Source organism: Rattus norvegicus, chromosome 5 (genome assembly GCF_021556685.1).
Source record: "Rattus norvegicus strain SHRSP/BbbUtx chromosome 5, alternate assembly SHRSP_T2T, whole genome shotgun sequence".
NCBI lineage: Eukaryota > Metazoa > Chordata > Mammalia > Rodentia > Muridae > Rattus > Rattus norvegicus.
Window position 1 is genome coordinate 138,204,045 of NC_141538.1, and position 144,179 is coordinate 138,348,223.

The 144,179-nt window shown below is 43.5% G+C and overlaps 9 protein-coding genes across 11 annotated transcripts; 3 read left to right on the forward strand and 6 right to left on the reverse strand.

Moving 5' to 3' along the window:
* Positions 1–6,703: 6,703 nt before the first annotated feature.
* Or13p9 (olfactory receptor family 13 subfamily P member 9) lies at positions 6,704–7,642 on the reverse strand. Its single transcript, NM_001000515.1, is given in 1 exon segment — positions 6,704–7,642. A coding segment is annotated over 1 exon segment (939 nt).
* A 12,011-nt stretch (positions 7,643–19,653) lies between these two features.
* On the reverse strand, positions 19,654–20,603 carry Or13p4 (olfactory receptor family 13 subfamily P member 4). The gene is given in 2 exon segments (NM_001000583.1): positions 19,654–19,676; positions 19,679–20,603. Coding segments are annotated over 2 exon segments (948 nt in total).
* Positions 20,604–25,629: 5,026 nt separating this feature from the next.
* Positions 25,630–57,031, forward strand: Or13p8b (olfactory receptor family 13 subfamily P member 8B). 2 transcript variants are annotated; one of them, XM_087551541.1, is made up of 2 exons: positions 25,630–25,842; positions 55,320–57,031. In XM_087551541.1, the coding sequence occupies exon 2, from the start codon at positions 55,330–55,332 to the stop codon at positions 56,275–56,277; it is 948 nt and encodes a 315-aa protein (XP_087407667.1). In that variant the 5' UTR covers positions 25,630–25,842; positions 55,320–55,329; the 3' UTR covers positions 56,278–57,031. The 2 variants fall into 2 exon arrangements, with proteins under 2 accessions (XP_087407667.1, XP_087407668.1); XM_087551542.1 differs by having other exon boundaries at positions 25,657–25,855; positions 55,320–57,024.
* Positions 39,309–40,247, forward strand: Or13p3 (olfactory receptor family 13 subfamily P member 3). The gene has a single exon (NM_001000584.1). It carries the CDS (start codon positions 39,309–39,311, stop codon positions 40,245–40,247), a length of 939 nt encoding a protein of 312 aa, NP_001000584.1.
* A 6,949-nt stretch (positions 57,032–63,980) lies between the features above and the next one.
* On the forward strand, positions 63,981–67,613 carry Or13p5 (olfactory receptor family 13 subfamily P member 5). Of its 2 annotated transcripts, XM_087550218.1 has the most exons (2): positions 63,981–63,995; positions 66,687–67,613. In XM_087550218.1, exons 1-2 carry the CDS (start codon positions 63,981–63,983, stop codon positions 67,611–67,613), a joined length of 942 nt encoding a protein of 313 aa, XP_087406344.1.
* Positions 67,614–74,070: 6,457 nt separating this feature from the next.
* Positions 74,071–75,018, reverse strand: Or10ak14b (olfactory receptor family 10 subfamily AK member 14B). Its single transcript, NM_001000822.1, is given in 1 exon segment — positions 74,071–75,018. A coding segment is annotated over 1 exon segment (948 nt).
* Positions 75,019–96,109: 21,091 nt separating this feature from the next.
* LOC120093079 (olfactory receptor 2A12-like) lies at positions 96,110–97,105 on the reverse strand. Its single transcript, XM_087551774.1, has one exon. It carries the CDS (start codon positions 97,103–97,105, stop codon positions 96,110–96,112), a length of 996 nt encoding a protein of 331 aa, XP_087407900.1.
* A 17,464-nt stretch (positions 97,106–114,569) lies between these two features.
* On the reverse strand, positions 114,570–115,511 carry Or10ak14 (olfactory receptor family 10 subfamily AK member 14). Its single transcript, NM_001001071.1, has one exon. The coding sequence runs from the start codon at positions 115,509–115,511 to the stop codon at positions 114,570–114,572; it is 942 nt and encodes a 313-aa protein (NP_001001071.1).
* A 12,881-nt stretch (positions 115,512–128,392) lies between these two features.
* On the reverse strand, positions 128,393–129,400 carry Olfr1330-ps1 (olfactory receptor 1330, pseudogene 1). Its single transcript, XM_087551775.1, has one exon. It carries the CDS (start codon positions 129,398–129,400, stop codon positions 128,393–128,395), a length of 1,008 nt encoding a protein of 335 aa, XP_087407901.1.
* Positions 129,401–144,179: the final 14,779 nt, after the last annotated feature.

Genomic DNA, 144,179 nt, shown 5'->3' on the forward strand with positions numbered 1-144,179 from the left:
GTTTTGTTGATTCTTTATATAGTTCTTTTGTTTCTACTTGGTTGCTTTCAGCCCTGAGTTTGATTATTTCCTGCCCTCTACTCCTCTTGGGTGTGTTTGCTTTTTGTTCTACAGCTTTTATGTGTCTGTCAAGCTGCTGATGTTTGCTCTCTCCTGTTTCATTTTGGAGGCACTCGGAGCTATGAGATTTCCTCTTAGCACGGCTTTCATTGCGTCCCATAAGTTTGGGTATATTGTGCCTTCATTTTCATTAAATTCTAAAATTTAAAAAAGTCTTTAATTTCTTTCTTTATTTCTTCCTTGACTAAGTTATCATTGAGTAGAGCATTGTTCAACTTCCATGTATATGTGGGCTTTCTGTAACTTTTTTTTTGGTTATTGAAGACCAGCCTTAATCCGTGATGGTCTGATAAGATGTATGGGATTATTTCTATCTTCTTGTATCTGTTGAGGCCTGTTTTGTGACTGATTATACGGTCAATTTTGGAGAAGGTACCATGAGGTGCTGAGAAGAAGGTATATTCTTTTGTTTTAGAATGAAATGTTTTGTAAACATCTATTAAGTTCATTTGGTTCATGTTTTCTGTTAGTTTCCTATGTCTCCGTTTAATTTCTGTTTCTATGACCTATCCATTGATGAGAGTGGCATTTGGAAATCTCCTACCATTATTGTGTGAGGTGCAATGTGTGCTTTGAGCTTTAGTAAGGTTTCTTTTATGAATGTAAGTGCCCTTGCATTTGGAGCATAGATATTTAGGATTGAGAGTTCATCTTGGTGGATTTTTCCTTTGATGAATATGAAGTGTCCTTCCTTATCTTTTTTGATAACTTTTGGTTGAAAGTCAATTTTATTCAATATTAGAATGCCAACTCCAGCTTGCTTCTTCAGACCATTTGCTTGGAAAGTTGTTTTCCAGCCTTTTATTCTGAGGTAGTGTCTGTCTTTGTCTCTGAGGTGTGTTTCCTGCATGCAGCAAAATGCTGGGTCCTATTTACATATCTAGTCTGTTGGTCTATGTCTTTTTATCTGGGAATGAGTACATTGATGTTTAGAGATATTAAGGAATAGTGATTCCAGACAAACTAAAACTATTTTAAAGCCAAAAAAAAAAAAAGGAAAAAAAGTCAATTTTTTTTCATAATGACCTAAAATATTTGGCAACTTGAGTTTATAATAAACCTATCTTCCAGCAAAAAAAAAAAAAGGAATAGTGATTCATGCTTCTTGTTATTTTTGTTGTTAGAGGTGGAGTTATGTTTGTGTGTGTCTCTTCTTTTGGTTTCGTTGCAAGGAGATTACTTTCCTGCTTTTTCTAGGGTATAGTTTTCCTCCTTGTACTGGAGTTTTCCATCTATTATCCTTTGTAGGGCTGGATTTATAGAAAGATATTGTGTAAATTTGGTTTTGTCATGGAATATCTTGGTTTCTGTATCTATTAGAAATGGCAGGAACGGCAGTCTCCCTTGAGGTCTCAGGATTATCCGCACTTCTGGGAGTTCAGCTCTCTCCCCCACCAGATTTGGATGCAGGGAACTGTGGGATCAGTTCAGTTCAGTTCTGTGTACCTGTACCCCATTTTAATAGGGTTATTTGATTCTCTGGAGTCTAACTTCTTGAGTTCTTTGTCTATATTGGGTATTAGCTCTCTATCTGATGTAGGATTGGTAAAGATCTTTTCCCAATCTGTTTGTTGCCATTTTGTCCTAATGATAGTGTCCTTTGCCTTACAGAAGCTTTGCAATTTTATGAAGTTCCATTTGTTGATTCTTGATCTTAGAGCATAAGCCATTGGTGTTATGTTCAGGAAAATTTCCCCAGTGCCCATGTGACTGAGGTTCTTCCCCACTTTTTTTCTAATAGTTTGAATGTATCTGGTTTGATGTGGAGGTCCTTGATCCACTTGGACTTGAACTTTGTACATGACGATAAAATGGATTGATCTGCATTCTTCTGCATGCTGACTACCAATTGAACCAGCAGCATTTATTAAAAATGCTATCTTTTTTCCATCGGATGGTTTTAGCTTTTTTGTCAAAAATCAAGTGACCATAAGTGTGTGGGTTTATTCTGGGTCTTCCATTCTGTTCCATTGATCTCCCTGCTTGTCTCTGTAACAATACCATACAGTTTTTTTTTAAAATCACTATATATCTATAATAGAGCTTGAGGCCAGGGATGGTGATTCCCCCAGAAGTTCTTTTATTGTTGAGGATAGTTTTGGCTATCCTGGTATTTTTGTTATTCCAAGTGAATTTGCAAATTGCTCTAACTCTATGAAGAGTTGAGTTGGAATTCCTTATTTTCTTCTATGGTGCTGATTTATTGTTTGATCCCATCATGGTTAGAGAAGTTACCTTGGATGATTATAATTATTCTAAATTTTTCATGACTACTCCATGCCATGTTGTATCTTGGCAAATAGTTTCATTTATTCTAGGATTAACATATGATTAATTAATTAAAAATTAGTTTTGACTTTTTATGGTCTGAGGGATCATGATAAATTTTATGCTAATGTGTGTTATGATCTGAACTGTGTCTGTCCACACTAACACCACCCCAAATTCATATGTAGGAGTACCCATTCCCACTCTCTTTGAATGTAAGCTCATTCATAGACAATGTATCTTTTTAGACAAACTTCCCCCATGTAGTTGGAAATTACCTTTAACTTCTGATTCTCTTGCCTTTGTCACCTGAATACTGGAATCACAAGGCATGTTCCACTGTGCCTGGTTTTGTGGAGCACGGGGATTCATGCATGCTGGGCACCATGCCCTACTAACTGAGCTACATCTCCAACCATTCTGTGGACTTTAAAACAGGACCTCATATAGTCCAGGCTAGCCTCAAACTTGTTCGTGTAGGCTCCCTTTGAGCTCTTTTTTTTTTTTCACCTTTATTAACTTGAGTATTTCTTATTTACATTTCAATTGTTATTCCCCTTCCTGGTTTCCGGGCCAACATCCCCCTAACCCCTTCCCCTCCCCTTCTCTATGGTTGTTCCCCTCCCCATCCTCCCCCCATTACCACCCTCCCCCCAACAATCACGTTCACTGGGGGTTCAGTCTTAGCAGGACCAAGGGCTTCCCCTTCCACTGGTGCTCTTACTAGGATATTCATTGCTACCTATGAGGTTGGAGCCCAGGGTCAGTCCATGTATAGTCTTTGGATAGTGGCTTAGTCCCTGGAAGCTCTGGTTGGTTGGCATTGTTGTTCATATGGGGTCTCAAGCCCCTTCAAGCTCTTTCAGTCCTTTTTAAGATTTCTTCATACCCTGGCGTTGGGGATTTAGCTCAGTGGTAGAGCACTTGCCTAGCAAGCGCAAGGCCCTGGTTTCGGTCCCCAGCCTCGAAAAAAAAAGAAAAAAAAAAAGATTTCTTCAACGGTGGTCCCGTTCTCAGTTCAGTGGTTTAATGATGGCATTCACCTATGTATTTGCTGTATTCTGGCTGTGTCTCTCAGGAGAGATCTACATCTGGTTCCTGTCAGCCTGCACTTCTTTGCTTCATCCATCTTATCTAGTTTGGTGGCTGTATTTGAGCCCTTGATCTTACCTCTACATTCTTGGTGCTGGGATCAGAGGTGTGTGCCACCGTGCCTGACACATCCTGTTTCTCCCACACACCCCCACCCCGGCTCTAATTACATACTTGTAAGACCATTTTGATATTATCTCACGTCTCTTGAATGTCATTGCTTTAGTTACTTTTCTTACATCTGTGACCTGATTACTGAGAAGAAGCAACCTAGGGAAGAAGGGTTTGTTTAGGCTCACAGAGCACCATCCATTGTGTTGGGAGGGTGTGGCTGATTTGAATCAAGGCGGTGGCTGCAGCAGTGGGAGGTGGCTTGTTCACATCTCTGACACCAGGGACCATGCTCTGCAGACTGGAGCCTGGCCAGGCTACACTCATCAAGACCCGCCCTTCACTAACTCATTCCCTCCAAATAGACCCCACTTCCTAAATGTTCTACTATTTATTCCCTCAAATAGCACCACCAGTTGGGGACCAAATGTTCAAACACATTATCCTGTGGGGTCTTTTTTACACCTGGACCCTAACAGCCATGCCCTTTTCCCTAGTCTTCTCTCTGTCTATTGTTTCAGTGGGTGATTCCTGTTGATGGAACTTGGAGGTCATTCATTATTTCCTCTGTTGTATTCTTTTGCTAATAAGGCAATGGACTAAATTAGCCAGTTCTAGCATCTTGACTTCTGTGTCTAGCGCTTCCATTTAAATCTTTCAAATTAATTCTCAGATTTAGAGCAGCTTTAGGTTAAAAAAACAAACAAACCCTGTGTCATGAGAGTTTTATATATCTCTCCATCTCCTGCATCATTAGCATCTTGATGCTAATTAATGTTTACAGGAAAGAGAGACATGCTGGTGGAGAAGGGCTGACTCAGTGGCCCTCTTCAGCTGTAATAAGTCTTACTGCATAATTTCAGACTTGAAATGTATTAGTAGCTGTTGATGGTGTAATCCCGACCTGTTTATTAGCTGTTTCTTGCTTTTCGTTTGCTGAGCAGCGTGTGTTTTCGTTACAGAATAACAACCAAGTGAGAGTTGACGGCCACGGAAGATAGTTATGAGCCTGCACCACAGACTGTTGCTGTGGCTACATATTACGGAGGTCTTTTCAACTCTTTCCAAGCTTTCCCTGTTCTGATTCCCATTGTGGAAAGACTGCTGTTGCGTTTCCTGTTCTTCTGATACCCACTTTCTGAGGTGTCCTAAGAATGGAATAACGGGGCTGAAGGTCATGGACACAGGTTAATGTTCCTGATACACGATGGTTGATCATCTTACAAAAGAGCAATTTATATTCACAATGGCACTCCGAAAGAAAGCCCGTGTTCTGTTGTATTTTAAAGCGTGAGACCTGGGGCTGGACCAGGGTAGTGCTCATCTGTTAATAGCACTAGCTCCTCTTGGAGAGGACCTGGGATTGGTTCCTAGTGCTCACATGGTGGTTCACAGTTATCTGTAACTTCACTTCCAGGGGATGCAATGCCCTCTAAAGGTACTAGGCACACAAGTGGTGCACAGGCATTCAAGCTGGAGAAACACTCATATACATAAAGTTAAATAAAAACAAAATTTAAAAAAAGAATGAGCCTGTACTCAAAATATCAATCAATAAATATCTGATACAAATTTTCTGAAGTGTTCATTTTTTTAAAAATTTTATTTTATTCCACTCATTTTACACACACACACACACACACACACACACACACACGTAGGGGTCAGAAGACAACTTGTAGGGGTCAGTTCTTTCTTGCACCAAGTGGGCTCTAGGACTAGAGTTCAAGTCTCAGAGTTTCTGCTCAGGAATTTCGCCCTCTTTTTCTTTAATTCTTTCCAGCCACTTTCAGAGCCCAAGAGTATCCTTCTCACTGATGCATGACGGGACATTGTTCAATAGTGAATATAAACATTATTTCTAAGGGGCTGGGGAGGTGGCTCAGTGGTTAAGAGCCCTGGCTGCTCTTGTAAAGGGCTTGGGTTTAATTCCCAGCACCTACATGGTGCCTCTCAAACATCTGTAACTCCAGTTTCAGGGGTGATCTGATATCGTCTCCTGGTCTCCATGGGCACTGTATTCATGTGATACACAGACATATATGCAGGCAAAACATCCCAACATGAATAAAATAAGTATTTAAAAAAGAAGTGTTTAACAATGCCAAGTAACCAGAGCTTCCAGGGACTAAGCCACTACCTAAAGACTATACATGGACTGACCCTGGACTCTGACCTCATAGGTAGCAATGCATATCCTAGTAAGAGCACCAGTGGAAGGGGAAGCCCTTGGTCCTGCTAAGACTGAACCCCCAGTGAACTAGACTGTTGGGGGGAGGGCGGCAATGGGGGGAGGGGAACACCCATAAGGAAGGGGAGGGGGGAGGGGGATGTTTGCCTGGAAACTGGGAAAGGGAATAACACTCGAAATGTATATAAGAAATACTCAAGTTAATAAAAAAAAAAAAAAGAAGTATTTAGGACTGGAGAGATGGCTCAGTGGTTAAGAGCACTGACTGCTCTTCCAGAGGTCCTGATTTCAATTCCCAGCAACCACATGGTGGCTCACAACCATCTTTAATGGGATCTGATACTCTCTTCTGGTGTGTCTGAAGACAGTGACAGTGTACTCACATACATGAAATAAGTAAGTAAGTAAGTAAATGCATAAATCTTTAAAAAAAGAAGCATTTAAAAAACAACACTTGCTAAAAGAAACTAAAATATGTCAGGTTCTGTAGTAGGTATTTTTATATATGATCTCATGTAATCATCGCACCTTTCCTGTGAGGAAGAGAAAACTCACAGTAGTTAAGTGACTTGGAAAACTCACGTACTTAATAACTGGTAAAACATTATTAATCACTTTTCTTATTACTGTGACCAAATATTTGACAAGCGGCAACAAAGTGTCTAAATACATAGCCTATGAGGGACAGTTCACATTCAAACTGTCTGGCAGTAAATTCCAGGTTCTGGACCTCTGAACCCTTCCTTTGCAACTGCCTCAGACGGTGTCACTCAACGTTTGAGCTCCCTCTTTTTCCTAACCTGGGAAGTCTAAAATGCTTGTGTCTACAGATTCTGGATCTTGCACATCTCACGGAAGAGGCCCTGGGAAGACTGACTGTGAGTCCGACTTACAGATCCCCAAGTATTTAGCTTTAAAGCTTCACTTTGAAGCCCCGCTCCTTCCCACCAATTTAAGGAAAGCGTTTTTCACATCCTTGTTCCTTAGACTGTAGATGACAGGGTTAAGGAAGGCTGTGGCAATGTTATAGAAGAGAGCCATTTTCTTGCCGCTGTTTGATAAGGAGCCAGAGCCAGGACTCATATACATGATGATGCATGGGATGGCGAACATGGTGACCACAGTGATGTGGGAGGTGCAGGTGGAGAAGGCCTTGATCCTCCCCTGGGTTGAGCGGATCTTCATGATGGTGCTGAAGATGTTGGCGTAGACAATGGCAACGAGGGAGAGAGGGACCACAATGACGTTGAAGCCTGTGATGAAGTCCACCAAGTCATTGAGGGATGTGTCTGCACAGGCCAACTTCAGAACAGCAGGGACCTCGCAGAAGTAATGATCAATTTCATTAGGACCACAATAGGGCAGTCGCATAGCAAAGAAGGTGTAGCACAGGCCACCTACCACACCGTAGGCGGCACAGATACCCACCATTAGGAGACACATCCCACGACTCATGATGACCTTGTACCTTAGCGGGTGGCAGATAGCAACGTACCTGTCCACAGACATGATGGAGAAAAGCCAGGACTCAGTGACCCCGAAGAGGAGGAAGATGTACATCTGGGCCACGCATCTTGTAAAAGAGATGGCTCTCTTCCTGCTGAGGATGTGCACCAGCATCTGGGGCACGGTGGTGGTGGTATAGCACACGTCCAACATGGAGAGGACGCCAATGAAAAAGTACATGGGTGTGTGAAGTCGCGAGTCCTGGTAGATGAGCGTGAGGAGGAGGCTGTTGCTCAGGAGGATCAGCAGGTAAAAGACCAAGAAGAAAGCGAAGAGCAGAGGATTGGTCCTGGGGTCGGGGGCGAAGCCCAGTAAGATGAATTCTGTCACGGCGGTCCGGTTGAGTTTCTGCATGGTGATCTCTCCTGTTTGAAGAGGTTTCAGAGATGTGATTCTCAGAGTGTATCAGGGGTGTGCAGGGCGTTTGTGTACTCATTGTCCGTTTACACTGAGAGCCTCAGGAGGCTCTGGATTGGCCAGTGGGGGTCCTGGGGAGCAGTTCTCATTTGATACTGAGATTTGGTCAGGGCTTTACTGGTACAAATGGCAGGGGCAGTCCAAGGTAACCCAGAATGTGCTTTCCATTCTGCTCTGTACCTAGGCTCTATCCACTTCTCCTCCCAACACAGCCCTGTGTCCCCCCCCCCCTCCTCTCCCCACTTTCTGTTTTATCTGGGAACTACGGAAGTTGCTAGGGATAAAGAGTAGGATCGGGATTGGGACTTTCTGTGATTTGAGTTCAAGGTGTTCTGTTTTGTTTTTAAAAATTGCTGTTAGGATTTAAAAGGTGTGTGTGTGTGTGTGTGTGTGTGTGTGTGTGTGTGTGTGTGTGTGTGTGTGTGTGGAGACGTGGAAGTGCACACAGAAGCCAGAAGAAGGCAGCATATTTCTTGGAGCTAACGTCACAGGGAGTTATGAACCATCCCATGTGTCCTCTGCAAACGCTACAAGTGCTCTTAACCCCTGACCAACACCTGGTGTTTTAATGTAAGTCGTGAAGCTCGAGGTCATCATACCTGCATGGCAATCATGTAACCAGCCGAGCCGTCCCCTTAACCCCTCCACACCCAGTTTTAACTGGCATCATGAGACACCCTGGTTTCCTAGATCCTTTTCCAACTTTCTGTTTTGTGAACCATCACAGAGACATTTTGCAGTCCCTCCAGAAACCATCTGGACTTTACTTTAAAAATTTAAACCAGGAAGTGTCGTGACTTGTGCTGAGATTTCACAGCAAAGGCTGTTTAATGGGAGCCTGCAGGCCAAATAGAAGCTACAGACATACGTGGTCTGCATTGCCCTCTCTTTTCTTTTTCTTTGGCTTTTAAATTAGCTGCTAACATTTTAAAACAGTTGAGCTGATGCACACAGAACTGGAACTTTAGGATCACAAATTAGACTTGAGCCTGGTCAGCCCTAGTTTCTGTACTCAGAAGTGGCCTAATGACAAGGGAGTGGCCCTGGCTCTTGCTCTCCTCCTGAATAGAGTAGGAACTTCTTACTCTTGACTCCTTTTTAAAAACAGACTGTGTTCATGTATTTACATTGCCTGCTTTGCCCCTATAGCATCTGGATTTATGGCCCCTGTTCTAGTGGTGTGAATTATGTGCTGCTGTGATCATTTTTAAATGATCTTCAGAGATTTTTATTTTGTTTACCTTTTTTGGGAAACAGAGTCTCTGTTGAGCCCTGGCTGTCCTGGGATTCACTCTGTAGACCAGGCTGGCTTTGAACTCAGAGATCTGCCTGCCTCTGCTGGGATGAAGATATGCTTATCTTCAGAAAATTCGTGCCAAGGAAAAGGTGGGTAAGAGAGGGGATGATCAGAGGACTAGGGTCAGTCAGCTTGGAGAAGACTGGGGCTGGCTGGGTTCCTCTGGTTCTCTGGTGACCCTCCACAGACCTTTATGAACATCTAACATTCTCTGTTTATACCTCAGGTTGGAGCTGGGCAGTCGAGGCAAGAGTCACAGGAGACCAAGCTCGTGCCTCATGTGGAATGGCCCAGTGCTCTTTAAGAAGTCACTAAAAGCTGAAACAGGCACAGAGGTGTGGGACGGAGGTGACTCTCATTTCTAGACTAGCTCCATCCTGACAACACAACTGGGAATACCTACTGGTGGGGTGGGGGCGGGATTTGCTGTGAGGTTTAATTAAAGTCTTTAATTTCAACATTATACATTGTTAATTCATTGTAAATCTGGAACATTTTTGTCTAGGGCAAACTTATGAGCTATGAAGCCATCACACCTGCTCTCCCCCAGACAAGCATGGCCCCACGTCCGTCTACTACCTATTGTCATTTACACCCATTAAAGCTTGATTTGACAGCCACTAATGCAAGTTCTTCATTTTTACCGAAGCTCAGAGAGGAGGAGTAATTGGCTGTATAGAACCAGCAAGTAGGAGGAGCATCAAGAAGAATGTCCTCAAGCCCAGAAAGGAAAGATGCAAGTGACAGGGCTGGGACAGTTCCTTCCTGCCTGCCACCCCCATGATGCACTTGCCCTCTTCTGACTTGGATTGGCTTCTATGCTAGCTTTCTTTGGCTGGTTTGCTCTGAATCTTAGGGCCAGTTGATTGGCCTCTCTGAGCCTCAGATTTTGACTCTGTCACATCTAGGTTTGTTGATAATCATCTGACAGTAAAAAGACAGAGAGGTGAATTGTGTGGCTGCAAAGTCTTGGTGGACGGTGACTCTCTAGGCCAGAGCCAACTAGTGCCTAGGTCTTGGTCCCTTGTCAGGATGAATGGAAATCAGAATATTGTTTGTGTGCTGACTGTGAATCCCTGTTTTTGTCTCTAGCTCCTCGCTTGCAGAATAGGCTGGGATGAGACATTTAAGGCTGTGGACTGCCATTTCTAGCTCTCATTCTCAGTCAGCTATTAACTCTTATCTACAGAGAGAATGCTGACTTCCATAATGTCTGTTTTCTCTCCCTTTCTCTGTTACCAGCCCTCCCTCGTCTGTCTGTCTGTCTCTGTCTCTGTCTCTGTCACACACACACACACACACACACACACACACACACACACACACACACACACCTTCCATATCAGCACAGACCTTTAAGGGTAAGAATAATCCAGAGGTTGGAAAAGCAGAGAGAAGATAGGAAAAACTGACAAGGTACTAAAGGAAGACAGATAAACCAGGCAGAGGAAGACACACAGAGCCAGAGGCTGTGTGCTGTGGCGGGGCTCTGAGTGAGGAAAGTACAGTGCATAGAAGTGGGGAGAGAGGGCTGAGCCCTCAGAAGGAGGGAGAAGGCTCATTCTTTTCTATTTCCAAAGAGGGGCAGAGGCTGGACAGTCCAGAGTTAAGGAGTTTCATGAGGGGTAAAGAGATCTTGCTACTCTTCCAGAGGACCCAAGTTCAGTTCCCAGCACCCATTTCAGGTGTCCCACACCTTCTGCCTATAATTCCAGCTCCAGGGGATCTGACACACTCTTCTGGCTTCTATGGGTACTCAGCACAGATGATGCAGGCGCACACTGCACACACACACACACACACACACACACACACACACACACACACACACACTTCAAAAAAGAAAAACAGGCATTTTTAAAAAAGAGAGACAAGGGCTAAAGGAGGCACGATGACACTGGAACTTTAGAAGAGACTGTTGTTTGGACCAAAGGAGGCACACAAACCAAAGGAGAGAGGAAAAAGGGTGGAGAAGGAGGAAAGAATGTCAAGGTATTGCACAGGCAGGGTATGAGAGCAGTGAGACCACACAGTGTGGAGGAGAGAGACTCAGAGACAATGAGCTGAAAGTTGCAGATGGATATTTATAAATGGAAATCAAAGCAGAGACTAGGAAAAGAGATGCCTTGGAATGTAGAAAGAGGAGAAAGAGGAGGAAAGAGTGGGGGTAGGCAGAAGAATACAGGAGCAGACAGGCAGGGACTACGGGCATAGGAGAGCTGGGCAGAGATGGAGTCATGGAGGAGGATGCAGAGGACCAGGCTCTAGGAGGAGACTCACAAGGAGGAAACCTTGTCAGAGAGGATGCCGGAAGAAGAGAGATGGCTGGGAGTTAGGAAGGAGAGGACTGTCCTACAGCAAAGCTAGCAACAGCGAGAGCCCAAGGGAGACGTTAAAAGAGAAAGAGAGGCAGAAAAGAATAGACTCAAGATCCAGGCAGAGAGCCTCGGTGGGCAGGAGGGAGAGATGGGACATACAGGCACAGCATCAGAAGCAGGTGGCAGAGAACAATGGACACAGAGTGAATGCTGGTAATGCTGGACACATGCCCAGGGACAGAGAGGGCAACAGACAGAAGAGGAGGCAATGACAGGTGACCACATACACTCACAGATAGGAAAAGGACAGAGTCCCACACACACAGGGTGGGAGAGTCAGCTGACCAACAGAAACTGCATGTCCTGGGCTCCTACCTGGGGCTCTCAGCCAGCGCAGCTAGAGATGAAACAGCTGCTAACTCTCCAGAATCAGGAACACACCCGTCCTGAGAATATTGTCTTGCAGAAAAGTGGGCAATGCCGCTTCAGACTCTCGAGGCTACTCCTGAGTGGCACTTGACTCCAGGGATCCAAACAGGACAGTTCCAGCAGCCATCTCTGGAGAGACGCTGTGGCGCTGAGGTATCTCAGTCCCTAGGGATACCCAGGCTACTCTTTCTTCTTGGTTTTAAGATGGGTTGAGACGCAGCTGGGACAGGGATGTGGATACTGGGGACATTGATGCTATGCTCAGACAAGAATCAAGGTCAGGGCTGACTCAGTTGCTCCTCCTTCAGGAAAAAAGCATGAAGTACTCTGGGAGGTATGACTGCACAAGAGGCCACGGAATTGCCCTTCCTCCTTGCCAGGAGATGTCCTTAGGGCGTTTTCAACCCGTTAGGATGGTAGGCAAATTGTCTAGAGTCCTGGAGTCTTGATCTACAGACATATTGTAAACTAAATAGTCAAGGTTATGGGCTCAAAAGTAGGGACCATGCAAAGCAAGCATTACTAATATACAAATGGTTATTAGTACCACAATGAGCTACAGTTCTTCAAACACTTGCAGAGTCACCCAGAAAGTGATCACATTTAGACTTCATTTAGGATGGAACCTTGGATGTGGTATATCTTAATCTCTATCTTATAATGCAGGAAGTCTGTGAGGATCTTAAACCACCCAGTGGGCTCTCAGGTCTCGGCCCTTTGTATCCTGGCATTTCAGGCCACTGGGTGAAAAACTTTTCTCTTCCCTGTGGGAAGCACAATGGGGGAGATGGGGCCAGGTACTGGGGCACAGGTTGAAGACAGACACTGGAAAGACTTTTTCATCTTGGAACCGAGTCAGAGGGAGTGAGCCAGAAGGGAGGGCCTTGGAATGCTCACCCGAGGCCTTCTGACAAAGCAGGGGAAGAAGTTGTTTCTTGTTGGGTAGCAGTCAAAATGGCAAACTCGTAGCTGTGAATCAGAGACATTGAAGGCTTCTATTGACACCATATCTCCCCAAAAGAAATAGTTCAGACAGGAAGCTATGAAAGAGGTACCCTAAAACTGTGGTAAAGACACTAAAGTGTAGCTCTTCACCGTTGATAGTTTCTAGCGAGGGTGCAGCTAGGAAAGAACTCTGCTTTCTTTGAGGGGCTGGCTACTGGGAGTTTGTCCATGCTCCACTTGAGTGTATGGGCAGCACAAATTGAACTTAGTGGGTTTTGTTTCTTGGTGGTGGTGGTGGTGGGGTGTCACAAGGGTGGGAGAGTGGACCTGGGAAGAGAGTGTGATCGGGACACATTGTATAAAATTCCCAAATAAGTAATAAAAATATTATGTTGGGAAAAAAAACTTGAGTAAAATTAAGTTTTTTTTTTTTTTTTTTTTTTGGTTCTTTTTTTCGGAGCTGGGGACCGAACCCAGGGCCTTGCGCTTCCTAGGCAAGCGCTCTACCACTGAGCTAAATTTTCAACCCCTAAAATTAAGTTTTTAATGAGGAAAAAAATGTCAGACTCCATCCTTCTGACCATAAGAGACTCACTGGCTCCCAGAAGCCCAGGGACCCTCTGTGAGGACCAGAGTTAAAGTTAGGACATGGCCTAATATGTCATTCCAAGAGCAAGGCTGGACATTTAGCTAGATGTCTGAAACCACATACAGGTTCTGGGGAGCTACTAAAGTGAGCTCAGCCCAGAGGCTAAGATCTACGACCTCCTTAAGCTGGGCTGCCTGTGTTCTGAGAGACAGCTTGGTGGGAAGCAAGTGCTGGGAACCCCGAGCCCTGCTGCCTCCTCTCTCTCTCTCTCTTTCTCTCTCTCTCTCTCTCTCTCTCTCTCTCTCTCTCTCTCTCTCTCTCTCTCTCGTTCTTTCCCAAGTACTATAAAAGCTAAACATGCTCCTCACTGGTAGCTTTCTCCTGCTCCCAAACCTTGTCAATTCCTCTAGCGGAAGGGAGCTTAGAAATTTGGTGGTGCCTGACTCTGGCTATATATAACTTGGGCATCCTGTGATGTCCTTAGGGTGGGAAACCTTATGGTAGCCCCACCACCACCTCAAAAATCTCTCACTCTAGAAGTCTTCCGATACCTCAAGAGAATTCCTTTCCCAGCATTTTCCTGGTTCAGTATGGATTTCCTTTCTCCCTGCCTAAGCATCCCCTGAGCAGCCAGGAGACTGTAGGTCCCATATCTTCTCAGCAGCAGGGTCTACATTCCTCATAAAGCTCCATGGGCCATCAGTGTCCACACATCTGTGTCAGCTATCTTTCTACTACATACCTGCATTTGTTTCCCCCGTGATGAGAAACCTTACATGTGCAGAAAATAATGTCTGCTCTGTGATTGGCCGGAGCCCTTCCTGGGCATATTCCTGTCTAGCTCTCCAGTGGCACCACTTGGCATAGTTCTTTGATTGACACTTCACTATGGGCAGCCAGAACCACCTGTATTTGCCCCAACTTCTCTTGCCCCCCATCCCCATCTCTGGCTACCCTGTCATAGCATGTAGCCTGTAAAACACCTGTGCACATCTCCAAAACCAGCTCAAGTGTGCTCTGGTCTTTGAAGGCTTCCCTTGCAAGCAGGTGGCCTCTTTCTTTTTTTGCATCTAACCTCACATCCTGTGCAGCTCCTCCATGGTATTGACTCCGTGCTTACTAGCCCCTCCTGAGGACCTTGCAGTCTCACTTATGTTCCTCTCTGTGCTGTGGTTTCACTGGCCACTTGGTTGACCCTAGAAACATTCATGCACACCAATGGTAGGTCAGCATTAGAGACCAAAGATTATCAAAGCTTGGCTCCTGGCTCTGCTCATGATGAGCTTGAGGACTGGCTGGGGAATGGAGAGGGATCCCATTGGGCTTGGGGAAGCACACACACAGGTTCCTGTGATGACACAGATGGTCCCATTGACCCCCTCCCCACACAGACAAGGGAGTTCATCAAAGAGGCAGTATTTGAGCTGAGCCTGGGAAAATGAACAGGAATTTGATCTGTGGAGAAGGAGAAGGACAGCCTGAGTCTGGGGAAACAGGGTGTGTGAAGATTCAGAGGAATGCAAAATGGCCATGTATTCCCTCCTCGGGACAGTGTTTGACATCAATCAAACAGATCATATAACTGAACTTAGGGTGCATTACGAGGGCAGAAGGAAGCTCCATGCGAACAGAACATGATGGGAATTATCCCTGATGCAAACCATTGTGGGAAGGAAAGGATTCAAAGGGGAATAAGAATAGAATTTTGGCTATGTCAGGGACTCTCGGGTATGCTTGCAGGCCCTGAAGCTCCCTAGAGCTCTGCAGGCCCTTCTTGGGGTGGTGGCTACTGGCTCAGGTCCATAATATTCTCAACTTCACAACTTGTTCCCCAGGGTCTGTATCCTCCAACACCTGTAAAGGTGGCACGGATAAATTCTCAGCCAAAGGAACAGATACATAGATGGATTTTTTTCTTTTCCTGATCAGAAAATTAGGTTACAGAGAAATCTCAATTTCTCTCTGAAGTATAAAAAACCAAACTAACCATATAAACAACCCCTAACCCCACCCCAAATATAGTAAATGGTTTATAAAAATAAAGGGTTGAATTCTGTCTCCTGTGTGTGTAACTAAACTACTTTGATCTTCCTTAAAGACAACCTGAAAAAACGAAGACATGATTTCTGGTCATAAGGCGACAGGGAACCTACTTCAGTTCCATGTCTGCAATGTGCCCTTGATGTGAATCTTCTCATTAGACAGCCTCAGTCCTGAAGGGGAGGAGTTACGTTATACCGGTAAATACGGCTGGAGATGGAGCTTTAGTGTCTCTAGTGGTCTTGGCAAATGTCAGCCTTTGGAAGACTTGGAGAGCCCAAGCCAGACTGCAAAGGGGTGGACACGAGCTTTGGGAAGCTTTTGCCCGGTGGCTGGCAGTGGGGCAGAAAAGTTTGTCTCCTTGCCTGCTTTATTTAGATAATGAAGGCATTTTAGCCTATCAGCAGGGGCTGTTGTGCAAAACCGAGAAGGAACGGACACGTGCTCATCAAGTATTACGTACCACTCAGCTCAAACGTGCTAGCTCCTCCGCCTTGTCCAGAGAAGACACATTGCAAGTCTCCCATCGGATGCCTGAACTAGCAGGGTAGCACAAACTATACGTACTGGTGGATGTATGTACAGTGCAGACGCTCTTGGACACAGGGATGATTCAAACCCTGCTTGAGGCAGAGCAGGACAGAGTTCCTCACACTCGCAGTTTAAAACCTAAGAGTGGCTTATTTCTTAAAATTTCCATTTAACACACACACAAGTGACTGTGGAACAGAAACTTCAGATAAAGGGGAGGGGATAGGCTCCATGATGGCCAGCTCCCTCCTGCGCTAGAGGTGACCTGAGCCAGATGCTCCACCTCAGTTGACCAGACTTCCAGACTCTGAGAACTGTGCTTCAAGCCACCATACTTCAGAGTAACTTTTAAATACAGTGATGTGATAGCAGTTCATTGCTTGGTGTCTCTGGCGCATTCATTTGTGTGACCCTTTCTGAGTGTCAGGCACTACAGTGGGATTTTAGGCATTCTGTTTTGAACAAGATGACACTAGAAATTTACTGTTAAGACTAACAGGGTACATGTAATGTAAAGTGAAGTTTGTGAGCACTGTCTAGTTCTAGTCACCTAGAAATAAGATTGACTTGTGTTTTCTATACTACATCATGCTAATTAAGGTGGAAGTCCACCGTAGACCAGACAGCCTCTGGGCTCAGAGTGTAATGGGAGGCTCTCTCCATTCACAGAGCTTCTTCTTTGCTCTTGTCTGGGGAGTCCAACCCCCACCCACCAAGCCTCTATCTGAGGAAAGTCACTTAGCCTCAGTTAGATTACAGGATCCATTTCCTGTCTCCTACTAAGAGCCCATTCAGCCAGCACCTGAGACTCTGGAAATGCTTTCCCATGCTAATGAGGATTTCAGAACCTTAAGACCCTCAGACAATGACATTGACCCACCCTGGATGTTCCTAACCTCAGTACCCCAAAACCTTATAAGCCTTGAATTACTGGGAGTAAAGTTGACCTGCCTCCCTGTGGTTGGTCCCAGTGTACCCCACTCCCCACCCCCACCCCGTTTGTCCTTGTTTCTGCTTCGTTTGCCTGAATGGACCTTGTTAGCTGATCCACAAGGGCAGGGAGAACCACACTGCATGGTGAAGTCCAAAATTTCCTTTTTTTTTTTTTTAAAGATTTATTTATTTATTATATATAAGTACACTGTAGCTGTTCAGACACACCAGAAGAGGGCATCAGATCTCATTACAGATGGTTGTAAGCCACCATGTGGTTGCTGGGATTTGAACTCAGGACCTTTGGAAAAGCAGTCAGTGCTCTTAACCGCTGAGCCATCTCTCCAGCCCCAAAATTTCCTTTTTTAAAGTGAAATAGCCAGATGCAGTGGTGCACACCTTTAATCCCAGGCACTTGGAAGGAAAGGCAGGTGGATCTTGGTGAGTTCTAGGCCAGCCTGATCTACACAATGAGTTCTAGGCCAGCCAGGGCTACATAATTAGACCTTGGCTCAAAAACAAACAAACAAACAAAACAAAAACTCAATAAAATAAAATACATACGTTGAATATAAGTCAGTCAAAACTGAGTACATTTTGCCAATATTTCAATACATTTCGAAGTTTCTTTCTATTTACTACTATTTCATGACTTCAAAAGTTGATAATCCAATGGGATGGGAGGAATTGTAAGACTAAAGAATATTTGAGCAGCTTGCTTATCCATTTCATACTGAAGGGGGCAGGAACTCATAAAGTCCCTGAGGGTCACTTGGCTCTTAAGGGCATGGTTTCTTTAGTGGTGTAGCCTTGAGTAAATTGTCTTCATTTCAGTACATTTCATACATTTTTAGCACATACTAGAATAAATCACTCTTAAATTTAATTGAATCCAAACAAAAGTTTAACAGAAGATTGAATAGACCAGTTTAAAGATAGCTTAAAGAAAACTGCTCAAAGCCAGTTTAACTTTATTTCTTATTGTCTAATCCTCTTTAACAGGATTTGTTTTTTTTTTTTTTTTTTTAGAGGGCATAAGCACCAATTTATTTATTTTTTAAATGTAAGAGGGCAATAATGAACAGAAAGTAAAACAACAAAAAAGCCAGAAAAATTGCAGTTATCAGTGTATGCATGAGGCTTCTAGACAGCCCCTGACATTTAACTTTTTATTTATTTATTTATTTATTTATTTATTTATTTATTTATTTATTTATTTTTTAACTTGAGTATTTCTTATTTACATTTCGAGTGTTATTCCCTTTCCCGGTTTCCGGGCCAACATCCCCCTAATCCCTCCCCCTCCCCTTCTTTATGGGTGTTCCCCTCCCCATCCTCCCCCCATTGCCACCCTCCCCCCAACAATCACGTTCAGTCTTAGCAGGACCCAGGGCTTCCCCTTCCACTGGTGCTCTTACTAGGATATTCATTGCTACCTATGAGGTCAGAGTCCAGGGTCAGTCCATGTATAGTCTTTAGGTAGTGGCTTAGTCCCTGGAAGCTCTGGTTGCTTGGCATTGTTGTGTTGTACATATGGGGTCTCGAGCCCCTTCAAGCTCTTCCAGTTCTTTCTCTGATTCCTTCAACGGGGGTCCTGTTCTCAGTTCAGTGGTTTGCTGCTGGCATTCGCCTCTAACAGGATTTGTTTAATTTTATGTGGCTGGGTGTTTTGCCTGCATGTACGCCTATATCCCACGCATACAGTACACCATGCAGAGGCAGAAGGGGGCTTCAGATGCCCTGAAATAGGAGTTCCAGACAGTTGTGAACTGCCATGTGGATGCTGGGAACTGAACCCAAATCTTCTGCAGGAGCCATCTCTCCAGCCTTGTCTGATTTTATTTCTTAAAGGAACAAAAAGTAAGATTGGACAAAGCATCACAAAAGATTAATGTGTCTGCCTCTGTCTCTCTCAGGTGCATGTCTATAGATAAGTACTTACATACACAGATAGTTAGATTATAAATATAGATATAGTATACCTTTATTTTTTATTTTATGATATACATATATATTTATTTTGTCAAAATTGAGATTTAAAATATAAATTTTAAATGGACCAAGTAAGAGGCTAGAAAGATGGCTCAAGGGTTAAGAGCATGTATTGATCTTCTAAAGGACCTGAGTTTGTTCCCAGAAGCCATATAAGATGGCGTACAAACACTTGTAAGTCTGATTCCTAGGGAATATGACACCTCTGGCCACACACACACACACACACACACACACACACACACACACACACGCACGCACACACACGCACCTTGTCCTCCACAGATACCTAAAATCACATCACATCATACACATGCACACGCGCTCACCTGACCCAAGAAAAAGTCATTTTCTCAGACTGAGCTCAGGATAGATCAATCGCTAGTCACAGTTTGACAGACAGATGTAAAGCCACCGTCGCTTAGACATCATAGCATCTAGTACAAAAATCAATGCCAAGTATTAGCAGCCAAGTGTTCCCCAAACAGCAGCCCAAAGCTGTGTGGTCACCTAGGCTATCTCATGTCATTTTCAAGTCTAAATTCCTATGTACTGTGGAAAAGCCTGTGCTCCTGTTAAGTGTTCAGCTGCACTCATGCTGAACTGACATGAACTTCTAGAAGTAAGGGGCGAGCCCATGGCAAGCAACAATGTCTACAAACTCTAAGGGCAGCCTTTTAAAAATAATCCTTTGCCTCAGTACTTGACTGAGTCTTCATTAGAAGCTGAAAATGCAACAAGCAACAGTGCGACTTTCTGTTTAGGGGTGGCCACAACCTCTCCTGGCTGCTTAGAGCTCCAGGAAAACTCGAGTTATTCAGAACTGATGTCTTTAGTAAGCCAAAAGAGCTCCATCCAGTCATACAGTTCTGGCTCACTGGGCTGTCCCTCTGCCTCCTCGAGTACTTTCATAAAAGCGCCCTTCACATCCTTATTCCGGAGGCTGTAGATGATGGGGTTGAGGAAAGCAGAGACAACGTTGTAGAACAGAGCCAGCTTCTTGTCCCGCTCTGGGTCATACCAAGAACCAGGCCTCATGTACATGACCATGGCTGGCCCATAGAACATGGTGACCACAGTGATGTGGGAGGCACATGTGGAGAAGGACTTGAGTCTCCCCTGGGATGAGCGGATTCTTAAGATGGAGACAAAGATGCAGGCATAAGAGGCCAGGATGAGGGAGAGAGGGACCAAAAGTAAGACGAAACCCAGGATGAAGTCCAAGCGGTCATTGAAGGATGTGTCTGCACAGGCCAACTTCAGGACAGCGGGGACCTCACAGAAGAAGTGGTTGATCTTGTAGGGACCACAGTAGGGCAGACGCATGGTGAAGACAGTGTAGATCAGAGCGCCCGTGACGCTGATGGAGGAGCATATTGTAACCATCTTGGCACACACAAGACGGCTCATGAGTACAGAATAGTGAAGGGGGAAGCAGATGGCGATGTACCTGTCATAGGCCATGATGGCGTAGAGAACACACTCGGCAATACCCAGGACCAGGAAGATGAACATCTGGGCTACACAAGCACCCCAGGAGATGGTCCTTTTTGGACACACCATGTTAACCAGCATCTGGGGCACAGTGGTAGTGACGTAGCTCATGTCTACCAAAGAGAGGATGCTGAGAAAGAAGTACATGGGCGTGTGGAGGCGAGAGTCTAGGTAAATCAGAGCGACGATGAGTCCGTTGCCCAGGAGGGTGACCATGTAGAGAAGAAGAAAAAAGATAAACAGGGCCATTCTGATCTGGGATTCGCTGGAGAAGCCCAGGAGGATGAACTCGGACACTGAGCTGCAGTTTTCCTTTCTAAGGGTCTGCATGGTGAGCTGCCTGTTACGGAGAGGCGAGCCGCTCTGTCTGTGGCTGCAGGGGAGAAAGAGCAGCTGAGGCACTCACACAGTGTACACAGTTGCTTCCAGCCACTCGGTCAAACCTGTATTGAGTTGAAGGAAAAGAAAATCAAAGTCAGGATAGCTGTGACATTGGGCAAGGAGTTGAGAGATCTGACTGCTCACAGGATCGTCCCTGGAAGCCACCTTCCTCCCCAGAAGACAAGGTGACTGTTTTTGCAGTAGGGAATTCAGCCAATCCACAGCCACTGCCAGTTCATCCAACCAGGGGTGCACACTTGTCCCTATGGTAGTCAGACCCTTCTGCTGAAGATGAAAACGATAAATCTGAAAGTCTGGGTTAGCAGGCTGTGGGTGCTTAGGGCACTGCCAAGCCAGGGCTGTGCAGTAGCCACTGAAGTCACAGCCGAGCTGTAACCATGGAGGAGACGAGTGGAGACCTTAAAAAGCTGATAGAAAAAGATGGGAGAGGAAAGGCTTTAGGTTGTAGCCAAATCCAGGTAAAGAATGTTAACTTAGAAACTAGGTTGTAGGTGACCTTATCAATAGGTTTTATAAAAAAATTCTAGGCAAATTATCTTGAGACAAAATTACTAGAGTTTGTAAACGTTTTACAGCATCTTAGAAATACCCAATTTAATAAAGATGGAGAAAAAAAAAAAGAAATACATTCAGGGGCTGGGTCTGCAGTTCATTTGGGAGAATGCCTCTAATGTGCACTAGGCTCAATAGAACCCATAAACCTGGCATTGTGACACATACCTGTAATTCCAGAATCAGGAGATAGAGACAGAAGGACCAGAAGTTTAAGGTTATCCTCGGTGACTTAGTGAATCAAAGGCCAGCCTGGGCTACATGGGAGCCTGTCTCAAAAAAATCCGAAGATGTTATACTATGAGTTTGGTATGGCAATGTTGTAGTTGTAGTTGTTTAATAAACATTAAGGCTGAAAACAGAAAAAAAAAAAACCAAGTAGCACAGGACAGGGCCTCACAGCCTGGCACTGAGGCAGAGACCCCCAGTTCTAGCTTGGTGCTTTCAGTCCCTGAGGACTATGCAGGCTTTGTTTCCTGAACTTAGATACGTGAGGTTTTCTGTTTCCTTTCCATGACTAAGTACTTAATCAGATTCTCCTGAGTGACCTATGGTGGTCACTTACCCAGATGTATGACCTTGAGCAAACTCCTCTGCTGGTCTCGCCCTCCCTAGCTGGTAAACAGAGATGAAGTGTTTGTGGTTCAGAGTTATAGCGAGGTGCATGCAAGATACAGGGTCGAGACTTTTTTTGCAGAATATAAACCAAGAGATGAATAGCAGAAGCTAGTTGTAAGCAAAACACGCCCAGAAGTCAGAAGAGTTTGGCTGCTCCTGGCTTTGCCCCTATGTGCTGAGTGATCTTGAATGAGTCCACAACCCTCTCTGAGCTTCACAGACCCACTTTTTAAACTGAACCTTTAGGATTTGATGTTCCTATAGCACCCTTCAGCCTAATTGTCTTTGATATCAAGCTAGAGACCTGTAAACATTCCAATGCCCTGAGCATCAGAGAAGGGCCGAGATGGGCAGAACTGTGTGGGTGGGGTTTGTTCCGGAAATTTGATAAGTGAGCCCAGAGCATTTGTGGGTAGGTACATAGCATGTGAACTTGGAGTCAACAGACTTGAATCTGGTTGCCTCTGGAAAAGCAGTCATGCTAATTACTGTACCAGAGAGACCTCTGCAGACCGGATATTGCCTTCTGAGTCACAGAACTGTCAGAGGCCTTTGTTTTTCATCTATAAAGTGATATCTCTTCCACAGGGGAGACAGTGTGGGATGCATCTGCTTCACAGAAAGTGATCAACACATTTTGACAACTTAGATAGCCGGGCATTGGGTAGACTGGATCAGGGAGAGGAGAAATAGAAGACCTCATTCCTGAATATCAGGTTCTGAGGGGCAGGTCTGAACGCACAGTGGGAAGGACTGGAGGCCATGAGATGAGGGTAGGAGTGGAAGGCAGGTGTAGTCAACTGAACAGGTAAAAGACACACAAGACGTGTGCTCAGAGATTCAAAGAGTGTGAGGAGTTGGATAAAGGAGCAAAATGTCCCGGATAAAAGTGTGAGGGTAAGAGGTGGCGTAGCCCAGCTCAGGGCACTGAAAGGGGAAACTTTCAGGAAACAGGAACTGGTCCACAGGGCAAATAACCACCCCTGACATCCAGAGGAGGGCAGAGAATGAGAAGATGCCCATATTCCCCTTCCGGTTGGGCTACACTCCAGCCCCTCCATCACAGAGGCCTCCCACTGGCCTTGTCACCCACACAGCAGCAGGCATACTCTCACTTAGCCAGGTTGGTCCTTCTTGGTTTTTGCTTCGTTTGGTTATTTTTGTTTTGTTTTGTGTTTCCAGACAGGGTTTCTCTCTGTAGCCCTGGCTGTCCTGGAATTCTCTCCCAGGCTGGCCTTGAACTCAGAGATCCACCTGCCTCTGCTTCCCTAGTGCTATGATTAAGAGTATGTACCAATCCCCCCACCCCACAGTTTGCATGCCACATCTTGTGTCTCCCTGATGGAGCTCAAGGCCTTGCCCAGTGGCTCTGACTTTTCAAGTTGGTATGATTGTCCAGTTGCTAGGGGAGACTCAGGAGACTCATCTTAACGTTAATCGACTCATCCTAGCAAGATGACCAGCATTGGGATCCTGTCTGGGCAGCCCGAGGCCCCTCCTCCCGGAGATGCAGGACCTCCTAACAGCTGGCTTTCTTGGTACTTTCCCAACTGCAGTTTGATTGGCACCTCCCCAGGTCCTTTGTGTCCCCCCAAGCCCTGCACCTTCACAGCCCCACTTGGGGTCCTCTGATCCTTATTTGGATGGTCCAGCCTTGTTTATTTCATGTGTGTATTGTCTTTCTAACCAGGCCGTGGGTTGACGCTGTCTCATTTTGATCATCCCACAGCTTCTAGCAAAAAAAAAAAAAAAAAAAAAAAAAAAAAAAAAAAAAAAAAGGAGACGCTTGTTAAAGGCTTAGAAACCATGTGTTCAAGAGTGAATCCACTTGAGGAAAGATATGCAGGAGTTAGTGCCCTGCTGGGCAGTGGTAAGGACAGTTAGACAGCCCTATATCAGCATTACGTTTCTCTGTGTAAATCGAGTTCTGCTCTGTCTTCTACCAAAGTAATGAGTGCCAGTATGCCAGCACCGGGGCTGGGACTAATACCAGGGCCTTGATGGCCTACCACTATGCTTTTCTGCCTCTTGCAAAGGGATAAGGGAGCAATTACTTCAAGCCCTCTCATTAGGAAAGCACCCTGTTCATATCCACTCTCCACCTGCTGGTGTCCCCTCCTCCTTCCCAGGCTCTAGGCTTCTCCTAGAGAGGAAGACTGTGCTTCATCAAGCACAAGTCTAGAAAAGGCCACGAACAGAGCTGTAGAGCAACCTCTGCCCCAGAAGCACAAGCTTCTTTCCCTCCATCCCAGTGAGTGGTCCGGAGAGACAGAGGCCCTTTTGCTCGTTCTTGGATATGCCCAGCGCTGTGCTACCCCCACCACCCAGCCTTCAGTCACCTTCAAGTGGCCAGCCTGTTCTGCCTGAGCAGCTTCCTCCGCCCCTGTGGCAGCATCCACCTGTTTTCTCTTGGTTTTGTGGGTCACAACAGGAAGCATTCCATTCTCTGCTGCTTACACTGTGGGTCTGCAGGAGAGGTCCGCTGTTCTCTTAAGTCGTGCAGGATAGGTCTCCAGTGGGCAGACCCAAGGGTGCTCTTGTGTCAGGTGAGGTTGGAGAGTAGGGTTCCAGTCCATGAAGCCCTGGGGATTACTTGCTCACCCTGTGAATACAACGTAGAGCCTCTGGGTTGGATGAAAGATGCTGCCAGGAAGTCTAATGCCCTCTAAGACATTTCAGGCTGGAACCGGAAAGCTGGGCATCCTTTACAAGTTTCCATTAGGGACTGAAATTTCTCCCTGCTGACACTTAAAGTGTCTACGAGGCTGTGAGCCTGGAAACCAAGTGGTCAAAAGGCTGGACAGATGGATAGCCCTGTTCTGACCCACCCTGATGACTCCCAAGTGTCTGCTTGAGTCCTACTGGAATTCCGAGGAGGGAATACCAGTCTTCTGGCTTTATTTACTGTTGTAGAATAATGATCACCACACAGGAACCTGCCTTGTGGATGAGAGGTGTGGGTCAACTGTTAGCTACAGTGCCATCTAACAGGCTGGTCTCTGCTAATAACCTAAGACTTCCTAAATCATAAATCAGTTAAAATCATAAAGCATGAACCTCATACCATCAGAGAATGAAGGCGAGAGCAATCACACCCTGAAAATAGTATGTGTTTAAGAAATGGAGGAGACTCTCCTCTTCTCTCCCCCTTTTTCTCTCTTCTTCTTTTCTCTTCCCTTCCTTTTCATCTCCCCTCCTCTGCCTCTACTCCCCCCCCTCATCCTCTTTTCCCTTCTCCTCTTCCTTCTCCTCCTCCTGCTCTTCCTCTTTCTGCTCCCATCTCTCTGAGGTCACCCAGTTCAGCAAATGGAGCAGATGAGCCCGGAGCCTCGAATCATAGCCCCCTGAAGCTTGACGCCATCTGTCCCAGCGCACTTGTCTGTCTCTCAACACTTTCTTTTATCTAACAGTTATGGTGGGTTAACGTCTACCTATGTGCACTATGATTGAATTTGTGAAGATTCTGTTAAGAATTTCTCCGTGTGTTTATAAGGAATATGAGCCTATAACTCTCTTTATTGGTAATATAGTTTCTTAATTTTTTTTTTGTAGTGCACCGGTGCTATGTTGGTATAATGTTTTTGTGCACTGTGTAAAGTTTACTCTTGCATTTTTATTCAAATGCTGGTTTCTCTGCCCTCATATCCTGTTTCAATCCAGGCATGTCATTGTAACGCTAAGGCCAAGAATCTCCTGTCTCAAGTTTGTGCGAACAATTCTTACCATTTGTTCTCTGCCTTGTCAATAAATGCTGATCACCCAATGGCTGGGCAGAAGAAAGGATAAGGCAGAAGCTTCCACAAGCCAGGGCGAAGAGGTGTGTGTGTGTGTGTGTGTGTGTGTGTGCGTGTTTACACGTGTGAGTATGTGTGCCAGTGATCGTGTGCATGTGTGTATATTGGGTGGAGATTCAGATCAGCATGAGAAGGAGAGAGTATGAGAAGGCACCACGAGGAAAAGAAAAAACACCTGAAGCCCACAGAGCCAGATGACGAAGGTATCATGGGATGGTGCTGGGAGGGGGCCAGATCAGCACAGGGGTTTTTATAGATCATTTAACTGCTATGGAGGTCCAGATTGAAATAATAAATGGTTTTTCTATGTGGTTATTGGGGACTGGCAAAGGTTAAAGAAATATAGCTGCCTGATTAATTCACCTTACTTGTTTATATTAAAATTAATTCATTTTACAATACTAGGCTGACAGAAGGACTATTTATTCTTAAATTTCCTAGGAGAGTTTGTACAGACTTTGCATAATCTTATTTCTTATCTGATTGGCAGAGGTCACATTGTAGAAATGTTTTAATTATATATTTAAATTTAAATACATAAAATATATTGGGTGTGCTGACACAGGCTATTAAATCCAGGACTCAGGGGGTAGGGGTAGGTGGGCCTCTGCGAGGGGGAGGCCAACAGGGTTCGCATAGTGAGTTCTGGCCAGCCAGTACTGTGTAGAAAACCCTGTCTCAAAACAAACAAAGAAAGAAACAAAACGTATTTGTGACTAGCCAGGTGAGCTAACGTTTAAAAATCAATCTCAGTATTTAATGTCTGTCCACTTTACGTAAGCTTTAGTTTGCTAGAATAAAGTTGCTCATAACGTTCTCCTTTTTATTTTAAATCTGTGGAATCGACTGTGATGCTCTCTCCTCATTCCTGACACTGGATGTTAATATCGTCTACCTTTATTTCTTACCTGTCTATCTCCTCAAAATAAAAACACCAGGGGCTGGAGAGACAGCTCAGTGGGTAAGAGCACTGGCTGCTCTTCCAGAAAGCCTGGGTTCAATCCCCAGCACCCGCATAGCAGTTCACAAATATCTACAATTCCAGTCCCAGGGGATCGGATAGCCTCTTCTGGCCTCTGTTGGCACTAGGAATGCAAATGGTGCACAGACATACATGTGTGCAGACAAAACACCCGAATACATAAAGTAAGACTTAAAAACAACTAAAAATAACTTTATAATGCTTTTCCTAACATTGCCTATTGCTGTTTTGTCTTAGTGATTTTTCTTATCTTTGGTATTTTTTCCTTCTCTTTGTATCTAACTTGTTCATCTTTATCTAGTTCTCCCGGCAAAAGCAGGGGTCATTGATAGGTAGGTGGCCTTTTCCTTTTCTAAGGTAAGAATCTTAGTGCTAGGGATCTTTTACTAATGACTGTTTTCATCACAGCGCTCAATTTTTGATATATTTTCACTTGTTGCAAAATGCTAATTTTCTTTGATTCATAGAGCTTTATAACCTCTCTCAGTTGTGTGGTTTTTTTGCTTCTAGATACTTGGAGCAAAGTATGTGTCTTAGTTACTGTTTAGATATATGTCTTAGTTACTATTCTATTGCCATGAGGAGACACCATGACTAAATATTTGTAGAAGAAAGTGCCTATTGGGGCGCTTGCTTACAGTTTCAGTGGTGAGTCCATGACCATCATGGTGGGAAGTGGACAGGCACGGTGCTGGAGAGGCTGAGTCCACGATTATCATGGCTTAGAGCATGCAACGCACAGCAGGCACGTCTGATTTGCAGACAGCAAACAGAGCAAGACCCTAGGCTTGGCATTGGCTTTTGAAACCTCAGTGTGGTGGCTGTGGTAGCTCTTCTTATGGTTTCTCCATGTGTAATTTTTTCCTTTTTATGTTTTCATGAATTCTTTGAGAATTTCATACACTGTATTTTGCTCACCCCTTCCTCTGATGACAGTTGGGTTAGGCACCAATCTATCAGTATGGAGGAATGTCACCATTAGGTGTCATTTCATTGACATTTTTTTGCCAGTTGTGTTTGGTTCTGTGGTAGGTCGGAGAGGTTGCATTCAGTGACCAATGGAACAGATCACAGATGCAGAGACTACAGCCAAACATTAAGTGGAGATCAGGGAATTCTGCTGAAAAGGGGAAGGGAGGATTGTAGGAGTCAAGCAGTCAAGGGTCAAGGGTCAAGGACACAACGAGAAAAGCCACAGAATCAACAAACCTAGACTCATATGGGCACACTGAGACTGAAATGACAACCAGGGAGCCTGAATTGGTCTGACCTAGGTCCTCTGTGTATATGTTATAACTGTACAGCTTGGTGGTTTTTGGGATACCTAACAGAGGTAGTGGGGGCTGTTTCTGGTGCTTTTGTATGCTTAGGGCCTTTGTCTTCCTACTGGGTTGCCTTGTTTAGCCTTCATATCAGGGGAGGTGCCTAATCTTACTGCAATCTGATATGCCATGTTTGGTTAATACCTCCAGGAGACCTGCTCTTTCCTGAAGGGAAATGGAGGAGGAATGGATGGAGAGGGAGAAGGTGGGAGGGGTGGGGATGGAGGAGGTTGGGAGTGGAGGGAGGGAGGGAAACTATGGTCGGGATATAATACACAGAGAACAAATTAATAAAAAGATGTATTAATAATTATAAAATAGTTAATAAAAAGTTGAAGAAAAAAATCCCCTCTTCTAATCTCTTCCAAGATATGCTCCCCCATTTCCTATCCTCCCAACTTCGTGTCATTTTTGAAGACCACTGAGTCCTGTCACTGCTGCTTCTGTTCTCTCAGTTGTGTGGGTAGCCCCTGGAGCATCTTATACATAAATATAATGAAAGAAACCAAAGACTTACACAATGAAAACGTTAAGAGACTTCAGTGTGGAGACAATTTTGGAATTTTGGTTTCTTAAAAAACAACACAAAATATTATATAAATGTGTTTTTGTCTTAATCCCAGGCATGGAATATGGGGCTGCTTTAGATTGTCCCCAGAGTTGACTATGATTTGCCTCATGATCTGACAGAGGCATGATTTTGCCAGCAGGAAATAGTTTCTGCAACTGTGTGATGATTAGAATCCTGAGGACTTTAAGAGGGTATATAAATGCTGGGGTCCCCAGAGGTAGGGTTGGGTGTTAGTTGTTTGTTGTTTGTTGTTGTTGGTTGTTGGTTGTTGTTGGTTATTGGTTGTTGTTGGTTGTTAGTTGTTGTTGGTTGTTGGTTGTTGTTGGTTATTGTTGGTTGTTGTTGGTTATTGTTGGTTGTTGTTGGTTGTTGGTTGTTGTTGGTTGTTGTTGGTTGTTGGTTGTTAGTTGTTGTTGGTTGTTGTTGGTTATTGGTTGTTGTTGGTTATTGTTGGTTATTGTTGGTTGTTGTTGGTTGTTGGTTGTTGTTGGTTGTTGGTTGTTGTTGGTTGTTGGTTGTTGTTGGTTATTGGTTGTTGGTTGTTGGTTGTTGTTGGTTATTGGTTGTTGTTGGTTATTGTTGGTTGTTGTTGGTTATTGTTGGTTGGTTGGTTGTTGGTTGTTGTTGGTTGCGGTTTGTTAATAGTCTGCACAAAGAAGAAACAACACTAACTGACAAATGGGACCTCGTGAAACTGCAAAGCTTTTGTAAGGCAAAGAACACTGTCAGTAGGACAAAACAGCAACCTACAGATTGGGAAAAGATCTTCTCTAACCCTACAACTGACAGAGGGCTAATATCCATAATATACAAAGAATTCAAGAAGTCAGACTCCACAAAACCAAACAACTCAATTAAAAATGGGGTTCAGAGTTAAACAGAGAATTCTCAATAGAGGAGTCTCAAACAACGGAGAAGCACTTAAAGAAATGTTCCTTGGTTATCAGGGAAATGCAAATCAAAACAACCCTGAGATTCCACCTCACACCAGTCAGAATGGCTAAGATCAAAAACTCAGGTGACAGCACATGCTAGTGAGGATGTGGAGAAAGAGGAACACTCCTCCATTGTTGGTGGGATTGCAAATTGGTTCAACTACTCTGGAGATCAATCTGGAGGTTCCTCAGAAAATTGAAAATAGTTCTACCTGAAGACCCAGCTATACCACTCCTGGGCATATATCCAAAAGATGCCCTATCATACCATAGGGGCACTATGTTCATGGCAGCCTTATTCATACTAACCAGAAGCTAGAAACAACCCAGATGCCCCTCAACTGAAGAATGGATACGAAAAATGTGGTTCATTTACACAAAGGAATGCTATTCAGCTCTTAAAAATGAGAACATCATGAATTTTGCAGGCAAATGAATGGAACCAGAAAATATCATCCCAAGTGAGGTAACCCAGATCCAAAAGGGCATGCATGGTATGTACTCACTGATATGTGGATATTATCCAACAAGAACAGAATACTCATGATAAAATCCACAGAACTCAAGAAGGTTAACAAAAAGGAAGGCCCAAGTAAGGATGCTTCAATCCCATTTAGAAAGAGGCAAAAAATAATCATGGGAGGCAGGGGAGGGAGGAACCTGGGTGGGGAAGAGGAGGGGGAGGGAAAAAGGGAAAAAGGGGGGCAGGATCAGGTATGGGAGGGAGACAAGAGAGAAGCCCAGAGGGCCAAGAGAGTGAATGGAAATATGCAGCTGTGGAGGTTGAGGGTGTGTGTGGGGGAACCTCTAGAAAGTCCCAGAGATTTAGGATGTAGGAGGATCCCAGGTCTCAATGGGGATGGCCTTGGCTGAAATGCTCAACAGTGGGGAGACGGAACCTGGAGAGACCACCTCCAGTAGATACACAGACCTGGCCCAGTAGAGGGATGGGACCACTCACCTACCTTAAAAAAGTTGACCCAGAATTGTTCCTGCCTAAAAGAAATGCAGGGACAAAAATGGAGCAGAGACTGAAGGAAAGGTCACACAGTGACCACTGGCCCAACTTGGGATCCATCCCATGGGCAGGCACCAAACCCTGTCACTATTACTGATTCTATGAGGTGTTTGCAGACAGGAGTTAAACATGGCTGCCCTCTGAGAAGCTCTACCAGCAGCTGAGTGACACAGATGTAGATACTCACAGCCAAGCATGGGACTGAGGTCAGGGACCCCTATGGAAGAGTTGGGGGAAGATTGAAAGAGCTGAAGGGGATGGTAACCCCATAGGAAGAACAACAGTATCAACTATCTCAGACCTGTCCGACCTCCCAGAGACTAAGCTACCAACCAAAGAGAAACATAGGCTGGTCTATGCCCCCTGGCACATCTGTAGCAGAGACCTGCCTTGTCTGGCCTCAGTGGGAGAGAATGCACCTAATCCTGTAGAGACTTGATGCCCCAGGGAAAGGGGATGCTGGGGGGTGAAGTGAGGTGGAATATTCTTTTCTTTGACACTTGAGTGTTTTGTGTTTGGCTTTTTGTTAGGTGACACCAGAGCCTCGGTGAGTCTGGCTGGTGGGTGCAGGATCTGTTGCTAGTCCAGTGTGGGTTCTGGAAGTTGTTTTCCTTGAGTCTTCCCCCTGAGACCCCGTGATCACTGGTTTTCTCTGTCTTCAGATAGTCTCTTTACTTACATATACTGACCAACACTCTGTGAGCATGTAGAATGGAGCCCTCTGCAGATTGCTGGATCTCTTCTTGACGGCATCTCCTCTCCTGTGAATTTCAGGTGCTGTGGTCTCCCAGTATATCTCCCAACCTAGAAGACCCCCCACTTCCTCTTCTCTCAGTCCCCACAGCACACTTTAGCATGTGACAACCTGGAAGAATTGCAGAGCTCAACTCCCTGCTTTCTTGTCTGGCTTAGATGCTTTTGTTGTTGCTAGGCAAATTCTCTATTTTAAAAATGTTTGTAATTTAAACAGGATCACATCACTTCCTCCTCATGACCTGACATCCAGTGTCTTAGAGAACTGATCTCACCTGTTTTGTTCAGGGTTTGGGTTATTCATGGGTTGGGTGGGGGGGTGTGATTCTGCTTCCTGTCACTTCATCTTACAAACAAATTCTACAGCTGGTATCTTTATACTTCAGAACTCCAACTCATCTCAGTAAGGGTTTTGTACAGAAAATCTTGCAATGCTACAGTGGTGTCCAGTTTAGTATTACTATAATAGGAAAACTGAGATCAAAACTACAGACTAATAGGTGACCAGGTGTTTGAAAATAATGGTTATAAATAATATATAAGTAGACGGTAAATTACTTCTTGTGTATCTTGTCTTTAAAAGGGCTGGGAAGATGGCTTAGTAACGTACTTGCTGCACAAGCATGTGGACCTGAGCTTGATTCCCACCACCTGTATGAAAATGTGTGCCTAGCAGTATGGGCCCGTGATAACAGTTCTGGGAGGCAGAGACATGGGGGTCCTAGGGTTTGTTGGCTGACCAGTCTAGCCGACTGGTGAGTTCTAGGCTCAGCACGGAACCCTTTCTCAAAAATTTAGTAGGAGGGTTATAGAAGAAGACACCTGATATCAACCTAATGGCCTCTTTATGTGCACACATAGGAAGTCTGCACACACACACACACACATACACACACACACACACATATCATATACATACACAAATAAATAAATAAATACTAAACAAAAGGCTCAATATATACATTAGAATTTGCCCACAAAAATAAACATAAAACCTCAATGAACAGTGGTTTAGACATGCGCACAAATTATGTTTTCATACAGTGAGAGGCTTTGTGTAACCAGCTATTTATACTGGTTCATGTGGATAATGTTAGTGAGAAAGATATTGTTGACTTTTGAGCCATGTCCGTATGGACTCAAGATGGTTTGCTGGACTCCAGTGACTACATCTGTAGATGAGAAAAGGGGGGAAGGGAGTCTTGAGGAATAGAGTTGGGTCACGGTCACCCTATTTCTTTCATTAGGAAACCAATTCTTTTCTTAAAACTCATCAGTAGAGGCCCATCAGGTGAAAGCACTTGCTACCGAGCATGATGCCCTGAGTCTGATCCCTGAAACTCACATGATGAAAGGAGAAAACCAACTCTAACAAGTTGTCTTATGACCTCTACATGTATGTCGTGGCATGTACACACCCATATACACATAAACATGCACCACACACAATTATATAAACAACAAATAAATGCTAAAAAATTAAAGCACATAGGTGGAATACCCCATTAAGTCTTATGGGACCAGACCAAGTACCATTATCTGCCATATTACAAGAGACTCTGGAAGAGGGAAGAATAGGGTTGCCACTCTGGTTTGGACTGTTCATGATGTGTTGACTAGCCCCCAAAATTGTCACCATACACATGTTGGTTTTGGCAAAGAAAAGGTAGATGGGTAGTCTTCTAATTAGAATCAGTTACAATACTGTTGAAAGTAAAATGTGATAGAGAAGCCCAGATAGAGAAGACCCGCTGTCATTTAGTCAGAGAAAAGAGCCAGTGAGAGCATCAGTAAGTCTCAATTGGACCTTTCCTTGCTTTATGGAACTGCAGGGTAGTGCTTTAGCCCTTCTGCCTTTCGTATCTGTTAATTTCCTTTATGAGTGTGGATTCATATCTGGAATTCAAGAACAGGGAAGAATCTAGCAGAGGTCGATCTGGACATGGAGGTATCCATAGTGGAATGACCCTAGGATCCTGACTTGTCTCTAACACTTGTGCCTGGAGTTGAGACCTTGAAAGCACCTCATGATTCCTCAGAAGGGTGGGAGGGCTCCGGCTTGGGTAAGCCATGCTGCAGGTGAGCTAGGCACCAGAAAAGCTTTGAGCAGACTACCTGACCAGTCTATACACTCTGGTGGTCCTGGCTTCTCTTCCCAGCCCACAGATCTCTCCAGAGGCATCAGACAATCAAGTTTGGATGGCATTTCATCAACCTCAGACACTGGATCTTGGATGGGTCCTCTTACCACTTTGCTCAGTGGTGTTCCACCTCTAGAGAACACTGGTTGTATTTCTCTTTTCCTTTGGGTCCCTAGGAAAGTATGTTTTTAGCAGAAGCCCCAGAAGTTCCCGGCTACCCCCAGCTGCTACTTTTGACTCTAGAGTCCACTAGTCAACTGCCTTCAGTCCTACATCGTTCCACATGTGATCCTATTCTGTGTGAATAAGAGTCTCTATTCTGGCTTGTGCTGGATCATGGCCTGGGATTGAGTACCCTTCAGGAACACAGCCTGTGTGGTCCCACAAAAGTGTTAACCAAATTCCTGGATGACCATGGGCCACTTCAGGCTCTGTGATTCCATTTCCATGCCTTTAAAAGGGGGTGGTGATACTGCAGAGATTCATAGTGTGTCAAATATTAGGCCACGAAGACCACTGGGAAAGCATGAATGTGGCCATGAGATGGGGAGCATAATTCTAATTTGTGGAGGAAACTGGGGCTCTGGGAAGCTACATGGCTTACACAGGTCACAGTGACCAAGTCTGTATGACTACAAACCACAGGCTCCTTGGTTACAGCAGCCATTTCCCCAGAGGTTGTTGTAGGGAACTCTTAGCCATGGAGCGGAAGGGAGGGGTGATCCCGGTGGCTGCCAGAAGAGTCTGTTGGGGTTGCTGTCTGGCATTAGAGCTGTTGGGAGGAAGCCAAGATCCAGTTTGGAAATTATAGGCAGGATCAGGGCAAGGAGGACTTATCAAGGGGAGATTGAAATAGCACCACACAACATCCTAAAGAAAGGTAAGGGCAGGTGAGAGTGGTAAGATTGCAGTGCAGATGGGAGAACCTGGAGGAGAGGAAAGGGCATGGTTGGGGGTGGGAAGGAAAAATATAGGAGAGTGGGATGCTTTAGGGAGCTCATTATTGAGGTCATAGGGGGCCAGTGCCTGCTCTCAGCTCAGTACAAGTTTTATGAGGAATGATCATAGCCACCAAAGCTACCTCAAGAAAGAGTGAGACTTCCATCTCTGGGAGGTAAGGGAGCATGTTTTCATAGTGAGGCTTCAGAGAACACAGATGCTCTTATAACGGTGAGGTGCTGAAGATCACCTTTGTCTCTGGAAGCTGGTGAGTCTCTGAAGCTGCCCAGAGCAGTTTGGGATGGGTATCAGTGGAAAGGTGACTGTCTGAGAGGAACGCTGAGAGCCTGCAGGACCTGAACTCACTCTAGACACCTCAGACCCCACTCATTCCCATACATGGATGTGTGAGGGGCTGGGTCTGCCTCTCAGGCAAGACCAGAGCTGGGGGCTGGGCTGGATTTTACTCCGAAGGCAGCTCCTGCTTTTGGTGTTCAGACAGGCTGTGATTTTTGAGCAGACAGACAAGGAGTGCTCCTGTGCAAGGGGCATGAGTTGGTGGCAGCTGCTATAGTCCAGTCATTTGACTTCTACGGGGTCAACTATGAACCCTGGCTTCTAGTTTCCAGCCCCTTTTAGTCCGTGGACCGTCTCTCCCTAACTGCAGTTTTTTGCTTTCTGTTCCTCTGTGGACCACGGTGCTTGCTGAACTTTGCCTCCATGTCTCCGATCTGTCCAGGCTGAATTTTTGACCTGTACCCTGGCTGATTTTTGCTCTCTTTAAGTCGGGGTCTTTTCTGTTTCCTTTAGTTCTTTTTCATTTATCACCACGCTGGATTCTCCATCCAGATAACACGAGACTTCCATCCCATCTATCTATGGGTACCACACACCCCAGTCCCTTGAAGGGCACCCCTGTTTACCTTCGTACCCCTGAGTCCAGACATTTTCTTTCTTCCAGATGGGACTGTGAACTCCTACCTGGATGCAGAGGTAGAGAGCATATAGGCCCCTGGTCTCTTATCAGAATGCCTCTTCCTTGTGAGTTGACTGGGAGGAAGAAGAATATACAGGGCATGGGACAGAAGTGGAAATAGAGTCATGTGGCCACCCCCTTCTGTGCCCTGACAGCCCCAGTAGCCTAGGAACAAGCCTTGTACCATTCCCTCCCTCTATCTGCTCATCCTGACCTGCTACTGCTATAGTTTTACTAGATCTACTTGGGGGACACAACTTCAGCCCCTCTTGCCCACTTTCATTCTGCTTCCACTCAGGAGGAGGCAAGGGTGACACAGCAAGTGAGCAATAAAAAGAAGTGGGGAGAGGGAACCTGATTCCAGGCAGGTCAGCCATATACTCTTTCTGTGAATGCAATTTCGTGGTTGTGAACAAAGGCTCTGCCGGAGCTCTACCCGTGACTGTAGGGAAGGCGTACCATCTCCGTTCCCCATCTATCAAGGAGACACAGTCATAAGGACAGGCTCACATGCAGGCATGCTGGGATGTCTTTGTCTGCTTTGTGCGGTAGGCGATGGTTCTGATTGGAGATGCCTGTGTTGATCTTTAGATTTTTGTCAACTATTATTTCTTTAAACTATTTTAAATAAAGCTATGGATGAAAAACAGAGGTTGTGGTACTGGGCACATGGACAGCTGCCATTATTAGGAATATTATTCTTGGCTTGGGTAGGAGTTGAGAGTAATGGTAGAAAGACCATGGCATTAGCATCAACTACTCCAACCCTCTTTCCATGAACTTGGGCCCTGGTTTCTTCTCAGAGGTGCAGGTAGGGCGTTTTATTTTGAAGGGGGAGGTGTTTGTTTGTATTTTCTCAACTGCTGGGGATTAGGAGGGGAAAGTATAAAGTAGAAGTGGATGTAATCATCCCTTTATCTTTTGCTCTGGCTTCCAGTACATAGATCACACCATTAGCTTTTCCTCATCCCTATTCAATGAGGAGACACGGAGGAAAACCAAGTTATGCTCAGTGGAGCCACACTTCTCAGTGGGGCAGACTCTGTGCTGCAGAATTTCCAAGCTGACTGAGCTTGTTTTGAGCTAAGACAGGTCCCAAGAGTGGACCTGCTGGCAGCCGGATCTCTGGGTTCCTGTCCCAACTCTGCTCCAAACTCCATCATGCTCAAGGATGTCTCCAACCACAGTGTGGTCCCACAGTTCCTCTCTCATGGCTTCCTGGACTTGCAGGGACATTTTCTGTGCACGCTGTTATAGCTGCTCACCTCTAAGAGAAAGAACACACAAACTGGCCCGGGAAATGGGACCAAAACCAAGCAGGGTATTCCTGTAAGTCTTTTAGTCTTTTCCTTGTAGACAAGAAACTGAAATTCAGATTTTTATTTTAGCAGGAGTGTGCACAGTGAATGACCTGGGGAATGTCTGACTGGGATGAGAGAAGGAGGAGGTGAGAAAGAGAGAGAAAGGGGCAGAAATAGATGCATGTCTTAGGTGGACATCGGCAGGGGTGTTGTAGGGGAACAGATGGGTGGAAGAGGTGTTCTGCTGGCAGCGACAATGAAACCTGGGGACCAGTGTTGGGGATGCAGCTATAGCTGAGGGGTTTCTCTGAGTTTCTGAGTGGTTTTAATGGATTGTTCTTACAGATGCCATCAGCTCCTGTGTATTTGTGATGTGTATAAGTATCTTCACGTGTGTATATGTCCGTGTGTGTGTGTGTGTGTGTGTGTCCGTGTGTCCGTGTGTCCATGTGTGTGTGTGTGTGTGTGTGTGTGTGTAAGCATGTGTATGTATACAGATAAATACACTAAAACCAACAGAAGTTTCTTTGCCTTCATGATTTGCCCTTTTCCCCCTAAAAACCAAGGGCAGAATGCATTTCACTAAGCCGAGAACCTACCCTGAGTTCCTGTCAGCCATCGTTTTGCTATAGACAGGAAACTCCTTGTGATGGGCCCCGATGTTGGTCCTTGTCACTTTTCATGTGGGATGCTCACTTCCCAAGGCCTAAGAGTCAGGGAGCTTTTCCTAAGAACTTTGCTCACCTTTAGGAGAGCTATGGGTATGATCCACGGCCTCAGAAGCCGGAGTCTCTGACCCTAAGTCTTGACTGTACAACGGGACTTTTCTTGTGTTGCTCGTGTACAGATGGCTATCTCTGCTCACAGACTGCGCTCACAGGTCAGCCAGGTGTAGCACTCCCAAACACCAGCTACTTGAGGCAAATCTCACTCTCTAGCTTTTGTGTAAAAGTGACAAGTGGGGGATGGAAGCATATTTTCCAGCTCTGGGCCCCAAGTAAGATATTCTAACATCCATTGGCTGCTTCTCAGTGGGAGGGATGTGGGTTGCAAATGCGATAATTTTATCCCTTTTTTACAGCCAGGAAAACTGAGTCCTGGAGAGGTTACTAATAGTCAAAGTCATGTAGAAGTAAAGTCAGAGCCGGGATTCAAGCAAACCGAAAAGCTGTCTGAGACACACCCTTCTTACTCCTCACATGACTTTTCCCTTTAAGGCCCACATGACTGAAGCAGGCACCATTATCCTTTGAGATGAGAAGGAAGCAGCAGATCACCCTTGGGAGGTAGTGTGGCCTTCAGAGCCTCTTTAATGAAAAGGGGGTTTTAATTAATAAAATGTCTGCTTCTAGCTACTTGACAGTATTGGGTAAAGTCTATAAAAGTCCTGGGAAAGTACCTGGCATGTAGGGAGGCCAAGCTGTGTGTCATCCATCCTGAGTGTCAAGGCTAAGAAATCATCTAGGGGACTGGGTATAGGCACAGGATTCTTACGAAGACTTAGCTGAGACGCCCCAAGAGCAAGCAGGCTGAAGACAGACACGTCGGTGGCAGAAGTGACACAGATAGAATCAACACTGCTCCGTTCTCAGCAATGCAGATGATACTCCTTTGTAGAAGTGTCCTTTCCTTGTTCACATGAGGCTCAAGGGTGTTAGGCTCTGAAACAGCTGAGTCAGCAGGTCGGCTTTTGGAAGGAGAAGATACAGGGTTAGACGTCTGGGAGAGTGGCAGTTGACTGTGGACATTCTGGGAAGCAGGATGACTTCATAGGATACTTGCACGGCTTAAAAGAGCCAAATGTGTGCCAAACCCTTCAGAAATGCAGCTAACATGTACTGAGCATACGCTATAGGTTAGACCTCCTTCAGGGTGATTTTCACGCTAACATCTCAGTTTTCCTCTTAGGTGTAACAAGGATGTGTTTATTCCCATTTTATATTTTTAGAAGCTGTCTCAAAGCTCTGGGGAAAGAGCAAATGGCTCACTCAAGCATCTACTCCAATGCGACTTGTGATATAAGCAGTTAGAGCCATCCTGGTCTGTGGACCCACTGAGGGGATAATTGAAGTGGAAGAAGAAATTAATGTCATTGAAGGGTCTAAATGCAATCTCTCTGTGTCTCAGGCATTTGAGTTGCAAATTTGCATAGAATTTAAAAAATATTTTATTTCTACTCTTTATGTATTAGTGTTTTGCCTCCATGTATGTATGTACATCGTGTGTGTGCCTGCTACTCACAGAGGCCAGAAGAGTTCCTAAAGTAGAATTACAGACAGTTATAAGCCACCATATGGGTGCTGGGGGCCCATCCCTCTAAAAGAGCATTGAGTACCCCGAACTCTTGCTCTGTCTCCCAGATTCTTCATGGAGCTTTTACACCAATACTTACTTTTTACCTGGCTGTCTTAAGGAAACTTAGATTCCTTAAGAGGAGAAAGACTCTGGTGAGGAGCATTAGGCATCATCTTGTCTGTTTCATAGTAGGGGAAACTGATCTGAGACGGTATCTTCTATTGCTTTAGAGGCAGAACCAGCACTGTACATGGTTCTCTGTTCTCTATAAACTTCCTGGGAATGGTTCCAGAGAACAGCAGCAGACAAAGCGGGCAGTCCTGTTGAGAAGGGTATAATGGAGTTTCATAAAATTTGGACACTGACCACTACCCATCCTCAACTTGGGACATGACTTAGCTAATTCCCTGTTCTCTTTCATTAAGAGTAGAGTGTAATGCAAGGTTCCAACCAGACCTTTGTGACAGAATTCATCCTTCTGGGCTTCTCCCTTAGCCCCAGGACCACACCTCTACTCTTCTCGGCCTTTCTGACACTTTACATGTTGATCCTTCTGGGCAATGGCTTGATCTTCATCCTCATCTGCTTGGACTCACGCCTCCATACCCCCATGTATTTCTTCATTGGCGTTCTTTCCATGTTGGACTTAGGCTACACCACCACAACTGTGCCCCAGATGTTGGCACATCTGGCCAGCCAGAAGAAGACAATCTCTTACTCCAATTGTGTGACTCAAATGTTCATTTTCTTGGTGCTGGGTGTCACAGAGTCTTGGCTTTTTGCCATCATGTCCATAGACAGGTATGTAGCAATCTGTCACCCACTCAGGTACAAGGTCATCATGAGCCCATGTCTATGTGGGGTAATGGCCATTTTCTGTGGACTCTGTGGTGTCACTGCTGCTCTCGTCTACACTATCTTTGCTATGCGCCTCCCCTACTGTGGCCCCAACAAGATCAACCACTTCTTCTGTGAAGTCCCTGCAGTCTTAAAGCTGGCTTGTGCAGACACCTCAGTCAACGACCATGTAGACTTCATCCTTGGGTTTAGTGTCATACTGATCCCCCTGTCCCTTATCCTTGTCATCTATGTGAACATCTTCACTTCCATCCTGAAGATCCGTTCAGCACAGGGGCGACTGAAAGCCTTCTCCACCTGTGCATCCCACATCACTGTGGTCACCATGTTCTGTGTGCCGGCCATGGTCATGTACATGAAGCCTGGTTCTAAAGCCTCCCCAGAAGAGGACAAGAAGCTTGCCCTATTCTACAATGTCATCTCTGCTTTTCTCAACCCTGTCATCTATAGTCTCCGGAACAAGGATGTGAAGAGGGCTTTCCTTAAAGTAACAGGCTGGGGTAGATCCCCAGAATGAGTCCCTAGAAGGACACAAAGTGACTCATGCTAGATTATCTTTGTCCAAGAACTGATTCACATGATAGTAGAAACCATGCAATGACCCCCCAATCTATCTCCAATTTTAGCTCTTTACAGGTCCTTTGGGGGACCATCCCTTACTTGGCTGGTAGAACAGGGCACTGTGAAGTGTCTCTCAGGCACATCAGTCTTCTTCTCCTTTGTTCTTTAGGGCCTATAAAACAGGCCCCAACAAGACCAACCACTTCTGTGGAGTCCCTGTGGTCTTCCTGTTTCATAAAACAGGAGATGTCCAAGCCATTAAAATCTTTTACTAAAATAAAGGGAATGTTCTTGGGAGGATGCTGCCTTATGATAGCATATTGAAAAAGGTTTCACTGCCATGTGAAACCACACTCATATTACATGTGAGCTGGATTCAGGGCAGGGACATGGATTTTGGAGAATTCCTGGCCCAAGAGGAGGCATGAGCTAAAACTCATTCTCTGCAAGCTGGTGAAAAGTGAGGATGGCTTGAGGCCAAGTGCAATCTGATCCCACAGACCTACACAGACTCATCTCAGGCCACCTTCTCCCCCTCCTTCATGCCACATAAGCTTGACTCTGCCATTGATTTTGTTATAGATTGAATATAAAATGCCCCCCACAAGTTCACGTACAACTAACAGATAGGCTTTGGGACTCTGATATAATTAATGGATTAACCACTTGATGGATTTATGATATGCTGGTGTTGCTGGGAGGTAAGAAAATGTGGAGGTGAAAGTAGGCCACGGGGACATGTCCTTGAAAACTGTCATCATGCTATGGGCTCTTTTTCGAGTCTCTTTTTTCTGCTCCCTGCCTGTAACAAGTTGGACAGACTTTTCATTAGTGCCAGAGAGCTGATCATGAGCCTTACAACCATACTGTATTTTCCTCCCACGAGAAACACAGGCTTGGTGGCACATGCCTTTAATCTCAGCACCCAGGAGGCAGATGTTGAAGTTATGTACCGGTTCTTCCTCCCATCTCCATGCTTCCAGAAATAAGACTCAGACTCAAAAACTATTTACAAATACCTAGGCCATTATATCTAGGCTCTACTCTGACTAGAATCATAACTTAATATATCCCATTTATTTTAATCCTCATTCTGCCATGTGGCTGGTTACCTGTGTTCAGGTACCACGTGTCTGTCTCCTCACATATTCCCAGGCTGATTTCCTGTCTGGTTCTCTCCCAGAATCCTTTCTGCCTCCCAGATATTCCACCTGTATTTCCTGCCTAAGCCAGAGGCCACAGGCTTTTTAATTGACAGGCGTTACATCCATACAACACACAAGATTGTATGGATGCATCCCTACAGGCAGTCAGGGCTATACAGAAAAACCTGGTCTCAAAAACAAACAAACAAACAAGCAAACAAACAAACAAACAAATAACAACAACAACAAAAACCCAAACAGCAGCAGCAGCAACAACAAAAGCATCATCTTAGCTCTCAACTGGGTATCAAGTTCCACAAAGCAGGGACCATGGTAGTCTGGGTTACTGCTGCATCCTTAGGATCTAGTATCATGCTTCATGCTTCTTGCCATCAAGGAAGATGTTGTGGGTCCAAGAATGAATATCCCACAGTGGAAAGTTGATGAATTAGAAGTAACAAATTTTGTGAATCGCTTTGAAAGATTGCTATGCATATTAATTTAATAAATTATAGATCAGTGGAAAACATGTAAAAATATTTATAGTGGACCTTTACAATGTTCATAAACTTGGGTTTTGTCATTTTACCTGTAGGACTCGTTCTACAGGAAAAATGGTAAATGCGTACCAGGTTTTATATACAAGATATTTATTGTGTAATAGCCACCAAAATGACATCCCAACCTAATGAAATACTGTGCAAACAGTATTGTGTACTGTGTCTGAGGTAGTGTTAAACAACACCAGAGTGTGGGTCTGGAGAGATGGCTTGGCATCTCAGAGCACTTCCTGTTCTTGCAGAGGATCTACGTTCAGTTTCCACCCACCTGGTGGCTCACAACAGTCCAGTTCCAAGGGATCTGAGCCCTCCTTTGGTTTCCATGGGCACCAGGCCAATGCCCTTACATTCACATAGGCAAAAAACTCATACATATAAAAAAGGAATGTCTCCAGAATGCTTATGTGTTACAACTGATTTTCCTCCTGATGAAGTTGGGGGGAACTAACTGGATCATGAAAGGTCTGAATTCACAACTCATCAGGCTTCTGAGAGGTGGTGGATACTGTGGAACGTGGAGCCTGATTGGAGGATGTGGGTGCTAAGGCACGTCTTTGAAGGGTGTATCTTGCCCTGGCCCATCCCTGTCTTCCTCTCTCTGCTTCCTGGTTGCCCCAAGGTGGGACGTTTTGCTCCAACATACACTGTCTGCCATGATGTTCAGCTTCATCTGAGGACCAAGTGACCATGGACTAAAACCTTTAAAACTGTGAGCCAAGCTAAATCCTCCTTTCTCTTTTTGCTTTCCTCGGGTAGTTGATGCCCCAATGGAGCATGTCTTAGAGCACACACATAGCCCGTGGGAGGAGGATGCAAATGATGATTGCCAGTGATGTCATCCATGGTTTCCTGGAAAAAAGCCAAACCTGAATCGAAGGGTGGAGTAGAGTGGGCTGGGTCCCCAGAAATGCCTCGGCTCAAAGAAACTCTGAACAAGAAAAGCTCTGACATCACAGCTCCTTGAGGAAAGTTTAAAAAGTGGCCAAGTTGGTGTACAGAATTGAATGGAATTGAATGATGCAGAATCAACTGCAAACTAGAGTCAGCCCCTGGTCAGTTTCTCTCTCTCTCTCTCTCTCTCTCTCTCTCTCTCTCTCTCTCTCTCTCTTTACTTCATAATAACATTTCCATTAAAAATTTCTCTCTCCTTGATTGAAAGCAGCAGGATTAGGAAATGATCCCCCCCTGAGGTTGGAAAAGCATTGACAGCTGTTTTCTTGTCATCTAGGTTTGCTAGAGAGACACCAATTCCAGTCTTAGGACAAGTCAGTTTTATGCGACCTTTTTCTCTTTTCTTTTTTCTTTTTATTTATTCACTGTGTCCTGAGTACTGCCTGCCCTCCCTGTTCCCCTCTCATAATCCCTTCCACCCATTCCTTTCTCCTCTGAGAAGATAGAGTCCCTTCTGGGTATCCCCACCACCCTGGCACAAGTCTCTGTGGGGTTGTGTGCCTCCTGTCCCACTGAGACCAGACAAGGCAGCCCAGCTAGAACATACTCCATGGACAGGCAACAGCTTCAGGGGTAGCCCCCACTCCCATTAAAGACCCAATGAAGACCAAGATGTACATATGCCACATATATGCAGGAAGGTCTAGGTCCAGCCCATGTATGCTCTTTGGTTGGTGGTTCAGTCTCTGACAGCCCCAATGGTCCAGGTTAATTGATGTGGTTGGTCTTCCTGTGGAGTTTCTACTCCCTTTGTGGCCCTCAATCCTTCCCCCAACTCTTCCATAAGAGTCCCCAAACTCCTGATGACTCAGATAGACGCAGACACCCACACCCCTGTTAGTTTCAATCCATTTCTTGATCTGGAAGTGATTCCCATGCTCTCATAGGTCTCTTCCTTTAAATGGAGCCACCATGCTCCTACGGTTTCAGCTCTATACAAACACCACAAGAAGAGAGAAGACCAAGTCATGTGAAGAGGCACAGCGGGCAGACTTCAGTCTGCTGAACCAGAAAAGGGGCATGCTTGCTAAGACCAAGCAAAGTTATCCTAACCTTCACCAGGGCCTCTTACTGGGGCCCTCAGTGGAAGAGCCTCAGCTCTCAGGCAGAAAGACTACCATCTTTACCCTTTCCAAGATCCAGGTCAACCCTACTTTCTACCAGACCTTCCAAAATCTCACACTTTGGTTTCTCAAAATCCCATAGAGAAGGAGGGTTTACCTGTGGGAGCAGAGCCAAGGCAATGAGTTTTTCTGATTATTCAAGATGAAGAATGGACACATTTCCTCAGGAATGGAAAGTTTGAAGACTGTGGTGAAAACAGCACAGAACTGTCTCTGGGTTTTTCTCTCATGCCACATCCACTCCAGTAGAGTCTGCGTGACATGAAGCTCTTGTACTTTGTTTCTATCCAGAACAGAGGCCTGTGCCTGGAATGGCTTGGGCTCCTGGAGGTCCCTGGCAGTCTCCCTACAAATAGATGATGACTGGGGTCTATGCTTGCGGTGGAGGTGCCTTCTGTGTTCTAGCCTTGGTGATCTCGGCAGCTTTAAGCCTGTCAACAATATCTGATTTTAGGAATATAGCCGTGTGGGAAGATGGTCATGTACCTTTAGATGTCTCAGGAACTGAAAGTTCAGAGAAGGAAACGTCTCACACAATCATGATTCTGATGAACTCAATGGCTGCAATGAATTCAACTGCTGCACCCATTAGTTCCCAGTAAATAGGAGAGAAATTAATTGCAGTTACTAACAACATGACTGTTTCAGAAAAGGCTTTCCCCCCTTTTGGAAAAGTTTTGTTTAGCATGATTCAAAATAGTAATGATTCTTTTAGAAAGATCATAGACAAGTTCCAACAAGTTGAACAAACTTATCAAGAGTTAACTATGGTTCCAAAAGTTTCCTTATTATTCTGAGGGGCCATAAATACAGAGTTTAAACTTCATTATGACAAAGATAAATGATGAATACATACCGGGTGCAGTATAACTGCAGTTTTTGAAACTACTGTTTGCAGTTGAGAACTGTTTCCTAGACTGTATGTTTAGCTTTCCTTTCTGCAAGGGACATTTGGTGGGGTGATGAATAAGAGCTGGATGATTGCCAATTATGATGTACCTGTTCTAACTGCTTAAATATGTGCCAAGAAGTAAAGCTTTTTGCAGCAGCACACACCTAGAGTTTGTGTCTGTCTGTCGCGCCGAATCCATTTTCTATCTGAAATCCAAGCCTTGGTCCCTCTGCTGACACACTCCCCTGGGTGGTCTGTGGCACTCTCAGGTGTGGTGTCCTCAGCCATGAAGGGGAGTACAGCAGCAGCTGTTTTCTTTGGCTGGACTTTTCTGGAGGCATTGCTGGAGTCAAGTGGTTTAACAGTGATGAAAGTACCTTGTTCTTCTGAAAACCGTGACCTCTGTGATGAGCATGGTATGAAAAGTTATAACCTGATTTACAAAACCTAGATTCATTTTGTTTTAAAAAAAATAGAAACTCTCTTTTACACAAGCCGGAATAGCCTTGGTATGTAGGGATGCTGTTAGGACCATGTTGACATATGAAACTATTTTTCTTCTGTTTATAATAAAGTTAGCATATAGTTTTAGATTATTTAAAAATAAAGTATGGCTTTGTAGTTGAAGTGGTAAGAAGGGCAGGTAAGCTGCAGAAATCCTTCCAACATGTATGTTTTCTGAACATGGAATGGAGCTTACAACTCTAACAACATACTGGTCATGGCCTATAATTCTTGCCTTGTGCATGTAAGCAAAATCAACAAGGTAAGATAATGTCAGGCAGTATCCAGTCTCCCTCGGACAACAGTTGTAGCAACCTTTGCATGCAAGAGTGGCTAAACACAGGAAAACCCTTTCTTTAGATGATCCTGTGAAAACTGAGTAGCCCAAGGATTCTTGCTTCTCGAGGGAAAGTCTTTTGAACAAATTTGTCTTTCTAGTCTTGAGCCTGTATGAGTGGAATTTAACCAATTCCTAAAATACTCTTTAAAGAATTTTCCCTTTTTGTTCCTATGTTAATTATTTGGATAATTTTTTAATAGCAGAAATTGAACTTGTCTTAGCCCAAATGTTTTTCTTTTGTGTTTCAAAGACTTCTGTGTAAATTTCTTTAAAAAAAACCACAACAGAAAAAAATGCTAATTTTATAACAGAACATAATGAGTTTTCAAACTTCCATTTTTATATCATAGCAGATAAGCCAATAAGAATGACAATTGAACCCATCATTTATCTTTTGAACAATGAGTTTCCCTTAATTTTTATCTTGTACCCTGAGAGGAGAAGAACAAAACGTATATCTCTATATACTTGTAGAAATATCTTCTTCATATATAGGCAACAATTAAATCAAAATCTTCAGTATTGCCCTGTCAACAATAGTGGCCATGAATCCCTGGTACAAATAGTACATGAAAAATCATTTCATCTTTATGATAGTTTTACAGTTTACTCAGCTGCTTAAACAATTTACAAAGCTCAATAACTTTCTGGTTCCACGAAACAGTTAATGATTTTGTGGACTTGGTGAATATAGGAGCTGAGCTCTCCTTTTTGGTAGCTATAACAAGCTAGAGAGACATAGTATACCTCAAAGTGTCTGAAGGGCTGACTATACCTCAGAATAAACAGACACCAAGTAGATCAACTCTGGTACGGAGAGTTCAAAGATTCCTGTGCCTTTCCTTGGCCACCATGAAATCCCGGATGCAGCACTTGTGACTTGTCTTGTTTCTACATCTTTTCCATGCTTCATGCCCATCACAGCACTCAGGACCTCATCCTGGTCACCATGCCTGGCACCAGCTGGACTTATTTCCTTCAGCTCTGCTTAGTTTTGGAATTCATGCAGAATGAACTTCTGGTGTTTCTCTCAACAAACTCAACACACTTTCTGAAAAGCTGTTTGCTCCCACGCCTGTGAAATGCTGCATGTCCCCGTGTCTATGAAAATCTTCTGTGAGCAATCTTCTACTCATCTTCTTGCATGGTCTTCCCTGGTCCCACTGTCTTCTGTCTTCTTGAACCATTTGCTGCTCTTGTGATGAAGATTATGCTGGTAGGCCTGTTGGCATACTCTTAGTCTGCCATCTACATGATGTTTATTCTCTCTTCTCAAATGGCTTTATCATGTCTGCTTGACTTCCTAGAAGTCTGTCCTGACCACACAGTCTGTCTGAACCACTGCAGTTTTCTTCTCTTTTATAAAAAATTTTGGAAATAGATTCTTCTCTTATAAAATAAATCTGAATCACAGTTTTCTCTGCCTTCCCTCCTCCTAGATCCCTTCACCTTTCCGATCTCCCAAACCCACTCCCTTTTTGTTAACTCTTCAGGCCTCCAAGAGATGACATCTAAATAGGACAAAATAAGATACAATGACACAAGGCAAAAGCCGTGTTATCAAGGCTGGACAAGGCTACTCAATAGGAGGAAAAGAGTCTCAAGAGCAGGCAAAAGAGTCAGAGACACTCACTCTGCTGTTAACACACACACACACACACACACACACACACACACACACATGCACACTCATACACTCACAGAGAGAGAGAGAGACAGAGACAGAGACAGAGACAGAGACAGAGAGCTTTTTTTTTAATCTTTATTAACTTGAGTATTTCTTATTTACATTTCGGTTGTTATTCCCCTTCCCGGTTTCCAGACCAACATCCCCCAACTCCTCCCCCTCCCCTTCTATATGGGCTTCCCCTCCCCATCCTCCCCCCAATTACTGCCCTCCTCCCAACAATCACGTTCACAGGGGGTTCAGTCTTGGCAGGACCAAGGGCTTCCCCTTCCACTGGTGCTCTTACTAGGCTATTATTCATTGCTACCTATGAGGTTGGAGCCCAGAATCAGTCCATGTATAGTCTTTGGGTAGTGGCTTAGTCCCTGGAAGCTCTGGTTGGTTGGCATTGTTGTACATATGGGGTCTCGAGTCCCTTCAAGCTCTTCCAGTCCTTTCTCGCATTCTTTCAACGGGGGTCCCGTTCTCAGTTCAGTGGTTTGCTGCTGGCATTCGCCTATGTATTTGCTGTATTCTGGCTGTGTCTCTCAGGAGAGATCTACATCCAGTTCCTGTTGGCCTGTACTTCTTTGCTTCATCTGTCTTGTCAAATTGGGTGGCTGTATAAGTATGGGCCACATGTGGGGCAGGCTCTGAATGGGTGTTCCTTCTGCCTCTGTTTTAGACTTTGCCTCCCTATTCCCTGCCAAGGGTATTCTTGTTCCCCTTTTAAAGAAGAAGTGAAGCATTCGCATTTTGGTTATCCTTCTTGAGTTTCATGTGTTCTGTGCAGCTAGGGTAATTCAAGAATTTGGGCGAATAACCACTTATCAATGAGTGCATAACATGTGTGTTTTACTGTGATTGAGTTACCTCACTCAGGATGATATTTTCCAGTTCCATCCATTTGCCTATGAATTTCATAAAGTCATTGTTTTTGATAGCTGAGTAATATTCCACTGTGTAGATGTACCACATTTTCTGTATCCATTCCTCTGTTGAAGGGCAGACAGAGAGCTTTTTGCTCCAAATTCTCACTGGAAACCTAGCTAAAAGGAGCTAGCGACAGCCATACTACAGATGAATACTAAGCTTCCTTATGTATTATCTCTACCAGATTTCTCTCACTTTTAAGTTCAACTTTATACAAAAACAAAGGAACAGACAAAACAGACAAATTCATTGCTAGAATGTAGTATTCATTAATTCAACTTTCAACACAATTCTTCCCATTTGAAGTTTTGCAGTCCTGGACTTCACTGACCCCATTTCTTTGGAATTCTGTTCCTCCAAAACACCACCAGAAACATCCACTAGGTTGTCTTCACTGTTATAATGTCTCTTTAGCCCATATCTCCAAACTTCCAAACTCTACCATAAACTAGTGCTGAGGACAAGTAAACTGTGAATCAAGTTTGGTCATAGAAAATTACCTCTCTTCCTCCTCCTCTTCCTCCTCCTTCTTCTCCTCCTCCTCTTTTCCTTCTTTATCCTCCTCTTCCTCCTCCTCCTCCTCCTCTTCCTCCTTCTTCCTTTTTTTCTTCTTCTCTCCTTTTGAGGTAGAGTCTCTTTGTAGTCCTGAAACTCACTATGTAGATTAGGCTGGCCTTGAACTCACAGAGATCCACTTGCCTAGGATTAAAGGCATATACCACTAACCTTGATTTCACTTGTTTTACACCAACTTTTGCAAAGTTATGACCAAATGCCTGAGACAGCAATTTTCAAAAAGATTTATTTTGTCCCATATTTTTGAAGAGCGTGGTCATTTATTTGGTTCCATGAGCCTGGGCACATCATGGCAGTGGGATGTATTATAAGAAAGGTTCTTCACTTTGTTCAAGACACAAAGCAGAGAAAAAAGAAGGAATAAAGAATAGGTATAGCTTTCCCTTGTAGCTTACTGCCTCCACCTAGGCTCCCCTTCTAAAGTTCCCACAACCTCCTAAAACAGTACTACAATCTAGGAAGTACGCATTCAGCATGTGAGTCTTTGGGAGGCGTTTAATATTCAAGCTATAATAGTTATATATAATGACCAAGAATGAGTTCATCTATAAGAATAAAATTAAGTTTTGAACACCAAATTTTATAAAACGAATATAATCACAGGTAGAAATAGAAATAGGCTATAGTATCCTATAGTATGACAAATATCCAGTTATCTATTCTTATTAATGGATATATCACCAGGATAAAAAATTAGCAAGAAAGCAGAACTAAACTATACTGTAGATCAAATAGACTTAACAATCATAGACAAACTTTTCTGTTCAAAGGTCTTAAAACCCACACTGAACTTTCTCCACAATAGATAAAATCCTAGACTACAAAGCAAGTGTTAACATTAAAAAAATGAAATTCTCTTCTGGATATTTTATAATCACAATGGAATGAAACTAGAAGTTAACTGTTGTAAGAGGAAATCTGTTGAGGTTTCACCTTTTGCTGTGCATTGTAATGCTAAGTGCAGGAGGGTCCCTTAGCACTGTGTCTGAATGTAGACACAAGTGATTCTATGTGCCCTTTCCCCTCAAGTATTTCTGGTTGCTAAATAAAGATGCTGACAGCCAATAGCTAGACAGAAGAGACATAGGTAGGGTTTAGGATTCCTGGGATTGGGGTTGGAGGAGAACCGTGAGGGGAAAAAGAAGATGGAGGAGGAAGAGAAAGTCACCATGCGTTAGGTGAGTCATGGAAACGTGGCCCCGAAGGCTGGCCAATGGGAGTTAAGAGAAGCCCATTGAAACATGGTAAGTAATAACTTGGGATTATTGATAGGAAAGTAGATTCTAATAACAAAGAGGGTAGATATCTGCCCAATCCTTGTGCTGTTTAAGGCTTATTGTAAATATAAAGGTTGTATGTTTCCTTTTTATCTGTAAACTGAATGAGTAAGGCAAGGTAGAAACTCCGGATTGGGACTAGAAATTTCTACAACAGAACTCTAGAGAACATGCAAATTCATGAAGATTGCACATCTTTGATTTGCAACATATTTGAGTGAACAGTGAGCACTGTGGAAGTCAGAATGGAACTTTAAAAATCTCCTTGTTATAAATGAAAATGGAAACAAGGCAAACAGAACCTTTTCTGTTACGACAAAGACAGTGTTAAGAAAGTTTGTGGCACCAAGCACCTACTTCAAGTAAACAGATTTCAAATAAACAGCCTAATTATGCATATCAAAGTCGCAGAAAATAAAAAACAAACCAACCTCAAAATTAGCAAATATAAGTGAGAAGCATCAGGGCAAGGCTGGTAACCATCTGAGCCCACAGTAGGGAACACCAATATTGGGAGTAGTTATATCATGATATCAGGATGCCTGACTCCTAGTTCTCATTCTGTTTGTGCTATGTTTCTGCAATTCTTTCTGGAAACCGATCCTTAGTTTTCCCACTTCTAAGACTGATTCTGCAAAGCAATATCTAACTCCAACATTACCCCCAGCCCCCACCATAGAGGACCTAAAGGGAATGTAAGAGTAACTGAGAATTGGGTCCTGATGTCTCTCTTGCTGTCCTTACCTCCAGGTGCCAAAATAGAGAGTTGAGTTCAAGAATCAGTTTCTACATCCTTTCAGGAATATTCGTCTCCCCTCCAACCTTGGGTTTCCTTTGGGATGCATTTATCCCTTCTCTGCATGATGATTGTACCTCTGTAGAACGTTTTTCTAAGTAATAGGATCCCACAGGACTGAAAGACCCTTTGAGGTAACACCGGGTCTATCTAGCACGGCTGCAGCCACAGGGACTCTTTGATCACCAATACTCATGAGCCTCATTAATACACCAGTCAGGAAGCTGCTGAGACTCAGTAGCTCTGGAGAGTGGCTGAAATAGGGCCCTCTTATAGCCTAGTACCTGTAGTCTGGAACTGCCTAAGGCGGTTGCGAGACATGAATATGAAGCAGAAGAGTGCCTCTCACTTGGAGTCAGGAAGGGAAGATAGGTAAGGAGCTTGAAGGATAAGTCCTTGAGAAGGCAATTCCCATCAGTTCACTGTGATCCATCAGTCTAACGCTATGATGTATCGGGATGGAATAGCAGAGTCCATGAAAGGAAGGTCTTTGATGATGACAGAGGTGGATTGTGTCTCTCAGTAGCTGTGCACCATCAGGCAAGTAACTCTGTCTCAATTCCCTTTTCTAAGCATTCAGAATAAAAAACCCTCATAATTATAAACTAATACAAAAGTAAAAAATACTACTTTGAGCACTCAGATGCAGGCATCACATTAAACAAATTTCCATGTAGCACGTTAGTTAATTATTATCAACACCCTTTGAGATGGGTTCTAATTTCTAGACGAAGATGGAGAGACAAGAAGTTTAAATAATTTGCCCCAGGCTACTCTGCTCATTATCAATGGAGTTAGGATAACACCCAGCTTTTATTCGTGTGTTCATGCTCTTGATGGTATCCTGCCTTTGATGGAAGGTAACTTGGTCATGCTTGGAGAAAAGTTGCCTCTGCCTTAATTACATCTCACTAATATTGTAGAAGCTCATTTGAGAAAGAAAGAAAAAACTGTCAACATGTTCTTAATAAATTTCTTCCAATTTCCACAAAAAATTTGTTCATATTCGTTAACAATTAGCCAAGAATGGGAATCTAGTTGTGGTGAACATTGATAAACTGGTAGAGATCCTCCCATTGCTGAGACAAACACTGGACTAGATATTCATTCTTATAGATAACTCACTATCATACCATGGGCATAATTTCATAGCCATCTATCTAAGGTCTATTATCCCTGCCCATGCTATGTGCTTAGAATCAGAGACAGGGTTAAGGCATTGAGGTTTTTCTTATACAAGGAACTCTCCAGATAAATGTGTGTATCAACGTGGCTACAAACAAGAATAGAAACACCTTCAAAGGTCCAACCAGAGACCCAAGGAAGAAGCAGGGTTGAAATCATGAAGTACTTTCATGATTAGAATTTTACAAAGAGGAAGAAGCAAGAAAAACATTTTGAAAAAGATAAGTAACTAAGCAACAGCAGTACTAGGAATTGATGTTTAATGCTATGGCGTCACATACATTCAAAAATGCAGTAAGCATTCAGGAGACCTCAAAGCGTGTGTTGTTCTAGTTTTATCGGTGCAGGGTCAGAGGCTGCTGACTTTCTCTAGTTTGTGCTGCTGATAAATCGTAGACTCTAACTCAAATATAAGTTTCTTGGACTTCAGAGGCTCTCCTACTTTTGTGATACACACTGTTTCACAGCTTTGTGAAGCAGGCCCAAGTGGGAGGTCAGCAAATGAGGTGGTCTTCATGAGTGGCAGCCAGAAAAACTTCCCTGTGTTTAAATTGCAGGTACATGAATTATAGACATTTCTGGGCAATCAGGAGGTGCTGCTTAATGGATGGACCTGTTTCCTCAATTTTAGGATGTGTGTAGTGGTAGATAGACTTGGTGATAGAGTGGGATGATTATGGAGATAGCCAGTCTCCATCTGGAAATCCATTGAGAGCTGTAGAAATGTCAGAGAAAGCACCCGAGGGTCAACTTTCTATCTGGTACCACGGGAATCAGGACCAAGGACAACACCATCGTGCCTAGGAGAGCTAGTGCCCAGCTCAGATTAATTCATTTATTTAACACACACATTCCTACCATGTGCCAGGCATTGTCCTAGAATCTGCGAATACTATGGTATACAATGAACTAAGAAAAACAAAGCTCTCATATTCTTGCAAGGGAAATTTAAATAACACTTTCCACATGATTTAGAAAGTGCTCTGAAGAGATGTAGAACAGGAGATAGGAGTAGAGAGTATGAGATGATCCCATTTTGAACAGGGTGTTAGGAAGAACTTCTCTGAGAAGTCAACACTTGAGTAACCATTTGAAGGAGGTGAGAGTATGACTCAGAAAGATAATTTCCAGTAGTGGAAACAGAATTCTAAAAAGGTACTGAAACAGCAGTATTCTTTGAGTGAGGTGCAGCGAAGGGGTGTGTGGAAACAGAGAGGTAAGCATATGGAGAGGTGAGGGGTAGGGAGTGTTGAGTGATCTTAAAGCCCTCAAAGAACTTTGGCTTTTCTTGGTGACTAAGAAACCACTATAGGGCCAGCAAGATGGTTCATCAGTAAAAAGGATTGCTGCTAAGTTTGATCTTGGGAAAAGAGAGCTAACTCCTCTAAGTTTTCTTTTGACCTTCACAGGGGTGGTGTGGTGCATGTGTGACCATACATAAATGTGTGTGTACATGTGCTCACACACACACAGAAAGGGAGAGAGAGAGAGAGAGAGAGAGAGAGAGAGAGAGAGAGAGAGAGAGAGAGAGAGAGAGAGAGAGAGCCACCACAGTGGCGGTGGTTGCTGCTTTGAATCAGCATCTTGTTCTATATCCCAAGTTGGTTGGTTTCATATGTAAAAAAAAGGACCCTTCACTTTATAATGTGAAATATGTGTTTTCTGTCTTCTAAACTGACTAGGCAGGCCAGATTTCTTACACAGTGACATCTGACAGGAACATGCATTCTATTTGGAACCTTTGCTAAACTGTTGGTGAAACTGATGGCGTGGGAGACAAATGACAATTTCACATGGCGAGATCATAGGACTTGGAGTTTGGGTCCTGGCTCTACCATGTACTAACTTTCAAATTTGAATCTTCAATTCTCTAAAGGAAAAAAAAAGTGGTTCTGACCTCAGTGGGTTGTGGTGACAAGCTGATCATGCTTAGTGAAGCACTCTTTACAGTGTGCTTGATAAGTGGCCATTTCCTTTTTCAGAGCCTAGAAAAGATGGAACGACCCCGTGGTAGCATCCTGTAGCAGACATGTAAGAGCTGCCAAGGGGATAGAGAGTGAGAGTCTGGTGAGGGACATCCTCTGTTTTGAGGCTGCCAATCTCTCATTGAGGACTGAGTCCACATTAAAGTGAAGATCCACCTATGCCCACCCCTCACCTCTCCTGTGAGAGGCAGAACTGTGGAGGACTTCCCCCTGCTGCTTAAGAACAGTGTCCAGACACACAGCAGTTCCTTTCCCAAGTCCACGACCCTCATCATTTTGAGAAATATTAGAAGATAGAACCCTTCTCTGGCTCTCAAAATTAGAGACCTGGTGGTTATCGCTGTATGTTAATTTGTTTTGCTGTATCATTGAAGGAAGGGTTAGGAGGGTAGGATGAGGCAACAGAGCTTCTAAAGCAACAAAAGTTGGGGGGTTGTTTGTTTTGTTTAATTTGAAAAGTGTCAGGAAAACCTTATTCAAAAGCAACTTGATGAGTATACAGATTAGAAATAAATACACTGTCACTCTTGATAGAGGGCCACACTTGAGGGTAGTCAAGGTCACAAAGTGATTTTTTCCTTGAAAATGTGGGTTCTGTACAGAATCAGGGGAAGAAGAAAGAAGGATAAACTGGGTGCTATGGTTTTTTTCTTAGTTTTATAGGTTTTCTCAAAAAAAAAAAACTTGTCTGTTTTACATTGCCTCTTCTAGTACCTACTTGTCTTGAAATAGTGGCATCCAGAAACAGTAGGCATGACTTTCCTCCTCATTTTGACTTGTTCGTGGTGTGTGTGTGTGTGTGTGTGTGTGTGTGTGTGTGTGTGTGTGTGTTTCTTTGAAATAAGACTTCTGTCCTTTACAGCTTTTCACAGGAACCTTGGTGTTTACTGGAGTAGTTAGTTGGGTAAGTGCTCAGTGGAATTTTTTACTAAGTACCTAAAACTTGGCAAGGCCAATTTGGATAGATTGCTTCTAGGGCATGGAAGTAAGTATTTCACTTTCAACTCTCCATCTGTGAGTTTTACAGAGAATTCCATCATGAATATTGCAATTTCTAGCACGCAAGACAGTCATATGTCCTCTTCTCTCTTCAGAAGGAAGGCCATGCACAGTGGAGGCTGGAGAAATCACAGCTTCGTAACAGAATTTATCCTCTTGGGCTTCTCCAGAAACCCCAGGACCAACTGGATCCTTTTCTTCCTCTTCCTCTTCCTCTACTTATTTACAGTCCTGGGTAATGGACTCATCGTTACCCTGATTAGAATAGATGCTCGTCTCCACACGCCCATGTACTTCTTCCTCAGCATCCTCTCCCTCCTGGATCTGAGTTATGCCACCACAACAGTGCCCCAGATGTTGGCTCATCTAGTAAGCAAGAATAAGGCCATCTCTTACACTGGATGTGTGGTCCAGATGTACATTTTCTTGACACTAGGTATCACTGAGACCTGGATTTTTGCAGCTATGGCCTATGACAGATATGTCGCTATATGTTATCCACTCCACTATGGAGTCAAGATGAGTCAAACTTTATGCATAGCCCTGGTGACCAGCTCTGCCCTTTGTGGCCTCATCTGTGCCCTTGTCTACACAGTCTTTGCAATGACTCTTCCCTACTGTGGTCCCAATGAGATCAATCATTTCTTTTGTGAAATTCCCGCTGTCTTGAAGTTAGCCTGTGCAGACACATCCCTCAATGACCAAGTGGACTTCATCCTGGGCTTCATCTTGCTTCTGATCCCATTATCTCTCATCCTGGCCTCATATGTTCGGATCTTTATAGCCATTCTAAGGATTCGCTCCACCCAAGGACGGATGAAGGCCTTCTCCACCTGTGCTTCACACATCACTGTGGTCACTATGTTCTGTGTTCCGTGCATGGTCATGTACATGAGACCTGGCTCTGAAGCCTCCCCAGAAGATGACAAGAAGTTGGCCTTGTTCTATAATGTCATTTCTGCCTTCCTTAACCCCATTATTTACAGTCTCCGGAACAAGGATGTGAAGAGGGCTTTTCTCAAGTTAATTGGAAGGGGTGAGGACACCCAGTAGGAGGAGTAAGGCTGTCTGGAGTGTCTCTTGTCTCTTGGGTGTGCACCTACAATTTCACTGAGGTTCTTGGAGGGAATGAGAGAAGATTCTCAGGATGAGGGAGACACAAGAAAAAGAATGTTTTACGTGAATTTGCTAATGGATACATTAGGAAAGGACTCAAAGAATTGTGCTCAAGAATTAGCCATGTCATTGACCTTCTATGGTTTTGAAAAAGTCACACTGGTTTGGACCACTCACCTCACTTCTTGGGGGAGTAATTCCCAGTTGTCAAATGTGTTTTGTGATTTTCATTATGCCCAAATGATAATAACTAAGGTTGCATTTGTATAGCCGTCACTCAGTGATTTACATGGCCTTTTTTTCCCTCCTTCTTTTCCTGGTGTGGTGGTTCTCATTTTCAGTTTCCTTTCCTCCTCTTCCTTTTCCTTCTTTTCCTCTTCTTGAGCTCTCTCTCTCTCTCTCTCTCTCTCTCTCTCTCTCTCTCTCTCTCTCTCTCTCTCCGTGTGTGTGTGTGTGTGTGTGTGTGTGTGTGTGTGTGTGCATGCCTGTGTGTGTGTGTACATGCATGGGGTCTCACTATATTGTCTAGGCTGGTTTTGAGCTTCAATAATCAACCTCCTAGATATCTGAAAATACAGATGTATCTCCCCTTTCTGATGCCTGACTGATATGTATTTATTGCTTTAATCCACATGTTAACTCTAGAGATGTGCAATATCTCCTTCATAAAAATAAAGACACTGCAACACAAAAAGATTAATTTTCTAAGTGTCATCAAGCTGAAAGCAACACGGCAGAGGTTGGAACCCAGGGCCTAGTTCTAAGGCCCAGTCTCTGATATGTTACACCACATTGCTCTGAAAGATCCCAGAGAGAATTTTGAGGTTTAGCTGAGACAATGAAAAGCTACAACTAAGGAAGGCTAAAAAGAACTCTAGCTGGGGTGGTGATGGTACACACGTTTGATCCCAGCACTCGGGAGGTGAAGGAAGGTGGAGCTCCATGAATTTGAGGGCAAACCTGGTCTACAGAGAGTTCAGGGACAGCCAGAGTTATATGATGAAACCCTGTCTCAAAAAAGAAAAGGGTTCTTATTCTAAGGTCATAAATGCAGGGCCTGGAGTCTGGAGCTCGGTTGAGAAGTCAGCCCTTCCAGCCCTTCCACAGTAGCATTCTGCATCCTGAGCAAATAGACCATGTATGATCCAAAACAACATCTCAGTACATTTTCGGTGGGAGAGTTCCTTCCTAGTTCCATTCACTGAGGTTCTTGGAGGGAATGAGAGGGGATTCTCAGGATGAGGGAGACACAAGAAAAAGAACATTCCACATGAATTTACTAATGGGTACATTAGGAAAGAACTCAAAGAATTGTGCCCAAGAATTAGCCATGTCATTGACCTTTTATGGCACTGGAAAAGTCACATTGGTTTGGAGCATTCACCTCACTTCTTGGGGGAGTAATTCCCGGTTGTCAAATGGGTTTTGTGGTATTCATTATCCCCAAATGATAATAACTAAGGTGGTGGTTTTTGTTTTCAGTTTTCTTTCCTCCTCTTCTTTCTCCTCCTCCTCTTCCTCTTTCTCCTTTTCCTCCCCCTTCTCCTCGTCTTGAGGTGTGAGTTGTTTTGGTGAGCTCTGCTCTCAGCTCTTTGCTGACATGGGCTCCTCTCCTGTTTGTATTGCATCTGCTTCAGTTGTGGCTTCTGATTTCATCAGCTGATTTCCCCGTGATATCCTCTACTGCCAGAGAGACGTGAGACAGGCAGAGGAACCCTGGACTTTGATCTTGGCTTAATTTGTTGAGATCTTAAGAAAAACCAATTGCACCCTCCAGAATCCAGTCCTCTTCGAACTCAAATGGGGGTGGAAACCATGTTCTATTGGCTGTGCTATAAATTATTTTAAACTTCAAATGAGAGTTGGGCTTAAAATTTAAACAACGAGAATCATTCAACCTATTAACAGAAGCTTGTGTTTCTCAGCCTCAGATATGAAAGTCAAATTCATTGTCTGGTCAGGCAGTATGGGGATAGTCATGGTAGTAATTGACTGCACATACAGAGTCATGCTTTCAGCAGAGAGAGAGAGAAAGAGAGAGAGAGAGAGAGAGAGAGAGAGACAGAGAGAGACAGAGAGAGACAGAGAGAGAGAGAGAGAGTTGGGGATGGGGAGGGAGAGATATTTTAATGGGACACAGTCATAACATCAGCTGCCATGTTAATCAGGAAACAAACCATTTCTGGTGCTTCAAACCAAGTCAAATTTCTATCAAGGGCTGGACAGATGACTCAGTGGTTTAGAACACTTGCTATTCTTGCAGGGGACCTAGTTTCAATTCCCATGGTGACTCATGACCATCTGTAACTCAATTTCAGGGGATCAGATGCCGTTTTTTGGCCCCTGAGGGCACCAGGCAGGCATGCACGGCGTAAATATGCGAGAAAGCAAGGCATTCATATATATGAAATGAAAAAACTTAAATCCATTCTTTTTAAAAATCCATTCTTAATATTTTTCTATCATTCTAGTTTCAAGAAAACTATTAAATTGCTTACCAAAAAGAAACACAAGCAAAAACTTTTAAATCATCATTTGTCGCATAAACACAAGATTAAATTTAAAAACATCCCAAGTTCTCTTAACTGGTTTGAAAGAAGTTTTACGGGTGTGTGCTGTGAGCTGTGTGTGTGTTTCTTTTCTGTCTTAATTAATATTATTTGTCTGTTTTGATCTTTTTGAGAGAGAAAGAACATGAAGTTGGGTGGGTAGGGAGTTGGAAGAGAAAGAATAGGATCAAAATATATTGTATACATTTTTAAACAATAAAAAATTAATAGAAAAAACTAAAAATAAAGTTTTAACTATAGTCTAAGAATGACTGAAATGTTACAAAAAATCCCCAAAGATCAATAAATGCTAAAAGTATCCTTTGCTTATTAGCAACTTTTTCCAGAATAGAGAGCAATCGTGGCTTACAAGGCTGCTAATGTCCCCCAAGCATTAAAGAACACTCAGGGTGATGTGCAACTGTTGAAGGGAAGTCTCCAGGGTGGGTTTGCTGCCTGAAAGACTCAGCCTTGAAGGAGAAAAGCCCTGGGGAAGAAGAGCCTTGGCACCTGAAGATAGAAATAGAGTTGCCAGTAATGCACCCTCTTTTTCTTGGGGACTTGTTAAGAAAAATGCCCTGGGGTCATTAGAAGGGCATGTGGGACATCTGTAGAGATAAAAGGGGTTTTCTTAGAGTTCTCAAGGCACTGAAAACCCACAGCAGGCTCACCCAGCTTCCTCTCCTCCCAACATGATGCCTTTGCTCTGGTATTGCCAACCTCTCAGATTTCAGCATAGGCCAGACCAGATACCTACCCTCAGTTTCTTACTGCCTTCTCACCTATTTATAAAACAGACTCTGAGTTTTTCAGGATGTTTTGTAGTTATTTTCAAACCATGAAAGTTTAAGAATTCTTTTTTTAAAAGATTTATTTATTTATTATATATAAGTACACTGTAGCTGTCTTCAGACACACCAGAAGAGAGAGTTTAAGAATTCTTAATACTACGGACAAAGTGTTCAACTCTGGCCCCAGAAGCAACAATGTCATCAAACTGTAAGAAATGAAGACTGGATAGTCCCCAGAGACCTAGGGTAGAACCAAATGGAACTGGCAAAAGTATTGTAAAACAAAACAAAATAAAACAAAACAAAATAATTTCTAATGTTATTCTGCTATACTCATAGATTGGTGCTTTGTCCAGTCATCATCAGAGAGGTTTCCTCCAGCAGCAGATGGGAGTGGATGCAGAGACTCACAACCAGACACTATGGAGGAGTCTAAATTGGGGGTCTTCATTGGGTACCTCCTTTCAGAGATCAGGGAACCCCACAGAAGAGGGAAAGGAGAGGTTGTTAAGTCAGAGGGAATGGAGTATACCAGAAGAACTTGGACCACTGAATCAACTAAGCAGGGTGCATATGAGCTCACAGAGATTGAAGCAGCAAGCACAGGGTCTGCATGTGTCTACACCAGGTCCTCTATGTAAATGTTATGGTTGTTTCCTTGGTGTCTCTGTGGGACTCCTACCAGTGGGAGCAGGTGTATCTCTGACTCTTTTGCCTGTTCTTGAGACTCTTTTCCTCCTATTGGGTTATTTTATCCAGACTCAATATGAGGGATTTTGCCCTGTCTTATTGAATTTTGTTTTGTCATGTTTGACTGTTATTTCTTAGAGGCCCACTCTTTTCTGAAGAAGGGGAATGGAACAGGAGGGAGGGAGTGGGGAGTTGGGAGGAGTGGAAGGAAAAAAAAACTGTGGTTGGGATTTATTGTACAAGAGAAGAATCTACTTCCAATAAACATTTAAAAGAAGGAAAGCCATCTTACAGAGTATGACATGCATCTTGGCCTTGAATCCCTTAAAAAGAAAGAACTGCTAATATGTATTCATATGTTTGCATAAAGTTATCTCAAATGTGAATGGCTTGGATGTCTTTGCTCTAGTTCATGGTGAAACAAAATAGAACTAAACAACAACAACAACAACAACAACAACAACAAAGTAAAATTATTATTAAAAAAAAAAAACCCCACAGCCCAGCCAGGCATTGGTGGTACATGTTTTTAATCTCAACACTTGGAGGCAGAGGCAGGTGGATCTCTGTGAGTTTGAGGCTATTCTGGTCTACATAGTGAGTTCCAGGACAGTCAGAGCTATAGAGACATCCTCTAGAAAAAAGAAGGAAGAAAGGAAGGAAGGAAGGAAGGAAGGAAGGAAGAAACAAGGAAACAAAGAAAGAAAAAGAGTCGAACTTTTAATGGGGGCTGGAGAGATGCGTCAATGGTTAAGGGCACTGGCTATCCTTCAATTTCCAGCACTTGGCGGCTCACAACCATCTATCACTCTCATTCCATGGGATCTGATGTCCTCTTCTGGTGTTCAGATGTACATGTAGATAAAACAACCATTTACATATAATACACAAATTTGTAAAAATTAAAAACAAACTCTCCTAAAACTAATTTTTTAAAATTAGTAAAATGTTGCAAGACACGAATAACACCCATTTCAACAAAAGTGATGCTTACAGGAAAATCTTAAATTATAAAATCTTATGTTGAGGAGGGACAGGAAGAAGATGGTGATGGTGACAACATTAGTTCACGACCCTTAAGGTGTGGTGGTTCATGTCTGAAAGTTCAGTACCAGGGGTCCCAAAGCAGGAGAATTTCCAGGAATCTGAGGCTCATCCTGGGTTGTGAGAATTTATTTCATCAGTCAAACAAAAAAGAGAACAAAACAAGAAGCAAGTTAGCAGGAAGGCAAATGTCCAAATAGAGACACATGAAATGGGGAGTAGAAAACACATGAGGAAATGAATGAAAATTTTAAAAAAGTCTCTTTAAATGACCAATGAAATTAAGAAATATGAGACTAGTCATAGAAAAAGAAGGAAGAAGAGATAAATTACTACAATTTGCAATGAAAGAGGGACTGTCACGATGTGCCCTACACAAAGATTATAGGGCAACACTACTAATAATGTGATTCAATAGGTCAGGCCTTAAAGTGTGTCACATTTAGAAAGATAAGAGTACTAGAGACTGTTTCAAAAGGGAACAGAAAATTGAAACACAGCACATTACATTATTTAATTAGCAATTTATTCATTTCACAGAAGAGCTAAAGAACCAGGTGGCTTCACTGACAACTCTGCCCAACTTATAAAGTTCAACACCAATCTTTCCAAATTTCAAAGCAGAAAAAAAGAAGGCAGAACTTTCCAGTACATTCTTCTCATAACAAAATCAAGACGTCACAAGAAAAGACAATTGATAATAATTGATATCTGTTGAAAATGTTGATCAAAAAGTGACTCCCAAGAACATAAAAACTTTTTATATAACAATGCAAAAAATATTGTCAAGAAAACTGTCCAAGGTCATACAATGGGCATGTGAGGGTCATTAGTCAGATTTAAAACATGGCAATTGTGATTTATTCACAGATAACTGTAGATCCCATCCCTCATCAAAGAAGTGTCTCTTTGCAGCAGATGGAGACCATTACAGAAAACCACAACTGGTCAAAATGCACAGAGAGACTAATTATGGCATGACGAGTCCAGGTTAATATATCTACAACACAAACTTCACACCCATGGGTTGGGACCACTGTGGAAGGAAGAGATTTCAGAATGATTGGAAGAACCAGACAACTAGGAAATTGCTGTCTGATTGTGTCTCAGGAAAGTGACAGGGAAGCTTTGCCCATGATACTGCAATGCTATGGCTCCCCATATCTCTATTTTTCTGGGGGAGAGCAGTATCTCTCACTGAACTTTATGCTCACCAATTGGCTCAGTGAACCCACCAAGGATCTGTTTGTCTTTGCCCCCAACCTCCCAGCATTCAGGTTATAAATGTTATTCTGAGATTTTATATGGGTTCTGGGAATCCAAAGTCAGGCCATCATACTTGCTCAGCAGAAACTTAAACTGAGCCATGTCTCAGAGCCCATTTCCATGTTTTATATGCCTTCTGTGCCCTTGGAGTCCTTCAGGTCCCACCACAGACTTCTTAATCCCTGAGCACAACTTTCATCACCTTATCCTGGTACCCAAGGTCCCCACATCCAAAAGTCCCAACTTTTTCAATCCAAGGTTCTTAGCAATCCATGGCATCATCTCCCTATTCTACCTTGAGATCCAGTGTGGACAGACTTCTGAGCATCCACGGGAGTAAGTAAATCAGAACCTCACATCCAGCCTAAATTATATGCACGTTTACCACATCTGTTTCACACATGCTCATAGTTAGCCCTATAAACGGTCCTGTTCTGCTATTGCTGCTTTTTGCTATTGTGAAAACTGGGGTACAGAGAGTTGTCTTCTGGCCAATGCGTACAGTGTTATTAAGTGGTAGAGCTAGAATTTGATTTCAGGTCTTCCTGGGTTTTGCTCTTATGTAGGGTATTTATCATTACCTCATCTTGGCCTAAGCTCTATGAAAGATCCCCCCATTGCCTGAATCATAGTCCTTTCCCTCCAGAAAGTCAAAGTATTTTAGGGCTGCAAAATTTCAGCACACAACATAGCCCAGTTCCCAGCAGAGCATGAGGGGGACAATGAGAAACTTGAGGGGCTGAGCACAGAGAGCTCTAACTTGACCCTACATCCTCTGAGGAACGTGTTCTTCTTCTTCTTCTTTTTTATGATCCATGGAAAGTTTCCCCAACATGTCAGTCCAGCCATCACCCTTACAACTCTTCACTGTGTATACGTGCAAGTCCACACGTATACACAGGTGTGTGTGTGTGCACATGTATATGTAAGTGCATGTCCACATGTATATGTAGATGCATGTCCACATGTATACACAGGTAAGTGCATGTCCACATGTGTATGTAGATGCGTGTCCACATGTATACACAGGTGCATATGCACATGTATGTGCAGTAGCGTGTCCACGTGTATACACAGGTGTATGTACACATACATATAGAGTCCTAATGTTAAGCTTAGATCATTACCCAGGTCTATTTTATTTGCAAACAGTCTCTCATCATCCTGGACCTCACCAATTCGTCTAGGCAAGCTAGTGAGCAAACCCAATAGATCCTGTAACCTCTGTTTCCTAATTTGTGATTGCTTTACCATGTCTGACTTTTACATGGATGGTTCTGGGCATGGAACTCAGGTTCTCATGCTTGGGCAACAAGTTATTTACGAACTGAGCCACCTCCCCAGATTCCACCCCTGCATCTTTTAAACTATGCATTTACTGCACATGACCTTCACACATTCATCTCCATTGACAACAAATGAGGAAAAGGGAAGGGAATCGGGAACATGGAAGGGACTTGGGGTTGAGAGGATCAAGAATGTTGTCTATGGAGGACTTCTGTACCAAATGGGAGAGTTGAAATGTGTGCTCAGGGTCTGGGAGGGCTGCGGTGGGACCCAGAGGACCCAAAGTCACAGAAGGCTCATTAGGAAGCTTCAGCTTCATTGTCCCTGAAGACTTGGAGCAGAGTGTTAAAGAAAAATCTCACTCACTCCTAGCTCAACCTTCACACAGATCTTGGATCAGGTAAGGAAGGGAGCTGCAGAGGTTGCCTGAGACATACAGTCCTCACAGTGCTACCCGATGTACTCCATCACCCCATCACCCCCGTCCTATCTCCCATCCCCATCCCTAACCTCCATCTGCTTGCTCCACAACTGCCTGCTTCCAACTCCCTTCCACTTACCTCAGCATTTCATCCCTGGTCTTTACTCTTCTGGTTGATTTCTGGATCTCGGTCTTCCTCTGGTCAACAATGTCTCAGCGTGACTCTCTCTGCTTCTTTTCGTCTCTGTATTTGTTGTTATGTTAGTCAGTTGCAACAGAAAAAAGTGTAAGGAGGAGGGCTGTTTCTGTGGAGATGAAGCAGGGGACGCTCTTCTGCATTCCCAGGTTTGGATTCTTAGATGGAGGCACAGGACAAGAGGACTGCTACTGACGGTACAGATGGAGACGGCAAGTTACAGTAATGGCTCAGAAGTCCTGCTTGAGGCTTTATGAGTCACAAAGCTTGAGACAGACATTGGAACTAGGAGGAAGCATGCACTGTCATTGGTGACGAACAATAGCAGAATAGAGCCTGACATCCTACCGTTCTCTCTGAAATGCCTCCCAGCCCAGGCAATCAGAATGGACTGACCCCTCCTTTACCTATTCCTGGCCCTTCTGATCACCCTTCTGCACCACCACCCCCTCACACATTCTCCGCTCTGCCTCACATTCTGGTCAGGTTTTAGCAGGGACTGGCACTGAGATGTCTACTAGGACTTTCTGTAGTAGCTCAGGCACCAGGTTTAGGGGAAGCTGGAGGACAAGAGAAGAAACAAATGTGGCAATGTCCTCTTCTCTTCCCTCTTGGTTCTCTAGAAGAAATGTCTCTCTTGTTTCAAATCTTTCCCACTCAACATGGTCTCCTGATCCTTCTTCATAGCCTGTTTTAATTTGTCCACAGCCCCCTTAAGGGTACAGTCCAGGAATGAGCATACTGTTCAGCACATGGTCTGGCTACTGCAGACACAGATCACCAGCCCAGATCTACCAGGGTCCTTTCTCAATGATGTAGCCTCATCCTGTAGGACCCTCTCTATACTCACCTGGTGTAAGTCCTCGGCTCTTTCCCAATAACCTGCTGTCTCATCTGAGCTTCCTGTAGTTCAATAATTATTTGCATTGAGTTAGGGATTCACTATGTAGCTCAGCCTGCTCTTGATCTCTCTGTGAGCCCCGCCTGGTCTCGAACTCAAGATCCTCTTGTCTCAGCCTTCTGAATTTTAAGGCCACAGGTGTGAGCCACCATCATGACTAGGTATAGTTAGATGTTTTAGTCAGGTGTGGTTATTGGTACCAGCCAGTTGTTTAGTCTAGCTGAGGCTGGACATCTGATTTTCAACCCCTGGGTTAGATCTTCCTCACTTTGTACACAAGCTGCCATGAAAAAGAGTCCTTGGGGCCAGTCTGTTGGAATATGGACTTGAGCTTTCTGACAGGCACAGTTGCTTGCATCTGTGTCTGCCTCATCCTCCCCTCTGTCCCTTCGGCCCTGCTCTACTGGACTTGGCACTAATGGAGCTTGTTCTTAGTTCTTGATACATCACTTCTCTCCTTTCTCTGGTGCATACACGCTCTGACCAACTTCTTCTACCTTAGTTAAAACACTTCCGACCCCATGTCCTGGTCCTGGCATCTCATCTCACTTATTTACAGCTCAGCTCACCCCTCAGCCCAATGCAGTCTGACATCTGCCTTAAAGCAGGGAAGTAGCAACCACTCTGCCTTAAGTAGAAGTCAACTTCTAGAGTCAAGCAGGAAAGCTCTTGCTTGGAGGCGAGTAAGGGCAGGAAGAGGCAGAGCTGTTGAGTGACTCCACCTAAAAGAAAGTGTCAAGGCTTCCGGAGGATCAACAAACAGAGATACAAGTAAATTACTAAGAACTTCCCCTGTTTGTGACGTTGTATATTCTCCCCACATCTCCAGCTCTCTCAGATGTTCATAGAAAGGGTTCTGGACATACGCCTTCAGATAGGAGGGGGAGAGTGTCTCATCCTCTTCTTACCTTTCTGTAGTCTGCACCAGGGAGATGAGAAACAGTGCAGCATGCAAAAGCAGGTCCCAACAGAGGGGAAAGCAGGGGACATTCAGGGGGGAATAATGAAAGAAAAAGATGTCCTGGAGGCTCTGGCTTGAGATACTAAACATCCCGAACTTAGACCTCAGTCTCTGAACCGACATCAATCCTAAGGAAGATTAAGGTCTTGGGATGGGCAAAGTGCTTAACTGCATTCTAAGCTGTGCCACTAGGTCCGTTTCTCTTTCTGCAGTGGAAGAATGCAAGGCTTTTCCTATGAGAACCATAGCTCTGTGTCAGAGTTCATCCTTCTGGGGTTCTCCAGGAATTTCCAAATTAATATAATCCTCTTCAACGTCTTCTTCTTCCTCTACCTCTCTACACTTGTGGGCAATGGTCTCATTGTCACCTTGATCCAACTGGACTCCCGTCTCCATACACCCATGTACTTCTTCCTCAGTGTCCTTTCCCTGCTGGATATGAGCTATGTCACCACCACAGTGCCCCAGATGTTGGTGCATCTTGTCTGCCAGAAGAAAACTATCTCCTATTCTGGGTGTGTGGCCCAGATGTACATCTTTCTGGTATTAGGCATCACTGAGGGCTGGTTGTTCTCTGTCATGGCCTATGATAGATATGTAGCCATTTGCCACCCACTCAGATATAAGGTTATCATGAGGCCTTGGCTGTGTGGTGCAATGGTAGTCTTTTGTGGACTATGGGGTGTCAGCTGTTCTCTGATCTACACTGTCTTCACTATGAGGCTGCCCTACTGTGGCCCCAATGAGATCAATCACTTCTTCTGTGAGGTCCCTGCTGTTCTGAAGCTTGCCTGTGCAGACACATCCCTCAATGACCGGATAGACTTTATCCTAGGTTTTATCCTTCTCCTGGTTCCTCTTTCCTTCATCCTGGCCTCTTATGTCTGCATCTTTGCCACCATTCTGAGAATCCGCTCAGCTCAAGGTCGACTGAAGGCCTTTTCCACCTGTGCCTCTCATATCACCGTGGTCACCATGTTCTGTGGACCTGCCATGTTTATGTACATGAACCCCGGGGCCAATGCTTCCCCAGAGAGGGACAAGAAACTGGCTCTGTTCTACAATGTCATCTCTGCCTTCCTCAACCCTATAATCTACAGCCTCAGAAACAAAGATGTGAAGAGGGCTTTCCTCAAAGTAACAGGCTGGGGAGGAGCTACTGAGTGAGGCCCTTCAAACACAGAAGGCCGCAACAGCACCTGAAAGGACAGCCTGTGGCCCTCCCACCTTATTACTCCTCCTCACACAGAGGATGGGCAAAAACCATTCACTGAGGGTTAAAGGGTACAATGTGCAAAGGCGGATTCCTACTATGACCTGCTGATGTTCTAGAAGGTGGGCTATTCTCAAGCATCAAGGGAATTAATGTGGAGACAGAGCGTCAAGTGTCTGACTCATTTCTGTATCCTGGGCCAGCAGAGGCTCAGACACAAATGAAGTATCATTAACATGTGCTGTTGAGTGATTACTGGGCATACTAAATCTACTCAAGATGCTAAGACGAGATAACCCAGAGGACTCGGAATCAATAACTTTATTTCATTGCCATCAGGAGCAAAAACAGTTTTCAGAGAAAGGGAAAAGTGACCTCACTTCTCCTTTCATGGTGGCAAAATCCCCTGACAGAAATAACCAAAGGAAGGCAGGTTTATATTGACTTTTATTTCTAGGATATGACTTGTCATTGTGGGGAAGCAAATGAGGGTGGTAGGAGCCTGAGGCAGCTGCTCATTTAGTAGGCACCGTCAGGAAGCAAGAAGAAAATGAAAGCTCAGACCCAGCCTGGTTTTTAGTGGACCTTGGTCTTTAGAATAGTGCTATCTACAGTTTAGGTGTGTCTTCCCCTCCCAATCTAGATAAGCCCTCTCAGGCATGGTCAGATGCTGTTTCCTGCGTGATTCTAGATCTCATGAAGTTGACAATATTAGACATCACATTAGGTTTAATATATATGGTCATTGTCGATGCATCGCTGTCCAGGGCCTCAGGATATATGACGCTCCAGATCCCTCAGCAGATGCCCTGCTGTGGTGTTTCTCGGTTCCCAGATGACATCATCTCAATGACATCATCATGATTATAAGCTCGGACTTTGCAGGTTGATGCCTTGTCTGTAAAACTGCACCAATAGTAATAATTATAGCAAACCACCTTGCAGGATTGTTGCGAGAAGTTAAAATAGGTAAAGGACTCTGAAAGATGCTTGGCATATGGGATCTCTACAGAAACATCACTGTTCTAGTCTGTTCCTAACATCCCACTTGTCAAGCAACATCCAAGGCTATCTCAGCCCAGGGAGAGCAGCCATTCTGCCCATGAGAAAGGAAGACTCAAGGGCAAGTTTAGCATTTGTTTGTACTTCAGGCTGCTGTGGGTTTAGTTAGAAACTCGTCAGCTCAGTCTATGAAGCCCTGAAGAAAACATGGCAGTCCTTCAAGCTGTTGCCTGAAGACACACTAGAGACAATCAGCTAGAACTGCTCAAAGGTTTCACCATTAATAGCCCACTGGTGCAGCTTTTAATAAACATTTGCACAAATCTGAACTGAGTAGCAGTTATGTTATTACAATATTTAATTTTAGCACTTGCCGAGGCAGCAGGTACGGTTGGGTATGCCTGTAATCCCAGGAAGGCTGGGGTAGGAAGACGGATGGATGGTTTTTAGCAGTACAAACGCCCAGCTTATGGCTCCGTAGGGTCCCTTATACCTTAAGGAAGGCATAGGCAGGTTTGCTGTATACGGTCCTGAGTCACACTCAGGGAGACAGGCTGGATTTACAGAGGGTTTTCAGGACACTTTACTCGCTCTTTCCACCAGCAGGAGGCAGGAGGCAAAGGTGTTCCCAGCACTTGTTAATCTTTTGCATTCCATAATCTATACTAGCACCTCAGACTTTTTCTGCCCCGTCAGCTGTGGCTTTCGAGATCTTGAAACATCAACACATAGGCATGGCAGGTTCTTCCAAAACATGCCTCAGTGAGACATTCTCCGATTTCTGTGCTCAATCAGAATTATCGAATATCTATTAGTCAATAGTATTCATAAAAAAGCAATGAAGACTTTGATAAAGATGATACTGATTCTGTCCAATTGGATGTCACTGAAGATGGTGACAGGAGATGTGTTTTAGAAGCAGTAAGGAAGTGGACTTGAAGAGAGATGCTAGATCAATGGGAGAGAGACGGCAGGGACTACACAGAAAGACTGGTTGATAAAGCCTGGCACCAAATCTCAAAGACAGGAAAAGTGGTAGAAAAACCAGAGGCTGATTATGCTATCCAGTATCCCTAACTCATATGACAGAGACATCACCTACTCCAAAGTTAGTGGGAAGCTAACGATGTAGTGCCCAGCTGTGTGGTCTCTGAAATCAGTGGATTTAGTCAGCCCAGCCATCGAGCGTAGAGTTTAGGCTTCTCCTTCAGCAAAACGAAGTGAAGACATTTGGAATGGACCATACATTTAGAAAAAGGGACTTCAAATACAAGCTTTGAGGAGAAGAGTTTAGGCCAAGACTAAGGTCAGACTGAGAGTGAATGCGTGGGGTGAGGGATGCCCTGGTGTTGAACACTTTGGGTGGTGATGGGAAGAGATGATGAGTACACAGCAGAGTTTGAATCCAATTTCGTTTGCATAGTAACTGTAGGGTTTTAGCTATGAGCCCCTAACCTCTGTGCAAACTAGTTTAATAAGTTCCAACCAATCTCCCTTCAGGAACATAAAGATGATGTTTTCAATTGTTTGGGAAATTGTGCCAATCAAGAGGAAGAAACTACCTAGTCTATTAGAAAGAAAGGAGAGAGGAGAGGGGGGGGGGTTAGGTAGGTATTAACATCTAGGCATCAGTGATGCAAGAACTTGGGAGAAAGACAGGAAGACTCAAGGCCAGCCTACATGAGGCTCTTTCTGAAAAAAGTATATATAGATATAGATGTAGATATAGATAGATAAAGAAATATACATATTCATATATACATATACGCATGTATGGATAATAAATGGGACCCAAGGACCAGGAAGTAGAAGCTCAAAGACAACAATATGAACTTCCATATTGTTCATTAAAGCTGACCCAGCTTCAGCTCCTGCAGAGATCAACACTGAGCCCAGACATTTAGGGTATCCACCAGAGAAGACCTGGGACATGGGGGTTAAGGCAACAGAAAGTCTTATTTAGCCAGCCAGTAACTATACTGGGTATTCAGAATCCCAGTGTAGCACCAAGCCTTTCTCTGGGTAAGCTTTTAAGCACAAACACCATAATTTGAGTTGACAAGCTTCAATTAGCTAGTACAGTTAGCCAGAGACAGAGCTACAGAATCCAGTTAATACCTGCTGGCCAGTTGATTTCATTGGCAATGGATTTGCCTTTCCAACACATAAATGCTTCTGTGAAAAGCATCATGTGTGGACTTACGGAATGTTTTGTCTGCCATCAGGGTATTCCACACAGCATGGCTTCCCAAGAAGGAACTCACTTAACAGCCAGAGAGGTGCAACTGTGGGCCTATACTCACGGAATTCACCAGTCTTACCAGGTTACCCACCACCCTGAAGCAGCTGATCTGACAGAATGATGGAATGGTCTCTTGACACAGTTAAAATGACTATAGAATGGCAGGAAGCTGAAGGGTTAGGTAGGTACTTCAGAAGGCAGTATATGCTGTGATCCAGTTAGTCCAAGAATGACGGTCTCCCAGTGGACAGTCCAAGCATCCAGTTGTTTCAGTCCACAAGCCTGGGTGTCTCAGCTGGCCTTCAGTATGTGTCAGAATCCCAAAGATGTATGCTGTACTACCAGTACAGCAAGAGCGAGGGCAAGGAAACAAAGAGCAAAATTTTCTTTCTTGTCCTTTCTACAGGCTGCCCAGAGGAGGTTTGCCTCAGATTTCAGGTAGGTACTTCTGCTTTGAGTAAGATCTTCCTACCTCACATGATCCAATTAACTAAAAATCCCCCCACAGGTGTGTGCCTCAGGCTCTAGTTGACACAGAAATTTGGGAATTAACCAGGCTAGACCACTCTGGATCTGACAGGCAAACTTACACACAGGGAATGGGTGTGTTAGCCAGCAATGAGTGCGTGGACCACTCCTCTGGAATCAGAGGCCTTCACTGCGGGTAGGGTTTGCAAAAGAACAGCTCGTATGTGTGACAGGCAGGGAGCTTTGTGCATGAGTCCACCTGGTAGCAAGATGCACTGGAGGGCTTGAGGGTGCCTGGCAGGAGGCTGGATGTGAAAGCCTGCTAATTCCCATGACAACTGAGGCTGCAAATTGAAGTGCCTTCTAAGTGGTAGTCAGGAACTTCCCACCTAGGTATTCCCAAGGCCACCTTATCAAATCCCTCTGCTCTTTTCTGCTCCACTCCAACTCTACTCTTCCCAGGTTCTCCCTGTGTCATCCAAACTCCAGCAGCATAATCAAGAAAGATCACTCCTCCTAGGATTCTCAACCCAGAGTCTTTCCTAGATATTCCACAGGCATTGCATCTCTTTAAGGGGAAGAGTCTTTATTCACAATTGCAGCCTGAATCCCTTGGGAGTACCAGCATTTGTTCCCACCCTTTCCCAGTCACCTCTTCCTAAGGCCATGGTTATACTTGATGTTATCATCCCTCAGAATACACCAGTCCTCCAATCAGTGTCTCAGTATCCTCATGGACCTGGGATCTGCCCTGTACTGCCTCTCCTGAACATCCTCCAGTGTGTGTGTGTGTGTGTGTGTGTGTGTGTGTGTGTGTGTGTAGGGGCAGTTCACTTTGTAGTGTCTCCTGAACAGTGTGTATCGGGGGGCGGGGGATGGCTCACCTTGAACTCTGTATGTAGACTAGGTTAGCATCATTTCTTAGCGATCAGCCTGTTGTTGCCTCCAAAGTACTGGGATGTGGGTCTCTACTCCCAGCAGCTTTAAGCTTCTTGAACAGGGGGAAGTCATTTCCTAAATTGAGGCTTTTCCTTGTTCCTGCTCTTTCCATGGCCATCTCCTTCTCATCCACAAGCATCAGCTAAGCATGAGTTCCTTAGCATCAAGACCTTACTAGTTCGTGCTTTATAATCGGGCCTCTGCCCTCCAGTTTTCTCTAGCGAAAAACCTCATTTGTTCTCTTCAGAGACTGCACCCTCTTTTCTAGACATCTGACTTGGTGTGTGTTTCCAGCTCATAGCTTGTGGAAATAGCCTTAATCTTGGGCTTACTTTATGAATCTGTCAGTTTAAGGATCTACAGGGAGCTAGGTTACAGAGAAGGCAGTGTGAGTCCACTTTGAAGACTGAAACAGCTGGAGTCTAGTGTCTGCAGGGCATGGTAATGGCAAAAGGCACACCCTCTCAAAGAAAATCACGCTTGCCTGCTGCTGGACTTTCTCCTTCCAACTGGGATCCCAGCCTATGGGAGAGTTTCAATCATACATAGAGAAGATCTTTCCCCTTGGTTAACTGACCCACATGTTTCACATCTCTGTCAACACCTCATAGGCAGTCTGAGAAATGTGCTCACAGATTTTCCAGGTGTCTCTGAACCCAGTGATAGAGACACCAAGATTATCCATCACCTCTGAGGTCAGGTAGCAATGTGAGCAGGATCTGCTGAGCATTTTCTTCTCCCTCCCAGTCCCTAGTTACCTTCCCGCTGCATTCCCACATGGGAAAGGACACAGACAGAATTCCAGAGTCCAAACCAGCCTTGGAAACAAAGTGAAGGTGTTAATTTTATTCAGTAATTGAGTGAGATCCAGAAAGAAGTAAATTGACCAAAGTCATTTTCATATACTAACCAAGCGACCAAGGTAGCGATGAGAACCCAGGTCCATTAACGTCGAAGGTTGTCTTTGATAAGACAATGTACAGTTCACCTTATCTACCCATAAACCACATTGATTTAATGCACAAAGTCATGTCTCTAAGCTGAACAGTTAGCCATACTATTGTCTTAATTTTAGTATTGGCAACATATACTGATTGTATATATACTACCTTGTTTATATTGCTAGACACTGGTTAACAGTACCTCTCAGTTACATGAAACTTAGATGTTTCTCATTGCTTTCATGTATGATATTGATTTCTGTGGTCCAATGATAGGTTACATTATCCTCTTTCTTTGCTGTCCTTGGTAGAGAAACTATATGTACCAAACCATTCCACAAGATTCCCATGGCTTCTTTGTAGGAAGAAAATAACGTTGAAGAGTTTGACACTGTGACTGACCATATAGCTTGCTTCAGTCAATGAATTATATGTAAACAACATGTCACTTTTGAGAAGCTTTGAGTCGTCATAAACTTTGTGCACAGTTCCTTTTTAATGCTATAGACGTCTGTAGTTTATGGAATAGCTTAGGGATCAGGATGAATGTGAAGAGAACAGAAGGTTTTCCCCAACCTACAGTTAACAAAATCATGAGTAACAAGTGAAAGTTTGTAGTTAATAATCCACAGGGATTATTGAGGTTTTTGGTGCCTTAATGTAGCCTATTCAAAAAGACAGACATATTGGTTTCACCGTAGTTTGTCTACCTACCAAGTACTATGTTGGTTCAAATGGACAGCTGACTTACATACAATACAGGGACTACTGCTTTCTTAAATAGTCAATACTCAAACTCCAGTTTCCCAGGATCCTGACTCACTGGTCTACCATAACATGTCCCATCACTTTGAGAAATGCCCTCTTGATGTCCTTATTCCTCAGACTGTAGACCACAGGGTTGAGCAAGGCTGTGAAGACATTGTAAAAGAGTGAGATCTGCTTGTCTTGCTCAGGAGAGTAGCTAGAATTTGGCAACATGTAGATGCAAATGGCTGGAGCATAGAAGAGTGTGACCACAGTCAGGTGTGAGGCACAGGTAGAGAAAGCCTTGCAGCGGCCCTGGGTGGACTTGATCTTCAGAATTGCCTTGGCAATATGAATGTAGGAGGCCACAATGAGGGAGATTGGAGTAAGAACCACAAAGACACTCAACACTAAGTCCACCATCTCTATGAGGTGGGTATCCATGCAAGCCAGGCTACGCACTGAAGGACCTTCACAGAAGTAGTGGTCAACTCTGTTGGGCCCACAATAGGGCAGACTCATGGTGAAGGAAGTATGTAACAGAGAGAAGAAGAAACCACAGGCAGAAGTTCTGGACACCAACTGTATGCACTGGCTCCAGTTGAGGATGACAGTATAGCGCAGTGGATAGCAAATGGCCACATACCGGTCATAAGCCATGACAATAAAGAGGATGCTCTCAGTCATACCCAGGGTCCCAAACATATACATCTGCAGCCAGCAGCCAGCAAAGGAGATGGTCTGAGAGTGAGCAAGAAGATGCACCAACATCTGGGGCATGGTGGTGGTGACATAGCCCATGTCCAACAGGGAGAGGGTACAGAGGAAGAAGTACATGGGCGTGTGCAGCTGTGTGTCCAGGCAGACCAGCATGACGATGATCCCGTTGCCCAGCACTGAGCTCAGGTAGATGAGAAGGAAGACAAGGAAGAGGATGCTGTTGGTCGTGGGGTCTCTGGAGAAGCCAATCAGGATGAACTCAGAAACCCAACTTCGGTTGTGCAGTGGAATCAACCACATGGTGGAGGCTGTAAGAGAATCCATTATTCTATGTGTCACCTGACACGTGCCAGCCATAGAGCCAGAAAGAGAAGATACAAGCTGAGGAGATGGTGCAAAAGTGAACCACTGATGCTGCTCCAGAGGACCAGACAGCTCAAAGCTGTGTCTAACCCCAGTTCCAGGGGATTTGACTTTCTGCTCTCACCTTCACAGGCCAGACACACACGTGGTACACAAGCATGCATATAGGCAAAAACCCATATATGCAAAATAAAAATTGATACTTTTTATAAAAGTTTATAAAAGTGTGTTTGTGTGCCAGTGCGTGTGTGTTTTGTGTGTGTGTGTGTGTGTGTGTGTGTGTGTGTGTGTGTGTGTGTGTATTGGTTCTGGGATGTGGCTTCTGAGCTCGGTGGTCAGATCCTCTGCACTCTCCTCAAGTTGCTGAACCTCCCAGTGCCTCAGTCTCCTCACCTATCCAGTGAGGCTGATGGCAGTCATGGCTCAGGATCACGATGAACATCTAATTCACCTCACAGAACTCCTGGAAACACCACATACACATGACAGGTCACATGCCCTCTCACACTCTGGATCCATCTGTGGGAAGGCAGAGACAGGGGATCCCGCAGCAGCAGGGCTAGTGACTCTCGCTGAAATGATGGGCACTTGGTTAAACTGAGAAACCCTGCGTCAATGAATAAGGTGTGAGCAATTGACAAAGAATCCATGTCAGTCTTTGAACACACACATGCACACACACACACACTCACACACAGACACACACTCACACACACACAGACACACACACACACACTCATACAGACACATGGTCATGCACATGCACACACACTCAAAATGCTCTCTCTCATACACACACATATGCATGCACACATCAGTTGCACACACATGCACACACCAAGAATAAACAAATAAATGAAGCAAATACAACAAACATTCATCAGAGACACACCCATGCACATATAACCTTATGAGTAATGACATATTCAAGTGTGCAATGCATTGAGGACATTATAGCTGACCCCGGGGGATACTGATGGATCCTGTGGATATGAAGCAGGAAATATCTTCCTTCTTTACTCCTACTCCCTCTGCACTCACACAAAAAATCAGTTCCAGGTGTATTGTAGATTTCAGTGGTAAATCTAAGGCAACAAATTTTTAGAATCAAATCCAATAAATATATTCATTATTTTAGGGTAAGCAAAGGATTTCTTTAAAAGAGCACTTTCCATGGAAGAAAAAAAATAATGAAACCAAAAAAGAAGTACTCAAAAATTTATACAAAGACTTAGAAAAGCACAAACATAACATCAGATGCTCCAGGAGAACAGAGAGCACTCATAAAGGCATTTCACAGAGGCAGCTGTCTCTTAAGCACACATGAGGGTAAGAGGTTCTCACACCATCACTCATCTGGACATTGCAGAACTCCACAGAGCCACACCCACCTCTGCTTCTCAATCCCAAATCCCCACACACCTACCAGCACAGCTGCAATAACACAGTGTGACTAAATGCAATGGGAGAGAAAATTAAAATGAGTCCTTCAGTGTGTGCTTGGCTGTGCTCCGTAAGGTTGAACATATTCAATGCACTGCCCAGCAATACAAATATTAAATATAATTCTGAAACAAGATGTAAGCACACAGACACATACAAATATATGCTCAAGGAAAGACTTGTAGAGGAAATTTCCAAAAGCTTCTCTAAAGAGTCTGAACTAGGGGCCACACATATGCTAATGAGCAAGACAGTGGTTGAGGCAGGAGTTGCTTTTGATGGGAGTAGAACCAGGAGAGAGACTTGAAGCCATTCCCAGTCTTCACTTTCCTTGTCCCCATCCTCCCTCTTGACCAGTCACTGCTCATCCCCCTCACAGCCATCCTTTCTTTCACCCAGGTCAGGGGTTGGGGGTAATCCTCTCCTCTGGCATTTCTGTATCTGTCTCCATATAACCCTTACCTCTAAATTTTTCCTTCAATGCAGTCTTTTTTATTTTATTTTGTAGAAGTTATTTGATATGATACACTTTGACCATATTTTCCCTCTCCTCCAACTTTTCTAGATCATCCCCACCCAACTTCATGTTCTTTCTCCTCCCACTCTCTCAACCAAGTCAAAACAAATCAACAAAAATTATGACAAAAAAACTAAAAGAAAAAAACAAAAAAGGACTAAAAACAAAAACAAATCCATGGGGTCACTTTCTTGTGGGCCAGCTGCTGCTGGGTATGTGGTTTACCCTGGAGTGTGACCGATAAACAGGGCAAGATTCTAGAGGAGAAAACCGATTTTCCCTCTCATAGCAGTTATCAATTGCAAATCAACTGCAGACAGATTGTTGTTTAGAGGGGGACTTTGTGTTCACTTCCCCTTCTCCTTGCTGGCCATTTGTCTGCATCAACACCTTCTTCATAGGACTGCTGCTGCGGTTTCTGGAAGAATTCACATGAGTTCCGTCGGGCCACTGGTGAATGATTTTTTAAGAGCTCCTAAGCCCTGTCATTTGAGGTAGATGCACAGAACATTCCTAATGTGTCTGCTCTGAGAAGACTAGGCTTCTATATGCTGCTGTCTCCTCCACCTCCCCTCTCATATACAAATGTCCGCTGGACCACTACTGCTGCCCTACATACCTCTGTCTCTCTACACATTAGGAATTGCCTAGCTTTTTCTTGGGGGGTGGGTGGATGATGCAGCTCTGTTAGGAAGCCATTGAGTGGTGCTACCACCTCCCACCCCCAACCGATAGGTTACATCCTGCATTTCTTGTTCATTGACTGGCTATAGTCTGAAGAATACTAGAGGGATCTGATAAAAATTTTGGACAATAACTTGAACAAATCCCATCTTCTTGTCTTGCTAGCAGAATTCTCACACAACTAGATGATATAGATATAGATATAGATATAGATATAGATATAGATATAGATATAGATATAGATATAGATATAGATATAGATATAGATATAGATATAGATATAGATATAGATATAGATATAGATATAGATATAGATATAGATATAGATATAGATATAGATATAGATATATTGTAGTTTGGGTGATTTTCTGACCTTTACAATAACAAAAACCAACTAATATTTATTGAGAAATTTGCGTATTCCAGCCACCCTTGCCCTAATTTTAGGCTAACATCACATCTCACTGAAAGAAGTATTTTCACCCATGTGTTATAGGTGGAAACCTAAGGCCTAAAGAGAGCAGTTTGTTCCAGGTTACAGGCTTGGCATGAGAGAAGTAAGTGGGAGGTGAGGTGGTCTGGCCTCAGAGCCTGGCTCACAGTAACCACCTTCTCTGCTCTGGAACACAGGCTCTCAAGGAAGGTGAAGACAGCAAAGTCTTCACAGTGTCCTCTAGTTGAGCTCATTGAGATTCTGCACAGAGCAAAGCTCCTAGGGCAGCTCTCCATGGCTAACTATAGACCAGTTCTCCTGGGGAGATTTTCCTCATGTCTGAATGTGGGAGGATCTCAAGTGTAGTCAAGGTAGATAGAGCAAAAAAAAAAAATAGTACTTGGGGTTGAGGATTTATCTCAGTGGTAGAGCGCTTGCCTAGCAACCGCAAGGCCCTGGATTCGGTCCCCAGCTCCGAAAAAAAAAAAAAAGAAAAAAGATAGTACTTAGGGTGTGGTTTGACAGCATGGGGACACCATTTAGTCATTCACAGCCTATTATGGTTTCCTAGCCTAGCAGCCTCTGGTTTGACTTACAGTGTCCCACTGGGCCTGCTGGGTCAAGCCTGTGATCCTAACACTACAAAAGAAGACAAAAGGATGATGTTGCAGGCTAGATGCTGCTGCACATGGTAGCTTCAACCTACAGAGGCAGCTTCTAGAAGGCTTAGAATAAGGAGTCCCAAAATACTGACTACATAGCGAGCTTGAGTCCAGGCTAGGCTACAGCAGACTAACATGCCTCAGCCCCAAGAAAGAAAACCATGATGGCCATGCCCACAAAGTGCATCGAGCTGTGTCTCTGTGGTATGGGAAGGAAGATGCCTCCAGCGAAACTATCACCGCTCTCTCATGAATAGGGCTTCCTGCTTCACTTGAGATCTTTGAGCTCTGCATTCTCCATATTCAACATGATGTAAAAGAGACAAACTCTCTGTAAATATTCATTAAGTCAGTAAAGGGAAGAAGGATGAAGGAAGGGAAGAAGGAGACAAGGTTGAGACAGAGAAGAAAGAGAAGCAGGCAACAGGAGAAGAGGTCAGAGTTTGATATGTAAGCACGGAGGACCTGGAGGTGGGTGGTTTGACTGCTACCCAAATGTAGTACCACAGATGGCTGAACTCCACCCGGAAGGCCAACACCAGTGACCATCTTACCACTTGTAAATCCAGGGAATGTCTCACAGAGTGGCTGTTGCTTGCTCTTATGAAGAAGTCACACAAAGGAACTAGATTAAGCTAGTTAGGATTCTAGGCAGCCCAATCTGCAGAAAAACTATAAGGCTCTGTGGAAATTGAGGGGCTGAATCTCTCAATTCTTATGCAAGGAGCAGGCAGCCCTGGCTCCTGAAGATGGTGTCTATAAAATCCTGACTAACAAAGGCCAACTCAGACATCTTCACCTCTTCCCAGTGGGACCAGCAGCTGAGGTTTTATGATTCTACCTCTTCCCTAACGTTTCCAGGAGAGCACAGAAGGGCTCATTTCTGTTCCCAGTGGGGATGCTGAGATGAATCCCTGGATGCTGTCAACAAGAGCGCTACAAGTGAGACCCTGGGGACAGAGCAGGAAGAAACAGCCCACAGGTGAGGGGATGTGACCTGTTCCCTTTTCTGGACTGACTGGGGAATTAGAGCAGCTCAGAGAACAGGAGATGGAACCTGGTCTCCTGTTACACAGGTCATTGTGAACTTGTGATCAAGTTCTCATTGTGATTCCTTTTGTTGTCCAAACCCTGAACCAAGACAAGCAACGATGAGACCATGTTTGTTCACACTCCTCTTCCTTCCTCTTCTACCTTGGGGCAAATCAAAGTCCTCCGTTCCCTACTGTATAAAGTCTGAGCAAGTTACCCAGCCACTCTGGTGCTAATAAAGAGACAGCTACAGTGGAAGCTGGAGGTTAGGTTTAAGAAAAAGACAATTTTCTGCTCTTGCAGAGAAGCAAGTGTGGGTCCCAGCATGCACATGGCATCTCATAACTGTCTACATCTCCAGATCTACAGAACCTTATACCCTCTTGTGATCTCCTGAGTGACCACACATGCATGTGGTGTACATACATACATGGAGAAAAGACACTCATACACATGAATAGAGAAAAAGAAGAAAAAGAGTCAAAAGTGCTATGGTATCATGGAAGCCAGCATTGACATAGCCATGTAAGTCAACTGAGAAAACTTGCCCTCGGGCTCATGGCTCTTGGATGAAAAGAAGAATTGGGGACCAAATCTGTTAAGCTCTAGAGAACGTTTGTTTGTTTGTTTGTTTGTTTGTTTGTTTGTTTGTTGAACTTGCTGCTATCCTGCCTCCATTTTGTCTTCTGTAGAATTCCACTCTTCCCTTCTAGGCTTGCTAGAATAAGATGGGATGATGCTGTGTACCTGCCACAAGTACTGGTCTGTGTTTCATGACCTTGAAGCTCTGGCCCCGTCTTCTTCCTGTATCTTGATTTCCTGAGTAACCAGTAGGAGAGGACTGGACCCTAAGTCTTTCTTGACTACATTATTTGATATGAGTTAGAATTCCTGTGAACTGATCTTGAAATGCAACTGATATTAAAAGTTAATTATAAAATGACAACTAAATTAAGGGTATTGGAAACAGAGACAAGGTGTCTGACATCAGCTACATAGTACCTGAGGGAATAAAATACTTGAGTCTGGAGTTTGATTTATAGCATTAAAAAAGGCAACAATAACTCCAAAACTCCTCACATCCCGATGATTGACTGCATTTTCCTGTGGTCTGTGTCGGGGCAGTTGTTTAGTGTGGTGCATTTGCTGGTTGATATACTGTGTAATTATATGTAATCTCCACTGTTGTTCAGTGGCACATTGGCACGACTTTCACCTTCAGGGGTGTATTTACACTTCAGTAATTGGCAATCAGTACTAATGAGAATTGTCTTGGTCTCAGCCCCTGGCCCCTGCAATGTTGTTGCTAATCATTCTTCCACAGCTCTGACCCCAAGTCTTCTCCCTCCCTGTTGTTAATCCCAAGAGCTCTGGAAAAGGCAGTCAAGCCCAGACAGAGACTCTTCCCCACCCACCACCCCTAAGGATCAATAAGGAGACAGAGGTTCAAAGAGAGGCAGACAGAATTGATTGAGTGTCATATGTAGGATGATATAGCCACCTGGCTCTTTTGGTTTTAGTCATGAAGATTTTATTATAGATTCATAAGAAGAGAGACAGACAGACAGACAGACACACACACAGATAGAGCGAGAGAGAGAGAGAGACAGAGACAGAGAGAGACAGACAGAGAGAGAGAGAGAGAGAGAGAGAGAGAGAGAGAGAGAGAGAGAGAGAGGGAGGGAGGGAGAGAGAATGAGAAAGAAAGAGCATTTGATTTAGGCATGGATGTCAGCAATATGGCAGAAAAGCTGTCACATGACAGGAATAGAACTTGAAAAAAGTAAAAAAGGCCCCAAGTCCAAAAGAAAGCATATTTTAGATCTTGCAAAAGAAAAATATAAAAGAGATTAAAAACAAAAAGCCAAGCAAACAAACAAAATGTTATACTTACCTGAGTGGGAACTCCAAAAGGTAGGTAAACATACCAGAGCCTTATGACTGCCACAATGGACTGCACATCCTGGCTTTTGTTTGTTTGTTTGTTTTTTAATAACTGTAGCTCAAGAGCTTGTCAAGCAGAGCTCTACCCAGAAGACATGATTGAATTGGCAAAGGTCACCCAGCTACTGAGTAGCTTAGCCACTTGCCTCTTGGGAGAGACTGACTCTGCCATGTCTATCACTTGACTAATCGTGTGAGTTCAAGCTACAGGCCGGACCTGGGCTGTAACCAAAATCCCTCCTGCAGCTCAGAGCTGGGCCTGACCCACAGGGATCATGGAAACACCCCAAGGTCAGCATGAAAAGAAAAAGTCACAATCCAGAGGTTTCATTCTGCACCAGGAGGACCCACAGGTCTGAAGGAGAAGATGGTGAGCTTTGAGAAAGGAGAAGCCAGCAGATCCACAGCTCTTATAACCAGGGACTCCCTAATTAGCCCTCAGCTGACAATACCTCATTAATGGACCATGTGAGAATTGACTCATTTGGGAAGATGAGTACTTCACAAAGTTTTCTGGTTTTGTGTCTGGAGAAGGAAGCAAGCACAACCATGACAAGCAGTGAGGGGCTGGATGGGCAGGGAAAGGCTGGCAGGTGTCTGCAGAGAATGCATTCCATCCACTTAGTTCTTCCCATCCTCTCCTGTTGAGGACACTTTGATGTTGAAACCCATGAGAGAGAGAGATCTTCACATGCTTTTCCATTCCTAAGAAGGCTACCCACGGATCTCTCCACACTCACTCCAATTTTACAATTATACTCCATGGATATTCATGACCATGTAACCAATCCATGGGCCATGATGACCTCATCAATATAGCTTCTTACTTCAAAGACATTTCTCCTTCCAAACCAGAGAAATAATAAAATGTTGTGCAGAGTGTTCTGTCCCCTGGTAGGGATTCTCCTCACCACCGTCTTCAGGCACATCCCTGAAACAGGACACAGTGCCCCACTGTCCAGGTTTAGGTAGGGCAGGCAGGTCACACAGAACCATGTTAACCAGCATGACTTTGCTCCTCCTCCTCAATCCATCAAAGGGAATTGCCCATGGGCACATAGGCTCAGGCTGTTGAGGGGGTGTAGCAGAAGTAGACAACTTGGCGCCCTTCCTCATGTAACCCACTTGTGTCTTCATGGAGTGTTAGAGCTATCTCTGGGTGTGCACTGACATTTGAGGATGCCAGTCATGACCCAGTACATGGGTGTCCAGTTAATTACGGGCATCAATGAAAAAGTGATGAAAGGAAACAAAGCATTTTATGCAATAAAATATGAGTATTTCAATATGTATATTCATAATAGATTTAACACACACATATTTGCATATACACACATATAGGCACACATATTGTCAATGAGTTCCTAGAGACATTTGAAGACTTGTGGTTCACCTATCAGAAGACTATATTGGTAATATATCAATATCCTAAACAGATACACAGATTCAATGTGCCTCCAGGATAATCTTGGCAGTCACTCTTGAAATTGGTAAATGGATTTTAAAGTTCAACATGAAGTACAAGGGGCTCAGAATAGGCCTGTGGTGGTTGGAATAAGAATGACCCCAAAGGATAAGGTAGGGAAGTAGTCCTGAAGTAGAGCACTGCCTGGCTTGCAGGCAGCCTAGGCTTAAGTCCCTACTAGCACAGGAGCTAAAAAAGGAGAATGGGTGGAAGTTGGGTGTTTATTTCTTTTTTTTGGGGGGGGTGTTTATTTCTTAGCACAGTGGAATAAACAGTCACTATTTTTTTTTTTAAAGAATCATTAGGTTTTATTTCAAAAGCTTATATACTTCACAAAATTGGAAAATCTAACTGCAATGGATGATTTTCTTGACAGGTAGAAATTACCAATTAAATCACGATAATTGTAAACTATATAAATGTAACTCCTAAGGAAGTAGAAACAGTCATTAGAGTCTCTCAGCCAAAACAAAACGCACAGGGCCAGATGGTTTTAGAGCAGAATCCCTGTACCTTTTTTTTTTTTTTTATTTTTTAAAAAGAATGTTTTTATTTTATTTTATTTTATTTTTTTTATTATCTTGAGTATTTCTTATATACATTTCAAGTGTTATTCCCTTTCCCGGTTTCCGGACAGACATCACCCTCCCCCCTCCCCTTCCTTGTGGGTGTTCCCCTCCCAACCCTCCCCCCATTGCCGCCCTCCCCCCACCAGTCTAGTTCACTGGGGGTTCAGTCTTAGCAGGACCCAGGGCTTCCCCTTCCACTGGTGCTCTTACTAGGATATTCATTGCTACCTATGAGGTCAGAGTCCAGGGTCAGTCCATGTACAGTCTTTAGGTAGTGGCTTAGTCCCTGGAAGCTCTGGTTGCTTGACATTGTTGTACTTTTGGGGTCTCGAGCCCCTTCAAGCTCTTCCAGTTCTTTCTCTGATTCCTTCAACGGGGGTCCTATTCTCAGTTCAGTGGTTTGCTGCTGGCATTCGCCTCTGTATTTGCTGTATTCTGGCTGTGTCTCTCAGGAGCGATCTACATCCGGCTCCTGTCGGTCTGCACTTCTTTGCTTCATCCATCTTGTCTAATTGGGTGGCTGTATATGTATGGGCCACCTGTGGGGCAGGCTCTGAATGGGTGTTCCTTCAGTCTCTGTTTTAATCTTTGCCTCTCCCTTCCCTGCCAAGGGTATTCTTTTTCCTCATTTAAAGAAGGAGTGAAGCATTCACATTTTGATCATCCGTCTTGAGTTTCCTTTGTTCTAGGGATCTAGGGTAATTCAAGCATTTGGGCTAATAGCCACTTATCAATGAGTGCATACCATGTATGTCTTTCTGTGAGTGGGTTAGCTCACTCAGGATGATATTTTCCAGTTCCAACCATTTGCCTACGAATTTCATAAACTCATTGTTTTTGATAGCTGAGTAATATTCCATTGTGTAGATGTACCACATTTTCTGTATCCATTCCTCTGTTGAAGGGCATCTGGGTTCTTTCCATTTTCTGGCTATTATAAATAAGGCTGCGATGAACATAGTGGAGCACGTGTCTCTTTTATATGTTGAGGCATCTTTTGGGTATATGCCCAAGAGAGGTATGGCTGGATCCTCAGGCAGTTCAATGTCCAATTTTCTGAGGAACCTCCAGACTGATTTCCAGAATGGTTTTACCAGTCTGCAATCCCACCAACAATGGAGGAGTGTTCCTCTTTCTCCACATCCTCGCCAGCATCTGCTGTCACCTGAGTTTTTGATCTTAGCCATTCTCACTGGTGTGAGGTGAAATCTCAGGGTTGTTTTGATTTGCATTTCCCTTATGACTAAAGATGTTGAACCTTTCTTTAGGTGTTTCTCAGCCATTCGGCATTCCTCAGCTGTGAATTCTTTGTTCAGCTCTGAACCCCATTTTTTAATAGGGTTATTTGTTTCCCTGCGGTCTAACTTCTTGAGTTCTTTGTATATTTTGGATATAAGGCCTCTATCTGTTATAGGATTGGTAAAGATCTTTTCCCAATCTGTTGGTTGTCGTTTTGTCCTAACCACAGTGTCCTTTGCCTTACAGAAGCTTTGCAGTTTTATGAGATCCCATTTGTCGATTCTTGATCTTAGAGCATAAGCCATTGGTGTTTTGTTCAGGAAATTTTTTCCAGTGCCCATGTGTTCCAGATGCTTCCCTAGTTTTTCTTCTATTAGTTTGAGTGTGTCTGGTTTGATGTGGAGGTCCTTGATCCACTTGGACTTAAGCTTTGTACAGGGTGATAAGCATGGATCGATCTGCATTCTTCTACATGTTGCCCTCCAGTTGAACCAGCACCATTTGCTGAAAATGCTATCTTTTTTCCATTGGATGGTTTTGGCTCCTTTGTCAAAAATCAAGTGACCATAGGTGTGTGGGTTCATTTCTGGGTCTTCAATTCTATTCCATTGGTCTATCTGTCTGTCTCTGTACCAATACCATGCAGTTTTTATCACTATTGCTCTGTAATACTGCTTGAGTTCAGGGATAGTGATTCCCCCTGAAGTCCTCTTATTGTTGAGGATAGCTTTAGCTATCCTGGGTTTTTTGTTATTCCAGATGAATTTGCAAATTGTTCTGTCTAACTCTTTGAAGAATTGGATTGGTATTTTGATGGGGATTGCATTGAATCTGTAGATTGCTTTTGGTAAAATGGCCATTTTTACTATATTAATCCTGCCAATCCATGAGCATGGGAGATCTTTCCATCTTCTGAGGTCTTCTTCAATTTCTTTCCTCAGTGTCTTGAAGTTCTTATTGTACAGATCTTTTACTTGCTTGGTTAAAGTCACACCGAGGTACTTTATATTATTTGGGTCTATTATGAAGGGTGTCGTTTCCCTAATTTCTTTCTCGGCTTGTTTCTCTTTTGTATAGAGGAAGGCAACTGATTTATTTGAGTTAATTTTATACCCAGCCACTTTGCTGAAGTTGTTTATCAGCTTTAGTAGTTCTCTGGTGGAACTTTTGGGATCACTTAAATATACTATCATGTCGTCTGCAAATAGTGATATTTTGACCTCTTCTTTTCCGATCTGTATCCCCTTGATCTCCTTTTGTTGTCTGATTGCTCTGGCTAGAACTTCAAGAACTATATTGAATAAGTAGGGAGAGAGTGGGCAGCCTTGTCTAGTCCCTGATTTTAGTGGGATTGCTTCAAGTTTCTCTCCATTTAGTTTAATGTTAGCAACTGGTTTGCTGTATAGGGCTTTTACTATGTTTAGGTATGGGCCTTGAATACCTATTCTTTCCAGGACTTTTATCATGAAGGGGTGTTGAATTTTGTCAAATGCTTTCTCAGCATCTAATGAAATGATCATGTGGTTCTGTTCTTTCAGTTTGTTTATATGATGGATCACGTTGATGGTTTTCCTTATATTAAACCATCCCTGCATGCCTGGGATGAAGCCTACTTGATCATGGTGGATGATTGTTTTGATGTGCTCTTGAATTCGGTTTGCCAGAATTTTATTGAGTATTTTTGCGTCGATATTCATAAGGGAAATTGGTCTGAAGTTCTCTTTCTTTGTTGGGTCTTTGTGTGGTTTAGGTATAAGAGTAATTGTGGCTTCGTAGAAGGAATTCGGTAGGGCTCCATCTGTTTCAATTTTGTGGAATAGTTTGGATAATATTGGTATAAGGTCTTCTATGAAGGTTTGATAGAATTCTGCACTAAACCCGTCTGGACCTGGGCTCTTTTTGGTTGGGAGACCTTTAATGACTGCTTCTATTTCCTTAGGAGTTATGGGGTTGTTTAAGTGGTTTATCTGTTCCTGATTTAACTTCGATACCTGGTATCTGTCTAGGAAATTGTCCATTTCCTGAAGATTTTCAAGTTTTGTTGAATATAGGTTTTTATAGTAAGATCTGATGATTTTTTGAATTTCCTCTGAATCTGTAGTTATGTCTCCCTTTTCATTTCTGATTTTGTTAATTTGGACGCACTCTCTGTGTCCTCTCGTTAGTCTGGCTAAGGGTTTATCTATCTTGTTGATTTTCTCAAAGAACCAACTTTTGGTTCTGTTGATTCTTTCTATGGTCCTTTTTGTTTCTACTTGGTTGATTTCAGCTCTGAGTTTGATTATTTCCTGCCTTCTACTCCTCCTGGGTGTATTTGCTTCTTTTTGTTCTAGAGCTTTTAGGTGTGCTGTCAAGCTGCTGACATATGCTCTTTCCTGTTTCTTTCTGCAGGCACTCAGCGCTATGAGTTTTCCTCTTAGCACAGCTTTCATTGTGTCCCATAAGTTTGGGTATGTTGTACCTTCATTTTCATTAAATTCTAAAAAGTTTTTAATTTCTTTCTTTATTTCTTCCTTGACCAGGTTATCATTGAGTAGAGCATTGTTCAATTTCCACGTATATGTGGGCATTCTTCCCTTATTGTTATTGAAGACCAGTTTTAGGCCGTGGTGGTCCGATAGCACGCATGGGATTATTTCTATCTTTCTGTACCTGTTGAGGCCCGTTTTTTGACCAATTATATGGTCAATTTTGGAGAAAGTACCATGAGGAGCTGAGAAGAAGGTATATCCTTTTGCTTTAGGATAGAGTGTTCTATAAATATCCGTTAAGTCCATTTGGCTCATGACTTCTCTTAGTCTGTCTACATCTCTGTTTAATTTCTGTTTCCATGATCTGTCCATTGATGAGAGTGGGGTGTTGAAATCTCCCACTATTATTGTGTGAGGTGCAATGTGTGTTTTGAGCTTTAGTAAGGTTTCTTTTACATATGTAGGTGCCCTTGTATTTGGGGCATAGATATTTAGGATTGAGAGTTCATCTTGGTGGATTTTTCCTTTGATGAATATGAAGTGTCCTTCCTTATCTTTTTTGATGACTTTTAGTTGAAAATTGATTTTATTTGATATTAGAATGGCTACTCCAGCTTGCTTCTTCTGACCATTTGCTTGGAAAATTGTTTTCCAGCCTTTCACTCTGAGGTAATGTCTGTCTTTGTCTCTGAGGTGTGTTTCCTGTAGGCAGCAGAATGCAGGGTCCTCGTTGCGTATCCAGTTTGTTAATCTATGTCTTTTTATTGGGGAGTTGAGGCCATTGATATTGAGAGATATTAAGGAATAGTGATTATTGCTTCCCGTTATATTCATATTTGGAAGTGAGGTTATGTTTGTGTGCTTTCATTCTCTTTGTTTTGTTGCCAAGATGATTAGTTTCTTGCTTCTAGGGTATAGCTTGCCTCCTTATGTTGGGCTTTACCCTTTATTATCCTTTGTAGTGCTGGACTTGTAGAAAGATATTGTGTAAATTTGGTTTTGTCATGGAATATCTTGGTTTCTCCATCTATGTTAATTGAGAGTTTTGCAGGATACAGTAACCTGGGCTGGCATTTGTGTTCTCTTAGGGTCTGTATGACATCTGTCCAGGATCTTCTGGCCTTCATAGTTTCTGGCAAAAAGTCTGGTGTGATTCTGATAGGTCTGCCTTTATATGTTACTTGACCTTTTTCCCTTACTGCTTTTAATATTCTTTCTTTATTTTGTGCGTTTGGTGTTTTGACAATTATGTGACGGGAGGTGTTTCTTTTCTGGTCCAATCTATTTGGAGTTCTGTAGGCTTCTTGTATGCCTATCGGTATCTCTTTTTTTAGGTTAGGGAAGTTTTCTTCTATGATTTTGTTGAAGATATTTACTGGTCCTTTGAGCTGGGAGTCTTCACTCTCTTCTATACCTATTATCCTTAGGTTTGATCTTCTCATTGAGTCCTGGATTTCCTGTATGTTTTGGACCAGTAGCTTTTTCCGCTTTACATTATCTTTGACAGTTGAGTCAATGATTTCTATGGAATCTTCTGCTCCCGAGATTCTCTCTTCCATCTCTTGAATTCTGTTGGTGAAGCTTGTATCTACAGCTCCTTGTCTTTTCTTTTGATTTTCTATGTCCAGGGTTGTTTCCATGTGTTCTTTCTTGATTGCTTCTATTTCCATTTTTAATTCCTTCAACTGTTTGATTGTGTTTTCCTGGAATTCTTTCAGGGATTTTTGCGATTCCTCTCTGTAGGCTTCTACTTGTTCTCTAAGGGAGTTCTTTATGTCTTTCTTGAAGTCCTCCAGCATCATGATCAAATATGATTTTGAAACTAGGTCTTGCTTTTCTGGTGTGTTTGGATATTCCGTGTTTGCTTTGGTGGGAGAATTGGGCTCCGATGATGCCATGTAGTCTTGGTTTCTGTTGCTTGGGTTCCTGCGCTTGCCTCTCGCCATCAGATTATCTCTAGTGTTACTTTGTTCTGCTATTTCTGACAGTGGCTAGACTGTCCTATAACCTGTGTGTCAGGAGTGCTGTAGACCTGTTTTCCTGTTTTCTTTCAGCCAGTTATGGGGACAGAGTGTTCTGCTTTCGGGCGTGTAGTTTTTCCTCTCTACAGGTCTTCAGCTGTTCCTGTGGGCCTGTGTCTTGAGTTCACCAGGCAGGTTTCTTGCAGGGGAAAAGTTGGTCCTACCTGTGGTTCCAAGGCTCAAGTTTGCTCGTGGGGTACTGCCTAAGTCCTCTCCACTGTGGCAGCAACCGGGAAAATCTGTGCCGCTCCTTCTGGGAGCCTCCGTGCACCAGGGTTTCAGATGACGTTTGGTGTTTTCCTCTGGCGCCTGGATGTGCACAGAGTGCAGTCTCTTCTGGTTTCCCAGGCGTGTCTGCCTGTCTGAAGGTTCAGCTCTCCCTCCCACGGGATTTGGTTGCAGAGAACTGTTTATCCGGTCTGTTTCCTTCAGGTTCCGGCAGTGTCTCAGGCGCAGGGGTCCTGCCGCTCCCGGGCCCTCCCCTATGGGAACCCAGAGGCCTTATACAGTTGCCTCTTGGGCCAGGGATGTGGGCAGGGGTGGGCAGTGTTGGTGGTCTCCTCCGCTCTGCAGCCTCAGGAGTGCCCACCTGATCAGGCGGTGAGGTCTCTCTCCCACGGGGTTTGGGAGCAGAGAGCTGCTGCGGTCCGGGATCCGCCGGTGTGGGACTTCCGGTAAACACAGGAAGTGCCCGGCCTTAGAGGAATTTTGCCTCTGTGTGTCCTGAGTTCACCAGGCAGGTTTCTTGCAGGGGAAAAGTTGGTCCTACCTGCAGTTCCAAGGCTCAAGTTTGCTCGTGGGGTACTGCCTAAGTCCTCTCCGCTGTGGCAGCAACCGGGAAGATCTGCGCCGCTCTTTCCAGGAGCCTCCGTGCACCAGGGTTCCAGATGGCGTTTGGTGTTTTCCTCTGGCGCCTGGATGTGCACAGAGTGCAGTCTCTTCTGGTTTCCCAGGCGTGTCCGCCTCTCTGAAGGTTCAGCTCTCCCTCCCACGGGATTTGGGTGCAGAGAACTGTTTATCCGGTCTGTTTCCTTCAGGTTCCGGCAGTGTCTCAGGCGCAGGGGTCCTGCCGCTCCCGGGCCCTCCCCTACGGGAACCCAGAGGCCTTATACAGTTGCCTCTTGGGTCAGGGATGTGGGCAGGGGTGGGCAGTGTTGGTGGTCTCCTCCGCTCTGCAGCCTCAGGAGTGCCCACCTGATCAGGCGGTGAGGTAACAGTCACTATTTTTAAGTCAGCGTGAACTTTCATTGTTAGACTGTTACCGTAACCCAGCAGCCATTTTCCTTATGATTTCTCTAATCCAGAATCTTTACTGCTCTGATGATTTACTCATTCATATCCCGTGTTGTCTCCTTTGTTCATTAACCTATTTTACCCTCTTTGAAATTATTCTTCCTTTTAGAAACAACCATCCGAATTCTTTGTGCAGCATTTCATCCATTTTTGTGTCCATCCATTTTGTATTCCATCCATTTTGAATGAAGTTTTGTATTTTTAAGAGATAGGGTCTCACTTAGCCCAACTGGTCAGGCACTGGCTGAGACTAGCAAGGACCTTGAACTCTAAATTCTCCTGCTTCCACCTCAAGGAAACTAAACTTACAGACCTGTGTGCCACCACCATGGTTGGTTGACGACATCATGTTCTAGCACTGTGCAATGGATTTCTTTTTGAGCTAGTTTGCTGCAGAGGAGGGGGTCACTTTCAGACTAACTCCCTGGGCTGGATCTAAAGTTTGTAAGAATCATGGGTTTTCCTGGAACTGTAATTGCTGGTCTCCCAGTTTACTTCATTCACACTCCCCCCCTCCGCTCCAGGGAGCCAATCTTAAAACATGGGCACTCTGGGCCTGATTCTCTGCTTCGTCCTTTATCCTTGGAGCTCACCCTGTTTCCTTATACTCTAGTCTGTCATTGTCATGTGAAGTATAACTTCTATCCTGCCTTCTTACCCTGGACCTGAAAGGGTTTAATTGCCTTTTCTGGACGGTCTACGTAACGATGTTCCTGTGACAGCCTTGTATTCAGTGAAAGACAAGACTAACAGAATCACTGTACTTTTTAGTATAGGTCCCAGGTAGAGCCAACTGCAGAAGCCCCTGCAGACTGACTGCTGTGAGCACACACTTCAGCAGGGACGTGCCCCTGCCTGTCGCTCCAGTCTAGGACATGCTGAACTCTCAGCTCCCGTTCTCCACTAGACCACTCTAGGGAAAAAGAAATAGGTGGAGCTCCAACCGGCAATCTAGAAGGTGAAGCAGCATTCCCGGGAGGGAACTCCCCTGACACAGGCATGGGGAGCATTCTCGGACACTCGAACATATCTTGCTCTGCAGTGGAAAAGTAGGCATGGGTGCTTGGCTTTAAGGCAGAAAGCAGTTGTGAAACCTGAAAACTTTTGGTGGAATAGTGCAGATTCTTAGGTAATAGTTGTTTCACTTTTTGAATAGTAAATATTTTACTGTGTTGCCTCAGTTTTTTTCTCTTGTAACATAAAATAAGGAACATTTCAGAAAATATACAATTAAAAGCCTTTCCAGACTTAACCTGTTCATTATCTACAAATGTAATATAGTATCTCTTAACATCTTGATTTAAACTAAAAATTTAATCATGTTTCCCAATTATATCTATGTGCAGGAAATACTAAAGAATGAAAAATACAGAGAAGAAATTAAAATAAAAAGCCAAGATTTTTATGAAAAAGATAAACTCGGTAAAGAAACCAGTGAAGAACTCTTGCCTTCACCTACTGCAACTCAAATTAAAGGGCATGCCTCTGCCCCCTATTTTGGGAAGGAAGAACCCTCAGTGGTTCCCACCAGCACTGGCAAAACTTTCCAGCCAGGATCCTGGGTGCCAGAAGACAGAAAAAGACAGTGAATGCACTGTGGTGACGTCATATGGTCTATATGGATATCGTTATTTTAACAAATAAAAAGAGATTAAAAGTTGAAAAAAAAAAAAAAGAATGACCCCAAAGGCTCAATGGGGAGTGGCGTGCAGCAGCTTGGAGCTCTTGCAGACTTTGCCCTTGAACTCGATGCTCAGCTTCAAGATAGCCCTAGGCCGAACAATGACAACTATCCAACAGTTCATTTTCTGGACTAGGCCTAATGGCGAGATCTCCATAGTCCATGCTGTCCCAAGTGGTCATGCTGGAGGTCATGGTCATGCCAGTGTCCTTGGTCCATGACTCTACCCCAGTCTGTGTTGGTACCCATGGCACATGTGTTGTCCAAGGTCTGTGCTTCTACATGAGGCCATGCTGATGTGCTTAGGCCATCATGCCTCGTGGATCCACAGTGGAGTCGTCCATGGTCTGTGATTACACTTGAGGTTGTCCTGATGTCTGTGATCCCTGTTGCCACATGAAGCCATATCCATGTACTTGGGTCATACTTCCTCCAGGGGCCATGTTGGTGCAATAGCCCAGGCTTCAGCTGAGTGTCCTGTTCATGTTCATGGTCTGTGCTGTCGCCAGAAACCATGCATAAATTGATAATCCTGGCTGCTGTCAGTTCTAATGGGTTAAAAAAAAACTTCTTTTGTAATGGTATCAGTAACTGCAGACTCACAGTTGAGGATGGGAGGCACTGAAGACCTCTGTGAGAATGTCTCAATCCCACCGCACCCCACCCTACCCCATAGAGAAAAGAAACAGTTCAGAAAGGAAGCCATTGATAAGAGCCCTCAAAATTGTGACATGGTGGTGAAGTGTAGCTCTTCATATTTGACGTCTCCTGGCAGGGGCTTGGTGGCAAAAGACTCAGCTATCCTTCAGGGGCTGGCCACTGGCAGTTTGACAATATTCCAATGGGTAATGCACAACACAAGTTAGACTTGGTGTATTCTTTTTCTTTCCTTTCTCTTTCACTCCTCTGTTTGTGGAGAATGGCACAGGTGTCAGGCCTATGGACCTGGGAGGACAGAGAACCCAGTGTGATCAGGGTGTGCTGTGTGAAATTTTCAAATAATCAATAACTATATTATTTGAAAAGGGTAAGAAAGACATTACAAACCTAAAGAAACTTAAAAATACTCTTACCCTCTTACCCTCTTATCCTCTTACTCTCTTACCTCTCTGTCTCCTCTCTCCATTAATTTCCCTCTCTCTGTCCATGTGTTGTGGCTGGCCTCTACTTCTCTCCTCTCCTCTCCTCTCCTCTCCTCTCCTCTCCTCTCCTCTCCTCTCCTCTCCTCTCCTCTCCTCTCCTCTCCTCTCCTCTCCTCTTCCCTTCCCTTCCCTTCCCTTCTCCTCTCCTCTTCTCTTCTTTTCTCTTCTCCCCTCCCCTCTCCTCTCCTCCCCTCCCCTCCTCTTCTCTTCTCTTCTATTCTCTTCTCTTCTCTTCTCTTCTCTCCTCTCCTCCTCCTCCTCTCTCTCTTTCTCTCTCTCCTTCTCTCTCTCCCTCTCTCTCTGTCTCTGTCTCTACTCCCTTCTTAACTCTTCTCCCCGTGCCCTAAATAAATACTATTCTATACTAAAATAGAAAAAAAGACAGAAAGAATAAAAAGAAAAGGAATAAGGAAAAAAGAATCTTAAAAACCAAACACAGGGATAAAATGTCATGACACTGGATCAAGAAACAATATCTAAGATGTACTGAATATAATAAGAAATAAAACTACTTGTCTAGGAGTGGTGGAGTTTGACTTTAAGGAGGCTGGAGGATCTCTGTGAGTTTGAAGCCAGGCTAGTTGTTGTTGTTCCAGGCCAGGCCAGGCAGGGTTACATGGTGTGAAGCTATCTTAAACAAACAAACAAACAAACAAACAAACAAACAACAAAAAACCCTGCATGCATTGGGTTTTACCAAATTGAAAACTTTTATAATCAAAGGATATGATCAAAGAATCAAAAATTCCCATAGGTGGGGTGCCCCATCCTAAATCCAAACACTGGGGAGGTGGAGGCAGGGAGATCAAAAATTCAAGATTATCTTTAGGAATGTGGGAAGTTCCAGTTATATATGTGATACATATATAAATAATCAATATTAATTTATAAGTAACAGTATTAACTATGAATGGAAAGTACACTTTACCCCAAAACATGTGGCCCATAAATAAAATTGAAGTGTCTGAGGCCTCATTAGGAAGAGAATAGTTCAGGCACTGAATCAGAGAGGAGTTTGCTGATTGGTCAGGGAAGAACCACTCTGAAGATGATAGGTGCCCCAGACCCCCCACCATCATAGAGAAGAAAGGGAATGAGTGGGCAGGGCCAAAATGAGACATGCGCTTGGATGCTTAGAACAGATGCTGGGAGGTTCTGATGAGAACCCAGTACCTTCTCTTTCAGCAGTGCACGATTTCACAGGAGAGGTCACCATGGTTACCCAGAGACCACACTGAACTCATATGTGAAGTTTGTATTTTATTGGTTCTGTATGGTTGCTTTCCACAAACTATCAGCTTAATTTTGTCACGTCAATACAGGCTCTGCTATTTACACACAGTGTCTCAGCCCTCTACTGTCTCTAGTATCATGCTATCCACAGCTAACATGTTTTGTTCTGGCTTATAAGCATGTTGTTGTTTACTGTGAACTGTACCAGGTTAGAGAAACTAACACATCAGACCAAGGGCAAGTTATAGCACAACTATCTCGGATCCCCAAGAGAATATTTAATATTTCAAAGTTTAGGCCTTTGGCTTGACAGTCTCCTGAATACTCTAAACCAACCAGACTCACCCTGGCTTTTATAACAAAAAGCAGTTAGCTCTACCTCTCTGCTCTGCTCTGGTCCCTCCAGTCACATCCCTGTTCCTTGGCTGAATCTTCTGCATGTCATTTCTTCTCTTAACGTGTCCCTCTCTTTCCCAGAAGTATTGCCCTCCCCTTCCTGTCTAGGTATCACCATCAGATACTTATTACAGCCAATCAGATACAATGCCAGATTTCCTTAGGCAGATGAGGAAGAATGAATAATTACACAGTGTGAAACCAGTGATGAGCCAAGGAGATAACAATACCAAGACACTGCCAGCATTTAGCTCTCTGCTGGGACAGAATTAACAGCTGGGTATACAGGGACACATCTTCACACACTGTTGCCTAACACCAAGAACTTTAACTATGTCTCTATACACAAAAATATCGCCCCCAACCCCCTGCTGTCAGGCTGGACCATACTACTTGCTGTGGCTAAAAAGATGTGTGGAAAGAAAATCAGAGCACTTTTGAGAAGTGGAGTCATAGTGAGTTGGGCCACTGTTTCTTTCCTTTTATTACACAATGACATTATGGATATAAGGTTGATCCCTGAGAATGGAGGCGAGAGCACAGAAGGTCACTTCACACTCTACAGCTACAAACATGAGCAGCAAATGAAACGTTGCAGTTATGATCCAGCTAGATCACTGAAGTGTTTGCAATTGTACCTTATATACTCTGTCAATCAGGACGGTCATCTTGGTTTCATGATTCTTCGTCCCAATTACTAACTACTACATTGGTTTAAATACACAGGTCAGCTATATACAATAAAGACACTGTCCTTTTCTTTAATAGTGAATACTCTAACTCCAGTTCCCCAGGATGCTGGCTCACCAGTCTACCCTACCATGTCCCATCAATCTGAGAAATGCCCTCTTGAGGTCCCTGTTTCTCAGACTGTAGACCACAGGGTTGAGCAAGGCTGTGAAGACATTGTAAAAGAGTGAGATCTGCTTGTCTCGCTCAGGAGAGTAGCTGGAGTTGGGCCTGATGTAGATGTAAATGGCTGGAATATAGAAGAATGTGACCACAGTCAGGTGTGAGGCACAGGTAGAGAAAGCCTTGCAGCGGCCCTGGGTGGACTTGATCTTGAGAATTGCCTTGACAATATGAATGTAGGAGGAAACAATGAGGGAGATTGGAGTAATGACCACAAAGACACTCAACACTAAGTCCACCATCTCAATGAGGTGGGTGTCCATGCAAGCCAGGCTCCGCACTGAAGGGCCTTCACAGAAGTAGTGGTCAACTCTGTTGGGCCCACAATATGGCAGACTCATGGTGAAATAAGTATGGAACAAAGAGGAAAAGAAACCACACATCCAAGTCCCTGATGCCAACCGTATGCACAGGCTCCAGTTGAGGATGACAGTATAATGCAGAGGATAGCAAATGGCCACATACCGGTCATAAGCCATGACAACAAAGAGGATGCTCTCAGTTATACCCAGGGCACTGAACATATACATCTGAAGCCAGCATCCAGCGAAGGAGATGGTCTGAGAGTGAGCAAGAAGATGCACCAACATCTGGGGCATGGTGGTGGTGACATAGCTCATATCCAACAGGGAGAGGGTACAGAGGAAGAAGTACATGGGCGTGTGCAGCTGTGTGTCCAGGCAGACCAGCATGATGATGAGCCCGTTGCCCAGGACTGAGCTCAGGTAGATGAGAAGGAAGACAATGAAGAGGATGCTGTTGATCGTGGGGTCACTGGAGAAGCCAATCAGGATGAACTCAGAAACCCAACTTTGGTTCTGTCCTGGAATCACCCACATGGTGGAGGCTGTAAGAGAATCCATTATTCTGTGTGTCACCTGACACATGCCAGCCATAGAGGGAGAAAACAGAGATACAGGCTGAGGAGATTGCTGAGAGGTGAATCACTGAGTGCTGTTCCAGGGGACCAGACAGTTCAAAGCTGTGTCTAACCACAGTTCTGGGGAATGTGACTCCCTGCTCTCACCTCCACAGTCAGATACACACAGTGCACAAGCATACATGTAGGCAAAACATATGCATAAAATAAAAATAATACTTTTTATAAAAGTTTATCATATGTGTATGTAAAGATATAAAGTGTGTGTGGGTTCTGAGTTCAGTGGTCAGATCCTCTCCACTATTCTCAAGTTACTGAGCCTCCCAATGCCCCAGTCTCTTCATCTATCAAATAAAACTCATGACAGTCATGGCTCAAGATCATGCTGAATATGTAAAGCATCTCACTGGAAACACCACATGCACATGACAGGTCACATGCAGGCTCATACTCTCGATCTGTCTCTGGGAAGTTAGAGATTGGGGATCCTACAGCAAGAGGGCTAGTGACATTGGCCAAAATGATGCACACTGGGTTAAAGTGAGAGATCCTGCCTCAGTGAACAAGGTGAGAGGAACTGAGGAAGAATCCCATAGCAAGACTCTGACCACATACATACACACATTTACACACACACACACACAGACACACACACAGATACACACACACACACACACACAGACACACACACACACACACACACACACACACACACACAGAGAGAGAGAGAGAGAGAGAGAGAGAGAGAGAGAGAGAGAGAGAGAGAGAGATCCAAAGAAGGAGATGATCAAAGAGATGAAGAAGGCAGAACCAACATCAGTCAAACCAAGGCTTCACCCATAGCCATATGAGTAGTGACAGATGGACTTGAATATAAAAAGCTGCAGACACGGTAGTCTTCCCAGGGAATGCTGATTGAGCCTATGGCTATTTAAGCAGGAAAATTCTTTCCTCATTTTTTACTTCCAGGTCCCTCTTGCTACAATAAAAATCAATTCAGAGTATACTGTAGATTTGAGTAATAAATCTAAAATAATTAAATTCTTGAATGAAACATGACAAATATATCTACCATTTTAGGGTAAGCCAAGATAACATTTCTTTAAGAGCACTTGGCCTGTAGGAAAACATAATGGCAAGCAAGAAAACCAAATAAAAAGTACTCAGAATATTTATGCAAAGACATAGAAAAGCACAAACATAACATCAGACACTCCAGGAGAACAGAGGACACAAAGGAAGGCATTTCATGGAGGCGGCTGTCTCTTAAGCACTCATGAGGGTTAAGAGGTTCTCACACCATCACTCATCGACACTGCATAAGAACCCCACAGAGCCACACCCACGTCTGCTTCTCAGTCTCACATCCCCACACACCTACCAGCACGGCTGCAGTAACACAGGTCTAGTAGTAACCAGTGTGACTAGATCCAATGGGGGAGAACATTAAAATGAGCTCTTCAGTGTGTGCTTGGCTGTGCTCCCTAAGGTTGAACATGTTCAAAGCATTGAAAAAGCAATACAAATATTAAGTATAATTCTGAAACAAGATATGAGCACATACAAACACATGCTCAAGGAAAGACTTGTAGAGGAAATTTTCAAACACTACTCTAAATAGTCTGAACTAGGGGCCACTCATATGCTAATGAGCAAGACAAAGGTTGAGGCTGGAGTTGCTTTTGATGGGAGAAGACTTGAAGCCATCCCCAGTCTTCACTTTCCCTGTTCCCATCCCCTCTTCTGACCAGTAACTGCTCGTCACCCTCACAACCATCCTTTCTTTCACCCAGGTCAGGGGACCATCCTCTCCTCTGGTGGTTTTTATATCAGACTCTCTGTGACCCTTCCCTCTAAATTTTCTTCTTCAATGTAGGGTTCTTTTTAATTGAAAATATTTTCATACAATGTACTTTGATTATATTCTTTCCCTCCCCAACTTCTTCCTGATCCACCCCACTGAACTTCATGTTCTTTCTCCTGGCAAACTCTCTTTCAAGACAAAAGATATAAAAAGAAACAGTTTTTTTTTTTTTTACAAACGTGAGGAAAGAAAGAGAGAAAGAAGAAAGAAAGAAACAAAAGCAAAACCATGGGGTCACTTGCCTGCTGGCCGACTGCTCCTGAGCATGTGGCTTGTTTAGGGGTGTAAATAACACACACAGTGAGACTCTACTGGAGAAAACTGACCTCCCCATTCCTAATGGGTATAAGCTGTAAATGAGTTCTTGTTTAGGGGCAAGGCTTGCTGTCCACTTTCCTTTCTCAGGGCTGGGCATTCATCTGCATCAACACATTCTTCATGAGACGGCTACAGGGGTTATTCAAGAATTTTCAAGCCGGCCCTATCTGTCCCCAACTGAAAGCCTTTTAACAGCTCTGAAGCCCTATCATTTGAGGCAGACACACTGCTCATTCCTAACCTGCCTGCTCTATGAAGACTGAGCCTCAGTATGCAGCTGTCTCTTCCACCTCCTATTTCTCCATGCAAAAATCTCCATGCAAGCACTCCTGGTATCCTGTACACACCTGCTTCCCTCCCATTTTAGGGCATTTGCCTAGCTTCTTGCTGTGGAGTGCAGGGAACCACCACCTGCAGTGTTGCCCACACTGTGGCCACAGCTTGGCCAGGAAGCCTTTGTACTACTATCTTCTGCCTCAAATCCAAGTAGGATACATCCTACGTTTCTTGTTCATTGGCTGGTTACAGTCTAAAGAAACCTAAAGGAAACTTTCTTCCTCTTAATTCCTGGGAATTAATAGAATTCCCAGACAAATGAGAAAATATTGTCTACACTAGGATATGACTGAACAGATGATTTCCTAACCTTTGCAACAATAAAACCAATAATATGTATTTTGGATAATTTGTATATTTTGGACATTGTTTCACTAGACTTAGCTTAACAAGCTTTTTCAATTCACTGAAAAAGGTATTTTTGTTCATGTGTTATATGTAAAAAGTGAAGGCCTAGAGAAGGCAGTTTGTTCCAGATTACAAGCTTGCCATGAGAGTAGTAAGTGGGAGGTGAGGTGGTCTGGCCTCAGAGCCTGGCTCACAGTCACCACCTTCTCTGCTCTGGCACACAGGCTCTCAAGTGGAGGTGAAAAATGCAGTCCTTACAGCGTCCTCTATTTGAGCTCATTGAAATTCAGAACAGAACAGAGCTCCTAGGATAGAACTGGACAGCTCGCCACAGACCAATATTCCTGAGGAGATTCTCCTCTTGTCTGAGTGTAAGAGAGTCTGGGATTAGTCAAAGTGGAAGAATTTTTAAAATATAGTGTGTGATTTCCACACCACGGGAACACCATTTAGTCACCTACAGCCTGTTGTGGTTTCCAAGCCCAGTGGCTTCTAACTTGGTTTCCAGTGTCACCATGCCTACTAGCCCATATCTCTGATCCTAACACTACAAAAGAAGACATAAGGATAGAATTCCAGGCCAGATAATGCCATACATGGTAGTTTCAATCTACCAAGCTTCCAAGCCAACATCAGAAAAGCTTAGGATTGGGAACACAAATAGATGCTCAACTAGATATGAAGATTGAAACCAGTCTGGACTACATGAGACTTACATGCATCAAACCCCAAGAAAGAAAATCGTGTTGGTTCTGCCCACAAAGTGCTTCAAGCTGGGTTTCTGTGGTATGGGAAGCCACCTTCAGAGACAGTGACCATCAGTGCACTCTCATGGATAGGGGTTTCTGACTCACTTGAGAACTTTGAGCTCAGGACTCTACATTCTTTATAATCAAAATGATTTAAAACGAACAAACTCTCTGTAAATATTCATTAAGATAATAAAGGGAAGAAGGAGGAAGGAAAGAAACAAGGTTGAGAATGAGAAGAGAGAAGAGCAGACAAAGGGAGAAGAGGTCAGGGAGTTTGAGATGTATGCACAGAGGACAAGGAGATGGAGGGCTTGACTGTTTCTCAACTGAAGTCCTATTGAGTCTGAAGCCCACACACAAGTCAAACACCAGTGACCATCTTACCACTTAAGAATCCAGTGGCTGCTTCTTGGTCTGAGAGAAACAAGACTGAAGGGGAACACCCATAAAGGATAGATTTGAGAAGGACAGGATGCTAGGCAGCCCAGTCTCCAGAAAAATTCCAAGGTGCTATGGAGTTTGAAAGACTGAGTTTCCCAATTCCTCTGCAAGAACCAGGCAACCCTGGCTCCTGAAGATGGTGTCTATAAAATCCTGCTTAACAAAGATAAGTACAGACATCTTTACCTCTTCCCAGTGGGACCAGCAGCTGAGGTTTTATGACCCTGCCTCCTCTCATAGCTTTCCCAGGGAAGAACAGACAGGCTCATTTCTGTTCCCAGTGGGGATGCTGAGATGAATCCCAGGATTCTGTCAACAAGAGCACTACAAGTGAGACCCTGGGGACAGAGCAGGAGGAAACAGCCCACCGGTGAGGGGATGTGACCTGTTCCCTTTTCTGGACTGACTGGGGAATTAGAGCAGCTCAGAGAACAGGAGATGGAACCTGGTCTCCTGTTACACAGGTGAAGAACACAAGTTCTCATTGTGATTCCCTTTGTTGTCCAAAGCCTGAACCCAGACAAGCAATGATGAGACCATGTTTGTTCACACTCCTCTTCCTTCCTCTTCTACCTTGGGACAAATCAAAGTCCTCCCTTTTCTACGGTATAAAGTCTGAGCAAGTTACCCAGCCACTCTGGTGCTAATAAAGAGACAGCTACAGTGGAAGCTGGAGGTTAGGTTTAAGAAAAAGACAATTTTCTGCTCTTGCAGAGAACCAAGTGTGGGTCAAAGCACACACATGGCATCTCACAACTATTTACATCTCCAGTTCTACAGAATCTATTACCTAACCTCCAGAGGGACCACACATGCATATGGTGTACATACATACATGGAGACAAGAAACTCATACATATAAACAGAGAAAAAGAATCAAAAGTGCTATAGTATCATGGAAGTCTGCATTGACATAGCCATGCAAGTCGACTGAGAAAACTTTCCCTGGGGCTCATGGTCCTTGGGAGCAAAGAAGAATTGGGGACCAAATCTGTCAAACTCTAGAGCATGTTTTTTGAACTTGCTGTTATTCTGCCTCCATTTTGTCTTCTGTAGAATTCCAACCTCTTCCCTTCTAGGCTTGCTAGAATAAGATGTGATGATGCTGTGTACCTGCCACAAGTACTGGTCTGTGTTTCATGACCTTGAAGCTCTGGCCCTGTCTTCTTCCTGTATCTTGATTTCCTGAGTAACCAGTAGGAGAAGACTGGACCCTAAGTCTTTCTTGGCTACAGTGTGTATTTGATAGGATTCAGGGTTCCTGTGAACTGATCCTGAAATGCAACTGATATTAAAAGTTAACTATAAAATGACAATTAAATCAATCATATTGGAAACAGAGACAGGGTGTCTGAGGATGGATTTCAGCTGTATAGCATCTGAGGGAATAGAATGCTTGAGTCTGGATGTTAATTCATAACATTTAAAAAAGGCAACAAAAACTCCAAAACTCCTCACATCCTGATGATTGACTGCACTTTCCTGTGGTCTGTGTCCAGGCAGTTGTTTAGTGTGGTGCATTTGCTGGTTGATATACTGTGTAATTATATGTAATCTTCACCATTCAGTGAAGAATGGTGGCACATTGGCAACCATGTCTTTCATCATGAGGGGTGAATTTATCCCTCACTTATTGGCAATCAACACTATGAGAATTGTCTTGGTCTCAGCCCTGGCCCCTGCAATGTTGTTACTAATCATTCTTCCACAGCTCTTAACCCAAGTCTTCTCTCTCCTGTAGTTAATCCCCATTAGCTCTGGAAAGGCAGTCAAGCCCAGACAGAGACTTTCCCCCACTCTCCAGCATCAATAAAGAGACAACTTCAGAGAGAAACCGACAGAACTGATGGATTGTCATATGTAGGATGATACCTGGCTCTGTTGGTTTTAGTCATGAAGATTTTATTATAGATTCATAAGGAGAGTAGAGGGGGAGGAGGAGGAGGAGGAAGAGGAGGAGGAGGGGGGAGAAAGAGAGAGGGAGGGAGAGAGGGAAGGAGAGAGAGAGAGAGAGATTGAGAAAGAGAGTATTTGATTTAGGCAAGGATGTCAGCAGCATGGCAGAAAACAGTCTTATGACGGGGATGGAACTTGAAAAATGTTAAAAAGGGCCCAAGTCCAACAGAAAGTGTATTTGGGGACTTGGAAAAAATACAAAAGAGATTTAAAAAAAAAAGCAACCAAGCAAACAAACAGAATGTTTTCTTGTGTGGGGATCCAAAAGGTAGATAAACATACCAGAGCCTTATGGCTGCCTTAAGGGACCACACATTCTGTTGTTTGTTTTGGTTTTTTTTTTTAATAACTATAGCTCAAGAGCTTGTCAAGCAGAGCTCTACCCAGAAGACATGATTGAATTGGCAAAGGTCACCCAGCTACTGAGCAGTAGCTTAGCCACTTGCCACTTGGGAGAGACTGACTCTCACATGACTAATCGTGTGAGTTCAAGCTACAGGCCGGACCTGGGCTGTAACCAAAATCCCTCCTGCAGCTCAGAGCTGGGCCTGACCCACAGGGCTCATGGAAACACCCCAAGGTCAGCATGAAAAGAAAAAGTCACAATCCAGAGGTTTCATTCTGCACCAGGAGGACCCACAGGTCTGAAGGAGAAGATGGTGAGCTTTGAGAAAGGAGAAGCCAGCAGATCCACAGCTCTTATAACCAGGAACTCCCTAATTAGCCCTCAGCTGACAATACCTCATTAATGGACCATGTGAGAATTGACTCATTTGGGAAGATGAGTACTTCACAAAGTTTTCTGGTTTTGTGTCTGGAGAAGGAAGCAAGCACAACCATGACAAGCAGTGAGGGGCTGGATGCGCAGGGAAAGGCTGGCAGGTGTCTGCAGAGAATGCATTCCATCCACTTAGTTCTTCCCATCCTCTCCTGTTGAGGACACTTTGATGTTGAAACCCATGAGAGAGAGACATCTTCACATGCTATTCCATTCCCAAGAAGGCTACCCACGGATCTCTCCACAATCTCTCCAATTTTACAATTATACTCCATGGATGTTCATAACCATGTAACCAACCCATGGGCCACAATGACCTCATCAATATAGCTTCTTACTTCAAAGACATTTCTCCCTCCAAACCAGAGGAACAATGAAATGTTGTGCAGAGTGTTCTGTCCCCTGGTAGGGATTCTCCTCACCACCGTCTTCAGGCACATCCCTGAAACAGGACACAGTGCCCCACTGTCCAGGTTTAGGTAGGGCAGGCATGTCACACAGAACCATGTTAACCAGCATGACTTTGCTCCTCCACCTCATTACATCAAAGGGAATTGCCCATGGGCACATAGGCTCAGGCTGTTGAGGGGGTGTAGCAGAAGTAGACAACTTGGCGCCCTTCCTCATGTAACCCACTTGTGCTAGAGCTATATATGTGTGCACATTGACATTCAATGATGCCAGTCATGACCCAGTATATGGTACCCAGTTAATTATGGGCATCAATGAAAAAGTGATGAAAGGAAATAAAAGCATTTTATCAAATAAAATATGTATATTTAAATATGTATATCTATAGTAGATTTAACACACATATTTGCATATATGCATACACACATATATTATACACACACACACACACACACACACACACACACACACACACACACACACCAGGGATATATGAAGACTTGTGGTTCACATATCAGAAGACTACATTGGTAATATATCAATATCCTAAACAGAAACACAGATTCAATGTGACTCCAGGATAAACGAAGTAGTCACTTTCTTGAAATTGGTAAATGGATTTTAAAGTTCAACATGAAGTACAAGGGGCTCAGAATAGGCCTGTGGTGGTTGGAATAAGAATGGACCCAAAGGGACACACCTGAGAACAGAGGTAAGCCTACTACTTCTGCTCCAAGGGACCTGCCTGGAGCCCTCGAGACACACAAACCCAGGAGCAGTCTAGGACAGGACCATTCCAGTTTCTGCCTGCACTCAGAGTTAACCCAGTCCCACACGTCTCTGTTCCCAAATCCCGTGGGATCAGGGGAAAACTGGACTCTCAGAAGGGCGGACAATCCTGAGAGCTCAGGGGAGACCACCACTTCTGCTCATATTCCTGGCCCTCTGGACACATGGACCTAGGAGCAGCTAGGAGCAGGAAACTTCTGGTCTCTGCCTGCGCCCAGCGCTGAAAGCTAGTCACAAGGAGCACTGACACACCTGAAAACAGAGGCAAGACCACCACATCTGCTCCAAGGGACCCTCCTGAAGCCCTCTGGGACAGGATCCTTCTGGTTTCTGCCTGCACCCTGAGCTGAACCGGTCACACAGCTCTTGTACTCAGATCCCACTAGGAGAAAGTCATACTCTAGGTGTGCTGATACACAGGCTTACAGGAGAGTCAAGCCACTGTCAGAGACAGCAAGACCAGCTAACACCAGAGATAACCAGATGGCAAGAGGTGAGCACAGGAACCTTCTTAAAGAAGACAACACAAGTAAACAAGTAGAAGGTCTTAAAGAGGAAACACAAAAATCCCTTAAAGAATTCCAGGAAAACACAACCAAACAGGTGAAGGAATTGAACAAAATCATCTAGGATCTAAAAATGGAAATAGAAACAATAAAGAAATCACAAAGGGAGACAACACTGGAGATAGAAAACCTAGGAAAGAGATCAAGAGTCACAGACACAAGGATTACCAACAGAATACAAGAGATAGAAGAGAGAATCTCAGGGGCAGAAGGCACCATAGAAAACACAGACACAACCATCAAAGATAATGTAAAATGCAAAAATCTCCTAATCCCAAACATCCAGGAAATCCAGGAGAAGATCAAACCTTAAGGATAATAGGTATAAAAGAGAGCAATGATTCCCAACTCAAAGGGCCAGTAAATATTTTCAACAAAATCATAGAAGAAAATTTCCCTAACCTAAGAAAGAGATGCCCATAAACATACAAGAAGCCTACAGAACTCCAAATAGATTGGACCAGAAAAGAAATTCCTCCTGTTGCATAATAGTCAAAACACCAAATGCACAAAACAAAGAAAGAATATTAAAAGCAGTAAGGGAAAAAGGTCAAGTAACATATAAAGGCAGACCTATCAGAATCACACCAGACTTCTCACCAGAGACTATGAAAGCCAGAAGATCCTGGGCAGATGTCATACAGACCCTAAGAGAGCACAAATGCCAGCCCAGGTTACTGTATCCTGCAAAACTCTCAATTAACATAGATGGAGAAACCAAGATATTTTATGACAAACCAAATTTACACAATATCTTTCCACAAATCCAGCCATACAAAGGATAACAGATGGAAAACTCCAATACAAGGAGGGAAACTACACTCTAGAAAAAGCAAAAAAGTAATCTTCTTTTGAAGAACACAAAGGAAGATAGCCACACAAACATATTTCCACCTATAACAACAAAAATAATAGGAAACAACAATCACTATTCCTTAATATCTCTCAACATCAGTGGACTCAATTCCCAATAAAAAGACTTATACTAACAGACTGGACCCAGCATTTTGCTGCATACAGGAAACACACTTCAGACAGAAACATCCTCAGAATAAAAGGCTGGGAAACAATGTTCCAAGCAAATGATCCCAAGAAACAAGCTGGATTAGCCATTCTAATATCGAATAAAATTGACTTTCTTAGAAAAGTTATCAGAAAAGATAAGGAAGGACAGTTTATATTCATCAAAGGATAAATCTACCAAGATGAACTTTCAATCCTGAATATCTATGTTCCAAATGCAAGGGCACCTACATTCAGAAAAGAAACCCTTTTCTAAAGTTCAAAGGACACATTGCACCTCACACAATAAAAATGGGAGACTTCAACACCCCATTCTCAGCAATTGACAGATCATGGAAACAGAAACTAAATAGAGACACAGAGAAACTAACAGAAGTTATGAGTAAAATGGATTTAACAGAAATCTATAGAACATACCATTCTAAAACAAAAGAATATACCTTCTTCTCAGCACCTCATGGTACCTTCTCTAAAACTGACCATATAATTGGTCATAAAACAGGTCTCAACAGATACAAGAAGACTGAAATAATCCCATGCATCCTATCAGATCACTATGGACTAAGGCTGGTCTTCAATAACAACCAAAACAACAGAAAGCCCACATACACAATGCTCTACTCAATGATAACTTGGTCAAGGAAGAAATACAGAAAGAAGTTAAAGACTTTTTAGAATTTAATGAAAATGAAGACACAAAATACATTTAATAATGGGAAACAATGAAAGCAGCGCTAAGAGGAAAACTCATAACTCTTAGTACCTCCAAAGAAAAACTGAAGAGAGAGCATACACTGGCACCTTGACAGCACACTTAAGAGTTCTAGAACAAAAAGAAGGAAACACACCCAAGAGGAGTAGATGGCAAGAAATAATCAATCTCAGGGCTGAAATCAGCCAAGTAGAAACCAAAAGAACTATACAAAGAATCAACAAAACCAGGAGCTGGTTCTTTGAGAAAATCAACAAGATAGATAAACCCTTAGCCAGACTAAGCAGAGGGCAAAAAAAGAGTATCAAAATTAGCAAAATCAGGAATGAAAAGGGAGACATAACAACAGAATCTGAGTAAATTTAAAAAAAATCAGATCCTACTACAAAAGCCTATATTTGGCAAAACTGGAAAAACTGGATGAAATGGACAATATTCTAGATAAATACCAGGTACTAATGTTAAATCAGGACCAGAAGAACATTTAAACAGTCCTATAACTCTTAAAGAAATAGAAGCAGTTATTAAAAGATTCCAAACAAAAAAAAAATCCCAGGACCAGATGGGTTTAGTGCAGAATTCTATCAGGTCTTCATAGAAGACCTAATGCCAATACTGTCCAAACTATTTCACAAAATAGAAACAGAAGGACTACTACCCAATTCCTTCTAGGAAACCACAAGTACGCTTATACCTAAACCACACAAAGATCCAACAAAGAAAGAGAACTTCATACCAACTCCCCTTATAAATATCAATAAAAAATACTCAATAAAATTCTTGCACACCGAATCCAAGAACACATCAAAATGATCATCCATCTTGATCAAGTGAGCTTCATCCCAGGGATGCAGGGAAGGTTCAATACACAGAAATCCATCAACGTAATGCACTATATAAACAAACTCAAAAAAAAAAAAACCCACATGACCATCTCATTAGATGCTGAGAAAGCATTTGACAAAATTAACCCTCCCCCAATGTTGAAAGTCTTGGAATGATCAGGAATTCAAGGCCTGATCATTTCATAGTAAAAACAACATACAGCAAACCAGTAGCAAACATTAAACTAAATGGAGAGAAACTTGAAGCAATCCCACTAAAATCAGGGACTACACAAGGCTGCACACTTGTTCCCTACTTATTCAATATAGTACTTGAAGTCATAACCAGAGCAATCAGGCAATAAAAGGAGGTCAAAGGGATACAAATTCGAAGGGAAGAAATCAAAATATCACTATTTGCAGATGACATAATTGTGTACTTAAGTGACCCCAAAAATTCCACCAGAGAACTACTTAGCCTGATAAACAACTTCAGCAAAGTGTCGGGGTATAAAATTAACTCAAACAAATTAGTAGCCTTCCTCTAATTGAAGGATAAAACAGGCTAAGAAATTAGGGAAACAACACCATCCACAATAGTCACAAATAACATAAAATACCTTGGTGTGACTTTATCCAAGCAAGTGAAAGATCTGTATGACAAGAACTTCAAGTCTCTGAAGAAAAAAATTGAATATCTCAGAAGATGGAAAGATCTCCTATGCTCATGGATTGGCAGAATTAAGATTGTAAAATTGGCCATTTTGCCAAAAGCAGTCTAGTTTCAATGCAATCTCCATCAAAATTCCAACTCAATTCTTCATAGTTAGAAAGAGCAAATGCTAATTCATTTGGAATAACTAAAAATCCAGGATAGCGAAAACTGTTCTCAACAATAAAAGAACTTCTGAGGAAATCATCATCCCTGATCTTAAGCTGTCTTACAGAGTAATAGTGATGAAAACTGCATGGTATTGGTACAGAGACAGGCAGGTAGATCAGTGGAATAGAATGGAAAAATGAACCCACACACCCATGGTCACTTGATCTTTGACAAAGGAGCTAAAACCACCCAGTGGAAAAAAGATATCATTGTTAACAAATGGTGCTGCTTCAACTGGAGGTCAGTATGTAGAAAAATGCAAATTGATCCATTCTTATCACCCTGTACAAAGCTTAAGTCCAAGTGGATCAAGGACCTCCACATAAAACCAGATACACACAAACTAACAGAAGAAAAAGTGGGGAAGACCTTGAACACGTGGGCACAGGGGAAAATTTCCTCAACAGAATACCAATGGTTTATGCTCTAATATCAAGAATTGACAAATGGGACCTCATAAAACTGCAAGGCTTCTGTAAGGCAAAGGACACTGTCATTAGGACCAATGGCAACCAACAGATTGGGAAAAGATCTTTACCAATCCTACATCTAAATGAGGGCTACTATCTAACATATACAAAGAACTCAAGAAGTTAGACTCCAGAGATTCAAATAACCCTATTAAACATGGGGTACAGAGCTAAACAAAGAATTCTCAGCTGGGGAATATCAAATTGATGAGAAGTACCTAAGGTAATGTTCAACATCCTTAGTCATGGAAATTCAAATCAAAACAACCCTGAGATTCCAGCTCACATCAGTCATAATGGCTAAGATAAACTCAGGCGACAACAGATGCTGGCCAGGATGTGGAGAAAGAGGAACACTCCTCCATTGTTGGTGGGATTGCAAGCTGGTACAACCATTCTGGAAATCATCATGGAGGTTCCTCAGAAAATTGGACATACTACTACCTGAGGAAACAGCTATTCCACTCCTGGGCATATGCCCAAAAGTGCTGGAACATATAACATGGATGCTCCACTATGCTCATAGAAGCCTTACTTATAATATCCAGAAGCTGGAAAGAACCCAGATGTCCTTCATCAGAGTAATGGATACAGAAAATGTGGTACATCCACACAATGGAATACTACACACCTATTAAAATGAATGACTTCATGAAATTCATAGGCCAATGGATAGAACTAGAAAATATCATCTTGAGTGAGGTAACCCAATAACATAAAAACAAAACAAAAACCCCACACACGTGGTATGCAGTCACTGATAAGTGGATATTAGCTCAAAAGCTGGGATTACCCAAGTTGCAGTCCACAGACCATATGAAGAAGAAGAATGATCAAATTGCAGATGCTTCTCTGGATGCTTCAGTCCTTTTTAGAAGGGGGAACAAAAATATTTATAGGAGGAGATATAGAGACTAAGTTTGGAGCAGAGGCTGAAGGAATGGCCATTAAGAGGCTGCCCCACGTGGGCATCCAGCCCATATACATACAGCCACCAAACCCAGAAAATATTGCCTATGTCAAGAAGTGCACGCCGACAAGAACCTCATATAGCTGTCTCCTGAGAGGATCTGCCAGAGCATGACAAATACAGAGGCAAATGTTCACAGCCAACCATTGAATTGAGAATGGGGTCCCTACTGGAGGAGTTAGAGAAAAGAGTGAAGGAGCTGAAAGGGTTTGCAATCCCATAAGAACAACAATGCCAACTAACCAGAGCTCCCAGCGTTTAAAACACCAGCCGAAGAATACACATGGATGGACCTGTGACTCCAGCAGCATATGTAGCATAGGATGGCCGTGTTGGGCACCAATGGGAGGAGAAGCCCTTTGTACTTCCAAGGCTGGACCAGTTTGGAAGTTCAGGGTGAAGAGGTGGGAAGGGGTGGGTTGTTAGGTAGGGGAAAGGGGATAACATTTTAAATGTAAATTTAAAAAAAATCAAAAGGGAGAAAGAAAGAAAGAAAGGAAGGAAGGAAGGAAGGAAGGAAGAAAGAAAGGCCCCAAAAGCTCACATATTTCAATGCTTTGTCAATGGGGAGTGGAGTGTAGCAGCCTGGAGCTCGTGCAAGCTTTGCCTATGAACTCAATGCTCAGCTTCATAATGGCCCTGGGTCGGAATGATGACAAATGTCCAACAGGGACAGTTCATTTTCTGAACTAGGCATATTGGAGAAATCTCCATAGTCCATGCTATCCCAGGTAGCTATGCTGGTGGCCATGATCATGCAAGTTTCCTAGGGCAATGACTCTACCCCAGTCTATGTTGGTACCCATGGCCCATGTGTTGTCTTTGGTCTGTACGTCCACCTGAAGCCATGCTGATGTGCTTGGGTCATACTGCCTCCAGGAATCATGTTAGTGCAATAGATCAGGCTTCAGCTGAGTGCCCTGCTGATGTTCATGGTCTGTGCTGTCACCAGAAATCATGCATAAATTGATAATTCTGGCTGCTGTCAGTTCTAATGGTAAGGAAGCTTCTTTTGCAATGGTATCAGTAAATACAGACTCACAGTGAGTGATGAGAGGCACTGAAGGGCTCTGTGAGAATGTCTCAACCCCACCGCACCCCACCCTACCTCCCAAAGGAAACAGTTCAGAAAGGAAGCCATGATAAGAGCCCTTAAAATTGTGACATGGTGGTGAAGTGTAGCTCTTCGTATTTGACGTCTCCTGGCAGGGGCTTGGTGGCGAAAGACTCAGCTATCCTTCAGGGGCTGGCCACTGACAGTTTGACAATGTTCTAATGGGTACATGGACAATACAAATTAGACTTGGTGTATTCTTTTTCTTTTCCTTCCTGTTTGCTTCTGTGTTTGTTGGGGAGGGCAAGGGTGTCAGGCCCGTGGACCTGGGAGGACAGAGAACCCAGTGTGATCAGGGTGTGCTGTGTGAAATTTTCAAATAATCAATAACTATATCATTCGAAAAAAGTAAGAAAGACATTGCAAAGCCCATTTAAAAAGAACTTAAAAACAAAACACAGGAGTAAATATTTGTAACAGTGGATCAAGAATCAATTCCTTAGATCTACTGAAAATAACAAAAGATAAAACTAATTGGCTAGATCACTGACCTCTTTGAAGCTCCCCCTAGCATTGACACAGCCAGATGGACACACCCACAGTCAAACAACGGACTGAGCTTGGGAACTCTTATGTAACAGTTAGGGGAAGGATTGAGGGCCTTGGAGGGGAGAGGAGCTCCACAGGAAGTCCAACAGAACCAACTAACCTGGATCCTTGGGACTCTCAGTGACTGAACCACCAACCAAAGAGCATGCATAGACCTAGGCCTACCCGGACACATGTAGCAAATGTGCAGCTTGGTCTTCATGTGGGTCTTGCACAACTGGAGAAGGAGGCTATCCAAATAGCTGTTGCCTGTAGGTGTGATATGTTCTAGTTGGTATTCTTGTCTGGTTTCAGTGGGAGAGGATGCGCCTAGTCTCACAGAGATTGATTGGAGGGTGGGGGAATATGCAGGAGGGCCCACATCTGTTCAGAGGAGAAGGGGAGGGGATATCGGAAAAGAATTGTGGGAGGGGGTTATTGTGAGGAGGGCAGTGACTAGAATGTAATGAGAATAAGCAAAAACAACAACAACACATTGAAAAAAGGGAAAGAAAAACCTACTTGGTAGGAGTGGTGGCACTTGCTATTGAGGAGGCTGGAGGATCTCTGTGAGTTTGAGGCCAAGCTAATCTATATAATGAATTCCAGGCCAGGCAGAGCTACATAGGGTGAATTTGTCTCCAAAAAAAAAAGTCCATGAATTGGGTTTTACCAAAATGAAACCTTTTATGATCAAAGGACATCATCAAAGAAGCAAAAATTGCCCCAGGTGGGGTGCCCCATCCTACATCCCAACACTGGAGAGGTGGAGGCAGGAAGATCAAAATTTCAAGGTTATCTTTAGTAATATGGTAAGTTCCAGGCCAGCCTAGGTTATGCGATACATATATAAGTAATCAATATTAAATAATAAGTGACAGTATTAACTATGAATGGAAAGTACACTCTATCCAAAAATATGGGGCCACCAAATAAAATTGAAATGTCTGAGGCCTCATTAGGAAGAGAATAGTTCAGGCACTAAATCAGAGAGGAGTTTACTGATTGGTCAGGGAAGAACTACTCTGAAGATGATAGGCCATTATAGAGAAGAAAGGGAACAAGTGAGCAGGGGCCAAAATGAGACATGCGGTTGGATGCTTAGAACAGATGTTGGGAGGTTCTGATGAGAACCCAGCACCTTCTCTTTCAGCAGTGCACTATTTCACAGGAGAGGTCACCATGGTTACCCAGAGACCACACTGAACTCATATGTGAAGTTTGTATTTTATTGGTTCTGTATGGTTGCTTTCCACAAACTATCAGCTTAATTTTGTCATGTCAATACAGGCTCTGCTATTTACACATAGTTCCTCAGTCCTCTATTGTCTCTAGTATCATGCTATCCACAGCTAACATGTTTTGTTTGACTTATAAGCATGTTGTTGTTTTCTGTGAATTGTACCAGGTTAGAGAAACTAACACATCAGACCAAGGGCAAGTTATAGCACAACTATCTTGGATCCTACAAAAGGATATTTAATATTTTAAATTTAGGCCTTTGGCTTGGTAGTCTCTTGACTACTCTAAACAGAACCATACTAGCCCTGGCATTTATAACAAAATAGCACTTAGCTCTACCTCTCTCCTCTGCTCTGGCCCCTCTTGCCACATCCCTGTTCCTTGGCTGGATCTCCTACACGTTATTTCTTCTCTTAGTGTGCCCCTCTGTCTCCCAGGAAGTATTGCCCTCCCCTTCCTGTTTAGGTATTGCCATCAGATACTTATTACAGCCAATCACATACAATTCCAGATTACCATAGGCAGATGAGGAAGAACAAATATTTACACAGTATGAGACCAGTAATGAGCCAAGGAAATAACAATACCAAAATCTGCCAGCATTTAGCTCTCTGCTGGGACAGAATTAACAATTGGATATACAGGGACACACCTTCATACACTGTAGCCTAGTGCCAATAACTTGAATTATGTCTCTATACACAAAAATCTTCCCTCCCTCTCCTATCAGGCTGGATCATACTAATTGGTGTGGCTAAAAAGATGTGTGGAAAGAGAATCAAGTCATTCTTGAGAAGCTGAGTCATTGTGAGTTGGTCCACTATCCTTTCCCTCGGGTTCACGATGACAGGATCAATATAAGTGTCAGGGTGGAGGTGAGAGCCCAGTAGGCCATTCACACTCTACAACTAAAAAGATGAGCAATAAATGAACCATGGCAGCTATAATAGAGCCAGATCATTGAGGTATTTGGAATTGTACCTTATGTAGTCTGTCCATCAAGGCAGCCATCTTGGTTTCAAGAGCTTTTGTCCCAATTACTAAGTACTACAATGATTCGAATGCAAAAATCAGCTTTAGATAATAAAGACACTGTCTTTCCATTAAATAGGGAATACTTTAACTACAGCTTCCCAGATTGCTGGTTCATGAGTCCACCTTAACATGTCCCATCACCTTGAGAAATGCCCTTTTGATGTCCTTGTTTCTCAGACTGTAGACTACAGGATTCAGCAAGGCCGTGAAGACATTGTAAAAGAGTGAGATCTGCTTGTCTCTCTCAGGAGAGTAGCTGGAGTTGGGCCTCATGTAGATGTAAGTGGCTGGAGCATAGAAGAATGTGACCACAGTCAGGTGGGAGGCACAGGTAGAGAAAGCCTTGCAGCGGCCCTGGGTGGACTTGATCTTCAGAATTGCCTTAGTAATATGAATGTAGGAGGCCACAATGAGGGAGATTGGAGTAAGAACCACAAAAACACTCAAGACCAGGTCCACCATCTCAATGAGGTGGGTGTCCATGCAAGCCAGGCTCCGCACTGAAGGACCTTCACAGAAGTAGTGGTTGACCTTGTTGGGCCCACAATAGGGCAGTCTCATGGTAAAGAATGTATGTAACAAAGCAGAGAAGAAACCACAGACACAAGTCCCAGATGCTAGCCATATACACAGGCTCCAGTTGAGGATGACAGTATAGCGCAGTGGATAGCAAATGGCCACATACCGGTCATAAGCCATCACAACAAAGAGGATGCTCTCAGAAGTACCCAGGGCACCAAACACAAACATCTGCAGCCAGCAACCAGCGAAGGAGATGGTCTGAGAGTGAGCAAGAAGATGCACCAACATCTGGGGCACAGTGGTGGTGACATAGCTCATATCCAACAGGGAGAGGGTACAGAGGAAGAAGTACATGGGAGTGTGCAGCTGTGTGTCCAGGCAGACCAGCATGATGATGAGCCCGTTGCCCAGGACTGAGCTCAGGTAGATGAGAAGGAAGACAATGAAGAGGATGCTGTTGGTTGTGGGGTCACTGGAGAAGCCAATCAGGATGAACTCTGAAACCCAACTTTCGTTCTGCCCTGGAATCATTAAAAGTATGGGGTCTGTAAGAGAATCCCAGACATTTATGTAACAACTGATTCATGGTAGCCCAGAAAAATGGCATCTACAGAGGTAGGAAGGCTGGAGTGGTTATTCTGAGCACACTGCTTTTTTTCTGTACTCTTCCCAAGTTTTTTAACCCCTCAATGCCTCAGACTCTTCACCTATAAAGTGAAGCTGATGACAGTGACAGCCTGAGATTATTGTGAATATTTAGCATATCTAACATAACTCTGGATATGGCACATAACACATGGCATGTCCTAGACTGTCTCATACTCTCATTCTACTCCATAGTTTACATTAGTTTCTCACCCATCCAGCAATAGGTGCCTTAGAAGACCTGAAATGACCATCAACCTTGTAGAGCCTGTGTCCATGTTCAAGTGGCCTCTCCTTACACCATGGAACCCTTTCTACCTGACCAGCTAGTGCATCCTAAGGCTTCATCAACAGAGGGCTGTGGAAGGCTCTGAACTTTAACAAGCGCAGGACGGCCCTTTTGCAGCTGCTGCTTTGAGTCCTCCCTCCTTGGTCTTGAGTCCTCCCTTCCTGATCTCCAAAGCCAGTGGATGTGTTGGACTGGCAGTGTTCACCTCCATGGTCTCACTGAACCAACAGCCAGCATGACAAGTGCCACTCTGTCTCTTACCCCTCCCCCCCCCACCAGCAACTGTAATCCTGGCACTTCTAGCAGGCTCCCTGTCAGCTGCGTCTACAGAGCAGCCCTGGCCACATGGTGGACAGTTCATGCAAACTCTGTCAGGTGATGTCCACTAACAGACTGCACATTCTTTATTTAACAATTTCTTCGTTAGAGTCTGGATCTCTGTCCAGATTAGACAGGCTCTATAAGGTGGTGACACATCTGTCATCCCATCACTTGAGAGACAGAGGAAGGACAATCAGGAGCTCTTTGAAGCATAAACTAAATAAGGAGTCTGAGGTTGGACTAAGCAACATGAGGCAGTATATTTTGAAAAAGTAAATAAAAGTCTGCCTCAGCTATCCTGTTCCTTTCCCACCATACCATTCCCTAATATTTAGGCTTTTTGTCTTGGGTAAGCGAAGAAATAATGCGATTTGAATTTTTAGATCCTTCTCTGTGCACACTCCTACAGCCTTCATGGTGGACACCTCTGCAGCCTTCACTGTGCACACCCCTGCAGCCTACAACTCCTGTAGCCTACAGGTAGAGCCTGGTAGTTAGGATTGTTAGTTCTGTACTTTTTTAGACTCTTAGACATTCTTTGCCAGTGTACTTTTTGTCAATTAGCAAGTTCTTATATTGTATTCTCCCTGTTCAAATTAGTGTTCTCGTGTCCTTAATGGTGAATGATGCAGATGGCCTAGCCATAGAAATGAATTTGAAATGGAATATGAAAGTTCTTATACACCTGTAATCTGCCTAACTTCGAATCACTTTTACCACTTACAAATTGTTAAGGAACAGCGAATAGAGAGTAAGGGAACTGGAGGATGTCTTTAAGTGGTCAAAGTTAAGAGTGTCATAGGAGAAGGTAAACACAGGGCTTCTCCAGATGCAAAACTCTAAGAATATGCTGTGTGTGCATTGAATTTGTGTCAAACACTGTAAAAATTGAATATTCAAGAAATATCAATTGAGACATAACCATAAAATAGATACTTTCTAACCCCTGCCAGCCCCCCCCCCCACCCCTAATCACTGAGGGATAACAACGTGGCTCATCGGGGAAGTTGGCCTTAGGCCAAGTCTGTCAGCCACAGTGCAATCTGTGAAGCCATGGAAAGGTGCCAGCCATACAAGTACACACACACACACACACACACACACACACACACACACACACACACCCCAAAACAAAGAATCAACAAAGACAGCAACAGAACAGAAAAAAATCAGACACAGCCCTGCCCTCCACATAGTCAAATGACTCATGGAAGGCATTCTGCACTGGACTGGGGACACCAGTGTCTCCAGTAGATGTTGATGTATGGTGTGTATATTCATGCATGAGAACTCTCCTTTCTGTATCACGCCCTCCTTCCTCTGCACACACAAGAGTCAATTCCAGGTCTACCGCTGCTTAAAACTGTGGGTATAAAACAACCAAATTTTAGAATGCAACCCAATAAATATTTCTATCCTTAGGAGATAAGCAAAGATTCCTTTAAGAGGGCACAATACATACTTTCTCCAGGTTAAAAAAAAATGAACAAGAAAATATGAAAAAAGAAATACTCAAAAGTTCTTACAAAGATTTGTAGCGGAGTCTTACAGGAAAACAGACTTCCCAACAGAATAATGTAATGTAATGTAATGTAATGTAATGTAATGTAATTAATTAATGTAAAGGGCATTTCTAAGATGTGGCTGTCTCAATAAGCACCAAGCAGCCGTAAGACTACACACAGGCTATAAACAATCACACAAGCTCCTGTCATCCCTGAGGCTCCCTCTAAGACTCACCTACCAAAATGACAATAGACCCCAATGATCTGCTCACTGAAGACTGATGAGCTCATTGAAGCTATATGCTCAACCTCTCTCCTCCATCCCTCCTTCTCCACTCTCAAGTCTCTATGCAAAAGCTCCTGGTACCCTGGACGCTTCTGCCTCTCTCAAACCGCAAGGCACATACCTAGCATCTCACTATGGAGTGGGGACCAGCACTTACACAGAGATGCTCACACAGCAGCACTCAGCTTAGCCAGGAAGCCTTGCCTTCTGTGCTGCTACCTCCCAGCCCCAACTGAGGTAGGATAAATCCTGTAACTCTTGTTCGTTAGCCAGTTGAAATCTCAAGAATCCTAGAGGGGTCTTCCTTGTTCTTGTAGTAACTGAATTTCCAGACAAGTAAAAACAAATTATCTATGATAGAACATGGTAGCATGTGTGATTCTTTACCTTTGTAATAATAAAACAAGTAATATTTATTTGGGGTAATTTGTATATTCTAGTCATTGTTCCACTAGCGTTAGGCTAACTTCACATCAATTCACTGAAGGAAGGATTTTACTCATGTGCTTTATGTAGCAACCTAAGGCCTGGAGAGGGCAGTTTGTTCCAGATTACAGGCTTGCCATGGGAGAAGTTGGAGTTTGGATGGTCTAGCCTCAAAGCCTACCTCTTAGTCACTACTTTCTCTACTCTGGCACACAGGCTCTCAAGTGGGAGGTGAAGGCAAAGTCTTCACAATGTCCTTCTAGTTGAGCACAGACCAGATCTCCTAGGACAGAGGTGGATGGCTAGCTACAGACTAGCTTGCCTGGTGAGGTTTCCCTTATGTCTGAGTGTGGGAGGCTCTGGGGGAATGTATTGAAAAGGAGAAGGAAACAATGGGAAGGGATTTGGTAAGTTGTAAGTATTCTTGACCGAAGTACATTGTGGTAAAAGCCCCCTCCTTCTTCCTCTTCTTCTTCTTTCTCCTCCTCCTCCTCCTTCTCCTCCACTTCTTTTTCTTCTCCTTCTCCTCTTCTTTCTCCTTCACCTCATCCTCAACCTTCTCTCCTTCTCTCTCTGTCTCTCTGTGTCTCTCTCTGTCTCTGTCTCTCTCTCTCTCTCTGTGTCTCTCTCTCTCCCTCCCTCTCTCTCTCCCTCTCTCTCTGTCTGATGTGTGTATGTGTGTGTATATAAGAGAGAGAGAGACAGAGGCAGAGAATGAGACAAAGAAAGACAGAGACCGAGAAACACAGAGACTTGGAAAAAGGAAGAGACAAAAAGAGACAGACACAGAGACTGACTGACTGACAAAAATACCAAAACAGAGAGATAGATACAGACAGAGACAGGGAGATACAGAGACAGAGGAAAATGATTTAGCCAACTATAGTCTTTATTGCTTTGCCTGTCCAATAGTCTGTGTCTTCATCTATAATATCCAACTAAGCCTGGTATGAAGATCATCAGTCCCAGCATTATGAAAGCAAAGACAGCCAGATGATGAGTTCTGGGCAAAAAGGGCTGCCTGGCAATACCCAGTCTCAGAAGAAAAAAAACCCATACAATTCGACCACTGGAGTACTGAAAATGAGAATCTGAATTGTAGCATCAACCATAGAACTAGACAGCCAGGCTAGGCTGCATGATATCCATCTCACGGTCAAAACTAAACTGTCCTAAGAGCACATCTAGCTGCTGCTACCTGGTGGAAGGCTGTTTCCTAACAGACTATTGCTGTCTGTACTCATGGCTATGGCTTTCAGCCTCACTTAAGATCCTTGAGCTCAGAATAACACCGCATCCTTGTGTCTAGTACTGACTTAGAGCATGGCGGGACACAAACTGTCAGGAAACATTAGATGCATAAAGGAGGGAAGAGAATGAAGAGAAAGGAATGAAGGGCACAAGAGTGAGGTAGACCAGGGTGAAGGAAGAAGAGCAGGCAATGAGGGGCAGGGCCACATGTCTATGGTGATGTGTACACATTCGAAAGGAAGTGGTTCCGCTACTTCTGATCTTCAGCCCCATGTGATGCCTGCATCCCACCAGGAAGCCAAGACTAGTGACCAACTTACCACTCATGGGTCCAACAAGGTGTCACTGAAGGGTTGCTTCTTGCTCTTGTGACAGAGACTAACCAGGAAAACCCCTAAACAACTGGATCCAGAGAGTTGATATTGTAGGTAGCCCAGTACGAAAAACATATCCAAGGTTTCTGACAGTTCAGCAAGCTCAGTCCCCAAACAGGCTAGTTGTCTTCTGAGGGTGGTGCATCACAATAAATTGAGACTCAGACTTGTCAACCTTTTCCCCATGGTAAAAGCTGCTGTGGCTTTAGGATCCTGCCTTCCTTCTTAGCCTTCCCAGGAGAGTTGGGAAAGGGCCATTTTTGTTCCCAATTGGGATTCTCTGAATGCTCTCAACAAGCACACTCCTTGGAAGAGATTCTTGGGGGACAGAGCAAGAGAAAATGTCTGACAAATGGAGAAATGATGACATCCATTTTGGACCTAATGGGGGAAGATACTCAGTTCAGAGCAAAGGAGTTGAGGCAGTCAGGGTCTGACATTCCCATTCACTGACCCTCTCTGACTCCCAGTGACACCATGTTTCAGTGTCACTTCTATTCCTTCCTCACCTGTGTATATAGGACCTGAAGCAAGATAGCCACATGAGCATTTAAGAGTCCTCCAGGACAAGTCATCACTGGTGGTCAACAGTGTCAGTCCCCTAACGACTGAGTGAAGGATCTCACCCAGGGAGTTGTAACCCTTAAACACATAATGAAACTTGGTTTCCAGATATATCTTGTTCTAGAACACTCTCACTTGAACTCATTATATCACTGCCTTGGCTCTCTCTTCTGTAAACCACCAACAGTAACCTCTTCCTATTTGGGGTTGCTGGAAGAATTAACCACTTGGAACTACTAATCCTGAGATTCACACATGAAAAACCAGTTTCATAAAGGTGAGCCAAATTTGAAGCAAGTTTAATTAAAAACTGGTCAGGACCAAGAACTCTGGTGTCCAGGTCCACCTCTGGGTTTCCAGGACATGACTGCTGAATCATGTTTTGTAGAGGCTTAAAAATGTGAAACTCATAACTCATTGCACTTGCTCTCAGGTCCAATCAGGGTAAGTATACATCTTGATTTATTTCCTGCCTCCATAACTCCCACCCATATGTGATCAAGTACATCCAGCACACCTGGGTCAAACACATTTCTTTTAAGGGGAAAAAGAAACTGTGACTTGTTACTTCCCAAGAACTACATCTCCCAGCATCCCAGGACATTACCTTGTCCTTGGGCAGTTAGGGCATGCAGGGTAACTCTGGTTCTTATATTCCCCCCTTGAGTTGTATCCTGCGTTAAATTCTTGAGTGTATCATGGATACCTGTTAATATTGGTAACTAATAATCATCAGATTTTTGGTACCCAGACAGGAACAGAAAGATCAAAGATCCTTTGATGGCCCACAATAGTTACTATCTAGGAGGAAACTGGGAATGTGAGTGGGAGCCAGCCAGTCATTTATTACATCTTAGGTCCCCCTTTTGTAATATTTTTAATACATCCAGATTATAATCCTGACTAGTATGTGTAGAAATGAAAATTTTCATTTAGTGCCATATAATACCTTTTTACTCTGCATAGAGCAGGCCAAGTGTCCTATCATACTATAGAATTAATTTAGTTAATGAGCTGCCTGTTGATAAACCTGGGTCATTTTCCTTGTATGCCGTTTGTCCTCTGTGCTGGGTAGTTTCCTTTTCACTTAGCATTTGAGTCTATTGAGAGACAAGGGATGATGTAATATCTTTTGTAATTAGTTCTAGGTAAAACTAAGGAATCATTCTCAGGGCTCAGGAAGACTGAAAGGCTAGTCAAATGCTGGGCAATGAGGCATTCACCAGAAGCATCCGAATGGCTGACCCAGCTGAAGGAACAAGGAGCAATCACATTGGCTGGACTGACTCACATCAGCCTTCCTCAAGTCCAGAGCTCAGCAGATGGATGTCCACAGCTGATTCCTGGAGGATGTCTGCCAGCTGATTGGAAATCTGCTGAGACAGAAATAGACAAGGACAGAAGTTAAAGTTTAGGAATTTAAAGGAAAACCTTATATTTGGAACTCTCGACTCAAGAGTTCTAGTAAATGCGGGATTGGGTCCTCATAATGTTACATGATATCTGATTATTATACATGGAAAACCTAATTGTTAGCAAAATACAAAAGCTTAAATAGATGTCAGAAGCAATTAAGTGTGTCCCACAGAGATGCAGTCTGGGTTGCCTCTAAGGTCCTCCATAGACAAGAATGCTAAAGAATGCAAAGTTTCTGCCTATTTTAAATAAGTTGCTTAGGAGAGGTTTGTAGTCCTCACTCTATGACTAGAAATCCAATCAGCTGGATGGCCCTGAGTTCAATGCCTATTGACTTGATTTGGCTTGGAGCCCCTCCCACCATGACACTGACATGGTTCGGCCTGCTGAAGATATCAGGGAAGAGCTAGAGGCTTCTTTGATAACAATTGCACCTTTGAGAGCTCTCTCTGTCTCTCTCTGCCTTTGTCTCTGTCCCTCTCTGTCTCTGTCTTCCCCACCCATTACCAATAAAGTATTTCTGAGCTAAACAACCCCTTGCTTGTTTTTAGTTACTTGCTTTAGGTCATACCTTGAAAACACAGACAGAAGGTTAAATAAAGCCTTTTCCTATCACTAATTACATTAGTACTTAGCAGAACTACAAGAATAGTTCTGAACATATGAACTCTTAATCATCTTTAACAGTTTATATTTAAAAAACAACAACTTCTGAATTGAAGGTCTTTTAAACACCAAAGGTTTTCTTTTAATCTGGGATCTAGTCCATAAGGAGACTGGCAACACTTCCTTCCTGGCCCTTACATAGTGCACCATCATGTAACACAACAGTTTCTTGTATGACTCGGTTTACCAAAATAGCTATGGCTTATCAGTGTTAGCCAAAACAAGGCTGTTCGATGTCAGTGTCTGTTGCCCTAAAGAGACCATACATGAGGAGAGGCCGTTGCCTCTTAGGTAGGTCACTGTCTTGCTGCATTGTAAGATAGGAATATCCCAGATGTTCACAGCTGCGGCCCAATTCTTCAACCTTTTATTTGTCTCTTTCTCGAGATTGTATATTTGTAGGGATGTGATAAAATATATTCAAATATAAAATGTTCCTTAGCCTTATAAATTTAAATATCTTTAAGAGGTCTTACTTTAAAAATATCTAGTTCTTTAATTTTTCTATACAATTCCACCATTTCCTCTTGAAAAGTTTAAAACATCTCAGCTGTGTACTCTGCAATGTCAAAGTAAGGAATCTTTTATTTCAAGAGGGAACATACAGGGTATAACCATAATGTCTGCATAAGACAAAATCAAGAGTCAACAATGCAAACAATTTAATGCCCAATATTTGGGATTCATTTATTCATTATTGTGCTTTTGGACTTTTCTAAGGGACCTGAGGGGTAGATGTTGAGGAGGCCCAATCCACATCGATGGATTCTGGCCTGGGCGGTAGCTGAGCTGCTCATCCACCCATGTCACCAGGGCCAGCTCTACTGTGCTTCCTAGATGAGGCATAACATCCTGCCCTCATGATGTTGGGAACAGCTCTCCATGTACCATAAGCTGGGAATGGAGAAAGGGGCAATGGAGGGCATCTTTCCTGTGCTCATGGCACAGCATGGCAGACAAGGGTGGGACCAGAAATCCTCAGCTTATGTCCTTTGGTCACTCTTACCCACATCCTGGCCACCAGGGACAGATCTACTGTGGTTCCCAAATGAGGGGCAGGGCTGCATTCCCCATTCCCAGCATTGAGGCAGCTCTCATGAACCCACGAACCCAGACCTAGCTATCCCAGGCTGCCCAGGTAAAGGGGTAGGACCAGCTCTCCTGGGTTTGATGGCCAGCGTGGGGCAGGGCTAGCTCAGCACATTCCCATGGCCTTTCGTGGTAATATGGTTTTCTGATATCAACACAGACCTCAGCTATGAAGCACCTCAATGGTCCCAGCAGCAACGTGGGTCCAGATGTCACCATGGCATCAGATGGTTGTACAGGCTTTTTGTATCTCTTGTCCCTCACTGCTGTCGACCACTTCCTCCTTTCTCCATAGTGTACAAACTCCTGAGCTTCACGCTCTCTCCATTCTCTCCTCCACATGCTCCATATTACCCATCTTTCCATCATATTTGCTCATCTTAGTGGTGCCTGCCACTGGTACCTGGGTGTCTTTCTTCCAGCCACACCCATGCAGATGCTTTTTAACCATAGAAAGTTCATATGATAGTTTTAGACAATTAATTGAAACAAATAATCCCTTTAGCTATTCTGATTTTCTCTTTCTACCTATCCCAACACTTGACCCCAGATATAGAGACTTCAAAAGCATGGTTGAGTCTAGAGAAGGATGAGCCATAACCCAGTCTCAGGGCCTGTTCTTCAATAAAGCAGAATAGCATAAAACCACTTTAATATTATCTATACCCACATGCCATTTCAATCCTTGCTACATTGCTTCCAGTGGCCAGAAAGCCCAGAGAAAAATTCTGAGTACTGGCAGCCAACTAGAGGAAAGACAGAACAGGGACTTTACATATTCAAAACCAGAGACATACAGTATCCACCATACATTCGTATATCCATTAAGCCCATTGCAATTCTGCCTCGGCTCCATGTTTGCAACAAAACTTATGTAAACACCAGAACACACACAGAACACACACACACACACACACACACACACACACACACACATGCGCACACACGCACACATACACACACACATGATGAAACTTTCCAACAGTACAACCAACAGACAAAACTCTCCTATTTCCTTTACTGTTTAAATTCCCAGGGAGAGCTACCCTGGTAGCTGCCATAGTAAGTGTTTACAGGCACGGCACCAGAGCTCTAGCCACATACTGGTGCCAGAATGGAGTGACTTGCTTGTAGGCTTTGGCACAGGCAAAATCTTTTCATGGCACAACTTTTCTTTAAAGCTGCACATTGAGCCCAAAGCCTGGTCACGGGGCACAGATTGGCCACCTACAGCCATCTAACGCTATGTTCCAAGAGCTCTGCTTTTTGAGGATGACCTTTGGAACAGCATTACGAAACATAAGTATTGTTGTTTGTCCATTTAATTGACATGAGACAGAAAGACAGGTAAAGATATAAGACACATAGAGAAAACAACAACAGAAAATACAGAGTCAAAGTGACAGCAGAAAACAAGATAACAGCAACAACTGGAGTCATTTAGAGGTCTACCAGTCTGACCAACAGAAAGTCTCTTAACAAACAGGGAGCTCTGTTGTCCTCCCAGCACAGCCCAGGCACTGGGAACACATTGGAGATCTGGCCTCTGAGTCCTCCTTGGTTCCTAAACCAACACTGGGCCCCTCTAAGCCCTCAGCGTGGCCCCAGGTAGGCTTCTCTGTGTAGTTCAACTCCTGGTCTCACCAGGTCATCCTCAGGGTCTCCAGGCAGATAAGAAGACAAAAACTGATAGTACTGGGTGAACTACAATTAAACAAAAATATCCAGTGAGCCATGGGACAGCTCCCTTTGCCCTGGAGAGGGGTACATAGACCTAAACAGATCCTCCCTGTTCCCAGATCAAGGAGTTACAGTACCAGAAAAGAGGCAGAAAAATGCCACAGCAAGATTAAAAAGGTGTCCGTGACTTAACAAATGGAGCTCTCTCCAACCTCCAACCTGCAAAAAAAGACTGTTTACTATCACCTTTCTTTTTTTTTTTCTCTTTGCTTGGATTCTTTTTATTTTGTGAACCAGTGAATTTAATCAGAGCCCTCTCAGTGTTGAGCCATGTGGATATATGCACAGGAGCTCAGGCAAGTCACCAGCAAATTCACTTCTGAAAACATTCACCTTCTGCTTCAACAACCAGGAAATTCCAAGAGAGAGTCCAGGCAGGCTCCAGGTCTCTAGTACCCATATTTGCCTGCATGTTAAGAGACTTGGTTTTGTTCCTCCCTGTACTGGCAACTAGCACAGCTGTGAGTCCATGAGTGCAGCAGACATGCTACGCTCAGGAGATAGTACTTCACTGCACAGCTATACATCACATACAGTCCTGTATCTTCTTCTGGGATGTTCCTTGAGCCTTGAGAACCATAGAATGGACATTCCATGGAAGGCTCAACACCTACCCAACTAGACATTATATATTCATTCCAAGTGTTCATTGTATTCATATATCCCTTCATTCCAAGACTATCACCTTTCTTAAACATGACCTTCTCCAGTGTGGTCCAAAGGACTGAAGGCATGTTCCAGATCCTTGGATTAATATTCTGAGGTGCTAATCCCCAGTGTTATCAGCCTTTCAAGGGTCCCAGAGTGAAGGATGCAGTAGATGGTCCATCTCACTGGAGGACTTCAAAGGATAATCCTGAGACAACCAGTAGTCCAACAGTTGGTCAAACTCAAATGATCCCTTCAGGTGATGTGGACATAACACAATATGGTCTGTAACTAGCATGAGTTTGTGCTTCCCCTCCATCTACCCTAGGGAACTTCCCATAGAGACCAGACTATGGAGAAAATGTAGCAGCAATAAACCACTTGGGCCACTTTTTCAAGCAATCTTGTGTTCATGGACCATTAGAGTTAACTGTGTGTGCACAGTGACATTCTGAGGTACATATCACTACCAGATTTGGGACCTTGTATGATAAATAGCACATAGTTCATCATGGGCAGTGATTACATGTAGTCATTTAATGCCTTCTGGTTCCTTCGATACTGAACTTCCTGTTGTTAAGATGCCAACATCCTATAATTCCCTACAAATTCTATGTACCTCTAGCATAGTTCTAGTTCCCCCTTTTTCAAAATTGCCAAAGGATTTTAAATGTCAATAGAAATTGCAAGCACCTCAGAAGAGGCAAACAATCTTGAAAAAAGAAGGGTAGAGGGTTTCTGATTTCCAATCTCAAAGCCATGGCAACCAGAAGAGAATGACATTAGCAGAACTTTCACATGGAATTTATTCAAAAGAATCTGACACTCCAGATCTTGAAAAGACACACACAAGAGAGTTGTTGACAACCATGTTGATTAAGCAATTAAGAGTTTTAAGGCCTTTGTGTTGATGGTCAGACCAAGAGTGGGCTAGAGCTTCTAAAGAACCTCTTGGTGCCCAAGTTCAGGAATACAGGTTTTAAAAGCAAAAAGCAGTGAGATAGATCAGAGTTAGATGATGGTCAGAATAACCTTGAATTGGTTATTCCTGAAGAGAATTGTAGGCATTTTAGAAATATCTTAACAATTATTTAGAAATATCTTAACAATTATAATTAACAATCTCAACACATATGGACTATAGTCAAGGACATGAGAATCTCAAATGTGTGGGCAGATGTTATAGGGAGAAATAGAAGGTGGAAAACTGTGTAAACAAACACAAAGTGGAGTCATAACAGGATAGCATTGTTATCATCTCAATATAAGCACTGAACTGTATTGTCACCTAATAAGATTCAAGAGTGTAAGTATCATGCAATGAGACAAGCACCTTTTTCAACAGATAATGGTGAGAAAATGGATATCCACACACAAAAGAATTAATTTGGACTCTGGCCACATATGGTGGGCAAAATTACAATAAAATGAGTCAAAATGTAAATGAAACTTTCAAAATATAGGAGAAATTTTCATAACCTTACATCAGGAAATGACTTCTGGAATATATCCCAAGAGACAGAGTTAAAAGTGGCTGAATTGGATTTTACCAAAGCAAGATCTTTTTTTTTTTTCTTTTTTCGAGTTGGGGACCGAACCCAGGGCCTTGCGCTTGCTAGGCAAGTGCTCTACCACTGAGCTAAATCCCCAACCCCTCCAAAGCAAGATCTTTGTGATACAGCAGGCTACAAAACTCCTGTTAATGTCTCACTTCTCTGTACCAGAAATGTACACACCAGACCATTGTCATTGTGTAAAAAGTCATATGGCTTTTATTGCTTCTGTGTGGGAGTAAAATAAATCGCAACATCTGGCTGTCAGGCTGGAACATGATGCTTTCTTTGGCAGAAGAATGTGTGACCACTATTGAGAAGCTTGGGTGTTATAGGTTTTATGCATTATTTCTTTCCTTCTGTTCTTGATGTATAGATCTGAGACTGACTATGCAAGGAGACTTGAAATCTACCACTAACAAAAGCAGGCCCCAAGGGAGCCATTGGATTGAGAATCACTGATGTTTATGTTTTCTGTTGCACTGTGGTGTAGTCATATCATCAATACAGTATTCTATGTTCATGAATATTGTCCCCAGCTATTAAGGTATATGTTGGATCAAATACACAATACTGTTCTCATACAACAAGGACACTGCATGCTAAACACAACATTATATCCAATGTTCATCTAAGGATTCACCATCCTGGTCCACAAGTCCACCTGCCATAAACCATCACCTTAAGAAATGCCCTTTTAATGTCCTTGTTTCTCAGACTGTAGACCACAGGGTTGAGCAAGGGTGTGAAAGCATTGTAAAAGAGTGAGATCTGCTTGTCTTGCTCAGGAGAGTAGCTGGAGTTAGGCCTCATGTAGATGTAAGTAGCAGGAATGTAGAAGAGTATAACTACAGTCAGGTGGGAGGCACAGGTAGAGAAAGCCTTGCAGCGGCCCTGGGTGGACTTGATCTTCAGAATTGCCTTGGCAATACGAATGTAGGAGGTCACAATGAGGGAGATTGGAGTGATAATCATAAAAACACTCAATACCAGGTCCACCATCTCAATGAGGTGGGTGTCCATGCAAGCCAGGCTCCGCACTGAAGGACCTTCACACAAGTAGTGGTTGACCCTGTTGGGCCCACAATATGGCAGACTCATGGTGAAGAAAGTATGCAATAAAGAGGAAAAGAAACCACAGATCCAAGACCCTGCTGCCAACCGTATGCACAGGCTCCAGTTGAGGATGACAGTATAGCGCAGTGGATAGCAAATGGCCACATACCGGTCATAAGCCATCACAACAAAGAAGGTGCACTCAGTTATACCCACGGCACCAAACACGTACATCTGCAGCCAGCAACCAGCAAAGGAGATGGTCTTAGAGTGAGCAAGAAGATGCATCAACATCTGGGGCACAGTGGTGGTGACATAGCTCATATCCAACAGGGAGAGGGTACAGAGGAAGAAGTACATGGGAATGTGCAGCTGTGTGTCCAGACAGACCAGCATGATGATGAGCCCGTTGCCCAGGACTGAGCTCAGGTACATGAGAAGGAAGACAATGAAGAGGATGCTGTTGGTTGTGGGGTCACTGGAGAAGCCAAGCAGAATGAACTCAGAAACCCAACTTTGGTTGTGCACCGGAATCATCCACATGGTGGAGGCTGTAAGAGAATCCATTATTCTGTGTGTCACCTGACACATGCCAGTGATAGAGGGAGAAAACATATACAGGCTGTGGAGATGACACAGAGGTGAAGCACTGAGTGCTGTTCTAGGGGACCAGACAGCTCAAAGGTGTGTCTAACCCCAGTTCAAGGGGATTTGCTCTCAACTCCACAGACCAGACATACACATGGTACACAAACATGCATGTAGGCAAAATATATGCATAAAATAAAAACAATAGTTTTTATTCAAAAATAAATCAAGGCTGGGATGTGGCTTGTGAGCTCGGTGGTCAGATCCTCTGCACTCTCCTCAAGTTGCTGAACCTCCCAGTGCCTCAGTCTCCTCACCTATCCAGTGAGGCTGATGGCAGTCATGGCTCAGGATCACTATGAACATCTAATGCACCTCACAGAATTCCTGGAAACACCACATACACATGACAGGTCACATGCCCTCTCACACTCTGGATCCATCTGCGGGAAGGCAGAGACAGGGGATCCCGCAGCAGCAGGGCTAGTGACTCTCACTGAAATGATGAGCACTGGGTTCAACTGAGAGATGCTGCTTTAAAGAATAAGGTACAAGCAATTGAGGAAGAGCCCCATGTCAATTTCCAAACACACTCACACAGACTCACATAGACACACACACACACACACACATGCGCACATGCATGCAGACACACAGCCAGTTACATGTACATACATATAAGACATACACAAAAAAGAGTAAACAAACAGATGAAGCAGGTAGAACCTATGTCAGTCTAACATAGGTCAACAGATATAGTCATAATAGTAAGGACAGATGTACTTGCATGTAATATGCTGACATTGTAGTCTTCCCAAGGAATGCTGATGGATCCTGCCAATATTCAAGCAGGAAATTTTTTTCTTCCTTTTTTACTTCCAGGGCCCTCTACCAAAGAGAAAAATTAATTCTGGATATACTGTGAATTCGTGTGGTAAATCTAAAATAATTACATTTTTTAGAATCAAACATGATAAATATACATACTTATAATTTCAGAGTAAGCCAAGGTAAAATTTTTTTAAAGACCACTTTCCATGGAGGGAAAATTCATGGTAAGCAAGAAAACGAAAACAAACTACTCAAAATATTTATACAAAGACAGAAATGCACAAACATAACATCAGATGCTCCAGGAGAACAGAGAACACGACTGAAGGCATTTCACGGAGGCAGCTGTCTCTTAAGCACTCATGAAGCATAAGAGATTCTCACACCATTACTCATTTGGACATTGCAGAAGAAAACCTCAGAGCCACACCCACCTCTGCTTCTCAGTCTCACATCCCCACACACCTACCAGCAGGGCTGCAGTAACACAGATCTAATATTAACAACTGAGACTAAATCCAATGGGGTAGAAAATTAAAATGAACCCTTTAGTGTGCACTTGGCTTTGTTCCCTAAGGTTGAACACATTCAATGCATTGCCCAGCTATACAAATATTAAATATAATTCTGAAACAAATGTAAGCACATAGACACATACAAACATGATCAAGGAAAGACTTGTAAAAGAAATTTCCAAACATTACTCTAAATGGTCTATGCTAATGACCAATCACTGCTCATCCCCCTCACAGCCATCCTTTCACCTAGGTCAGGCAACCACTCTATCCTCTGGCATTTCTGTATTTGTCTCCATGTGACCCTTGCCTCTAAATTTTCCTTCTTCAATGCAGTCTTTTTTTTTTATTTAAAATTTTTAAAAAAATGCCTGGGTAGATGGCTCAACAGTTAGGAGCACTGGCTGATCTTCCAGAGGTCCTGAATTCAATTTCCAGTATCCACATGGTGGCTCACAACCACCTATAATGAGATCTGGTGCCCTTTTCTGGTGTGTCTGAAGATAATGACAATGTACTCATATTAAATAAATCAGCCCAAAAAAATCTTAAAAATTTTTTTTGTTACAATGCTCTTTGACCACATTCTTTTCCTCCCCCAACTTCTCCCAGATCCTCCCCACCCAAATTCATGTTCTTTCTTCTCCCAAACTCTCTTTCAGGAAGAAAAAACACCCATAAGAAACAAACAAGCAAACAAACAAAACAGAAGCATGGGATCACTTTTCTGTTGACTAACTGCTCCTGAGCATGTGGCTTACCTTGGTGTGTGACTGATTACAAATTTGGCATGAGAGAAGTAAGTGGGAAGTGAGGTGGTCCAGCCTCAGAGCCTGGCTCCCAGTCACCTCCTTCTGTGCTCTGGAACACAGGCTCTGAAATGGAAGGTGAAGACAGCAAAGTCTACACAGTGTCCTCTAGTCGAGCTCATTGAGATTCAGCACAGAGTAGAGCTCCGAGCACAGAGCTGAATGGCTACCCACAGACCAGTTCTCCTGGTGAGATTTCCCTCTTGTCCGAGTGTGAGGACCCTGAAGTCTGCTGAGAGGAGAAGAATCCAAGGAAAGAGTATCGGAGGTGGGGTTTCCATAGCATGGAAACCCCATTTGGTCATCTACCATCTATTATGTTTTCTCAGGCCACTGGCCTCTGACTTAGCTTACAGTATTTCAACAGGCCTGATAACCCAAATCTATGAGTCCAGTACCACAGATGAAGACGTCGGGATTGAGTTCCAGCCTAGATGATGGTAGCCCCAACCTACAAATTCAGTGACTGGAAGGTCTTAGCGCCAGGAGTGTAAAGACAATTGGCACTGTATCATGAGTTTGAGGCCAGGCGGAGCTACATTAGACTTACATGCCTCACCCCCAAAAACCAAAATCATGATGGCCATGCCCACAAAGAGCATTGAACTATGTCTCTCTGGACTGGGAAGACACCTTCAGAGACATTGACCATCACTGCTCTCTCATGCATAGGGCTTTCTGCTTATCTTGAGATCTTGAGCTCAGGCCTCCACATTATTTATTTATTTATTAACATGATTTGAAATAAACTCTCTGTAAATATTTATTAGGATTAATAAAGGAAAAAAGGAGGAAAGAAGGAAATAAAGTTGAGAAAGAGAAGAAAGAAGAACAGGCAATGGGGGAAGAGGATTAGGAGTTTGAGATGTATGCACAGAGGACAAAAAGATGGGAGGGCTTTACTCCTTCTCAGCTGCAGTTCACCATGTGTCTGAACCCCACCCACAAGCCAAACACCAGTGACCATCTTACCACTTATAAATCCAGGGAATGTCTCACAGAGCAGCTGCTTCTGGGTCTTACAAGAACAAGACTAATGGGAAATTCCCACTAAAGGAACAGAGTTGAGAGGGACAGGATGTTAGGCACCCCAGTCTCTAGAAAAAGTCTAAGGTGCTAGAGAGTTTGAGGGTCTGAGTCTCTGGAGTCCTTTGCAAAGACCAGGTAGTCCTGGATTCTGAGGATGGTGTCTATAAAATCCTGACTAACAAAGGCAAGCTCAGACGTTTTCACCTCTTCCCAGTGGGACCAGCAGCTGAGGTTTTATGACCCTGCCTCCTCTCTTAGCTTTCCCAGGAGAGCACAGACAGGCTCACTTCTGTTCCCAGTAGGGATGCTGGGATGAATCCCTGGATGTTGACAACAAGAGCACTACAAGTGAGACCCTGGGGACAGAGCAGGAGGAAAGAGCCCATGGGTGAAGGGTTCCATTTTCTAGAATAACTGTGGAATAAGAACAGGTCAGAGAACAGGAGATAGAACCTGGTCAGATGAAACACAGGTTAAAGGCTTAAGTTTTCACTGTGCTTCTTTTTACTGTCCAAACCCCAAGCCCAGACAAGCAATAATGAGACTGTTTGAGTCACATCTTCTTCCTTCCTCAACTACCTTGGGGCAAACCAACGTCCTTCCTCCCTGATGTAAGTTACCCAGCCACACTGGTTCTAGTGAAAAGACAAAACGTACGGGGGCTGGAAGTTACCCATCATAAAAGACAGTTTGCTGCTCTCGAAGAGGACACAGTGTGGTCACCAGGATGCTTGTGGGAGCTCACAACTATCTGTATCTCCAGATCTAGAGGATCTGGTACCTTTTGATTTCCCCGTGGACCAGGCATGCATGTGGAGCACATACGGACATGGAGACAAAAGCTCATACACATAAACAGACAAAGAAGAAAAAGAGTCAGCTATGAAACAGCAACATGGAAGTCAGCAGTGGCATCCCCATGCTCGTGGACAGAGAAGACTCTCCCAGGTGTTCATGTCCCTAGGATGCAAACAAGAATTGGGGATCAAACGTATCAACTTCTAGAGCGTGTTCTCTCTAACTTGCTGTTATTCTGCTTTGGTTTCCGCTTCTGTAGAATTCCAGTGCCCTCCTCACTTCTAGGCTTGTGAGAATACAAGGTGATGATGTGCTGCACCTACAGCAAGTTCTCCGTGACCTTGTGTCTCGACCCTTGTCTTTTGCCTGTGTCTTGGATTCCAGAGTTTCCAAAAGGAGAACACGGAACTATAAAGTCCTATCAGGCTATAGTGATTGGTTGATAAGGTTTGAACTTCTGTGGCAGTGGTGGTGCACAACTTTATTCTCAACACCTCAGGAGTACAAGCAGTAGGATCTCTATATAAGTTCACAAACAGAATGGTCTACAGAGCAAGTTTTAGGACATAGAGAACCCCTTGTTTGGGGAAATAAACAAAGAAAAAAGAATTTCTGTGTCCTACTCCTTAAACTCATTGAATAGTTAATTATAAAAATAACATTAAATAAATTATATTGGAATAAAGAAGTCTTCTATGAAAATCTGATAGAATTCTGCACTGAACCCATCTGGTCCTGAGCTTTTTTGTTGTGAGACTTTTAATACCTGTTTCTATTTCTTTAGGAGGTATGGGACTGTTTAAATGGCTTACCTGATCCTGATTTAACTTTGGTACTGGGTATCTGTCTAGAAAATTGTCCATTCCATTCAGATTTTCCAGTTTTGTTGAGTATAGGCTTTTGTAGTAGGATCTGATGGTTTTTTGAATTTCTTCAGATTCTGTTTTGTCTCCCTTTTCATTTCTGATTTTGTTAATTTGGATACACTCTCTGTGTCCTCTGGTTATTCTGGCTAAGGGTTTATCTACCTTGTTAATTTTCTCAAAGAACCAGCTCCTGGTTTTGTTGATTGTTTGTATAGTCCTTTTTGTTTCTGCTTGGTCGATTTCAGCCCTGAGTTTGATTATATCCTTCCTTCTCCTCCTCTTTTGTGTATTTGCTTTGCTTGGTTTTGGAGCTTTTATGTGTCTGTCAAACTGCTGATGTATGCTCTCTCCAGTTTCTTTTGGAGGCACTCAGAGCTATGAGATTTCCTCTTAGCACTGCCTTAATTGTTTCCCATAAGGTTGAGTATGTTGTGCCTTCATTTTCATTTAATTCTAAAATTCTTCTCCTTGTCCAAGTTATCATTCAACTTCCATGTACATGTGGGCTTTCTGTTGTTTTCGTTGTTATTGAAAACCAGCCTTAGTTCATGGTGATCTGGTAGGATGCATAGTGATCTGATAGGGATTGTTTCAATCTTCTTGCATCTGTTGAGGCCTGTTTTATGACTTTTGCAGAAGGTACCATGAGGTGCTAAGAAGAAGGTATATTCTTTTGTTTTAGGATGAAATGTTCTATAAATATCTTAAATCCATTTGGTTAATAACTTATGTTAATTTCTATATATCTCTGTTAAGTTTCTGTTTCCATGATCTGTCCATTGATGAGAGTGGGGTGTTAAAATCTCCCACTATTATTTTGTGTGGTACAATGTGTGCTTTGAGCTTTGGTAAGGTTTCTTTTATGACTGTTGGAGCATAGATTTTCAGGATTGAAAGTTCATCTTGGTGGATTTTTGCTTTGATGAATATGAAGTGTCCTTTCTTATGTTTTTTGATAACTTTGGTTGAAAGTCATTTCATTCGATATTAGAATGACTACTCCAGCTTGATTCTTGGGACCATTTGCTTAGAAAATTGTTTTCCAGCCTTTTACTCTGATTTAGAATCTGTCTTTGTCACTGAGGTGTGTTTTCTGTATGCAGCGAAATGCTGGGTCCTTTTTATGTATTGTGTCTGTTAGTCTATGTCTTTTTATTGGGGGAATTGAGTCCATTGATGTTAAGAGATATTAAGGAATATTGATTGTTGTTTCCTGTTATTTTTGTTGTTAGAGGTGGAGTTATGTTTGTGTGGCTCTCCTTGTTTGGTTTTATTGCAAGAAGATTACTTTCTTGCTTTTTCTATAGTGTAGTTTCCCTCCTTGTGTTGGAGTTTTTCATCTGTTATCCTTTTTAGTGCTGGATTTGTGGAAAGATATTGTGTAAATTTTGTTTTGTCATGGAATATCTTAGTTTCTCCATCTATGTTAATCTAGAGTTTTGCTGGATATTGTAGCCTGGGCTGGTATTTGTGTTCTCTTAGGGTCTGTATGACATCTGCCCAGGATCTTCTGGCTTTCATAGTCTCTGGTGAGAGGTCTGGTATAATTCGAATAAGTCTGCCTTTATATGTTACTTGACATTTTCCACTTACTGCTTTTAATATTCTTTCTTTGTTTTATGTGTTTGGTGTTTTGAATATTATGTGACAGGAGGAATTTCATTTGTGGTCCAATCTATTTGGATTTCTTTGGGCTGCTTGTATGTTTATGGGGATCTCTTTCTTTAGGTTGGGGAAGTTTTCTTCAATTATTTTGTTGAAGATATTTACTGACCCTTAAAGTTAGAAATCTTCTCTCTGTTCTATACCTATTATCCTTTGATTTGATCTTCCCATTGTGTCCTGGGTTTCCTGGATGTTTTGTGTTAGGAACTTTTTGCATTTTACATTATCTTTGATGGTTGTGCCAATGTTTTTTATGTTATCTTCTGCCCCTGAAATTCTCTCTTCTATCACGTATTCTGTTGGTGATGCTTACGTCTATGATTCCTGATGTCTTTCCTAGGTTTCCTATCTCTAGGGTTGTCACCCTTTGTGATTTCTTTATTGTTTATATTTCCATTTTTAAATCCTGGATAGTTTTGTTGAATTCTTCTCCTGTTTACTTCTGTTTTCCTGTAACTCTTTAAGGGATATTTGTGTTTCCTCTTTAAGGCCTTCTACTTGTTTACTTGTGTTGTTCTATATTTCTTTAAGGGAGTTATTTATGCCCTTCTCAAAGTCCTCTATCATCATCATGTGATGTGATTTTAAATCCAAATCTTGCTTCTCCAGTGTTTTTGGATATCCAGTATTTGCTTTGGTGGGAGAACTGGGCTCTGATGATACCAAGTAGTCTTGGTTTTTGTTGTTTAGGTTCCTGGGCTCACCTCTTACTATCTGGTTGTCTCTGGTGTTAGCTGGTCTTGCTGTCTCTGACAGTGGCTTGACCCTCCTGTAAGCCTGTATGTCAGCACTCCTGAAGACCTGTTTTCTTTCAGCCAGATCTGGGAACAGAGAGCTGCTCCTGGGTTTGTGTGTGCTGAAGCCACCATGCAGGTTGTTTCAAGCAGAATTGGTCTTACCTCTGCTCTCAGGTGTGTCAGCACTTCTGGAACCGGCTTTCAGGTTTGGGCTCAGGCAGAAACCAGAAGGGTCCTGCCCCTGACTGTTCCTAGGTTCCTGTATCCAGAGAGTACTAGGCAGGTTCCTCTTGTGCCAGGAATGTGAGCAGAGCTGGTGGTCTCCCTGAGTTTTCAGGATTGTTTGAATTTCTGATAGTCCAGCTCCCTGTCCAATGTGATTTAGGTACAGAGAGCTGTGGGAGTGGTTCAGCTCCAAGGACAGGCAGAAGCCTGATTGATACACACACACACACAGACACACACACACACACACACATACACACACACACACACACACACACACAGAGAGAGAGAGAGAGAGAGAGAGAGAGAGAGAGAGAGAGAAAGTATTTTTCAAAACAAAGTATTAGCAAAAAGAAAAACAGAACAGAAAAAATTCAGACATAGCACTGCCCATCATATTGTCAAATGGTTTTTCATGGAAGACATTCTGCACTGGACTGGGGACACCAGTGTCTCCAATAGGTGCTGATGGATGGTGTGTATATTCATGCATGAAAACTCTCCTTTCTCTATCATGTGTCCTTCCCCTGCACACATGAGTGTCAATTCTAGGTCTACCACTGGTTAAAACTGTGGGTATAAAACCACCAAATTTTAGAATAAAAACAAAAGCAATGTTTTTATTCTTAGGGGATAAGCAAAGATCCTTTTAAGGGGGTACAATAAACTACTTTCCCCAGAGAATAAAGCAATAAACCAGACAGTATCAAAAAATACTCAAAAGATTCTTATAAAAATTATTCCTAGAGGAGAAAACAGACTTCCCAATTGAACACTCCAACAAATAAACAAACAAGTAGGCACTTCCGCATTGGGTCTGTCTCAACAAATATGGAGTAACCTCTGAGACCACAGTGTAAGCAGCCACACAAGCTCCGGTCATCCTAGAGGCTCCCTCCACCACTCACTTACAGGAATGACAACAGTAAACCTCTGCTCACTGAAGACTCACACAGCTTTCTCTCTCTCTCTCTCTCTCTCTCTCTCTCTCTCTCTCTCTCTCTCTCTCTCTCTCCACTCTCAAGTCTCTGTGCAAAAGCTGCTGGTACCCTGGACACCTCTGCCTCTCTCAAACTGCAAGGCGCATACCTAGCATCTCATGATGGAGTGGGGACCAGCACTTACACAGAGATGCTCACATAGCAGCACTCAGCTTAGCCAGGAAGCCTTGCCTGCTGTGCTGCTACCTCCCAGCCCCAACTGAGGTAGGATAAATCCTGTAACTCTTGTTCATTAGCCAGTTGAAATCTCAAAAATCCCAGGGGGGTCTTCCTTGTTCTTGTAGTAACTGAATTTCCAGACAAGTAAAAACAAATTATCTATGATAGAGCATGGTAGCATGTGTGGTTCTTTACCTTTGTAATAACAAAACAAGTAATATTTATTTGGGGTAATTTGTATATCCTAGCCATTGTTCCACTAGCATTAGGCTAACTTCACATCAATTCACTGAAGGAAGGATTTTACCCCTGCGCTATATGTAAAATCCTAAGGCCTAGAGAGGTCAGTTTGTTCCAGATTACAAGCTTGCCATGGGAGAAGTTGGAGTTTGGATGGTCTAGCCTCAGAGCCTGCCTCTTATTCACTACATTCTCTGCTCTGGCACACAGACTCCCAGGTGGAGAGGGAAGGCAAAGTCTTCATAGTGTCCATCTAGTAAAGCACAGAGCAGAGCTTCTAGGACAGAAGAGGATGAGTGCTCCTGGTGATATTTCCTCTATGTCTGAGTGTGGGAGGCTCTGGGGAATGTATTGAAAGGCAGAAGGAAACAACAGGAAGGGATTTGGTAAATTGGAGGTAATCTGGAGCTAAGTACATTTTGATAAAAGCCCCCTTCTTCTTCTCCTCCTTCTTCTCCTCCTTTTCTCCTTCTTTTCCTCCTCCTCCCATCTATCTATCTATCTATCTATCTATCTATCTATCTATCTATCTATATCTATCTCACTATCACTCTCTGTATCTATGTAGGAGAAAGACAGAGAGTCAGAAACAAGAAGAGACACAAAGAGACAAACACACAGACAGGCAGACTGACTGAATGACTGACAAAAATACAAAAACAGAGAGATAGATACAGACAGAGACAGGGAAAGATAAAGACAGAGGAAAATGATTTAGCTAACTATAGTCTTTATTGATTTGCCTGTCCAACAGTCTGTGTCTTCATTTATAATATCCAGCTAAGCCTGGTGATGCAGATCATCAGTCCCAGCGTTATGAAAGCAAAGACAGCCAGATGATGAGTTCTGGGCCAAAAAAGGTCTACCTGACAATACCCAGTCTCAGAAAAAACAAAAACAAAAACAAAAACAAAAACAAAAACAAAAAGCACACGATTCGACCCCGGGAGTGCTGAAAATCAGAATCTGAATTGTAGCATCACCCACAGAGCAAAACAGCCAGACCAGGCAGCATGAGATTCATCTCACAGTCAAAAGCAAACTGCTGTAAGAACACATCCAGCTGTCCCCCTGTCTGGTGGAAGGTTGTTTCTAACAGAACATTGTTGTACTCATAGTTATGGCTTTCAGCCTCACTTAAGATCCTTGAGCTCAGAACAACATTGCATCCTTGTGTCTAGTACTGACCTAGAGCATGGCAGGAAACAAATTGTCAGGAAATATTGAATGCATAAAGGAGGATAAAGATGAAAGAATGAAGACACAAGAGTGAGGTAAACCAGGTGAAGGAAGAAGAGCAGGCAATGAGGGGTGGGGCCACAGGTCTGTGGTGATGTGTACACAATTGAAAGGGGTGGTCCAGCTGCTTCTGATCTTCAGCTCCATGTGATGCCTGCATTCCACCAAGAAGCCCAAAACTAGTGACCATCTTCCCACTCATGGATCCAGCAAGGTGTCACTGAATGGCTGTTTCTTGCTCTTGTGGCAGAGACGACCAGGAAACTCCTAAAGTATTGGATCCAGTGATGTGATATTGTAGGCAGCCCAGTGTGCAAAACATTTCCAAGGTTTCTGACAGTTCAGTCAGCTCAGTCCCCAAACAGGCTAGTTGTCTTCTGAGGGTGGCGCATCTCCACAATAAATTGAGTCTCAGAATTGTTGACCTTTTCCCCATGGTACAAGCTGCTGTGACTTTAGGATCCTGCCTTCCTTCTTAGCCTTCCCAGGAGAGTTGGGAATGGGCCATTTTTGTTCCCAACTGAGACTCCCTGAATATTCTCAACAAGCACACTACTTGGAAGAGATTCTTGGGGAACAGAGCAAGAGAAAATGTCTGACAAATGGAGAAATGATGACCTCCATTTTGTACTAATGGGGGACGATGCTCAGCTCAGGAGTTGAGACTGTCAAGGCCTGACTTTCTCATTCGCTGACCCTCTCTGACTCCCAGTGACACCATATTTCAGTGTTACTTCTATTCCTTCTTCAACTGTGTATCTAGGACCTGAGGCAAGATAGCCACATGGGCATTTAAGAGTCCTCCAGGACAAGTCATCACTGGTGGTCAGCAGTGTCAGTCCCCTAACAGCTGAGTGAGGGATCTCATCCAGGGAGTTGTAGCCCTTAAACACATAATGAAACTTGGTTTCCAGATAAATCTTGTTCTAGAACATTCTCTCTTGAACTAATTATAGCACTGCCTTGGCTCTCTCTTCTGTAAACCACCAACAGTAACCTCTTCCTGTTTGGGGTTGCTGGAAGAATTAACCACTTGGAACTACTAATCCTGAGATTCACACATGAAAAACAAGTTTCATAAAGGTGAGCCAAATTTGAAGCAAGTTTAATTAAAAACTGGTCAGGACCAAGAACTCTGGCCAGGTCCACCCCTGGGTTTCCAGGACATGACTGCTGAATCATGTTTTGTAGAGGCTTAAAAATGTGAAACTCATAACTCATTGCACTTGCTCTCAGGTCCAACCAGGGTAAGTATACATCTTGATCTATTTCCTGCCTCTGTAACTCCCACCCATATGTGACCAAGTACATCCAGTGCTCCTGGGTCAAACACACTTCTTTACAGAGAAAAAAGACTGTGGCTTGTTTACAAGAACTACATCTCCCAGCATCCCAGGACATTACCTTGTCCTTTAGCAAGTGGGGCATGCAGGGTAACTCTATTTCTGATATTCCTCCCTTGAGTTGTATCCTGAGTTAAATTCTTGACTCTATCATGGATACCTGTTAATATTGGGGAAAAATTATCAAATTTTTGATATTCAAATAGGAACAGAAAGATCAAAGCCCCTTTGATGGCCCACAATATTTACTATCTAGGAGGAAGCTGGAAATGAGAATGGGCTTAGGTTTCCCTTTTGTAATATTGTTAATACATCCAGATTATAATCCTGAATTAATATGTATAGAAATGAAATTTTTCTTTTAGGGCCATATAATACCTTTTTATTTGCATAGAGCAGGCCAAGTGTCCTATTATATTATAGAATTATTTTAGTTAATGAATTTGCCTATTGATAAACCTGAGTCACTTTTGTTTTATGCCATTTGTCCCCTGTACCAGGTAGCTTTCTTTTGACTTAGCATTTGGGCCTGTTGGGGACAAATGATGATGTAATCTGTACTTTAACTACTTCCAGGTAAAACTAAGGAATCATTCTCAGGGCTCAGGAAGGCTGAAAAGCCAATCAAATGCTGGGCAATGAGACATTCACCAGAAGCATCCGAATGGCTGACCCAGCTGAAGGAACAAGAAGAAATCACATTGGCTGGACTCATTCACATCAGCCTTTATCAAGTCCAGAGCTCAGCAGACTATCCACAGCTGATTTCTGGAGGATGTCTGCCAGCTGATTGGAAATCTGCTGAGACAGAAATAGACAAGGACAGAAGTTAAAGTTTAAGAACTTAAAGGAAAACCTTACATTTGGAACTCTGACTTAGAGTCCTAGTAAAGGGGAGACTGAAGAGGTCCTAATAATGTTACAGGATATCTAATTATTGTACACTGAAAGCCTAATTGTTAGTAAAATAGAAAAGCTTAAATAGATGTCAGAAGCAATTAGGTGTGTCTTAAAGAGATGCAGTCTGGGTTGCCTCTAAAAACCTCCATGGAGAAGAATGCTAAAGAAAGGAAAGTTCCTGCCTATTTTAAATAAGTTGCTTAGAGTCATTTAGAGATCCACCAGTCTGACCAACAGAAATTATCTTAACACACAGGGAGTTCTGTGTCCTCCAAGTCCAGCCCAGGCACTGGGAACACATCAGAGATCTGGCCTCTGAGTCCTCCTTGGCTCCTGAACCAACACTGGGCCCCTCTAAGCCCTCAGCATGGCCCCAGGTAGGCTTCTCTGTGTAGTTCGACTCCTGATCTCAACAGGGCATCCTAAGGATCTCCAGGCAGATCAGAAGACAAAAACTGATAGCACTGGGTGAACTACAATTAAACAAAAATATCCAGTGAGCCACGGGACATCTCCCTTTGCTCTGGAGAGGGGTACATAGACCTAAACAGATCCTCCCTGTTCCCAGATCAAGGAGTTACAGTACCAGAAAACAGACAGAAAAATGTCATAGGAAGATTAAAAAGGTGTCCGTGACTTAACAAATGGAGCTCTCTCCAACCTCCGCCCTGCAAAAAAAAAAAAAAAAAAAAAAAAGACTACCTATTATTACCTTTCCCAGTGTGGTCCAAAAGACTGAAGGCATGTTCCAGATCCTTGGATTACTATTCCAAGGTGCTAATCCCCAGTGTTATCAGACTTTTGAGGGGCCCAGAGTAAAGGATGCAGTAGATGGTCCATCTCACTGGAGGACTTCAAAGGATAATCCTGAGACAACCAGCAGTCCAACAGTTGGTCAGACTCTTTGGAAAGGATTAGTTCTGGGGCTGTTAAAGGAGTGTGTCCCTAGTGAGATGACAGGGGACAGGGGCCATTGAGATTTCAAAAGTCCAAATCATTGCCAGGTTTTTCCCTTTCTCTCTACTGTATACTTGTGGGTCAGATGTAAGCTGTCAGCTGCTTCATAGGCACAATGCTTGCCTGCCTGCTGTCAAACCTCATGCTGCGATGGTCATGGGCTCACACTCTGAAATCGGAAGCCCCATTAAATGCTTGCTTCTGTCAGTTGCCTTGGTCATCATGTCTCTTTATAGCACAATAGGTGTCTAAGACAAGGGCATAGTAAAGATGAGAGGGAAGTCACGCAGCAGGAGGGTGAGTCAGCTGGTAGCATCGCATCCCATTCAGGAGACAGACCAACTCTAATGCTCAGTACACATTCTTCTTTCAGACTGTCTGGGACACTAGGCCTGGGATGCTGTGGTGATTTAAATGAGATGCCCCCAGGGTCTCAAGTATTTGAATACTTTGTCCCCAGTTAGTAACACTGTTTGGATAGTTTTAGGCGGTGTTGCTTTGATGGAATAATTGTATCACTAGCAGCAGGCATTGAACTTTCCAAGTCCATTAACATTCTTAGTGTACACCCATTTTTAGCTGACTGTGGTCCAAGATGTCAGCCCTTAGCATCCTGGTCTAGTTGCCATATGTCCACTCTGCCACCAAAGACTTTATATCTCTGGAACAGCTGGTGATGCTCATAATCAGGATGGATCACCCCTCATCAGTTAAATATTTCAGAGAAAAGTCTCATTAATGACTCCAGAGACATTTCTCTACAGTGATTCTAAATCCAGTAAGGTCAACAGTAAACATGACCATTGCAAGCCTTGAGAGGATAGACAGGAAAGGGGACTGACAGGTGTCTGCAGAGAATGTCATCCCATCCACTTAATTGTACATGCCCTGTACACCATGACAGGTGAAGAACACTTCACATGACAGACTATATTGACATTATTTTCCTCTTTTTTTTGGTAATGCCTATCATCTTTCATGAATATTTCATGCACATTACAAAGTAGCCTGATCTTCTTCATGCCAACTCTTCCCTAAGTTCACCAGTACCTACCCACATCTGCAACCCCTCGTTGTGTCCTTTTAAAAACTCCACGTGGTCTAATTTGTCCTGGCCATCTAGCATGGTTGTAGGGCCATACATTGGACTTTGACAATGTGCCATGTGTCAAACTGAAGGTTCACTGAAGAAATCGGATTCTTTCTCCCATATAACCTATCAATTATCTAGAGCAGATGAGTTATGGGTGGAGAATCAAGAGACCACAATGGATTGTTGGCCAACTAAGTCTTATGCAGTCAACCATAGCTACTGTGAGATTGGAGTACAGAGTTCTGTCATGTCCAAAATACAAGTCTTTGCCTTAGTCCTTCCCAACCTCTGGCTAATATGGTCATTCTGTCATCTCTTCAGTAGTCCTTCAGCTTTTGGCAGAAGGTGACAAAAATCTATCACTTGTGACTGACT

Bases quoted from the DNA above. Each gene is read 5' to 3' on its own strand.
- Or13p3 (NM_001000584.1), top strand. From the start codon at position 39,309: ATGCAAGGTTCCAACCAGACCTTTGTGACAGAATTCATCCTTCTGGGC.
- Or13p8b (XM_087551541.1), top strand. From the start codon at position 55,330: ATGCACAGTGGAGGCTGGAGAAATCACAGCTTCGTAACAGAATTTATC.
- LOC120093079 (XM_087551774.1), bottom strand. From the start codon at position 97,105: ATGTGTCAGGTGACACACAGAATAATGGATTCTCTTACAGCCTCCACC.
- Or10ak14 (NM_001001071.1), bottom strand. From the start codon at position 115,511: ATGATTCCAGGGCAGAACGAAAGTTGGGTTTCAGAGTTCATCCTGATT.
- Olfr1330-ps1 (XM_087551775.1), bottom strand. From the start codon at position 129,400: ATGTGTCAGGTGACACACAGAATAATGGATTCTCTTACAGCCTCCACC.